The sequence below is a fragment of the Notolabrus celidotus genome, chromosome 6 (genome assembly GCF_009762535.1).
Source record: "Notolabrus celidotus isolate fNotCel1 chromosome 6, fNotCel1.pri, whole genome shotgun sequence".
NCBI classification, from domain to species: Eukaryota; Metazoa; Chordata; class Actinopteri; order Labriformes; family Labridae; genus Notolabrus; species Notolabrus celidotus.
Genome location: NC_048277.1, coordinates 20,666,751 through 20,810,929, shown reverse-complemented (window position 1 = coordinate 20,810,929; position 144,179 = coordinate 20,666,751). Strand labels below are relative to the sequence as shown.

General features: G+C 39.0%; 2 protein-coding genes and 1 long non-coding RNA gene across 7 annotated transcripts; 2 read left to right on the top strand and 1 right to left on the bottom strand.

Moving 5' to 3' along the window:
* Positions 1-49,460: 49,460 nt before the first annotated feature.
* Positions 49,461-51,704, top strand: LOC117814709 (piggyBac transposable element-derived protein 3-like). Its single transcript, XM_034686182.1, has 2 exons — positions 49,461-49,701; positions 50,190-51,704. The coding sequence occupies exon 2, from the start codon at positions 50,191-50,193 to the stop codon at positions 51,229-51,231; it is 1,041 nt and encodes a 346-aa protein (XP_034542073.1). The 5' UTR covers positions 49,461-49,701; position 50,190; the 3' UTR covers positions 51,232-51,704.
* Positions 51,705-77,613: 25,909 nt separating this feature from the next.
* lysmd4 (LysM, putative peptidoglycan-binding, domain containing 4) lies at positions 77,614-83,154 on the bottom strand. 4 transcript variants are annotated; one of them, XM_034686185.1, is made up of 4 exons: positions 83,046-83,148; positions 81,300-81,368; positions 79,601-79,873; positions 77,614-79,497 (listed from the first exon to the last, which is right to left on the bottom strand). In XM_034686185.1, exons 3-4 carry the CDS (start codon positions 79,862-79,864, stop codon positions 78,949-78,951), a joined length of 813 nt encoding a protein of 270 aa, XP_034542076.1. In that variant the 5' UTR covers positions 79,865-79,873; positions 81,300-81,368; positions 83,046-83,148; the 3' UTR covers positions 77,614-78,948. The 4 variants fall into 4 exon arrangements, with proteins under 4 accessions (XP_034542076.1, XP_034542075.1, XP_034542077.1 ...); XM_034686184.1 differs by having other exon boundaries at positions 82,970-83,137; XM_034686186.1 differs by lacking the exon at positions 81,300-81,368 and having other exon boundaries at positions 83,046-83,154.
* A 2,872-nt stretch (positions 83,155-86,026) lies between these two features.
* LOC117814333 lies at positions 86,027-131,186 on the top strand. Of its 2 annotated transcripts, XR_004631560.1 has the most exons (6): positions 86,027-86,257; positions 88,595-88,657; positions 88,801-88,861; positions 92,793-92,939; positions 130,408-130,484; positions 131,071-131,186. It is a non-coding gene; the product is annotated as an uncharacterized LOC117814333 (long non-coding RNA). The 2 variants fall into 2 exon arrangements; XR_004631559.1 differs by lacking the exon at positions 92,793-92,939.
* Positions 131,187-144,179: the final 12,993 nt, after the last annotated feature.

Here is a 144,179-nt window from a genome sequence, read left to right as displayed (position 1 = left end):
CTAAAGCATCTTTTAGTTGTGACCAAAACACGCTGAATGTACTTCTTTGGTTTTCATTATGTTTACCTTGAGCTTGGTCATCCTAGCCTCTGATTGGTTAGTTTTGTTACATGATTTGTTAACAATGAAGTGCTGTTGCTGTAGTGCGGATCATGTGTGGCTGACAGTAAAGTGCCGCTGAGAAAGTTATCCGTCTCCATTCTGCCGTTTCTTTCTTCTTCTTTTTTTTTAAGAATATTTTTATTGCATAATATCATTGTATACAGTCCACATTGACAAATAGAAGTAATCGTATTTTTCCATTTTCTTACAATAACATAACAGCGGCCTAAAAGAACATCCAATTGTAGTAATAATAATTAGTATTATTTAGTGAATTTTGTACATAATAATGGGAAGCAAAAAAAATATTTAAAATCACGACTCATGTTAGAGGGTAAAAATAATATAAAGAAAATTCAAGTCATTAAATGACAGAGTAAAACAGGTAGAACACACAGCCATCATTGTTACAGGGTTATGCTTAATCTCTCATCCCACACCGACATTCTCCCCCATACCCCTTAAATGTCTCAGCACTGGTCCCCATGCCTTCATCCTGCTGTTTCTTATTAATAGAGCGATCCAGCCACCACAGATGGAACGATGTTTGAATGATGAAAAATTCAAACATTGCACCGGAAAATGTCCAGAGTTGTTTGTTCACACATGTTCATCACAGTGTGTAATCTTTCCCATCGGATGAGGAGGCTGGTAGGCCAGCGATGCAAGATTACTCTTGGGATGCACATGACATCAAAATCACGCTGCAAAAGCCACAGTGTAATGTTTAAGACATGATGGCTGACCAATCAAAAGAGACCTTTGCTATGATGAAAGTTTTCCCATGTCTGTCAATGCTGTATGCTAACAGATATGCAGCATGTGCAGACATCATAGCTGCTGTTGTCTTAAAGAATGACTCTCCTTCTTTCACCCCGGGGAATGTTATTCATCCTATTATGTGCCCTTCTTTAGGCTTCCACCTGTTGCATGATACAAATGTCATCACCCCTGCCAACTCAATCACAAATACTTCCTGCTGCGTTCTTACACACTCTGATTACTCATGGAGATTTTACAAGGGAGCTGGAAGGAAGGAAAAATTATGGTTAAATTTCGGATGAAAGTTTGGGCTGTTAGTATTCACATATGCAGTTTACCCCTCAAATTTCAGAATACTGTTCATGTGTGAACAATGCTTAATTTATTAAAGGATGCAAAAGAGCAGCTCACAAATATAACAAAGACTCAAAGCTTGTATACAGGATACAGGTAAGATCAGAATTATTAAGGTCTGTGAGGAGAGTGATTTAAGAAAGTTGAATAATCTGTGTTTATCCTTTAAGCTCCAGTGAGGTCGGAAACTCTACAGTCTGTGCAGCACTTGCTCATCAATATGTGAGTCAGGCTGCAGAGTCACTGTTGAAGTCAGTCTGCTGACTCCATTACCAACCTCCCACTAATCCAACTTTAACAGCAGATTGATCACTCTGCAGGATCAACTCTGACAAATAATAATGACTGCAGTCTTTACTGCCTTTACTAGTGTCCTCCCACAGACTGCAAGTTTCTTTCTAAACACAATACAGTGACACCAGAGAACAGCCTTTCAGCATATACACATGTGACACCATTTGGGTTTACTACATTAATTAACAGATGTAAGTGGTTAATTACAGTGTTTCTATCTGTGAATGTGTTTAACTTTGCATTCAATTATATAAATGTCATGTAGAAATACAACCGCTTTCTATATTCAGACACAGCTTGAATCAAGATGAGTTGGAACACACCACCAACAACAACAACAGTGGCATCATGTCAGATTAGATTACAACTAATGCCCACATCACACTTAACAACATTTATTAAATGCACCTCCCACTAAATGACATCATCTATTTAAGGCAGCCATTGATTTTACTTCACAGCATAATCATTTGATGGATATCTTTGGCATTCAACCTGGGATGAGCTGAAACACGGTCAGGGCTGATACCAGTCGTGGTAAAATGCACTGAGTCCTCAGATTTGGTATGTAGATCAGGGGTTCTGAAACCTTCTAGCCCAGAACCCCCAAAATATAGATGCCAAAGACTTGCGACCCCCAGTGTCCCTCAAAGTGGTTTAATGTGGCTTCATTTAGCTGGTCTGCAGAAAATGATCCTACCTATATAAGCATGTAGCTGTGTTTCCTGTGTCGTTATGAATTAACCTACTGCTACTGATTCTTTTGATAAGTAACTGTCCACTAACCTTAAACTTAGGAGTCATCTGACAAAAAGAAAGGCAGAAAACGCATTACATTTTCTATTTTCAAGGTTTTATTTCAAGTTTAGCTACTATTTTTGACAATATTTTTTACTATAAATGGATACAATTTACTATTTTTTGATAACTTTCGTCATTTAACATTTTTTAATTGCATTTTTTTCAGTATTTCTTTGTTCACCATAAGTCAACAAATTATATATAACACAAAACCAACAGAGAAGAAAAAAAAATACAAAAAATACATACATAATAATGATAATAAGGGATTTTAAAAGTACAAACAAAAAGGAAGATAACGATAAAAAAACAAGGTAAAAAATAAATAAATAAATAAATATCTTTAGAAAACTAAAAAAAGAAAGCATTCTGGAAGCAACTCACGACTCCCCATTTGTGTCTTGTGACCCCCCAGGGTGTCCCGATCCCCTCTTTGGGATCCCCTGATGTAGATCAACCATCACAGAGAAAGAAAATATGTATATCTTTATTTTTAAGTTTGTGTGTCAGTGTTTTTTCAGTGGATGTTTTCCACTGGATGTCATTTGAGGTTGTAGAGACAAAATAATTTGCAGCAGGCCTCGATACATTGAAGCACCTTCATTAAAAATGACATATTAATGCATATCTTACATGAATATAGACATCCATTTCTATTTTCTTGTTTATTGGATGCAATTACATGTCACATAGATTCAAATTGAGCTGAGCTCTTTCACAGCAACATCCAAATAATTGTTGTCAGTCAGATAAAATGACATTGGGGTATTAAATGTCAGTCAAACTGTGATAATTTATACACTGTATTCAACACCCTGCCCATAGAACAGACAAACCCACCCACAATTCATTTACCTGTTCTATAGCCTGACTCCTGAATGAAATAGAAACGGCGATCAATCATAATGTAGCAGAAGGAGAGCCTCTGGGGACAGACAGGCAGAGTGTTTGAAGAGAGGAGCAGATCGAGCAGTAAAGTAGAGGGAGAAACCATCAGCCGGGCTATTGAGCTTTAGCTGTTAGTGGTGCAATCAGACAGATTTATTTAATCACATGTAAGCAAGGCTACTTGTTCTGTGTCTATTATTGATTTTTTAAGCTTTAGACAGGATCTAAATTTATATTCTTTAACTCTCTAACTTCTTTTTTTGAGAATAAGAAGAAACACCAGGTTCCCAGTAAGTCCATTAACTATCTTAGCATAAAAAACAACACTTGAATTAGATTTCTGCAAGTGTTTGAAAGTGGATGCAAACAGTGCAATCAATTTGCAACAGGCGATTGCAACAAGTAATCAGGAAGTAAATTGCACCCTGTCTGACCTGTAATCAACCCATTATTATCCAGTGGCATAAGCAGCATTTTGAGTTATAAAGACCTGGCTGAATCACATTCTAAGTTGATAAAGTAAAGAGCAAACATTAGCTTTTTTAGCTAACCATCAGATATGTAACAATAACGACATACAGTAACTTTAAGGGAGCCATGCTTTAGAGCCCTCTAACACCGTCTTCTAACTCTGTTTTTGGTCTCCACCAGCTACTGAGGTTAATGTCTGAATGTTAAATTCTACACAGTTTCTTGTAGCTAGTTGCAAAACGTGTATGTCTGTTGAAAGAGGTTTTCTGCTAAAATCATCTGCTGCCAAAACTGCCTCAACGCTGATGATAGTAGCAAGGAATGAACCAGAACACAAATGAAAGAGACTGAAACAATTTGAGGGAAAGATACTAAAACTTACTATGTGACTGAGAAAAACTGCAGTCAGCTGATGATTCTCAGTGTCATCTTTCACATTCATGAAGTCATGTGATCCTTTGTTTTTTGTTGATTTATTGATTGCAGTTTTAATGATCACCACACAATTGCCTAAAAAATAGAGATCTAAGTATCTCAGTGTAATCTCTACGGAAAGATGTTAATTTCATGTTGAATGTTTAATGCAAAACAAAAAAATTCCCTCACTTATAGTGTGTTTCCCTTTGATGAGCATCAGGCAGGTTTATCAGAGCGGGTCTAGACAGAAAATGAGACCAAACAGCTCACAGTGTGACACAACAAAGAGTTAAACCTCTCCTCCAGATTGAAGCATCTCCTATTTCCAGCAAAGGTCTTTGAGGGGTGAAATAATGAGGGTTGAAGATGCAGCGGATGCAGCTAGCGTTACAGAGAAGTGCTCCCCTGAGCGAGGAGGGTGAGAGCAGAGGGGGCGGGACGTGCACAAGTACAGGCAGAGGGCAAAGAGGGCCCGAACTCACATCAGTGACTGCAGGAAAACATGATGAGGCATTGAAGAGACCAATATGTAAATGAACCATATGTGAAGTAAACATCTGAAGGTGATATATTTGGATTTTGGTTTTCTAACTCGAATCACTAACTTTCAACATTCATCTGCATTGATGAAACAGGAAATGATAGAGTTTCCACAATGGATCTTTTACTCTGAGTGTGCTAAGAGGAAAGTCACAAAGATATCTGAACATACAACACTTTTATCAAGCAGTTAAAACTGCTCACAAAGAGTATTTTGAATGTGACTTCTTACAATATAATCAGGTGTACTAATATCATTACGCCTCAGGGAAATCAGAGTCTTTTTGTTCTCAGTGTCTCTGTAAGAGGATTTGGAGTAAACTCCTCTGAAAGGGAACGCTGAGGTTATCAGATGACTGCAGAGATTCTCCTGCGAGAGTTTCCAGTCAACTGACTCCTAATGAGTTTTCTGCAGAAACAATTAGATATCAGCCATGCAGCACACAAGAAACCAGGCATCATGCCACATTGATTCAGAGCAACAATTCGCATTCATTACATTTCTGATAAGTGTCATTCTTTTGTTTCATGTGGACAATAATGGAACATTTTATCGGATGTTGTGTTGCATTTTTGTATTGGCGACACAAAGCTTGTTGAGGTTTTGAAACAAGGTGCCATGTATGACATCAGAGCTCTTTAGCCCTTCGTTTTAAGCTGTAAAACTAAGTGGAAGTTCAAGTCATGTTTGCATTTCCGAATATCATCACTTACATCTTGTTTTTCCACCTACTGTCATGTCGTTTTTGAAGCTCATATTAGTAAGAAATCTCGAAGATGTCTTCTGCTTCCCTTGCTGCGTTTTTCAGCAAAAAAATCTAAGAGCTCGTAGGGATATTTATGCTGCTTCAGAAGCTTGTTCCTAAAAAGACGTTGTGTTCATCAAAGGAGCAGCATTTATACGACTTGCTCACAACCTGGCAGCATTTCTGCATTTACTATACCACTGAGACACTTCAGTTGGCAGTATGATAAGCCTCCTGGTATCTTGTATAAAAGGCAAACAGAGAATTTAGCAGGAAATTTAAAATTACAGATGAAATATTGATAATGTCTAGCTGTCTGAAGGTCAGGTCTTTTTCTTTAAAGCTGTGCTACAAAGGCAGATATCTCAGTAAAGACTTTGTGATTCTACTCCAGATCAATATTATTTGACATTTGCAGTAAGGTGCAGGGCAGCAGGGGTGAGAGTGGAGCAGAGCGTGTACAAAGGAGAGGGCTGACAGGGCCTGGTGTGACCATTAGCTTTGTGAGAGACCCCACGGTGCTGGAAGAGTAGGAGGCTGGAGAGCTGCTGCTGGCTTTTTATTTAGGAGACACGACAGGAGACCCAGATGAATAACTCTGCCTTGGAAAGCAGAATAATGGTAGGTTTTATGTTCTTTAATTCAGAATTCAACAAGCTTTAACAAAGCAAGGCTTAGTGATGCATTTGAATTGAGGGAAAATAACCGTATTTTCTGCACCGCACTCCCCCTGGCTCTGATCTGACTAACACGATCCTGTGAGGACGATCAAACATGCATGCTGTTACATTCAGGGTAATATATTCATACATTTTATTGTCTCAAAATTCATCAGTCACAGAAACAATGTCTCGGAGTGACATATTCAATGAGGGCCATAAAGTAAATGTCACACTGATAGAGAAACAAAGCATGTTAAATGGATAATTAAAAAAAACACCAATCTCTATGTACATTGTCTAAAAAGTTAGTTTTATGTTTCTGCTAAATAATGTCTTTGTTCAATAGCAACAAAGTGTCTGTGCTTATCTTTTCTCCCAGAAGGTTCAGCACGTATTGACAGGTTCCCATTTAGAATTCATGAAAAACAATGAAGATGGAAGTGCTGCTTGCTGCAATAAAATCTGCATAATTAGGGGGTGTAGAGAAACGAGATAGCTAACAGTATTTTTGGAGAGCTGAAAACTGTACAATGTTTGGGTGTTTTCATCCAAAAATGATCATTTGGGGGACAGGTCAGTTTCAACAGAGTCACCATGATGATGCAATGGCTCGATATGTGGAAGAATCTTTGTTCTGCCTGTGACTGTGGCTCAAAAAAGGACGTTTTCTCTCAGTGGCTGCTGTGTCTAATTGAAGCGACAGAACAGAAGAAGTGACTCATGGATCAGAATATTGATTTTAGCTGAACTGGGTTTCATCGTTGTTATCATGCACGGCGCGTCCCGGTGAAAGCAGAGCCGTCCACTGGGAAGACTCCGCTGCCACGTCCTCAGGGACTGCATTCTAACAGGTGCAATAATGAAGGAATCGATCCTGCTGATCAATATTTGAACTTATATTTCCCTTTGTGTTGCCATTATGTGACTGCAAATGTTGCTGTATTAACATGTTGCAGGGATGTTGCTGTCAGTTTGTTCCTCCCTCTGTAAATCTGACCACAGGGCAGCCTCAGGGCAGCAGCACATGAGAGGACTACATCCCCATTCATAGCAGCCTGAACACAGCCCACCTATAAACCTGCTGTTTCAGATTTACCATTCGTTCACAAACACAGCCCTTATATAAAAAGATTAAATCCAAACACATATTTTGTATCACTTTGCACAAGTTATTTGTTTTCAGCTGGATCTGATTCTTTGTGTGCAAGACTGTTGAGGCGACAATATTTCACTCTGTGCAGTGAAACCCGGGAGATAATCAATATGACATGCCAAACAATAGAACACAATGATTTGAGTTTAATACCCTTGGCTCGAGAATCACTAATGTTCCTGTTGCAGAAAATCGATCTGCTCCACACCGGAGCGGCTCTAACTGAAACGCACAGAACGGTAAGGAGTGGAAGAACATCAAATACACGCAGTGCTAACAGTGAGCTACAACTACTGTGTGCAACCACCTCACAGAGACACACTGTTGTTTAGTGTCTCTCTTGTAGTCATGCTGAGAAAATCTGAAAACAACATGCTCAACAACAAATCCCTGGAGAGGCAGATTTTTTCCTGACATTTAAATCAGTATTCTGTGTTAGACCAGAACACTTGTTGGTTTTCAGCCTAGATTTTAGAGATCATTTTGAGTTGGATTTACATCAACCACACTGGGAACATAATTAATGGAGTGGTTTCAACAAAATCTGAGATGTTGATGAGTTTGGATATATCTACTTATACCTACATTAATTGTATTTATGACGGCTGTCACAATAACAGATATTCACCTCATGATTATCGTGGCCCCCCAAAAAATCCCAATATGAATATCTATGAAGTGTTTCTCCTCTCTGTAATAGATGCCAATCATCAATAGTTAATTTGATGAACGCACTCATTCTGGTCATGTAGTAAACTATCAATGTATTGGGAAAAACATTTTTTGTTGTTTGTCTGAGGCTTTTGGAAAATATTGGAAACCTGACCCACTGGTGGCCATCCTTAGAGCTGCAAGCTCCTTATCTTTTGCATCTCAAGGGGCTATCCTATAATAAATAAATTACAATTTTTGCCGATAAGTATGAAAAGAAAGCTGTTTTGTTTGGAATGGGGGTTGCAAAAAAACTAATACTAAGAGTGTGGAAGATGGACTCTGTGCCCACCTTTGATCTGTGGCTGGGAGAAATGGCAAACACTGCATCTTGAGAGACTGAGATTCCACAAAGAAGACAGGGGAAGCGTGTTCAATAAGCTTTGGGACCCTTTGCTAAACTTTCTTTGTGGCAAAAAATTATATTCTGTGTCTTAACTGCACCATCCTGCTGTGAATATGTGTCTTTGTTTTTTCAAGTTTTTTTTTTTTTTTTTTCCTAATAAGAACTGCTTAAGATAAGGTTTTAATGTGATCAAGGCTGCTATTGCAACAGACGTGCTCTTTTTTTTTTTTTTTCAAATTTTCCTTTTCGGAGGGGAGTGGGAGGGTAGCTTTTATTTTTAGATTTGCTGTTTTTTTGTTAAGTCTGGATTTTCTATGTTTATAAAAGCAATAAATATATATTAAAATTTTTTTTAAAAAGAATATCTATGAAAAAACACCCTTGCTATCAGTTGAATTAAAACATTTGGAAAAAACTAAGGCCTGGTGGAGAACAAGACACACTTGAAATATAGACTAACCTTATAAAATAACTAATAGATAGACATAATGTAATATAACTAGAGCTGTGTATTTATTTCATATCTTTATTGAACCTTTCTGACTCCATTAGACAGCGTTAGGGTCTTTCCTATATACAGTATGGCAAAACACGGGAATACACAGAGAGATACAAACAATACAAAGATATCCCAACAGTCACAGAACAACAAAAAATAAAGATAGGGAAAAAAACAGTTCAATCAGGTGAGACACAGTTTGACAATTACAGGTTATTTATTACAACTTAGCGAATAATGAAACTTGACAGAAATCTTTGGCGTAAGGACTCTATGGGGATAATTTTGTGAGCGTAGGATGTGTGAATTTGGCAGCAGAAGAAATCCCCCTAGAGTCCAGACACTGGTGGTGGTGGTTCCTAGGAATTGAAGACTTGTGGAGACCAGGTGGAGATGGGGAAGTGGAGGGGTGCACCCCATCAATGCAAGAAGGAACTAGCTGGAGAGAGAGAGACACATTTAAAAAGACAGCAGAAAATTGATAGGCTGACGATAAGGGCGTGCCACTGAGCTATTGGATGACAGCCGCCGCTGATTAACCAATGACAGCTCCGGACAAGCAGCTGGAAGCGGGTGAGCTATTGAACGAGGGAGAGGGGAGTTAAACAACTGCTGTGATTGCTTTTATAGTCTTCCTGTCTGAACTTTCGCTAGAGCTACATGAGGAGGCCATGTTACATATAAAAAAACAAAGAGTTATGAGATAAAATATTGATACATAAATAAATACGAGCCAGTATCCATGTCCGGTCCTAAATGTTACACCATAACACCAAGGTACTGTACTGTAATGAGTGCAGGACTGATATATTTTTAGTAATGGGAACCAGATATTACAGAATACTTCAAACATACACTTATTAAAGATCTGTATGTCAGATATTCATAGGTATAATGCATTTTAGTATTTTCAAGTATTCCTCTAGTACTTCCCCTGACACAGGTATGCTGTCATTCTGTGGAAAGACTTCAATGACCGAATTCTAAGAAGGGTTATGTTGGTTGGTCAAACTTGTTTTTTGGCCCACATTCCTGTGTCTCAACATAAAATATTGTATAGACATTCCTGGTCCCCTGAGAACTAAAACCTTATGACTGTTAACCCCTGACTAGCAGACTTGGCTAGCTGAACTATCACACAAATGTTTTGTTCTATATATGGAAACAATTCATTATCCTGTGGATGGATTCACACATCTTGTAGAGAAATTCTTGTTTCGAGATGCTTTATGTTTTTCCAACTTATCATTAAGTGCCGCCGTGAGTTTGAAATTTGGGTATGGAGAAAATACCTAACCATCTTTAGTCTAATACTTTGATTAATGGGTAAATATCCTCCAAAAATATTGTCATCAGCCTTACCAATTCTTATTAGTATGCTAATAGGCTTAGCTAAAAAAGTGAAGACAGAGTGAAGTGTAAATATGGACTGATTCTACATTTAAAAAAATACTTTATACTTTTTTATGACCTTTTACCAAACCCAAACTAAACTACTGAGTAACAGCACCTGCTACTCACAGCCCGTTAGCATGCTTTTGTTATGACATTAGCTCAAATAACTATATGAACCACACAGAGCTGCTAGCATGGCTGCAAAAAGTTGATCTCATAATGCCAAATCTGAATGATCAATTTGTTTGTTTGTGTTGATAAGCCTCCTTTAATTCTTTGTCATCTGACGGATGTTCTTACATCAGTAATGCTGCAGAGAGAGATACAGTGAGTTGGCAGGCAGCCACAGGAAACATTCAGACTGCTGTGTCATTTCATATTCTCTCAGAGAAACACAAACTGTATTTCTGTACTGCTCTAGCAGAGTTGGAGTAAACTTGTGAAATCATGTGGAGATGTTCGCTCACAGAGTTTTAAGTGTAGAGGCCAACATGTAATTAATTAACCATGTCCCAGAGGCAGAAAATGACAGCCACATTTTCAGGCTTCTATTACAGGGTGTTGAGTTGCAGGCCTCGGGGAGGGAGGGAGAAAGGGGATGGGGTGGGTGGGGGGCTGCCACTGCCACATCTCAGGAATCTCTGCCCCTCAAATCAGATACATGATAAATATTCAATGACACATGGGCTTATGGGTAACAACCGGCTCTGTTTCTCTGAACTTGATGGAAGAGGGGCTTGACGGAGCAACGTAATACAGATCCTCAAAACCATAGCGCAAGTCTGCATCAACACCCCCTCGGGATTCACCCTGTGATCTCCAAAACCGGAGACGCCAGTGTCAGTAAATGATCCCTGCAGTACACTGCTCTCCTTACAGGTAAAAGCACGCTGCAGGACTAACCCGAACTCTCACACACACAGATGGGAGTGTGAAGTTAAGAGAGGAAATTGTATATCTTCAATGCTTTAATATTTGGGTGTCATCTTCGTATCAGTGTTGCTTTGTTTGTCTTTTTTTTCTGAACCTCCCAGGAAAGGGTTAATGTTGTTTGCGTTTGCAGTTACTGAAGTCACTCCCTGACAGAAAGATCAATAGAGCAGATTACTTCACGCTGTCAGCTATCACCTTTCTCTCAGTGCTGCACAAATAAGCTCAACACACCAGTGATGGAGGATGGAGGGGGCAGGATGCGTAAAAATGTTTTGGATGATGTTTTGGCCAAAAACAGTCACCTTGTGTAGATATTTTTCTCCAACAGTAAAATTGTATCCAATTAAACTAAATCCCATGGGAGTTTATTTTAGAACACTTAATCACAGCATAATAGGTGTAACGGTGTGAAGCTGATTAACTGTAAATCATTACCTCCATCAACATATTGAACAAAGAGATATGCAAATGAGGCTTAGGATGGGCTAACTGTTTGCCGGCCTGTGACCTTAATTAAGTCATCAGACTCGGCTGCTTGACCAGCGGTCAGGACGCTCAGTCACAGCGTCCTCCAGCTCTGACAGGACGTATAACCTGATTCTACTGGAGAGGATGGTTCTGTGTCTCTATTGTACAATACATGAAAGAACACTAGGTTTAAACAGATATATGTCCTAATAATACTGATGACACTCAATTTCATATATTACTCAATATATTTACGATTAAATGGGAATATACGGTGGTGTTGAGGCTATTGTGGGTGTGAAAATAATTTAGCCCTGGAAGTGGGCTAATTAAAAAAAAAAACTTTTCCAAGATGGATTGGAGGGGAAAAAAAAAAAAATATATATATATATATATATATATATATATATACAAATTAAATTAAATTTGTAGGGTTGCAATTTTTTTTACCATTGCAACATTGGTGTTATTTTGCTTGTTGTTTTTATTTATTTTATCGTGTTATTTTATTTTAATGTGTTTTAATCATCCTGTAAAGTAGCCTTGAGTGTCAAGAAAGACGCTTTTAAATAAAATGTATTATTATTATTATTATTATTATTATTATTATTATTATTATTATTATTATTATTATTTATTTATTTTTTTTATTTTTTTATTTTTTTATTTTTTCAAATTTTTTACAGATGTTTTAATCCAAAATTTGTGACTATATTGTCAAAGATACTTTTAGTTATGTCTACCAAATGTACCTCTCTCATATCAGAAAACATTTTTTTTTTCCTCTGAAACTGTCTTGCTTTTAATGGATTTCATGGTGTAAACAGAAAGCATGTAACTGTTTTTTTGTGTTGTTTTTTACTTTTTTTAATTTATTTGTTTATTTGCATGAACAAAGAACATGGGATTATAATGGATGTTACAGTCAAGAACAGAATATTCTTTTACACTTACATCATATGTCATACTATTGAAGGTGCATACACAATCCATTTTTCCCAGCGTTCAATACATTTCTCCAACTGAAGTCTTAAAACAAAAGTAAGTCTCTCCATACAGTAGATTTCTTTAATGATCCTGCACCACTGGTCCACTGTTGGGGGACCTAGTTGCAACCATTTTCTAGCTATTGCTTTCCTGCAACTTGCCAAAAGTATCTTCAATAGGTATCTATCTTTCTGTAGGACTGTTTCTGGTGTTCTACCGAGATATAAAGTAAAAAAAAGAAAAATCTGAATCCCCCCCTATTATTTTATTTATCTCAGTGGCCACCTCTCTCCAGTAAGGCTGGATTTTCGGGCAGGCCCAAACAACATGAAAGTGATTAGCCAGAGATGTATCACATTGTCTCCAACAGAAGCCTCGGCTCTGTGTGCCTGTTTGCAGAGCTTTTCATTTTAGGGGTTATAAAAAATCTCACCACAGTCTTCAAGCCAAACTCTCTCAATGACCTTGAGTTTGCAGTGGATGCTTGTGTCTCACATATTTCCATCCAGATCTCTTCTGAAATTCGTAATTCTGACTCCCTCTCCCATTTTTGTTTACTTTATGTTGTTGAGTGATTTTAGAGGCTTGTATACTTCCAACTTTTTATTGTGTTTTTTTGGTATGCATCATGAAATATAAAAAACATTTTGTATTCCTTCTCCTCTTTGATTTGTAATTTTTTATTACCATAGTCTCTGGCTTGCAAGTACCTATGGAAGTCTTGAGCATGTTACTGTTTCGAATGCCTTGTTCAGTCAATTTAAAATACCTCAGATCACTGAATATAAGGTGTGTTTTCAAACACAATCTTGGTTCAAATTAATTTAACGATTTTAATCAGTATGTAAATATCTCATGCTTTCGGTCATCATGGACACAATCCTAAAACACGTTTATTGTTACAGGCAGATATTGTTGGAGCACATAGAAAATGAGGCCATTGAACATTTGAATACTTTCAGCATGAACGAATAGCAAAGTAGCTCAAATTAAGTCTAAAAATCAAAATGACAGCAGTGATATGATACGAATATATCATAGTATTTGCACAGTGATTTGTATATTTATATCAGTTCTGTAGCACAATATTATTCACAGGTAGTGTTTTTCCAATCAGTGTTGTCACTGCCCATCAGCAGAATTAGACTCCGCTGATAGCTGGGTGTACCACGCACAAACTTAATTCAGTTTTCAATCATCCAGAGACTGAGTGCTGGAACACAGCAGAGGAAATATGATGAAGGAGAATTCGCTCATAATAAAAATGACTCTGCATAGTGCTGAAAGTTAATTAGCGCTGTTTGATTGGATCGGTAGTCTGGCTCTGCTGTGCTGCGTACAGAGCTCAGGTAATCATGAGTGGACAGATTTAGCTTCAGAGCTAAAGGTTTAAACTCAGTGGACACACAGCTGCTCACACATTAAGAGCCCTGCTTCACACACAACATGCCTTAATCCTATTAAAATAGATCACTTACATAGTGAATAACACCAAGTCAATACAGATACATGTAATCTCATTGCCTATGAAGAAGAGCGATTGCCCTAAAGATACTTAAAGGGGTGTTTATTTCACTCTATTGATGGGGCCTGCAGAAGGCAGTGATGCTGATACAGAGTCTCTGGTGAGACGTTTAACTGAGGGAAACTGTTACATGAATACTTCATGGGACTGAGTGCATGTTCCCACACAGCCAACCTGCTGGAAATTGAAGCTTTATGATGGTGAAACAGTTAAAGATACACTAGTTTAAGTCAGGATGTTTAATGTATTATGATTTAGACACATTTAACATGTGACATGTTGGCAAGAACATCAAAAGAGGGGTCTGTTTGTTCCCACCTGCAGTGACACTGACAAACCAGCAGTCATCTCCATGGCAACCTGCTGTGAGACAACGAAGCAGAGGTCTAAACGAGCATCAATAACTGAACTGTAGAAGTGAGCAAACAAGAAGATGGGATTTGAATTCATTACACACTGATAAGTTCTTTTCATATTCACAGAGCAGCCAATCAGAGAGTGGAGGATTAAAAGCGGAGTCTGAACCGTCACTCGTCTTCTCTCACATCATTACAGAGAGAAATAAACTCACTCTGTTTCACTGGAGCCTGTCAGATTAGCTGGGACCTCATTAATACAGAGAGCGGAGCCCTGGAGAGGAGAGCTGCTCTTATTAACCGTGTTAATGAAACCTCAGCTGAACATGACTGCATGTATGTTTAATTTAATTTATGATAAGATTACAGTTTAAAGGAGTCAATACATGCATCACAATCTATTCCTTGGATGCAGATAGGTTGTATAGTATTAACAAAGTGAACCGCAGCTGAACTAGAAAGTTCCACTGTGGTGACAGATGATTACATGGGTTTGACTCCTGTCATGATGTTGAGCTGCACTAGGTTATTTTATTAAAAGACACTGCAAAAGAAGAAATGTTGCAGCTCCCTTCTCATTCCTGGATTACAAAGTTTCAGACATTTCTTTGTGTGATGTGTGTGCAAATGACAACCTAAAGGGAGTTAAAGTAACAGCTGTAAAATGGAAATCTGAGTTATGTAGCAAAACAGGATACGTGACACTGAATAAGTGAACCGTTTATAATCCTCAAATATAGCTGTGAAGTCAACTCTTCATACCTGAGGTATATTACATCTATTTAGAATATGTTCTAATATAACGTATGCATGTCTTTTAATTATGTGCGTTTAATGCTGATGTTTGAAAATGTTACATTTTATTTTATACAGTTTTCATTCAGCTTGAGGACGCAACTGTTAAAGTGTCACAGCCGCAGTTATAACAGCATGTCTCTGAGTTGTATGCTCTCTTCTCTCGTGTGCCTCTTAATTTTATGTGGTCGGACATCAGTGTTGAAGCAATCCGATGTGCAGTGGTTGGCAGAAACAGACAAATTAGCACCAACTGTATTTGCAACCAATGAGCGCAGAAGTAACCTCCCATCTCTCTTTCAGTCTGTTGAATCTCAGTCTCCCTCTGTGGACTCTGGCTCTCTTGTGTCTACAGTAAATGGCAAGTTATCATTGCCTCGTTTTCAGTTCTGTATGAATTTTTGTCTCTCTCAAAACCTGTGGATCCAAACAGCTGATCAGAGTACAGCAGACAGAAGAATATGTGTGTTTCATGTTTGCAAATGGTGGCTGTGATGGCAAAGTACAGCACTGAAAATATTCTGTCTGGTTGATAGCCTAGCTTCTGTTATTTCAAGCTGACCATCATCTCTTGTGGGTAATACCATAGACATATAAAGAGTAGACGCCGCATTGGCTGCTGGGGCGTAAGAAATACGGCCGCCATCTTGGTCCGGTCATCCTACCTATGATCCTACCGGTAAACGTAAACTGAAGCAGCAGGGACTTCAAGATGCCAGAGCACTGTGCGGCAAAATACCTATCATACATCACATATATCACATATCAGAATATTCTATTACTGTTAAGCCCACTATGAATATTAAAATACGCCGAACCATGTGTCCTGTATCATACCTACATGTATGATGTTTGAAGAAAAAAAACCCTGCATGAAAATCAGTTTAGTATTCAGCGAGTTATAATTGATTAAATGCGCTGACACTTAATTGCGCCTGCCAAACAGTTTACACTGGGTGGAGCGGGTGACCGGACCAAGATGGCAGCCCCATAGCTCGTCAGCGGTAGTAGCGGTCTATGCGGCGTCTACTCTTTATATGTCTATGGGTAACACACTTACCAGTTACAAGACTATCTAACAACCCCAATTCAAAAGAACAAACTATTCCTTTAGATGTAGTTTCTAATTCTTAAACATAACCATCACCATAGAATAACTTTTTATTACACAGCACTTCTTCAAAAATACATACTGGATTTTGGATGGTTTTAGATTCAACTATTGTCTTGTCAATAAAATCTAAATAATGTTAAGATCATTTGAATAAGTAACCTTCATCAGCAGCTGTATAATGTTTTTAATCCAACTTTCTATGATGCAGTCTAGGGGTGGGAATTGATAAGATTTTATCAATGTTAATTCCATTGTCGATTCTGCTTATCAATCCAATTCCTTATCAATTCTCCTAACGATTCCTGATCATTTTTTTGAGGGGAACATGAACATATTCAACTTGAACATACTGAACAATAGGTTGACCTCATTCTCGGCCTTGTGAGTCCGGTCGGGCCCCTCTAGACTGGATTAAAAGACTTTGAATTTGGAGAGGAAAAACGCTTTTCCTCCGGGGGTCATCATGGAGGTACTTTACTCGATCTCGGTGCCTCATTTTCAGACGCGTGAGTCCTGAGTGTGTGGCGTAATTTATCGTACCGCAAAGCGAAGCGACGCAGCGCGACGTGACCTGACGTGACCTGACGTCGTGCTGGGAAATTAAGTATTAAGAAGAATCGATAACATTTGAGGTGTGCAATTCCAATGGAATTGATCAATTGGAACCGGGTCTAAGTCGGAACCAGTTTTCGATTCCCACCCACAGTAAGCAGCACACACTGCAGCAATGGTAGCCTCATAAGATAGCGGTTCACACAAATTGCTCACAGACTTGTCTAGACACAAAGTATTGAATAGTTTGAGGGCTGACAAAGGTGGTGAAGAAGTGGTGAACGGTTGGATGGAAGGGCTCTGGTATTGGTATTTGGTTCTATGGTTTTGTCTTGGGACTCCTAGACAGTTCATAAGTTAAAATGATGTAAATTCAGAAATGATTTGATCATTAAGGATACTCCAGAAAAAGACAGTAACTAAAAGTTTTATTCCAGGAGATGTATTGGTTTATTCCACCATCAATGTCCAGCTGAAAAATATAAATCCTTCCCTGAAAGCCAAGTGAGAATAATATTTTGCTTGCCTTGGATAAAATTCTGCCTTGGTGAGATAAAGTGATCATATCTCAGAGAGCACGCACTGTGTGATGAAGTGTAGATGTGCTGCATGCAGCTCAGGTGCCCTCAGAGACTAGAGGAGCTGCCTTTCCCATTACACCCAGTGAAGCATCAAATGGATCTCAGCAAGCGATAAAACTATCCTCACATGTTGTGAATGTGGATGAACTTAAACGTGTGCAGTGTTTTGCATCAACACTGTTTTCCCTGTCTGCATAAACAACAAGGCATCTCTTTTAATCTACATGAAGTGCCCTCCAATCTGTGCTCTGCTATTAAGAGGATGTCCGTCCGGCAGTCAGGAGCACAGAGAACGCTATTATGTGCAGCTCTGCATCAGCAGGCAGCTAGAGAGCCACTCGAGGGGATAAACAACCAAATATATATACGTCTGAATTTATACGGCTCCTGCAGTTTGAAACCTACAGTGAGACAAAGTGCTAAACAAAATGACTTGTTTTCCTGCCATTCTGAAGCAGAGGATGAAGGCAGAGAGTCGTGAGCTTTCATCGGCAGGGGAACGGAAACATCTAAAAATAGCTGCTAATCAACCCCAAAGCACTGTGTTTTCATATTTTTCTTTGACAGGCAAAGCGAAGTGGGAGGAAAGCTGCTGTGTCAAAAATAGATGAAGTGATCTGAAGTAACTATTCATGAATTTTGGAAGATTGCCGATGAAACATAGATCTCAGAGACATTATATAACTGAAGAACCAGACGAGAGAAAAGAGAACTTCACAAAACTGACAGTCATGTCATGTTGCCCGTTTTTCACGACTAATGAGGATTGATGATCATACATGATAATAGACAATATTACCTGCACTTACCTACTGCAAATTGACTGTAATTTCAAACTCTTTAATCATCTCCATCATCACCCGAGGTTACAAATAATAGCAGATACAATCAAGATTGTTCTGTGACTTCTGCTCCTTGGAGGGCTCACTCAGGTAATTTGCAATCAGTTGCACAAAATTGCTCAGGTAATTGCTTGCTTCAAGGGTTATTCTGTGACTTTGTAAACTGTTCAGTTCAAAACTCAGACTTACAAAGAGACTCTATTTATTTTCACTGAAAAAGAAAGAAGCCACAAAAAGTAGATTATAATCAGACTATGGATTAACTGATTGACTTGAATAAACCCTTTGAGGCAGTAATGATGATGGATATAAGAAATGTGTATATTATTTTAGTGTATATAAATAATAATGTCTGTAATAACAGTAACCAAACTGTCCTCTATGCTATGGCTTACTCAGAAAGCAGGATTTATTATTCCACAGACACTTTCAGTAACACATGCAGTTCTCAGCATACTCTTGGATAGGCACTTTAAAATGTAAATGACTACTAAACACAGCTCCTGATACTGTGGGAGTTAAACGATGTGAGGCAAAACAAGTCCTTATTTCCATACAACAGCAGTTGAGAAAATCTCTGCTGCAGTTTTCCCTTTAAAAACCACAGACAAACCAATGTTAGGAAATGTTTCTGCATATTTATGCAGATCTGAGTCACAACAACTTTCAAAATTCAAATCTACGCATGACACTGAATGGCATAAAACACAGAACAAAACAGAGGTAACTGTGATCACACAAAGGCAATTTGAAGGTCACAGCCAAACACCTGAAAAACAGATGAACACTTTGTAATCTTTGTATGTTTGTGTTTGCACAGTTAAAAATGTTTTAAATGTTCATTTACATGCAAACAACTATCCTTGAAGTGATTGGGTTTTTGTGCATTTTCACAGCTCATTTAGTCATCTTGATTTTTACTCATTCTGGTATTAGACACTTGGAGCAAGCTGTCAACTCTGCTAAAATAAGCAGCATTTTCCAGCTTTTTGGTATGTGAATACATTTCCTGTTTTGTACATGAAAATGCTTACGTTCATATATTCAAAGAATATAATCAACTTTAGGACAAGTGTTTGTCACTAAAAGAGGAGCAGAATAAAATTAGGAGAAAACCAAATTTCAAGCAATTTACACCCTGCAAAAACTCAAAATCTTACCAAGTGAAATTGTCTCATTTTTACTCAAAATGTCTTATCCCACTTGATTTAAGATACATTTACTTAACAAGTAACATTTGAGCAAGATAGAGGGACTTGTTTTAAGACAATGCATCTTAAATATCTTGTTAAGTCAAACAATCTTGAAATGATCTTGTTTTGAGTTGTAATTTAGAAGAAACAAAGTCTGTTTTACATTTCATACATTTTTCAAGCTGAGATCTTATCTGTAGAAGACGGATAATCTTGATTTAAGACAAACACTTTACTTGATTTAAGTAAATGCATTTTATTGGAGAATCTATCAGAAAACAGCTCCATTGATAAAAGAAAGAAAGAAAGAAAGAAAGAAAGAAAGAAAGAAAGAAAGAAAGAAAGAAAGAAAGAAAGAAAGAAAGAAAGAAAGAAAAGTGTTACAGTTTTCAGACACTGTTTCTTCTAAATCAGAGAAAAATATACATCCTCAAACTACATGCACACAATGAAACACCTACTTTTGAGCATAGCTGGCTTATCCTTAAAAAACAACATGACTGAGTATCAGTATATCCAGTTAACTATGAGAAGACATTATATCTCAAAACACTCAAATTAAACTTTGTAATCTTATTTCAAGTACAAGATGATCTTAAACCTAGAGAAGTGCCGCTATAATACAACTCAAATTAAGGTGAATTTATCTCAAATGAAGAAGTTGACAGGAAATGTATTCGTGCAAAAATCTTTTTTTGAGTGAAAAAATACTAATTGTTAGCATTCCTGACTTATTCTGAGACACTAAGCTTTAAAAAAAATGGTAAAATATTGCTTAAAATAAGTTTTCCCTGCTAATTTTAAGATCACAGTTTTCTAAATATTACGTCTTATTTTAAGAAATCTTACCAAGCAAATTTTCACTTGTTCTATTGGCAGATTTTTTTGCTTATTTCAAGGTAAAAGTACCTTGAAATAAGCAAGTTTTCTAGGCTTTTTTTCCAGTGCAAAGACCTTTTTTATTCAGCACTTTATCTTGACCAGCAGACATGTGAGTTCACAACATTATAGTAGTATTTGTATCAGTTTCCCGACTTTAAAGATATCTAAAGCCTCCTTCATATTTGCACTTCTAGACATTTTTCAAGAACTTCTCAAGAGCTCTGCCCCCAAATTTTCCAAAGTTACTTGTTCATATATGCCCTTCAGAGTGAAGTCTTCCTGTCAGATGAGGGGAGTGGTGAGCAAGGGTAGAGATTAGGCTTGAAAAGCAGGACATGACATCAAAAGCCTGCTGGGAAAGCCACAGTGAAATGTTTACAACGTGATGACTGATGGAGCAACAGAGACATATGCTATGATGACGTATTTATAGTAATGCTATGTGCAAACATGAGAGTGCGCAGACATCTTTGGAAAATTTCAGATAAGTCAGGGTGAAAATGTTGGCTGTCATATTTCAGATAACAATGTAAGTCATCCCTGGTCCATGCCAACAGGGGTGTTTCAATGGATGATGATCAGCGGGCTGGTAAAGTCAGTACTATTATTTCACACACTAAATTTACAAATAATGTTCAAGCACATCGAAAATTCTCATGTGAAAGGATTTTCTAAAAGTCGTATGATCAATTCTGATTGTAAATACATTATCATGGTATTATCATTACCAGCCAAAAGCCTTTACATTTTAAAAATGGACATGTTAGCATGCTTATGTTAGCTTTAGTTCACAGAGAGCATTCTGGTGTATGTACAGTCCTGCCCTCATGCGTGTGGACTGTTTCTCATGTTTAAAGTTACAGTATGTCATATTGTGCTTCAGTGCAATAATGAAGATGAGGATGAGCTCCCAGTTGTGCAAATCAATGTACAATTCTGTTGCCTGATTAAGATTAAGAGCACTAAACATAGCTTTAGAGCCTCTTACTTCTCATGAAAGGGTAGCTGGAGGGGTAAAAAAGTGTGTTTAGTCAAACAATGAAATCTGCAACTGTCCTTCAAATAAATAGGCACAATGTAGGCTGATGTGACATTAAAATGTGAGTTTTATTCTTATAACGGTTTAATTAATTTAATCATCATCTAGTTCAAATTTTAGTCACTTTTTATTCTTTTTTTATTTATTTTTTTAAGTATAGCATCTTATTTTCCTTTTATGGTTTAATATTTTAGTGTTTTATTATCTTAGTAATTTATTTTATTTTATTTATTTATTAATTTTAAGTATAGCATTTTATTTTCTCTTAATGGTTTAAGATTTTAGTGTTTTTTTTATCTTAGAAATGTATTTTATTTTGCTGATTTTAATTACTTGTGTTGAGTTTGAACATCTTATTTTACCTCCAGTGTTTCTTCATTAAAATATCATGAGAGCGTTTCCTCAGTTCGTTCAGCAACTTATTTTTTATTTTTTATTTTTTTATTTTATTTTTATTGTTTTCATTATTATTGTTGCATATATTGTGTTCTTCACCTTAGGATTGTGGGTGGGTTTTGGGGTCGGGCTGGGTTGGGATTAGGATGGTGGGGTCTTTTTACATCTATTTTTGTTTTGAACAGCACTTTGTGTTACAATATCATTGTATGAAAAGCGCTTTATAAATAAAGTCTGATTGATTGATTGATAAAATGCCTTTCTTTTACATGGCTAAATATCTAAAATTTGCCACCCTGTTGTGACCTTCTCAACTCTTCCTCAGGGACATCACCAGCAGTGGCTAAAGAGCCTTTCGGCTGTATAACTGTGAGGAAAAATTCAAACCCTATTCTACAACATGCTGTCAGAAATGCAAGGCAGGATCATCAGCTAGGGTCCTTATCTCTCAGAGAGAGAAAAAAAAGAAAGATGGAGGTATTTATCTCTGAGAGGATGCCGGCTTTGATACTCCTTTGCAATAAATCTGTCTGCTGTCTTCAAAGACACAATACAGTCTCAGAGGAACATATTCTATCAGTGTGAAGCCTCAAAAACCTTCACACAGGCTCTGTATGACTCTCCGACTCAGTGTCTTTATTTGACTTTCCAACCTTTGTGTGATACAGTGAATATCTTCTTGGTTTTCATACCATCAATTTACCTCTCAGGAATCCTAATGATCGGGTATTTTAGTAATGTCAGTAATAAGAGGATGTAGGAGTCCAAATCAATCATTTCTATTGTGTCTAAACAGAGTCACTTTACAGAGAACAAAAGGAAAGCAGAGCCAATCGCAGGTTCAGCACACACAGTGATAAAGGGAAGGTATTCAAGAAACACACAGCAGCTTTAGGTTTGCTAATTACTTTTCAAATTGACCCATTTATCTTCATCTGAAAAGCTTCAAGATAAGAAGACTTTATTACTGAGCAGTGCTGAGGATCCTTTGTTCTGGACGGACAATGCATGGATCTGCTTTCTCTTTGAAAACACAAAGTAATAGTTTGAGATTAAAGTCTGAAGAGACAAAGAGATTTTACCTGTACATGTTCAGAGTAGCTGTCAGCAGGGAGGACACGGGATGACCTGAAGTGCTGGCTATTATAGTTTAAAGACAGTTTCAAATGCTCCTCAATCTCCATCAGCAGGGTACTGTACCTTCTTGGGAATCACAATCTGCACTTGAAGTATTTCGAAATATGCGTATGTATCCCATGATATAGAGTGTTTAGGACATCAGATTAAAATCGCCTTCTGCAAAAAAAAGCCCAAAAATAACTGATGACCTAGCTGTTGACGATGAAGGCATGAAAATTCAAGAAAAGATTAACCACAACAATCATGTTGTAACATGGAAAAAACCGCATACTTACTCTCACTACACATCAGAGCTACATTAAGCTTTCATTCTTAAAAAAACACCATGTCCCACTTTTCTGTCAACTCCTCTTGTGTTTGAATTGAGTTGAAATGTGTTTCTAAAATAGCACAATTCTTTAAACACAGTATTCAACATCCTTTACATGCTGGTTAGCGTATTGTTCTTCAACTCCTTTTTCCCTGCTTGAAGTGTTTGTACCAAGCAGCAACCTCCGGTCTCAAACTATGAAGCCCATGCAGAAGTGTTATAAACTGCAATACATAGAGAATCCGCTTGAGGCTGGCTGCAGAAACACCGGAAACCACATAGACACCAATTCAAAAAAGATGATCTTTGCAGGGGGGTGAATTTTTTTCTAACGCAACGGTTCAGAAGATATTAAGATTACGAGTTTTTGCCCAAATAAGGACATGACTGACTTGACTCCCGGTCAGGAACGCATAGCTGTTGGCTCAGAGGCTCAAACTCCACCCCTTTACGTCACACTATGCCTGGTTGAGTTCTGCATTTCCAATATGGCTGCCTCCGGCGATTGGCTTCAAAACAGCGTTCAGGAACGGATGGGGGATGTCACGGATACTACGTCCATTATTTATACAGTCTATGGTTTGTACTGAACTTGGCTTAATGAATCAGTCCCATGAACCCCTGTAGGGCTGAGTATTGGGACCATGTTATAGAGGAAAAAAATTAGGTTCTGAGATTACAGTCGTAAATGAAAAAGTCAAATCATAAATGTATTAAAAATAAAGCTGTAAATTGACAAGAATTCAGTCCAAGATTACAAGAACAAAGTCATACATTTATGAGAATTAAGTCACAAATTTCTAGAAATAAAGTCTCGAATTAGAGAGAAAGGGTTTATAATTTTAGTCTGACTTAAGTCTGAGTTAACTGAATATCAATCTTTTAGCACATGAGCATTATGCTGTCGTAAGAATCATCATCTGAGAGGCAGCCTGTGTACGCTTCTGCAAACTTTCTTTGTTTGAAGCTGTTCAGTATAACTCTGTTTTACAACTTCACAAGATGATCCATTTTACTCATTTAAGTGCAGGCAGCTGGCTGCCCTTCTGACATCTCCCTATACGTCTTGGGACATGAAAACTTTTTTCCCCTTAAGACTTTACTCACATAAAATATTGACTCTGTTTTTGTAATAATACGACTTTATTCTTAAAATGATTACATTTATTTTCCTTAATGGAGCCCTTATCCTCCAGCGTACCAGCGTAAAGACAACAAGTTGTTTTTGCTAAATAGAGTACTACAGTGATGTAAAACTTAACTTGTCTTCTTATTGCATGCAACTTTGAAGTTTAAATAAATAATTACAATGTGCAAAAGCAGTGATATATTGCAAAGAGCTCACAAATGAAAGCTTTGTTCCATTGAACACGTATTTGTGCATTTGTTGTGTAACTTATTCTCATTGTTTCACTTTCTCCTCTGCAAAGCCTTTAAGCAAAACAGCCAATCCTTCCCAGCTCCAGGGATGCTGCTCTGTGAATGATCCCTCTACATTCAGTATTTCCCTTTAGTCCTCATGCATTACTGTGACACATCCATAATATTGAGCAAAGAAAAACAAAGTGTAAAAAGTGCTAAAGCCTTGTCTGAGCTGTGGAGCTCGACATGGAGCGTGCCACTTGCAAAGACAGGCTCATTAAAGGCTGCTTCCTCCTGTGTGACAGCAGCCATTTGTTTAAGAGCGTATCTGCTCTCCAGCCAAGCCGCATGTAATGAGTCAAAGAAGAAGAGCGCTCACAGAGACACCTGATAAATGATGGTGTATACCTGCCTTGGATCAAAGCAACAGCTTCTTGGGGGAATAGTGTCCACGAGAAATCAATTTCCTGCAATGAATCTGGACCGTGACCAAAATCTGCAAGATGTTTATGAAAACATGTTTGCAAATTTGGTCTACCCGGAAGTCAAGCTAAGATGGAGAGCGAATGTAATATGTGCTACAGTAGATGTGGGTCAGATTATGTCATTCAATAAATCATATCTGCAGCAACATCACTGAGAGATCCAAATATTGTATTACAGTTTCTTTGACTCTTATGCTAAGCTGCCACATAGACAGATTTGTTGATTAGAAACATGACAAAATATTCTCAGTCAATGTCACCCCGAGGCTCCTTTTTAAAATATATTCATGTGAAGTGAAAACATAGCAGACCCCAGGGATCAAAGTTTTTGAAGGAATCATATTGAGGATCAAAGTTGAACAAGAAACGAGACCAAACAGAAAAGATGATTGACACGGATTAGATTAATGAGTAATCTAGAGTTTAAATGACTTCATGGGAAGTGGTGAAACTGATATTATGTGATTTAATTAAAAGCTCAGGAGCTGCAAAATGCACCCAGAAGGGAAACTTATTTGTAAACAGCTCAACTACAGTAAAAATGTGTTTTCTAATTGTAACTTTTAGCCAACCTGAAAAAAAAGAATCCTAAAAGATGTAAATGTTATCTTTTAAGAGTGATAGTGTGAGGGCTCTAAAAGCTTGAGGCATTAATGTCAGCAGCTAAGAGGAGTTTGCATTTTGAGTCACTTGTGTTTCCACTCTGAAAAACAGTGGCATGCCACGGTTTGTGAAAATCTAGATCATGCTAGCAAGAGAGATGTCATTAAAGGCTTGAGTACTGGGGTGATAGGCTTTTAGAATGTGAATGTATAATAGCATATCTTCACACAAATGGTTTGGACACATCAGTTCGAAATTGAGGCTGCTATTGAGCTAAAAAAAAAACAACTCTGCAGAGTAGGTTTAAAGATGCAAGGTCCTAGATCACAGTTTCCTTCATGAACAGTGATGAGCTCTGGTTTCATTTGTGTCCTCAGATTTTCTCTGAAAGAGATCCGAACAGCATCTGCGCTGATCTTTGCAATGAAACTCAGCAGAAGTTCAAGCAGGAAGACTTACCTTATTGATCCATCATTCATACGCCTCTGTATTTTTTATATCACTGTCTATCTCCAGTGCTGTGCCAATTCACACTCAAAATGAACTAGCTCAAAGTTCAGTTAATACACTCTAAAATGAACTAGTTCACATTCAGAGTTTATTTTTTAAAATGTTGAACTAAGTTCATGGTCCAAAAAACAAACTATTTCACATTAATTTTTTTTAGCTGCACCTATATTCATTTGCAGTAGAGCCTCCTATGCTTCAATCCCCAGCCCTAAATCATTAACATTTCCTAAACTACATAAATTACTGTATTCTACTACAGAATCATATACAGATATTAAGTGTAAAAGCCAAGAAAATCCCAATTAAACCCAGGAGAAATCTACTTTTCTTATCACCTGATCATGGGCAGTTACTTTTTTAAAGTATTCATCAACCAGACTTTGACACAATCTCATTCAACCAATCATTCTGCTGCTGCCAAACTTCAAATCTGTTCTCATCTCTGGTCCTTTGGTTTGAGTGGATCGCTGTGACCCTCCTCCAACTTGGGCACATGCACCTTATTCTTCTGATGTCTACCCCACACATCTAATCCTGCATCTTTCCACGACCACCACAAACACCAGCGTTTAAGCTCCATCAGGGGGTCACTGTATCCTGCGGAAGGCCTCATCACCCCTTTGAAGATATGAAGACAACTTAATGGGCTCTAATCACAGAAGATGTTGCACATTTAACCTTCTTTTTCTGAATCGTGTAAAATACATTATTGTTAACGCGTAAGAAAATAGTCTCTCCTGACTGAACTGAATCAGCTGATGTTTGAGGTCCTTCTTTTACATTTGTAGTCACTTTCTATGTCCACACACACATATTTGTGCATCTCAGATAAACAGGAGAAGTCCATCTCATAAACGACCAGCCCAACCACTGCTGAAACTATTTAACGTTACAGTATTTCTCAATTTCTAAAACACTAAACCCTATTGTCTGAACCAAATTCCTTAGCAGCCTGAACCCATGTATTGAATCAGTCACTCTTTTCGCAAAACCATAAGCACTTAGACACAACTTGCAAACACATTTTCCCTCACTAAAACACATGTTGCACAGTGATGCACTTATGTTGCATAATGGTAAGCATAGGTACCAAGAGTTCAACACATTTGAAGCACAGGTGTCACAGCTCAAACACAACCACTCAAAACTGATCACACTAACAGGTCAACGCTGTCTGTAAAAAGGCCCACCAAAGAATGTACTTTTATCGGAAGCTCAGGAGTTTCAATGTTGACACAACTTTTACGGAGATGTTTTATTCCTGTTTTATTGAATCGCTTTTAACCTTTTCAGTGGTGTCCTGGTATGGGTCAACAAGTCTAAAAAATAGAAATAGACTGCAGGCTATAGTGAAGATATGCAGCAGGGTTGCGGGCACACCCCTGCCTGACATGTTAAGCCTTCACCGAGCCAGGACCCTGAGCAAGGCCTGGTCCATCGTGGCTGACCCGTGCCATCCTCTTTCTCATTCATTCCGCCAGCTTCCCTTAGGCCGCAGATTTGCGATGCCAAAAAGCAGGACAAATAGGAAAATAAACTATTTTGTACCAGTAGCAGCTAGCCTGCTTAATGATGCCGCATAGCTGTTGTTTCCATGTTGTTACTGTTTTGAATGTTTTGATGTTGGTGTGACTTTTTGTATTGTTTTGTTTGCGTCACTGCTGACTGAAAGACAAATTGCCCCCCCAGGGATAATAAAGAAACCTTGAACCTTGAACCTTGAACCTTGTGGCTAATGATGTGAGGAAACCAATATAAGCCAGTTCAGAGAGCACTGGTTGTTGAAGGTTGTACAATGAACAGAAATAATCTGAGAGGCAGAGGAAGAGTGCATGTAAGAGGTGGTCAAGGAGGAAGAGGAGGGAAGCGAAATCGAGAAAGACAAAGAACAGTAACTTCTGATGAAATCTGAGCTGCTGTGATAGACTATGTTCTTCTCATTTATATTTGTTTTTACTTTATTTCGACTGTATGCAGGTGCTACATTCAATTAGGATTTATTTTTTCTTTTATGCAAAATTAATTTAGCTTACTGTGAACAATAAACATTATTTTTACAGCTTCATGTTATGAGCATTGTGTTTTCAGTTTTTTAATGTAGTGTGTAATGACTGCTCAGTATTGTTTTAATTTTGATTGACTTGGGGTATGATCTGATAACATTGTTTGGTTTTGCAGTAAGAGTCAGAGGTTTGGTGAATGTAGTTTGAAAATCAGCTTTTGCGCTTATAGCGTTGAGAGAAGCATGGTGGATGTCAAGAAATGTGTTTTAGCAATTGAGAAATACTGTAAGTAGTGTGTGCCATCCAAACTTCAGTACTACGTTTTCTGCCAGTGTTTTACACAAAGACATCACAATCATTCTACCTGTAGTTGAGCTAAGTAGCTTTAGAGGATAATGTGCGTCAATACTTCAGTGGGAAACAGTTTTCCAACTATAGCTCATGAAACAGGCACTGTGGGAGGTATAAAGAAAATATGGAACAGTAAGAAAATGTCGAAGGTAGTCATAACAAATCACTGACCCTCTTCATATTTCTCAAAGTAGCAATTTCTGCCCTCTTTACAGGAATACATCGCACAGATGAACCTGTAAAATATTGATTCAGTCTTTTTCAGAAGCCATAGTTCTCATGTGGACAGAAACAAGTGATTGTGTTTCACCCAATGTTTTAATGCTGTGGCTGATCTCCAGTCAGCAATGTAAAGATTTCTCTTTTAATGAGACATGAAACAGGTATTAGTATCTGTGCAGGGTTAATCTGCTGAAGCTGTGTGCTGTCTGTGTTTCACCTCCATTATAGCCTTCTCCCTCTGGCTGTATCGAGTGTCTGCTGCTCAGGATGTGGTGCAACAATTAATCCTCAGATTGATTCACTTCCTATTGAATTGCCCCCCAAACTGAAGCTGTAATTCAAGCTGTCCTTGTTAATCCTAGACCCTGCCACACTGACACCACTTTTAAAGAAGAAGTGGTGAGGGATGCTGCATCTGTTAAACCATCAATTTCAACACCGAAATCTTGTTTGTGTTACAGCTTAGGGTCGTGGATTGGTTGTAGCTTTCGCTTTAAGTGTAGAGTTTGAGACTGATTGGGATGTCATTGGTCTCATTGATTGAACATCTGTTCACAAAGGGTTGGCAACTTCTTGAGATTCAATGTTATTCTGTTGTGGGATTTTGGGGGTCCTACCAACAGCTTCTAAATAGATCTTATGCTGAATGTTTTTTATGTCAACAACTGTTGACATTTAAAAAAGACTTCCCAATGCATGATATATTTCATGTCAACAACTGCCCAAGGTCAAGACTCAACTGTGGACCCAACTTCAAGGACAACAGGGCAAAGAGCTGTTACAAGATAAAGTACACCAGTCTTGCTGAGGAAGACAGCTTAGATTTAAATGTTTGCTATTTAAGAGCTGGAAGAGCATCTTGATTTTCCTGTATGTCTTCGTATATATAGTGAAAATTTACAATAAAAACTTATGAATCTTGAATCTTAGCATGAAGTCTTGAGACATGGGATATAAGTTAGCTCTACTCTTTCAAAAACAAACAGATGGAGGGAAATACACTAAGTGCAGCTCTACTTTTAGTATCAATGCTTTGATAAAAGATGACCTTAAACCTCTTGACTTTTAGCTGGTTATAAGATAAGAGATAAGATAAGAGATTCCTTTACTCGCCCCACATGGGGAAATTCAAGTGTTACAGTAACAGAGTAGACAAAGTGCAAAAGAAATATATGAAGCAAACAAGAGCCTATAAATGATCAATTATTAAAAAGTTATTAGCAATTTAAATTAAAATCAAAATTAAAGAGGTAAAAGATAAGCATTTCTTAATGTATCAATAAAATTATGAAATAGTCTCAGTCATAGGCCCTCAGAAAAATCTGGCTAATTCACGAAGGCTAATTCACAAATACTACGTTGATTAATAATACAGTGTATGCCTTCAACATACTTTAGAAAAAGTAAATTACCTGACAGACTGAGTTATATTTTACGCATTGAAAACGTGTGGTTCAACGCTAGCCTATGATCAGTAATAATGGTCTGAATTTAAATGATGTCTTATATTAAACTGATCATGTTTTCACAAAAGTTCAAATAGATATAAAACACTGTGTTTTTAAGGAAACTATTCATTGGCGCCACAACACATTTGTTTGTCTTGTTCATATACTGCACGTACAATATGGTAAAAACATACATTATATGGTCATATAACCATTGCTCTTTAAATAAACAGCTTCTAGATTTGTGTAATTTATCCCTAAGTGTTAATTCTTCTGTTTTTCTGCGACCTCTAATACCGATCAGATACAATCAGAATCAACATTGTACCATCCGTCATTCTCCTTTACACTGAAGTGCATGAGGGTACATATTGCTTGGGTAGTGGTAACTCAAGGAAAAAGGGTAACGCAAAAAATATAAATGTTTGCTTTTCATCTTTTCAATATAGTCACAAATCACGCAGCTGTGGCAACAAATCTCTTTAAAATTTACATTAACTGAGAGAAAAGAAAGGAGACCAACTCGCCATCGCGCCCAAAGCCCACAGACTTCATTGTGTTCATTATTAAAGAGCGTATACTGCGATTACAACTGATTCCCGACTAAACAAAAGCTGCACATCAAAATCTTGGATATTAAGACTATCAAAAAAGGCACAAACACCCTCCTGTTATGTTGCGGGTCAAATTGACCCATTTTAAAGTTCAAAAATAAAATAATTTTTTTTTTAAATATTCTTTTTATGAAACTTCTTCAGCTTGGTTTAACATGTGAAATCAACATATAACATGAAAATGGTTGATTCCACATATTTGCAACCCCCGCCCCCTGCATGTTTATAGATATAGATACTGTTTGTGGGTCAATTTGACCCGGCAGTCAAAGTGGAGGCTAAAAGGGGTTAGAAGTGTCTCTTTCTTTGCAAGTTTCTTTGAAAGTGTCTTCTCTTTGTGTGACATGCTTCACCCCAATCGCACACGCACACACCCTTTTAACATGATTTTTCTTTAAAGGTGACATATCATGCAAAATCGACTTTTTAATGGTTCTCTACCTGAAATATGTTTCCCTGGCATGTCTACAGACCCCCCGAGAATGAAAAATCCATTCTGCCCCTGTTTTGATTTCTCCACCTTTCTGTAAATGTGTGCTGAAACGAGCCGTTTCAGACTTCCGTGTTTTTGTTACGTCACAACAATATCCGGTCTGTCACGGAGGTCAGAGCTCGGAGCTTGTTCAGCCCATAGACTGTATAAAATACAACTCAACCCCTCCTCCGTTTTTCATTACCTGCACACCTGTGCTAACAAGGAGCTTAGGAGGGAGGCATGCTAGTTGTAGGCTGTCTTAATAAACACAAAGGTCGGTTTTACTCCCCACGTCTGCAGATTTGAAGATCTAGTGGATGATTTTTATTTATCATGGATAAGTGCTAGCGCTAGTTAGCATAGCTAGACAGCTACATGTCGTAGCTGTAGCTGTAGCTGTAGCTGTAGCTGTAGCTGTAGCTGTAGCTGTAGCTGTAGCTGTACCTGTACCTGTAGCTGTACCTGTAGCTGTACCTGTAGCTGTACCTGTAGCTGTACCTGTAGCTGTACCTGTAGCTGTGTACCAAGACACACGTCGACATACTGACAAATAAAACAACAAGAAACACAGAATCTGTGACCAATCCTTCAAAAAGGTCCTGCTACAGGCGCCTCTCCGTCAGGATCAGATTCTGGATCAGATTCAGAGGGTTGAAGTAACGCGGGTCTGTGAGCAGCCATGTATATTCAGCCAACATGTAAACATTAGATCAACGTGCTGGAGAGCCGAGGGTACATTCACTTCCTGAGGGGGCGTGGTCAGAGAGAAAACAGACCGTTCTGAGGAGGGCTGAAGAAGAGGGCTTTTCAGGCATGCCAAAATCTGATTTCAAAGTGTTTTTTTGAGCATAAACTTTAAAGACATGTTTTGGGGACCTCTTAGACCAATATATATTAATGAAAAAAGCGTGATATGTCACCTTTAAAAATGAGTGAGTTATCCTCATTAAACCATGATCTATGAGGATCAAAGATCACCATTGCACCAAATATTGGTTTAAATGGTTAGAACTGGACTTAATAATGAGATTAAAAAAATGCTTATTGGGATTTTTTGGGGTTCTGACACTTTTTGATAATTAAATATGCCCCGGGTCAAATTGACCCAGGAACATTATTGCTGTTCCTGGGAAACGAACATAACAGGAGGGTTAACATAATTTAAAGCGCCATCATGATACCTGCTGTTCTGTCCATCCCATAAAATAGTCTATAGTTAAAAACTCAAATGAGACACAATAATCCTTCAATGATTTGTTTCATGAGTACAATTACCTGATGCATTTCTGGATGGACCATGTGTAAAAGGAGTGACATGTTCAACATTTTTTATACCGACATGTAAAAACACTCACTGTTAAATATGTTTAGGTTCATTATTTCCAGATTGATATATGCTGATGAATGTTAGTTGATTTTTCTGGTCTAACACATCTGGTTGATATTCATTTTAAAAACAGGACCACTTAGCTGCATACCATAGAAAATATTTCATCAAAATTTGTTATTGCCAAAATAACTCAATGCACACTAAAATGTTTTTAAATGATGTTGAAATGTGTGTCATACAAGGAGCATGCAACCTAGTTATGCTTTTATTTTGTATTTGATATTTAATAAGCAAGTCAGTTCAGCAACTTCTTAATTTTTTTAATTTTTTATTGATTCAATTTGAATTTTTTTAGTATTATTATTACATGTATTGTTTAATTGGTGTGGTTTAGAGGTAGAGTTAGGAGTTAGGAGTTGAAGGGTCTTGGCTGAGGATGTCAGAGGTAGGAGAGGAAGTCCCGGCATCTCTTTTAAAGAACTTCAGGAACCTTTTCTTGAAGGACTTCTTTGGTGGTTTCCTCGCCTCCTCGACCTGAGTCTCCAGGTTCCTCAGTCTGTCCATTAAAGTGTTTTCAGTCTTGTTTCTGTCTTTCTCTTCTCCCTCCAGAGACTCATTGATGACTGTTAAAGTCTCCCGGAAAGAGGCCTTCTCCTGCTCCCACTGCAGCTTTTGTTCTTTCAGCTCCTCTTGGGCCTTGTTCAGGGCTGTCTTTATCTGAAGAGCTTCTTTCTGCTCTGCGAGGAACTGTGCTCTCTCCTTCTCCCACTCACACTTTTGGGTATGCAGGTCCATTTTTGCCTGCTGCATCATGATGGTCTCCACCTCACGTTCTGCCAAGAGACGGGACCTGTCCTCCTCCCACTGTTCTTGATTTAGCTTTGCCTTTTGTGCCATATCTCTAAACAGGAGCTTGGTCTTCTCCTCTGAATCAAGGGAACACTGGGTTTTTATCTGGGCTTGACGCAGGTCAGCCTCGAGCTTAGATGTTGTCTCCTTCTGCTCTTTTAAGAGGCGTGACTTGTCCTGGTTCCACTGCTGCTGCTGTTTCCTCAGTTCTTCCTGGGCCTGGTACAGAGCAGCCTGCAACTTGCTGGTTTCTTTTTCGTCAGGAAGAACATGGGACTTGTCCTCCTTCCACTGCCGCTGCTCTTCCTGGGTCTGGTGCAGAGCAGCCTTTAATCTGCCGTTTTCCTCTTTTTCTGAGAGAAGGGTTGATTTGTCCTCCTCCCACTGCTGCTTTTGTTTCTTCAGGTGTTCTTGGGCCTGGCAGAGAGCATCCTGTAACTTGATTGTTTCGTCATTCACCAACAGCAGAAAGGATCTTTCCTCTTCCCACTCTCGGCTTTTGTTCTGTAGTTCTTCCTTGGCCTGGCTCAGTGCAGCTTTCATGGTGGCATTCTCCTTCAGAGTCTCGGCCAGAAGACATGAGTCTTTCTCCTCTCTCTGGTGGTCCTTGTTAGTGGTCACCTCCACCTGGAGACTGGGCCGGTCCTCTGTGCACTGACGCTTCATCATCTCCACCGCCATGTTTGCGTGGTACAGTGCGTCACGCAGTCTGGAGTTTTCTCTAAGGAGAACGGCTCTGTCATATCCCCACAGCAGTGACTGATTATGCAGGGCGATGGATATGCGAGACAGTTCAGCCTGCAGTCTGGTCACTTCTATTTGCTGGGCTGGTTGTTCATCTGTCTCGCTTGGCTCCTCCTTTACAATTTCAGGGACAGCCACCTCTGCTGTCTCCTGCTGGTTGGAGACCTGTGTTTGAACATCAGGCGGAGTGATCACCTCCGCCTGGAAGCTGGATCGGTCCTCTGTGCACTGACGCTTCTGAATATCCAGTGCCAGGTTTGCGTGGTACAGTGCATCGCGCAGTGTGGCGTTTTCTCCAAGGAGAATGGCTCTGTCATAACCCCACATTTGTGATTGATTCTGCAGGGCCATGCACTTGTGAGACAGTTCGGCCTGCAGTCTGATCACCTCTGTTTGCTCCTCTTTTTCCATTTCAAGGGTAGGTTGTTCAATTTGGACTTCAGGCTCAGGGATCTGAACCTGGACCTGAACCTGGCTGGAACCTACACTGTCTGCTTTCGGCTCCTGCAGAGATTGCCGTTTTAATGGCTCCTTCTGCAGTGCAGGAAAGTCTTCAGTGTCCACCTGTTGGACCACCTTCACTCCCAACTGCCAGACTGGGATGATGGCATCCTCCTCGTCCTCAAGGTCCGCAGGCTTCATATGCATTCTGAGGGCGTCTGCTTCCTCGGTCCACACCTGCAGGACAGGGACGGCAGTCTTCCTGTTCTTTCCTTTCTTTGTGATCTTCTTCATCTCAATGATAATCGTGGATGTTCTGGTGAACTATTGTTTAACAATTGAAGTCAATTCAATGTCTGTTTGTCTCTCGCTCTGGTGGCTCGAATGAGAAGATTGCAGGAAAGTCCGATCATATATAGACTTTTTTGAGGAGACAACTATGACATCATAATATAGCAATAGAATGCGACAGTGAGCTACTGTATTACAGTAGCTCACTGTCGCATTCTATTGCGGTATGAACAGATTTATACAGACTGTGTTTGTATGCATTATAAAATTCATTAGTAACAATTTACAGTTGTTCTCAATTGTTTACACACATTTTCTGAAAGCATGCCTCATACTCTCAGAACTCTACACACAATTCAAAAAACACACACACAATGTGCAAAACTCCTCATTTCCCCTGCAAAATGAAACTTTACATTGAAAACAATGTTATTTCTTCACAAAATGTTTTTTTTTTTTCAAATGACTCACAAACCATCATATGAATAGATATTTCTAAGAACCAGTTGAACACTGATGTTGACACTCAATGGAAAACACTTCTTCTGCATTCATCAAAATGACTTCCCAGAGGAAAATTTTACTGCTCAAGGCTTTTCTCTTCTAAGTCTCCAGAGACAAAATTGAGATTCTCACTTCAGCCTCATTCAAGTTTCAAATTGTTCTCATTTCTCATTAGTTTCTCCTAAAATTCACTAGGAGGAATAGTTGAGACCATGACATGAGTCTTATTTGAGACTTAAATGAAAGATGTCATTAATGGCTAATTTTCTTCTCTTTTTTTAAACTATATTTTTGGCCTTTTTGCCTTTATTTGACAAGACACCTTAAGAGAGACAGGAAATGTGGGGAGTAGTGAGCGGGGGAAGACATGCAGGAAATGGTCAACCAGCCAGGAATCTAACTGGCGACCCCTGCAACGAGGAGTATAGCCTCTGTATGGGGGGCTCTTAGACCGCTAGGCCACCAGCGCCCAAAATAATCCACCCCTTTAATTGTAATAATCTGGCTAAATCTGGTCAGCCCTTTTGCGGCCCATATTTTAAATAAATGGTCTGTCATACCTGGTATGAAATCTCTATCTTTTGCAATTTCTCTCAAATCCACTAAATCTTTGTGAAGTGGTTTCGTTCCAAACAGACTTGCAAAGGAATGACCATATTGTGAAGTCAAAGAAGAGATCATTTGACATCTAAATAGCTGATCTTGCTAGTGGTTCAAATGTTTTAATGAGAATTGTAAGTTTGTGTACAATTACATTGAAACCTTAATTTTGCAGGGCACTATAAATGTTGATGAAAAGATGAGCTCAGGCTCTTTCTTTGCTCCATCTGAGCTCAACTTGAGACACAAAACCTGAGTCTGACAAAAACAAATGGATGAGGTTAGATTGAGACAATTGAGAGAGCTCCCTGATTTCTTCACCTGAGCTCAAAAGGAGTCACAACACTTGAGAAATACCTGAGAATCATTTCAGATTTTGACGAGAGCTCCTTTTGAAAATGAAAGGGAGACTAAGCTGAGACTTTTTGCAACTTTTTTCTGGAGGCAAGAATGAGAAACAGGAGACATAAGCTATAGTCTCATTTTGCTTTCAAACAGATCTCATTGTTGTCTAGGAGACATGAATGAAACACCTTTGAGATCTCCTTTCTACATTTCTTTTCCTATGGGTTAGGTCTTTTCTTTGTTCAGTGTTACACTTACTAAAAACGGTACATACATACGTGTGTTGTAAAATATTTTAGAATATTGTTTTTATACTCAAAGCTCACAAATACATGGTAACAAATACATTTTATTCCACCCCTCCCAAAAAACACAATGTACAAAGTGTACATCCCAAACAACACAAAGTTGCACATACAGTGGGCTACATACAAAACAACAGAATAACTTACTGTATACAGTGACAGTAATATAAAAAATAAAACAACTATGCTGCATCCTCTCTTCTGTTTCAGTCTGTTTTCCCTGGCCAAGCAGGTATCCGTGACATCACCCATCTGTTCCTGAGAGCTATTTTGAATCAAATCGACGGCAGCAGCCATATTGGAAATGCGGAACTCAACCAGACAGCGTGTGATGTAGTGTGAGCCTCCTAGCCAATAGCTATGTGTTCCCGACCGGGAGTCACGTCAGTCATGTCCTTATTTGGGCAAAACTGGTAATCTTAATATCTTCTGAACCATCGCGTTTGAAAAAAATTCACCCCCCGTACAGTGTGTGCCATTAGAGAGATTAGCTTCATAGGGCCAAGCCGTTTTTTGAACCAGGCTGTAAACATGTTTATTAATGCTGCAAAGATCGTCTTTTTCCCATTCATTTCTATGTGGTTTCCGGTGTTTCTGCAGCCAGCCTCAAGCAGATTTTTGATCGATTGCAGTTTATAGCACTTCCGCATTGGCTCATCGTTTGAGACCGGAGGTTGCCGCTTGCTCTGACTGTGTGACAGGTGTTTGCCCATGTGATGAGTCAGTGTGCACAGTAGGGCAATTCATTTTAGATTTTGAATGACAGTGTTTTCGTTGTGAAAAGAAGAGATTTTCTTCATGAAAATTGTGCCAAATGCAGAGAATTGTGTGTAATGTTTTGAAAAAAGTGTGTTTTAGAACTGCAATTTGAGTGTAAAGCAGGAATAATGCTTGTAGTTTAGCAGAATTGGTTCAGGGGGTTGGTGCATGGGTTACATGTTGTGGTCATTGTGTCTCAAGTACCAGTATTTTTGTGTAAACAATTGATAAAAACTGTAATCTATCCTCTCATAGTAAGGTTGTTGTAAGAGCCTGAGTTCAAAGATCTGAAACACATTCACCAAGTAAAACTAAAACTTGCAACAGAGGACAACTTACAGACTAATGCGATTAGATGGACATTCTTACCTTCTGTTAAGTTGAACACCAACAGTAGCTTTCCAAAGAGACTGCTGGTGTGTGAAGTATTGAAGTGATTTTTCCTCATTGTCCCTTAGATACCAAGCTTATTTTCAATGCTTTCTTTGGAACTGAAATAAGTAGAGAGGCTAGCAAACGATAATGTAATGACAACATTCAAGGTGAAAAATACACAATAATGTTTCTTTTATGTTGTGAGAAAAAACCCTGAGCCAGGTATTCAGCAGCGCTGTAGCTGCAGGTTTAAAATGCTCTGCAGTCTTAGATTGCCTCCGATCACATTTCCATTGATAAAGTGTTGGAGCAGCATTTTCCTGAGTGAGATTTCATATCACAGTAGGGAGATAATATATTTATATTAAAAGGCTCTCAGTGCAACCAATCTGTCCTCAGGGACATGAAAACCAAGCTTAATAAGTTTTATCAGCAGCAGCTTTTTGGGCCCATAAAGATCCTGTTCATTATGATTATAGTGTAGCATTAAAGGGCTCAGGGGTCCGCTTTGAAATTATGAGAACAAATATTCACCAACTGGGAAAACTGTGTGGGCTTCAGTTGTGCAGATAGTTTAAACCAGCAGCTTGTGGGGACAGTGTGCTGTGAACACCATTGTGCAACATGAGACGGTAACAATGCTAATGCACTTCAAAGGGAGCATGCTTGTCACAGGTCCTTTAAAAGCTCACTCATCCAGTCAAAAAGTGCCAGAGGGAAAAACCACGAGGCTGTGCTTTGATCTCGACAGGTCTTTTAGTTTTGTCGAGAGCTTCTGAGGAAATGAGGAAAACATTGTCATCATATGGAAGCTTAATTAATGTAAACTGCTGGAAGCCCAAACTAAACAGCAAGGATTAAAATTCAGTGTTTTCTTGTTTGCTTGTCATTCTTCTTGGGTGTAGATTAAATCCTTTGAAACACACAATCGTATTTTCAGTGTTTTAAGATCAATCTGAACTTTACGGCTCACCACATTTCTCAAAGAATGTGCCAGGAGTAATAAATTAACCAGTATGATCTGAACGAAGAAGAGAAGAGTGTATACGTAGGGAATACGTTAAAGCATTAGATTGAAATATAGCAGCTGTAGTGCAGAATTTATGTCCTGCGCATTAGAGGCCAGACACATCTAATTGCAACATCCACTTTCCTTTCCATTCCCACAATATGCAAATGCTAAAATATATTGCTTCTTGTCTGCAGTCCAAAAAAGCCTCACATAAGATTGCAATTTGCAGGGATTAATGTATTATGTGAACAAATTACAATCCTCTGCAGCTTTTGTTCAATCCGTCAAAGCGACTGCTGAGCCATTACCTACTTAAAATAGTCCGACACAAAAGTTTGAAACTGAGAGCTGCTTATTTACTTCATCACTGTATTCAAGTACCGTCAGGGAAATATGTGAAACTGGATAAGCAGATAATCCTCTGCAGGAGGAGAGCTTGTACTCTTACAATAGCACCTGTGCTGGGCTCTACCTGTTAGTTTAGAGAGCACAAGTTGTATTGATTCCTGCTGGAGCTGAGATGAGAAGACATTACTGTGAGCTCTTTGATGTGTGAAACCATTCATGGCTTTTCCTCAGCTCCAAACCTCTTTAGCTCCTCCGCTCCTGACATTAAGGAGAGTTATGGTGTCTCACACTTAGATTGTTGCCTGGAAAGACAAACATAATAAGTGCAGTGTGTACTCTAACAGCCTGTGAGGGGATAAAGAAATGGACAGGCAGTGTATATACTGCAGGGAGAGTTTGCAAGTGTTTCACTCGTGGCAACAAAGAGGTTTAAGGATTATATTAGATGAAATGCTTAAAATAGTGAGCCATGCTATAAATAATGTGCTAACTGCTTCTTTCAGAAAAACAAAATGTGCATTACAGTGATTTCTCCCATCAGTATTACAACCTGAAAATAAACACAAGAGGGAGTGAGAACATTTACAGTTTGTTCTCTGTGTGATAACGAGAGCCCGCTGAGTCAATCAGCAGAAAACTAACACGCCACTGGGCGTCTCCCGCTGAGGCACCCCGCATCCTCTGATTCCCCATTCTAAATACTCTGCAGTGTTGACTTATTTAAATGAGACGGATGTTGCTTTCATGCTACACAGCCGTCCTCAGACATTTGCAGGATGGTTTGAAACAACGGATGGGGAATTTAGTTCACATACTCACATTTCTGGGTACAATTTGGAGTCATTTCCTGCTGCTGTTTGCACAGTGAGGTGCTCCAGGCACCAGAGGAGTCTAAAAAAAATTTTTCAGCACATCCATCTTATTGAGCAGTGGCTGGGTACCATTACCACCTCAGTGCTCATTTCAAATATTATTTTCCCAATGATGCTACATAGCCATGTTGCTACTTTTGAAATCTTTTAGCTAGGGATGCACCGATCCTACTTTTTAGGTCCCAATACCGATATCGATACCTGGGCTTTTAGTATCTGCTGATACCGGTACTAGCCGATCCGATCCTGGTAATAATTTAACAATCTCTGTTCCTTAATGTGAGGATAGAATCATGTTTTGGCAACTTCAGGCTTTTCTGACTTGATGGTGAACTGTGTCTGGGTTCCAAGTGCTGAACCAGAGGCTGGAATCCCTTAATTTCAAGGATCCGGAACAATTAAATCCAATAACCTGTCTGTTTAAATCCACACATTGAATCCATTAATAGAAGGTTTCTTGCTTCTTTGCAGTAGGCTACAGCTGACGTAAACTTCCTCCTTGGAGCTCCCATTATATTTTTAAGCGCGACTGCCATCCGTCGGAACATTACCGCTGCACATGTTGCAAGTTTCTGGCGGAGTTGTTAGTAAAAGAAGCGTGACATGCACCTAAACTGCAGAGCCTCTGTAATTATCCTCCATCATGCTCCACCGGGCAAAAATGAACAGACCGGCCAGCACCGATGACGTAGGAGCTGCACATGGCTATTGTAAACACAGAAAGGCGTAGAACTGAGATGAATAGATCTGCCATATGGATCGGCACTATATATCGGCCCCTTTTCACCTATATCCGATCTAGTTTTTAGAGTCCGATCTAGCCAATATCCGATACCAGGATCGGATCGGTGCATCCCTACTTTTAGCGTCTTTTTTCAGTAACCTCTTTGTGATTTTCTTTCTTTGAGGTCCTTTTTAGTAGTTGTGTGTTTTCTCTTTGGAGTTTTTTTGTGCCTCTTATTTTTGGACTTCTTTTTTATTTCAACATTTCCTTTTCTTAAGGCATTTTGCACTTCTTTGAGTTGATTTTGTGCCTCTTCGCAGCCATCCTTTTTCTATGGACAATATGTATCTTCCAATTGTTACAATGCTACAGCTTCATTTAGCTGGCACTTTTGTCCAAAGAGCAGACATCTGAGAGTTAGTGCAACACAAGAAAAGGGTCTAGACAGGAGGGAACAATGTTGATAAGTGCTTCAAAACAGCTTGAAGTCCGGTCAGACACAGGTGCTGACAGGCAGTGCACATGAGGATGTATAGAAGCTTTTATGTGTATCTGTGTGTCTGTGTGTGTGTGTGAGGGTGTGTGAGGGTGTGTGAGTGTAACATCAGTCTGTAAGTGCTGAGGTGTCAACGAAAGACATGGATTTTGGTAACTCATTCCACCACCAGAGGCAAACAGAGGAGAGGGTTATAGGTTGCGACTTAGGGCCTTGATATGATGGGAGCACCCAATACCTTTCATTACTGGAGCTTAGTTGGCGGGTTCAGTAAGCCGGAGCTGTTTTGTTGTTTTGTAAATGAGCAACAGGGTTTTGAATTTGGCATGAGCAGCAACTGGAAGCCAGTGGAAGGGTTTATGTACAGTGGAGTGACGTGCTGTGTTTGGTTGGTTGGAGACCAGTCACACTGCTGCGTTCTGGTCTGCTTGAATGTGCATGCAGGGAGGCCTGCCAGTAAGGAGCTGTAGTAGTCAATGTCTGATGTTACATGTTCTGACAGGCAGGGTCTGATCTCACTGATGTCACACAGGGCAAATCGGCATGACCGTGCAACTGAGGCAACATGGACCTCAGAGGTTAGGGGGTCGTGCATCATGACGCCCAGGTTACAAGCAGACTCTGTGGGCATGAGTTTGGTTGATCCATGCTGGAAATTGATCTGATGCTCTTGAGTGATCTTTTGTGGTCCCTTCATTTCTATTTTAGAACTCATTTGTATTTATTTTGGGCGTTTTTAGTCGTTTAGCATCTTTTGTTGTTTTTCGCATTCATTTTTTGATGTTTTGCACCTCTTTGATCTTGTATTTGACCTCTTTGTAGTTGTTGATTCAGGCCGAGCATACACTGTGTGAATTGAGGCTAATTCTGACCTGATTTTTGAGTTGCTCCAAATTCTATGCAGTGTACAAGGAGCACCAGACCAGATCAGCTGCTCAGCATGAATTTCTGGCGTATCAGAAATTTTGTTCAATTGACTGAACTCAGAGAAACCAACTTCAGGGCTTTTCTTTATCTGGTTGCACCTGCGTACAACAGCAGGTAGTGTCTGACAGCACCAGGCAACAAGCAGCATGATGTGGACACTTGTTAGGCACGTAGGACTGAAATACACTCTGATCACCCAAAACATAATGATCCCCTATGCAATCCAATGTATAACAACAGCTCTAACACAAACTATACTTTTACATAGCTTCTACATTTTCAGCTTTTGTTGTAATGTCAAGAAAATGATAATAGTACTTAACAATTTAGTGTTAAAGTTGTACTCTCTGACCTCAACTTCCATGTGTGGGAGTTTTCAAATGAAACTCAGTTGACAACTGTCAAAGTTGCGTCTTGATTTAATGCATCAGATAGTGCCTGACAGTCAGAAAAGGTACAGTGGAGCACATAAATCATGAGCTTCAGCCCTGCATCGTAATTCACTATACAGCATGAGCTCACTTTCCACCATGAAGATTATAAAACAATACAGTGTGTGTCCAACCTCGCTGTTCAACTTTGAATTGCAAACAGTCACTCCAAACAGAGGTCTTTGTCCTTTACCTGCTGGACGACAAGTAATCCATAAATCATTCAAACAAGCTTACTACCTATCAGCTTTTGACTTTGGAAGGAGGGCATCTGGAGGTGGTATGTCCCTCGTCTCTCTGTTATACCTATAAACTACCCTACTAAACTAATTCATCAACTAAACAAACGGTTATCTGTGCCTTCTCACAAATTCCCATAAAAAAGGCTTCATTGCTGCACCATATGACAGTACTCATGTTATTATTGATACAGGAAGTCATTCTTAAAGATCCTGTTTTATTTTACCATTCTTCTGCCACATGGATCACTGTGCAGGGCTCACATAAGAGTGATGAGGATACAGCAGGAGACAACTAACTGTGAACATGAGACGCATCAGTCTCTGATCAATAATGAGCTTATGACAGTGATGGACTGCAGAAATTGCAGAGAAATTGGAGAGAAATGGTCCCGAGCTCAGAATGCCCAGCTCCTCCTTCTTTCAAGGTCACTGCTCTGTAGATTAATATCAGCTGGATTTTTTTGTCAGCTAAGTTACCTTTACTTAATATTCAAAGGTTCATTCACAAATGTTACACATGTTTAGTTAACTGCTTGTACAGCATGATTAAATGTCTCTACTATCTTCCTTTTTTATTTTAATGAAAATAACTACTTTAAGTAGCAGCCACATCGATTTATATCAACGGCACAGGAAGGCAGCAGAACAGGCTGGCAGATGTGGACACCATCATTTTAAGATTATTTTATTTGTTTTTAAATCATTAAATAGTCTGGCCTCGCCTTACCTCGCTGAGCTCCTTCACACTCCTCCTCGGTGCCTCAGGTCAGCTGATCTGCTGCTCCTGGAGGTACCGAGGTCAAAACGGAAGCTCAGAGGCGATAGGGCTTTTTATGTTGCTGCTCCTAAATTATGGAATGAGCTTTCCCACCACATTAGACAAGCCTCCTCACTGTCCATTCTTTAAACTTGTCTTAAAACCCATTTTTATTCCTTGGCTTTCAACCCTGCATGAGGCTCTGCTCCTGTTTTAATGTTTTATGGTTTGTTTTTATTTATTGTTTCTATTGTTTTATTGTTTTATTATTCTGTGTTTTAATTGTTTTATGCTTGCGTTGTTTGTCTATTTATGTACAGATCTCTGTTCCGACTGTGGTCATTTTAAAGTGCTTTATAAATAAAGTTGAGTTGAGACACATTGAAATAGTTTGTACACAAGATAGAACAACACCAAACATTATTTAGCTTTACATACTGTATATACTCTGACAATAAAGTACTCATAAGTTTAAAGGTTAAAGTCACTAAGCAAAAAGTGTATATTGAAGGCAACCAAAATAAATATGTTGTCAATAAGAACGTTACTGGTGTGTCAATATGAGCCTAGTTTGTGTGTATTCAAGGTTTAGCGTTTATTGTATTATTGAAAGGTGGTTTCCTAAACAGGTAGATAACATGTCACCATCTTTGTTTTGATGAGAAAAAGACGGACTAAGGAAATATCATGATATCACACAGTGTACTGAATATTTGTCACCGTGATGGTTTGGCGATACTAATCTACCACCTGAATGTACACAAACACAGGCTAGGAGCTAGAATAACACATGATAGGAGCTACAATAAGCCTGGATCCTTTTTGTCGTTGTTAGTAATTAGTGATTATAAAGTCATGCAGCACTCCACCTCTCAAATCTTTAGATGAGTTATAACTCAAAGACAGAAAACATATTAGAGCTTGGTTGAGAGGACATTTGGCTCAGTTGCTGACATTTACTTTTGTCTGCGCCGACAAATACTGTTTGTCTGAATTGTTATGTTCTGTTTTCATTGAAAGTGTTAACATAATAATTTAATCAGCATTTCTCTTGCACCCTTTTCAAAAATCTGAATGCTTCATTAGAGCTAGAAGAACAGCATCCACCCTCTGTTTCCTGTTGTAAAGCCCAGAACAGATTTCCCACATCATTCAAGCAGGTGGCACATGAAGGAAAACACCAAGCAGGAGGCTGGCAGCCTGGTCTGTGTTTGTTTTATTGAAGATAAAATGCTACAAATAGAATATTTGAGCATGGACAAAGGCAGTAATGCTTTTTAATAACTGGGGTGAAATACTGTGGAAGTGAAGTGCTTTACTTTATAAAGTCTAATTGGAGAGCCCCACAGCTCAGTTGGTTTTACACTAGGTGCCTAGGTCTCATTACACTCTCTGGTCCCTCTAAGGATTAAGGCCACCAATTACAGTTACAGTGTTGCTGTTCCTCACAGAGACAGAAACACAGAAAAACAGTGATTTGGCTTCAAACTGAGGCAACACAGAGCTGAAAATCAATACCAAACCATGGTGCTGTCACATTGCCGACTGCTATCTGCTGCTCATACAGAGTTGATGTTGAAGTGGACTAAACCTGGAATTATAGGAATATAAGTGTGATTGATTTTTCAATTGCATACGAGGGATAGAGGCGGTAATGCTTGAAAATAAGACATCTGATCAAATAGGCTATCTGAATGGAACCAGTATTTATGTTCAAGGCAAAGTGTGACTGCAATCCCACTGCATATGGGGAACCTATATTAATCACATTCAAATAAACAAACACACCTAAGATGTAAGAAACACACACACAAAGTGGAATTTCATCCCCTCATTCAATGACATGCTTTTTGTAAAATACCTTTTTCCTCTGGAAGATAAATCAGGTACTGTACAGCATCTGACAAAGAAAAATAGCTGCTCCCCAAACAGCACAGTGTCTGCTGGATCAGAAGGATAGCACTGATGATGGGTTTTATACTTCTGGGTCTTTTCCATGATTTGAACAAGGGTTAATCATGAGGGATGAAACCATTTCCAATCCAATCAAGAGGAGCAGAAGTTGTAGCTAAACTGCTCCTCTGGTGAGGATTTCATCACACAGACAAAAACAGATTTAGGTGACGAGATTATTTCATTCGGTGCTGCATCTACTGTCTCCGCACAGCCTGCTAGGTGATCTAATGAATCAGGGATTTCATCTAGAGCTAGTTTGTGGGTGATACTACAGGGCGTCAACCGTACTCCAGTGAGCCATTAATTCACATCACACAAATTAATCCAAGTGTAGGTCTCTGCCACACACAGACAGCCCCTCTGCCGTGATGTATTCCAGCACTGCTGCACACAGCCACATTTTGGCACCAAGTTTAAACATGAGAGGGAGAGAGCCAGAGGGGAAAAAGAGAGAGACGAAAAGTTGGAAAAAAAATTGAAAAAAACTCTCTGTCAGAGTTTTAAATAATGTACGGGGCAAGTCAGTGTAGACCGTCTAGTCTGAAAGGAGTCATAAATACAGCACACATGTCAAACCTTAACAGTTTCTGCCACATCTGAGCTACAGACAGAAACCCTGCATCTGATGACAGCTTTTACAACCCACACACACACGTAAAAGCACACACATGTACACACACACACACACACACACACACACACACACACACACACACACACACACACACACTGCTCAATTTGTACAGTTTCAAACAATCATGACTATTTATGTCATTAATTGTTAATCATTGTGTGACATTGATAAAGACATGGGAAAGGCTTCTATTTGTTTTCATTCTGAGGGTTAGATTCAAAGATTCACTTTCATGACTGCATGATATAAGGCTAAAGCGAGTACACTGGTTGGCCTAGCTTAGCGAAAATACCCTAGATCTATTGAAACAGACAACAAACACCTTTGAAGCACCTCTTATGGCAGGGCTATTCAATTAAATATTTGGTCTGGCTGGATTTTCAGACCAAGGACATGAGCTGGGCTGGACATTTTAAGCAGTCAGTGAGCAAAGTTAACCATTTAAAAGAAAAACAAATAGATAAGATAACAAACACACTGGATTTTTATTAACATATTGCCACATCCAAAAGGGCATAAACACAATAAAAGAGCCAGTACTTAAACTAAACCTATGCTGAAATACTGCCACTTTTAACTTTACATTTCAAACACATAACTTCAACACATTTTTACAGGTAAATACAAACACATGTTTATGTGCATATGAACAAAAAAACAAAACAAAGTGCAGATTAGGAACACCATCTTTTGTTTTGGTCACATCTGAAAGTGCATAAAAAGTAACTTGCTTAACAGCAACTTTTCAGAACTTTAGGTATTTTTCTACTTTTGAAATAACAAAAAACACATTTTTTCCCTATTTATATTTGTTCCCATCTGAGACAGTCACAACTTCGGTTCATATAATCAAAAAAATAGTCACAATCACTCAGCAGTTGCTTTCGGGCCACTCGAGGATTGCTGTAGGGCAGCATGTGGCCCGCGAGCCGCTAATTGAATAGGGCTGTCTTATGATCTGTAATTTACATGTTGTATCTTGATCCTTTTATATGACAAAGACCAGAGGTGAAAAAACGACGTCACGCCTCTTCCGCTAACCAGTACACATTTTCAGGTTTCACACATGTCATATCTGTTGCCATACAGAAGGAGGGTAAATAAGCTATGCTGCAGCTGGACACCAGAAGGAGCTCGAAATCTTTTGGCTTCACTTTTAGGGGGTTGTCGTGTCATCCATATTTTTATACTAGCAGTGCATCTGGCTACAGCCCCATATTTAGATGGCAGAATGGCTGTTGGTAAAATGTAAAGCACATATCTGAGGTCAGTCGGTCGTTCGGTCAGTCGGTCGGTCGGTCATTTGGTCAGTCGGACGGTCGGTCGTTCTGTCGGTTGGTGGGTGTGTAGGTTTGTCCCCTGAATATGACATGTTAATATCTTGCTGCCTCTAATCACTGAGTGGCTGTGTAATCAAGTGGACATCTGCTGACTGCATATTGACATTGTCACCATCAAAAGCACTTGTTCTCAGCACAGCGTGTTTCCTTGGAAACCTGCCCTGCTCTCTGTTTCCTGCTTTTATCTCCTCAGGTCTCTCCTTCCATGTAAATCTGCTCATGCCATGCTACACAATAATGTGACAGATACATTGATACATTTCCCTCCTTTTTTTCTTTGTTGCCTTCTTTTCCCCTTACCTCAATTCACTGGGTGTATTATAAAGGAATATAGCCCATCATACAACACTGTCTACTCTAACAACTTAATATTCTCCTCATGCATTGGTCTGGAGTCGCTGTATGAGAGTAATATCCACAGAAATGAGAGTAAAATGTCACGGCGCCCTTCAAGGAGAGCTAAAAATACTGCCAAAGCACCTTAATGTAAGATGATTAATCATACATATTTCACTGTTAACATTATCATGATGAGTAGATATAAAGAGGATAACATTTAACTTAAGCTGATTGTGGCATGCTGAGTGCTGGAGATTTAATGTTATAGGTAAAGTCAAACACATGACTTCTTGATCGTATCACCTTCTCTTATTTATCTGTATATGAAGCCTCAGAAATGAACGAACAGAGTTCATTGACAACAACTATATTATGTTTTCTCCACTGAGTTGAGAAATGACTGATGATATTCTAGACATTTTCCAGCCACATCAGGGGACAGACAGATCCACTGTGGCAGACAAGGCTGATGTTTACTTTTGGTGAGGAGGAGAAATCAAGACGGGCTCAGTTGGTTAACAAGGCACATGAAGGGGTTCACATCAGAGGAATCATGAGGCTGAACAAAAGGAACAACTCTCTGGCCTCGATGCACGACCATCTGTCCAGTGAGCTCAGGTGTTTCAGAATTTCTGAACAATTATGTGACAAATTAATCTGAAATAGACAGAATATGCCACGGATGGTAAAACTTAAGAATAGAAAACAGAATTCATCAACATGAGGTAATGTAAACTTAAGTCAAATACATTTGATGTTTGTGTGCATAATATAGGGATAGGGATGTAATAGTACCATGCAAGACCGTTAAAAATCAATTCACACAAGGGGCAATTCACATCTGTGAATTCATGGAAAATGAATGTTTATGCTTTCTTATAAAGGGCAGGGGGCACTTCTTTCTGTCATTTCTTTGAACACAGGTGTTTGTTATGTAAACAGCAGTATGCATTTTGCATAGCTAAACGCTGGTGACTCAACAGTGGCAGAGGGGTGGAGCAGAGCACAGAGTTTCTGCACAACAGGGTCTCTTTGTAAGAACCAGGAGTGGGGGGAAGCTCTCTTAGCTTGTATCAAACAAAATTTGATTTTAAATATTTGTAGATGTGATTTGTTTACCTCAACATTAATGAAACATGAGCTCAACTGTGCTTTGAACCTGAGTGTTACAGGACGTTGCTACAGCCAGCAACCACTAACTGTAACAGGTTAGGTGCAAAGATTTGTTGAGATAGTTGACTAAAACCGATGATAATATTAGTAGCCAACATATTTAATAGTTGATTATTTGTTGGTGACGTCATCACATATTTTCATGCTGTGTGTGGATGTAAGATTGAAGTATTTAACCCTTAACACTGCCAAGAAAAGAGCCACCTGCAAGATCTGTAAACTGGAACTCATTCATTATGAGAGAACATCAGTATGTGCAAGTGTGGAAGAGAGGGCACAGTGTCATTCAACCACACTGTGTAAGTTTTACATTTTAGATTGCTCACCTTAACCCATAAGAACCCACCGTGACACAGGTGTCTCCGCCCCTTTAAGCCTTGTGGGCAGGTCTTCAAAATGCTTAAATCTTCATTTTTTTCCCATAAAGTCCCTAAGTGACATCTACCCAACTTCCTGTTGCAGTCATGTGACTCTGCCTTCATTGTTGTGCCAGTGACCTCACTTCCAATATGACTGTGCACCAGGCTAATGCATGAGTCAGATCTTGCTAATTTTGGAAAGCTTGATTTGTGTGTCAAAGGTATGTTTCAACCCCAAAAAATTATGAATTTGTTAAATTAACATGTTCTGTCATACATTAGACCAGTTTTAAATACATTTTTTGGAAAGCTTTACATGAAACAAGAAGAGATAAAATCGCTGTGACAAATATGTCACATCAGGCTTTTATTCCTAAAATTATCATGGAAAATCCACTGTGACATATTTGTCACAATCAAAGAAAATGGTAGAATATTGCTAAATTACTTGAGCAAATTAAATAATTGTTAACCAATGTATTCATTACAGTTGAAGCCAAAGAATATTCATACAAATATGAACAAAAAAATCTCTTTTTAAATTCATTAAATTAGTTCATAAAAATATGTTGAGAAACTTTTCATGCAAAAGTTTTTAAGCCTTTCCCAAAAAATGTAAGTCAGCATTTATAGAGAACTTTGATTAGTTACACACACAAGTAAGATGTTTTTCCTATTTTAATTCAATTTCATTGAAATTTGATTGTAGTATGGATAAAAAGAAGCAATACAGTCTTCAGGATGCTCTGAAAATCATCACTGGAGATGACAGTGATTTTGAGGGATGTGAAGATAGCTCAGATGAAGATCCTGATGACCCTGATTATACCCCCAACAAAAAAGAGATTGAGACTGAAGAGTCAAGTTGCTCTAGTGATTCAGACAGTGGCGAATCAAGTGATTTGGATGAACAGCAACCAAGCGTGAACCCGAGGCAGCAAGCAACAACTGTCCAAAGAAAAGAAAAGGAAGAGAAGAAGACATTTTCCTGGAGGCAGAAATCTTTTGAAACACCTGATTGCCCATTCAAAGGAGAAGATGCCAGTCTACCTGACACTCTCCATACTCCTCTGGAGTATTTCAGAAAGTTCAGAGGATCCGTTGATGCCAGGGTGGAGAAGGACGGAAAAGTGGCCATTGTTAAGTGGTATGACAACAAATCGGTCACCTTGATCTCATCTTACTGTGCCATTGACCCACAAGACAAAGCTCGACGCTGGAGCAAATCAGACAAGGCATTTGTGGAGGTCAGCAGGCCACACATTGTGCAGGAGTACAACACATTCATGGGGGGCATAGACCTCATTGATGCATGCGTCGCAAGAACCAAGTACCACATGAGATCACGGAGGTGGTACCTCTACCTGTTCTGGCAAACCATTATGTTAGGCCTGGTCAATGCATGGTTCCTTTACCGCCGTGACTGCAAACTCCTTGATGTCAGAAAGCCCCTGAAACAAAGGAACTTCCAAGCAGAGATTGCCACGAGCCTGATTCTCTTGCATTCACAGAGGGGGCGCCCAGCATTTGACAGCCCATCTCCACCACCACTACCACGCAAGAGAGTCCGTACAGGAGTTCCAGATGATGTTCGAACTGACCACATTGCACACTGGTCTGGGAAATGTGAGAAACGAGGTCGTTGCAAACTCTGCAAGGTCAATGCAACCACCACCTTCTGTGAGAAATGCGACGTGCGTCTTTGCTTCACAGAGGAGCGAAATTGCTTCAAGTCATACCATTTGGCCTAAGCTAATCTGCTAAAAGGAAGTTACTGTGAAAAAACTGTTCAGAAATGGTGCTGATAATGCAATAGAAGCGTTATTTTTCAGCAGTCCTTTTATTTACTGTTCTCAAAAACATGTTTTAGCAGGTTTTCTGCGTAAATCTGTTATTTATTGTTCAGTTGCTCTCTAATGCCCTAAAAATCTGGATTGAGAACACCAAAATTGTTATTAAACCTTTTGAAAAGGTATTGTTTCTGTTTAAATGCAAATAAATGCAAATGTTGGTTATTAAGCAACAAAAGTTTGTATCTCATTCATTTTCAAATGAAGAAAAAAAATCACAGTAAACACCCAATGTGACAAATTTGTCACTTTTCAGATTTTTGACACAAGGGGGTGCTATTGAAAAAAAAAGTTTAGAAATGTGTTATTTGTGGTCCATTTGGTCTGTTCTGTAACACACATAATTTTCCTGAAAGGGGAAATGGGTGTGGGTTCTTATGGGTTAAAGCACTGTTTGATTTTCATTTACACCTAAGATTGCTTATCTCTAAATAAGAACCATTCAGTAAATATGCAATTCATTATCTAATTAGTCAATCATAGTTTTAATAATCTATGACTAGTCGACTAACAAAGTAGTTGTTAGTTGCAGCCCAAGTGGCAAAGGCGTTTTTGTAAACAAGAGAGCACATTGAATACAGTGCTATTCCTCAAATTCATGCTGTGTTGAAGTAAATGCTTCATCATCTTAGATGAGCTTCCTCCCTTGCATGATGTCTTTGTCACACATGTTGCTGGTCATTATCTTTTTTTAGTGAAGCTTAGCCAAACTTTAGATCGCTTGCTGCCATCCTCATGATCCTCTTCTCACAGCTTTGTTGAAGTACTGAGTCACAAATGACTTAATGTTATATCGGCACAGCAGGTCCTAGCAGTACAACTTCTGTGGACTGTAAAATTCTCACTGACGTTTACTCCTGAAAGATTTATGTTGCTGTTAGGAAATGGAAAGCGGAACCAAAATTCACGTGTGTTCTTCACCTTAATACCCCCAGACTCACCGGGCTATGATCTGCACTTCTTTTCCACTTTGTTTAATGTCATTAGCTGTGTTTTTGCCAACTGCCAAAAGCTGACTGTCCCAGTGGAACATTTGTTCCGATAGTTTAGACAGCCTTTGAACTGGTGAAGTGTAGTTTCATGCTTTATAATTCCCACCAGAAGTCCTTCACTTCTTTTGTTAATCTCAGAGGAAAAGCAAAGTGAAAGCATTTGATTATAAAATGTACAACCCAAAAGCATTCTTTTTTCTCTATAAGATGCAATATCTGAACCCTGAATGACACATTTCTCTCATATAAACCAAAGTGAGTGAGATGTCCTTTTTTAACAAGGTCACATACAGTTTTTGAGCTCCACAGAGAGACTCTGACAGCTCCAGATTATTTTTCTCACCAAACAGCCCATCGACTCAGACAAAAATAAGCAGCCTAAGCCTTTTCCAACCTTTACTGTGCTCACTGTTACACAAGCCAGCATAACCAGACTCACAAAGACAGGAAGGCACACAGATGCACACTTAATGCACGATCACACACCTAACAGGCACACACATTATCCATCACACAACCAGATAAAGAGGGAATAAGCAACACACAAAAATGGCAGTAATGTGGTGCTGCCTGAATATAGCATGCTGGGTAAAAATGTTGCTGTGTTATGAAAAGGTGTTTATTTTTGTCAAGGGTTTTTTTTTTCTTTTCTTTTCATTTTTTGGAACCAGCTATCTCAACTGGCCATCTGATTTATAAAATAGAAATTAGTGCTGGAAAAAATGTATGAATAAATCAAGGGCACCTCTAAGTTCCTAAATTGCTTTTCAGAGGAAAGTTTTCAGAAGAAAGTTTCAAAAAATACATTTCTGAATTATATGGATGTCTGCTTCTTGTTTGGTCTCTCCATTGAGGAAAATCCACACTAACCTTGTAATGCCTCTTTGGGGGCACTATGGGTAACATAGAGTATGTATAAGAAGACAACTTATAAATCATAATTGACCCTGTTTTTTTTTTTTTAGAAATTAGGCTTGGGTTTGACATTTTGAATGTTTTTTCATGTTTTTTGTTTTTGATCAGAAAGTGTGCATGCAGGTCAAGTCCAGTCACCGACTAAGATGAGATGATATTTAACAGACTGCAAGAAGCACCAATCTGTCATCGAAAGTGGCCATGCTCTGGTTCACAGTTCATAGATTTAAACCCAAACACAATTAAGCAGATGACTTATATACATTGTGACTAAGTTTACTTGCCATTGATTGTAAATAGAAGGGGTAACAAGCCTTACCCTCCTCTAACTATGAGCTTTGAAGCCAAAAGACTGTCTCAACAGACGCTGCCATATTGCACTGGTGTAGCTGCCATGGCATAAGCAGAAGCGACCTGGCTGGTAGAGTGTTAGGACTCACCTCACATCCTTTTCTCCGACCAAAACACACAATTATCTTACCTCTCCCAATGTGTTGTAATCAAGCGGCAACCTCCGGTCTAAAAATATGAATCCAATGTGGAAGTGCTAAAAACTGCAGTTCATCGAGGATCCGCTTGAGGCTGGCTCCGGAAGTACCGGAAACCACATACACACCAATACAAAAAAAAACGATAATTTACAGCAGAAATAAATATGTTTACAGCCTGATACAAAAGACAAGTGTAGTCTGGATAGCTCATTTCTCGATCGACACACACTGTAGGGGGGTGAATTTTTTTCTAACGCTGCAATTTAGAAGATATTGAGATTACGAGAGACACAGCTGCCTGCGGGAACACTGTAGCTGTTGGCTAGGAGGCTCAAACACAGCCTCTTTACGCCACAATCACTCAACAGCAGCAATACGGCTGCTGTCAACGATTAGTCTTAAAACAGCTCTTCAGAAACAGATGGGTGACGTCACGGATACTATGTCCATATCTTATATAGTCTATGGTTGTAATAAAGCGTGCCACGCATCGCCTTAATGCTATGTGTAATCAGGGATGCCAATATGTCACTGTTTTTGATTTCAATATGTACATACAAAGCTTTAGTGATGGCGAAACTCCAATATTCCGTAATTGGAAAATCAAACAACTAATTAAAGCTAAACTTGAACTAAATCAGCACAATAAGAACTAACTTTAATGACAGAAATCACGTTTGATTAATTTATCTGACATGTATTTTAAGTTTTTGTTTGTCCTACATTGCATCTGTTAACATGGAGGAAGCAGAACTTATACTGCAGCCAGTCAGCAGGGAGAGCCCTCAATCTTTTGCTTTACAGTCAGTGAGTACTTATGGCATCCTATTTATATACAGTCTCTGGTCATGACTGGGAAAATAGCTATAGAGAAAAAAACTTTTGTGCCGGGCTGTGAACAAGGTTATTATTTTTTTAGCTTGCTTTTAAAGCTACCCTCACATGGCCACTCAAAGAACTTCAATTTGTGGCACCTTTAGTGCTTGTCTTTGTCAAGTAGGGGATAAAGAAGTATATTGTTTTGAAATATATTTTATACTCAAGCAGAGAACTCTACTTCTCAGCATGAGAAGAAAACAACCTTAACACAATCAAATGATTCAATCACACAGAAAGAGAGAAAGAGAAAAAGAGAGGGAGACTGCTATTGATTTGAAAGCCAGTTAATTCAAGTCTTTTGTTACCTGATACAACCCGATCTATCACCGATCGCATCCTACAGCTGAGCACTAAATGCGATTTGCCTCAAGCATGTTGATCCTCTTTCAATAAGACACCTGGGAAAAGAAAAAGGCAATAATGAAGAGGAGATTTCTGCAAACAAAGACTCATACTGATAAGACAGCCATGAGAGGACAGTTCAACCACACACATTGATGCAAACAGGCTTGATAAAATCTCATGCACCTGATGAATTTTGATAGGTTTAATCTTCAATGATGAGCTTATTCACATAGTATTGAATAGAAATGACAATAAGAATGTTTCTTTTCAGTCATGCTCAAGAGGCCTCTCATGTACTTTAACACAGCTGAGTACACGTTAAAGCGATGCTTATACTAACCCTGCTTTATTAAACAGTGTGTACCATGTAGATTATCATAAACAACAGATTCAAGAAATTCTGTAATCAAATAGCCACAAATACCTCTTTTTGACCAACGCAAACCGGGTTGTATTTCTGGGCTGGTGCTCACACTGGTTCGGAGCTGGTTGAACCTGGGAGCCAGCACTGCACCCGTTTGTTTTTCCACCCGCTCGAGCCTGTGGAAGAGGCACATCATGACGTCAGATTTACGTGACCGCTTTTCCCAACAGCGCTAGTGCGGACTTACCCTCACAACAATGACGATCGTGGACAACGGCAGCTTGTCTCCTCGGCCCATCACTGCTTTGCCTTGGAATCCATCAGTCTTTTTTTTCCGCTGCTGGACAATGGCGGAAACATGTTTGGTTTATCTTTTTGATCACGGCAACCCTGCCCCTCGCCCCTGACGTAAGCGGTTCGCGGTTCTAGACCAGCAAATAGTTGGAGCCACTCTGGAACCGGTTTTCGCGGCTGGGAGCTGGTTCACTCACAGTCGAAACATGACAAACCAGTTCTCAATTGAGCGCGGGCTCCGAACCAGTCCTGAAATTGCCTTGGTCGAACAGGGGTAAAGAGGACAAGGGGGACATTTAAGAACTGCAGATAAATCTCACTGTGGTTAAGATAAACAAGTCAGTAATATGATAATAATAGGTCTGAGACAGTGAGGTGAGTTAACAGTGGGGTTGGCATGTGTCTAGATTTTGGTAACATTAGCCAACATGAACTACTTGTTATGCTACAAGAGAGGTTGTAATCTCAACAAACTCAGCAGGAAAATTTACAAAAGATTAACGTTACCTTATCAGCATCCCGTCACTGCATATCCCTCAAATGTTGTTGCTCACCTCACCTAATAAAAACCACACGTGCAATGAAAATCTTAATAGAAGTAGAAACACAGTAAGCTAATGCTTTCAGAACCAGAAGATATGACACACACTTAAACATTCTTTCATGCACAAAATGAGTGAAGTTAGCTAACTCCTACTTGAAGGTATCAACGCTAATCACATATGAGGGAGTTACCATTATCTTCAGCTGCTTGCTAGCAAGTTTGTCGAAATATTGACTTATTTTTTGAGAAGTTAAAATGTATTCTTACTTGTCTCTTGAAAGAGTTAAAGTGAGCACTGCTGGGCAGGGCAATGCAACACATGAATATAAGATGAATAAGCTCAGGAAATGTTCATTCCCTCTGTCCTTGACACCCTCTGTATTAACTCTGATACACTGCCTAAGAGTTTCACTGACCACAAGCTGCACTCTAAATGTGATTATATATTATTTTGTTATAATTATTTAATTCTCTGCAGAGACCTCTGTAGGGTTAAGATGACTTTCTATTTTTAGTTCATTTTTTCACTACAGAATAAAGAGAATCAGAACAAGCTGAAAGATAACCATGTTGTACTTTCAACACTGAAAAAAGAGCCTGATAAACCAGCTGTACTAATTGCATTTCACTTTGAATAATTCTTAAAGCATCAATGGATGTTCTTTAGGCGTAACACACTTTCTTTAAACCCAGTAAATGCTTATTTGATGCAGCCAATGATAACAATCCAGTCAAAACCAAATCGGCTGATAAGCCAGCGCTGCCTATCTGATGTTTTCTCTATGCAGCCAGCTGAGCGTTAACTTGGCGCTGTGATTTAAATTGGTATTTTCTGCTTCCTTACTCCAAACAGATGGTAGATAAGGCTGGAACCTGTTGCTTTGCAGTCTATCAATGGGATAAGACAAATACACAGTAATACAGTTCCCTCATTGAGCATGATCGATTATCTTAGATTTTAATGACCCCTTGTTGTTTCTTTTCTTCTAGACCCTCCATCTCTATAATGTTATTTTTTTATCTAACTCTCATAGACAAGTAAATTGCCATTACTGTTACTTTGTCTGCTGCTTTTGTACTGTTGGGTTTTATCAAACAACCTTGAAGCTCCTGTTAGAAGATTTTGCCACGGGGCAGGTGTCCAACAAAGTGATTGGAAGGACACAGTGGTCCCCAAAACTGACATAAACCAATAAGGGTTCTCACAAAAGCTTTAAGAGGGCATGCAACAAAACATATCCTGTTATCATTTATTTTGATGATGTGTTTCCTGACCTACTGTTTTACCCTGAAGCACTGCTTTATGATTTACTGTTTCCTTCATTTAATTTATGACCTGTCATCCTCTGTTCATGTCCGTCAAACTTCTCAATTTCTCATGAAAATGACAATAACAAGAAGAAATATCTGACCAATATTTCCATCATCCAAATACTATTTACATGAATCTGTTTACACAATCATTAACATAAGTGGAATTCTCATGGAAATGAAAGGTCTTGATAGAGGACAACAATCACACCAGCCTGTGGGCTGTACTTAACTGAGAAACAGAACAGAGCTGGTGCAGTGTTTTTATAAAGATTCATCTCAGGAAACACACTGCAGTTATTGTGAAATAGGTATGTCCTGAATGTGTGCAATAAACTTCAGCAGAGCATTATTCTGTAGTGGTAGTTAATAAGAAACATGCATACAGTGAATGCTTCCAGTTCTTGAAATCTGCTAACTGGTTCAGTTTTATACAAGCTCCATCTCAGAGCAGTGTTGTCATAACATAAACCAGATGTGTGTTTGGGCTGACAGACAAACACCTCGTTGGCATTCAAAACTCATCTTAGCTTAAGTTAAAGTTAGAGTTTGTTAAATAACAGCACAACCACTTTTTAAAACTCTACAGTAAAGAAAAACATCATTACACGCCAAATCAAGAAATAACACACAAGTGGCTCTGCTCTGTCTGTAACCTATGCAGTGTGTGTCTGGATTGCAGGAGAATTACTTACACCCCGTTGTGGTGCTTCCCCTGGCTGTTTGGGTTTGGATGTGTCCCAGACAAAAGCCTGTCCAAATAAGATCAATGTGTTTGTGCTCCCCTCCTCTGAGTGGGTACTCTCCTACAGCTCCAGAGCCCGGCACACTGAAAGGGGGATAAAAGAGAGCTGGCACGTATGAAGCCAGTGCTGAAGACTGAAAATAATGAAATTAAATTTCACAGTTTCAAGGGACAGATGCAGAAATAACTGTAAGAACTATTGAAAAGTCTGTACTATACTCATTTCCCACCATGCTTTGTGTTGGCAGCTGGTTTGTTAAGCTTGTAGTTTATGTTCTTACACATGCATATGTTGCTTATTGTTAGTGTTGTTAAAGTCTGAAATCCAAAGATGTTGTTTTATACAATTACATGTTGTTTTTGTTGTTTTTCTTTAGTTCTTAAGCTGAACAAGAACTGAGGAGACTCTCACATTTTATCAAAACAGTTTTACTTAGTTCAGTATGTATACAAACATTTTGACAGCTGCTGAATGTGTCAGAAAAGTCAGATCATTATAAAGTTGCATTTTGCTTCCTTAAAGCTGCTACAAAATAAATGGGGCATCCATTAAAATGAAAACAAACAGGGAAATGTGATGGGAAAAGTACCATAGACACAATGAATATGAAGTGCCAAATTATTTCCAATTTAGACACCACTCCTTCTTCACATATATACTATTTCTTCTTCACAATCAATGCTTCTGTCTTCAGGATTCCTCCCTTTAATCTCAACAAAGTGACATATCCAGGCCATTGCAGTAGGGCTAAGTATTGTCTGATACCTTTACAGCTCAGTTAAGACAAGTGTGCCTAATTGTATCATGGCTAATTACAGCTTGGCAAAAGCGGTGTAATAAGAAACCAGCATAATGATCCATTACAATGCAGGAGGATCATCAGGACTTCCAGCACCTTGTGGGCTCGCTCGGTGCTGTGGTTGTAAACGTATAATAGCTTAATGGCGGGACAATTTGGAAGCAGCTGGAGGCGAAGCAGCCGAGGCAGCTGTTTCAGTTCAGACCAGCAGAAGAGGATTGGGGGGGGGGCTGCAAAACCACAACACTGCATTAGCATAGAGCTCATCACACACACACACACACACACACACACACACACACACACACACACACACACACACACATATATTTATGTAAGACACACTCAGTGAGGTTGTAAAATTGTGAAAATACATATTTTAAATGAGAACAAAAGCAGAGACAATCCAACAGTCGGATCTGTGTTTGATTTGAGGGCTGATGCGGAGAAGATGAGCTTCAACAGAAGACATTGTTTATCACGCAGTCACAACAAGAAAACACCATAAAATGCTGGAGCAGGACCAACACATTGTTGGGAGTTGGAGTCATTGTCTGTGAAAACCCTCAACACTCATCACTGCTATTAAAACACAAGATAGAAGGGTTATGCTAGACATATTTCATCCAATGCATCAGTGCACTATATACATTTTAGCGCAGATATAGCTGCATATTCTACAATCAAATCTGGATGACAACAAATATGTAGGCAGAACCTTGAATGTATCAAAACTTCAGGAGCCACGGCACCCTCTACTGGCAGCAGATATACTTTAGGTCTGTGGTTCTTGCAAACATGCCCAGAGTCCACAAGGAAAACCGTCACTCGCATTCCCTCGCCCACAAGCTTAGAAGCTGTAATTTTGGTGGCTTGGGCAGAGTGATTTACTTGGTCAAGATGGCTGAGGTTTTCTGCCTCAACTGAAGTCAGATCCTTAACATGCATCTGTCGTGTTTCTTGTTGTGGCATTTTATAACAATAGACATTTAGAAATCATATAATTGAGGCCCCGTGTGTGAAATAAAGCAGATGCATGGTTGTTGCTTTTTATTAAGTCTGAAAGAGTTGGCCTCAGCTAAATAAAAAAGAAACAACCACCTAAAGATACAAGCCCTCTCTCTCCTGTCTGCGTGATCCTTGCTTTGTTACAGATTGTTAACACTACACCAGACTGTGCTGCCGCTCTGCTCTCAAGTGGAGAACCACTTGCATTTGCTCTCTGCACAAGCACATATTGTACACAGGGCTGAATTTTTTTGGCACCTGTGCAAACACACATGCACACTCTTCGACACACGCGCACCCACACAATCCTTACACCTATTTTTAAAAGCCTAGCGCTGCTGTAGCCCAAACAGACAGAGGACTGCAGCTAGAGAAGACAGAGATCCACACTTGTTCTCCTGCATTTAAAAAAAATGATTTATACTAGAATATAAGAATTATAACATTGTTGAATTATCAGAAAAAGAAAGAAATTAAATTCTTGGCCACATCTGAAGATGTGTGACTATTACAAAGACCTAAATACAAACTCATTTTTGGGGGAAGTCAAACCCGAGAGGCTCCAGATCGTCATGTTGAGAGTATAAAGAGGAACACCTTTATTGACACACGGTAGGAACATTCAACTGAACCACCTGAGAGTCTTTCATTTTCAATTCTCCGCTCACACAGACAAATGGCGGGTACATCCTCACCATAACAAAGTGCCGAAGATGAACATGTAGCAGAGGAGCAGGGAGGCTAACAGCTGCAGCGTCTCACCTACTGCACTAAGCTTACAAAAACAGTCCTTTCCTTCTGGAGCTTTACTTTACTATTTTTTCGAGTGATTATGAAAAATATGGTAACGCTTGACCCGTGAATGTGACAAATAAGAAGCAGACCCTGCTTACAGCTGGGAACGATTACAAACAGAGAAATGCTTCTCCACGGCTGCTCGCAGGAATGTGCATCATTGCCCTTTGTCCTCCCGACAAATTAGGGATGGGGGTTATTCAAACTGGTACAATCCATGGTGTTTTAAAGCAGTCATACCTGACATTTTTTTTACTCATACATCTTGACACCTGTGAAACTACCAGAACATCCATGCAGTTTTATAATGGTTAATATATACATGAAAGTATAGCGTATGTGTAACCAAAGTTAGCGCTATGATGAGATATAATCTTAGGACTAGTAAGAAGGCAAAATTTACTGAAGAGAATGTGAATACTAAAACCTTAAATTCTAAGATTGAGCTAACCAAATAGTTCAAATGATATCCCAGATTGCTGAAGTGATAGTTAAAACACAAAAACTGAATAATTTGAAACTGCAGAAACACCGAAGCACTCAGATAGGGTGAAAAGTTTGTGTAAGAGCCAAGAGTAAAGTTGAAATATCAGTCAGATCAAAAGCGCTGAGCTCAAATTGACGTTTGAAGCCTGTGAGACCTGAGTGGAAGAGGAGAGGTGTCTGCTGAAATGAGTTGAAGTAAATCTGGTTGTGCAAGTTAGAGAAGCTAAAAAATCTTTTTTTGTGCTGTGAAAAAGTTGAAAGGCTGAGACCTGAACGGGTTTGAAGAGTCAGTCAGAGTGTGAGCACTGAAAGCAGTTCAGATGTCCATTGAGGTGAATGCAGATGAAATGCCAGAGCAGGTGAAAGTAATTTCACCTGATGTGCATTAAAGCCGGGGAAAGTTTGAATTATAAGAATAGATGTATTATGTTAAAAGGGAACAGCAAGAATGACTACAGCCTGTTTACACAATGAGCATTGATACAAATTTTTCATTTTTCATGAAAAATTCCAATTTGGTGTATTTGGATACCGTGTTTTAGAACGCTTACTTTAATGCTCCAAATATTGAAGAGGTTGGCTTTTAGATGTTTAAAACATCATTTAAAATTTCCTGAAACATTAATGTGATGTACTCCACTTTGCATTTCCCTTCACATCCCTTTTCCATCAGCTCCTTTTTATCACTGAAACACAGGGGAGAAAAGGAGAAGTAAACATTAATACTTGCAACACCAGAAGGTTATCTAAAGGACAGTTTTAATTATTGACACTGCTGCTAAAAAAAGATTATCAGCTCATCAAATTTCAAATTCTAAAAACATTGCTTTTCTTAAGATATAGTTTGAGGAGCAAAGCATCTCAGCACACTTTGCACAGCGTCTCAGCCGTGCAAATGAGGACAGATCCTCCTCCTCAAACCCTGCCTCATTCCAACCTGACAAGTTTAAACAAAGCAATTTCAGGCCCAAGTGCACCTGCACTATTGACATGCCTGGTCAGGGCTGTCTAGCAGGAAGACAATAATTTGTCTAGTAACACGATTGAAATGAGCTCAGAGTCTGGACACTGCTGGCTGGGGGCAGAGTGACAGCTCGTAACAGGATCACTTTAGAAAGGACATGTCAGATTAGGGGGTCATTTAGAGTCACCACACAAATTACACACCATAACACATCCACTTTTACTGGTGTATTTTAAATATACAGCTTTGAGATTTATTTAAAAATTGCAGTTTGCACCAACATGAACTTTTACATATAATAATAATAATAATAATAATAATAATAATAATAATAATAATAATAATAATAATAATAATAATAATAAAATTGATTCAATATGAACTAAAATTAAATCTAACCAAATTCTGTATTTATGTCACTGTCCATTGTAAACAGGCTCAAACAGAAATTAATCTCTAAAAACTTCTTCATGGTCATCCCTCACTGGCACTCTGGCACAGGCCATTCAATCCATCAGATCTCAGATACCACCTTCAAAAAGAAAAGGTACAATACTATCTCATAGCAGCAGAGCCCCATAGTTTATCAGGTGCATGGAAATCAGGGAATTTTTAAGGGACTATTTTTTCATTGCAGATTTAGTTCGCTTCCAGCACAACTGGTGGGTCGACTTGAAATAAACCAGAGTACCTAAAATAAAATAAAATAAAATGTCATAATTAACGAGTGTCTCTTATGGTGTATCTCATGAATATGTTTTGATTATTACTTTTTAAAGGTGCCTAAAGGAATAAGCCAATTCAGGCAGTGGAAACCTCAATTATTATTTTTAATTCTGTTTTTGTTTTTTCATCTTATTTGTTTCATAAAAACTGAACCAATATCATCAGGCTTTTCCTTTACAGATCATCAACAAACACATAATGTTTATGATTCTTTAGGTTTAAGTCACTTTGAAAAGATCCATTATTAGCACATATTTTAAAGAGGATCAGCTTTCACTTTTTCAGAGGGCTGAGGTTGCTAGGGGATGGTGGCTATCTCTGTGGTGACGTTATCCCCTTGGGCCTGGCTCTCACTCATCACCACAAACACACACACACACACACACACACACACACACACACACACACACACACACACACACACACACTTACACACACACTCTTATCTCTGTGGGGCTGTTGTCGCTCACTCATTGCAGTGCTGAGAGGAGCTTCAATGCTCTGACCTGATGAGGCTTAGAAAACACCTCTGAAATCTCTGGGTTGTCGAGGAGAAGCAGATGGTGACAATGAAGAGGCCATGGGAGCGGGAGCAAATCAGCACCTCCTCTGTCTACCTCTCGAACACTGTGTGAACACAAAGCTCTGAATGGGTGTGGAGTGCTGAATTTGAATACAAACTGTTTCAGGTGTTTGGTTGCATTTACTTTTAGATGGCATGCTTGAATTTGAATGTTCCTTAATCTCACTGTAACACACTTATCTGGATAATAGTCTGTCTCTTCCTCTGTTCCTTTTTGCAGTCCATCTGGCAGATGAATGTTTACTAATGAGTCTGGTTCTGCTCCAGGTTTCTGGCTGGTCAGGGGAAGTTTTCCCTTAGTCCCGACTGCAAAGTGCTCAAAACTGGAGTATATGATGATTCTCACAGCTCTGCAATACTCCACCTAAACACTTAACGCAGTGTTTTTAGTCAGATCACCCATTTCCAGTCCCACTATGTATTTTGCTTGTTTGTGCACAGGGAACTATGGCGACTTCAAGCATGTTATATTAAGTTGGAACCAAGCGGCAACCTCTCAAACTTTGAAGCCCATGCGGAAGTGTTATAAACTGCAATTCATCGAGAATCCGCTTGAGGCTGGCTGCAGAAACACCAGAAACCACATAGACACCAATTCAAAAAAGACGATCTTTGCAGCAGAAATAAACATGTTTACAGTCTGGTGCAAAAAACAGCTTGGCTCTACGTAGCTAATTTCTCTATCGGCACACACTGTACGGGGGGCGGAAGTTTTTTCTAACACGACGGTTCAGAAGATATTAAGATTACTAGTTTTTGCCCAAATAAGGACATGACTGACTTGACTCCCGGAGTGGAACACATAGCTGTTGGCTAGGAGGCTTAAACTCCGCCACTTTACGTCACCACTATGGTTGGAACTGATATATGTTGCTGTTGATCATACAGCAGTTACTACACAGGAGAAAAGAAAGGAGTTGATGTATGTGATTGTTTGGAGGAAGTGCAAGTCAGGCAACGTGCATAGGCTTCTTCGGTCAGCTATGTAGACTAACGGCGTCGGCTAAGGCGTCAATTTTGAAAGTTCTATCGAAGGACAAATGAATCCACTCAAGTGTCCATAAAGATACCTTATGCACATATAGTGCCAGATAAAAAAAGTATTTGTGTGCTAAAGTTGTTATTTCATTGATCAGGTGTTGTTTCATAAGTAAAGAAAAAAAACATCAGTATGAACTCATTTCCTCTAACATCCCTCATCGTTAGAAAACTAGCCCTTCTTTATAGTCTTGCCATCGTCCTAACCTTCTAGATTTTACTCCGTCAGCATAAGAAGTCCTTATGATCTGAACTTTGTCAAATGATGCATAGCTATCATTTATTTATTTTGAGGTCTTTTCATAAACAGGGTGCCTTCTGGACCAGTTTGTTTCTACCATTTTTATTGTGACAATGTGCAAGTTCATGTTAGTCCATATCAGACTAATGTGTATCAAATACCCTGTTGAAATCTTGTGCCTGCTTTAACTAGGCTACTCCTAGTTGCTGATTCCACTCCTGGCCATGACCCTTTGCTGCATGTCAACCCCACTCTCTACTCCCCATATTTCCTGTCTCTCTTCAGCTGTCCTTTCCAATAATGGCAAAATGCCCCAAAAACTTTGCAAAAACTTTCTGGCAAAAAAGTTTGGAGACCATTGCATGCTTTTACCTCTTTCTCTAAGCCATACTACAATTGGATTCCCAGCGTGCACACACGTAACTGAACTTAGCCAGAGTTCATTGAGTACACACTATTAGAGAATGTTCTACCATCTTTTTGTGTTGCACTGAAGACACAAAGGGAACTTACTCCTCTCCGCATGGTTTGGCAAACAAAATAAAGTAGAGGAGTATAGAGGAGGTGATGATGACAGCCATGATGTGTGAAAGAGCTGGCAGTGCTCATGCATTATGAGGGAACCATGACTGTTTGTTTAAAGTTGTGTACTAATCCGTTCATTCATTTTATATCAATCCAGTAGTCAACTGTTCCAAATTTCATGGTGAACTATTTCACCAACGAACAAAACTTCACCTGCTCAAGGGGCACAGGAAATAATAGAATATCACAAAATTCATTAAGATTTATTTTCTGTCTGAATGTCTATACTTTTATTCATGGCAATCTATCAAGTTGTTGAGATATTGCAGTCTGAGAAAAGGGATCAATGAAGAGACTAACCAATATCAGCACCTTTAGACAGATGCCTGTAGTAGCAGTTTTCAAATTTAAAGAAAATGTGTTGCAACTATACAAAGTTCTGCCACTTAAAAACATTATTCTGATTTCCAGAATAACCTTATTTGAGGTAAAAGTCCCAGAACTCATATGGTAAATGGACTTGTACTTATATAGCGCTTTTCTAGTCTTTCTGACCACTCAAAGCGCTTTTACACTACTTGTCACATTCACCCATTCATACTCATTCACTCATTGATGGTAGAGGCTGCAATTTAGGAAGGGACCATCAGTATTAGCTAATCTCAATTGTTCACATTCACACACCTCTGAATAACAGAGGGAGCAATTCAGGGTTCAGTGTCTTGCTCAAGGACACTTCAGCATGTGACTGCCAGAGCTGGGATCGAACCGCCACTGAGCCACAGCCGCCCCATATATCATATTTCTTAATTCCAAAGTCAAAGGAAGGAAGACTAATCATGACTCACTACAATAATTAATACAGTCTGATTATTAAAAGGTCATATAAAACATTATGGTTTGATAATCACAAGAGTCTGTTCTGTGTTAACGTCCTGTGTTTACTCCTAACTCTAACCTACCAGCTGCAAAAGCTTTCATATTTTGTCAGAGTAGACAGCCTGAAACTCCCTGGATTACTTCTTGCCAGTCAGAGTCTGTTACTGACAGTCTCAATGACTGCCTCACTGACACACATATAAAAGAATATACCACAAGGTAGTAGTTACAGCACGTTGAGCTAAAAGCTTAAAGCACAGCAGCGCTCAGATCTGACTGCTCACTGTGTTTTCAAGTGGAGCACAAAGTCTGACCTTTTGCATCAGGTTACAGTGTGTCAGGAGGCTCCATTGTCACACATACAGTGTGTGCACGACGTTTCCAGGCATAAAAGGAATCATGTTTTCCATTCTTACTCTCTTCCCACTGCAGCTGTATCCATGGGAGCACAAATCAGGTCAGAAAAACCCATCAACACACAGAAAATCTGATCAGTACCGGAGAATGAAGGGATTAATAAGTGTAACCTGATAGTGCACTCATTAAGCAAATCAAGACATCAAAGTAATAACAGTAAATATACTTCAATGTGAGCATATGACGTGTATATATTTCGACCACTTTTTGATGCTGTTTAGTTTTCGAAACAGAGGGTATGTCATTATATTTGCAATCAGGTCATCTAGATGTTTCAGATTACCGTTACACTGGCTTAGTTGAGCAGCATAAAGCATAAAGCTGTAAATTCATATATTTGTGTATTAAAGGATATTTTGAATGTATCAAAATGCTCGTTTCATTTGAGACATATACACAGGCCAGTTTAATCCTGTTTTTCCACTGTATAACTTTAAATTGTATTTCTTATCCTGAAAAGACTGTGAATGAAACTCTACTCTCACAAAAAAACATTTCTGCAAGTCTTTAAATCTTAAATTTGCATCAAAAAAGCCAGTGCATGCTTGCCTCCTCATTAATATTTAGCAGCATCTACAGTATTAAGACAGACCACAACAAGCCTGAAGCTCAGCCGTCTGTGATCTTTCTGTGAGCACAAGTCTGGAGCTGCTTGTATGTTTTTCATAGTCAGAGCTGAAAGGCACAGGCAGAAGACTGAGCTTTCATTTCTCATGGGGCATGTTCTACTAATCCTTATTAGTATCTTGGTACTATTGAAGTGGTGAGCATTGAAAAGTGTTGATTAGCTTAGTTTCTAACTGAGTTCACTGATGCAGATGAAGCATCTCTGTGACAGTCTTCATCAGAGCGGAACATTTCTTCAATGAAGCTGAGAAGAGTACAGCGGTAAATTTGGTGCCCTTGAACTGATGATTGCTAAAGGAGTGGATATTATCATCTCATAATAAGAGCTCTGAAATTGACAGTCATACAAACTAGTAGCCTGTTTAAATGTACAGTAGGCCTATATATAATTTATTTTACATTTTAATTTTTTTGTACAATAGTTACAATTGTAACTATTGTATAAAAAACAGTGCCTGGATTCTCTAGGCACTGTATAAATTAAGTATACATTTACAGTATAGTATAGTAGTATAGTAGATTATACATTTTGCAAGCAGGATGACAATAAACAGTAAAAAATAAATCACCTTAACCAAAGTAATGGCAGCCCATGATCTGTGATCTGCATTGTTGTTGTTGTTGTTTTGGGTTTGGAGAGAACTTTCTAGGGATGGAAGTGTAGAGCGAAGAAATGAAGAAAATACTAAGTTATCAGCTATTACCATAGACTGTATAAAATATGGACGTAGTATCCATGACGTCACCCATCTGTTTCTGAAGAGCTGTTTTGAGGCCAATCGTGGCCGACAGCCATATTGCTGCTGTCGAGCGATTGTGATGTAAAGAGGCGGGCTTTGAGCCTCCTAGCCAACAGCTGCAGTGTTCCCGCCTGTCAATCAAGTCAGTAATCTCAATATCTTCGAAATTGCCGCGTTAGAAAAAAATTCATCCCCCCTACAGTGTGTGCCGATTGAGAAATTAGCTATCCAGACTACACTCGTCTTTTGTACCAGGCTGTAAACATGTTTATTTCTGCTATAAAGATCGTCTTTTTTGAATTGGTGTGTATGTGGTTTCAGGTACTTCCAGAGCCAGCCTCAAGCGGATCCTCAAGGAACTGCAGTTTTCAACACTTCCCTATTAGACTCATATTTTTGCCGCTTGGCTATTACAAGTGTTTGCTAGCTTGCGTGGTTAGAAAGGTGGATATGTAGCATTTAATGGGATTTAAATTGAGAAGCTAATTAGCAAACAATAAACTGGCTTAAAACAAATTAATACTATAAAAACTGAAAACTGAGCAACTTCTCTGAGGACTTTTGATCAGTTTCATTCTTTTTGTTGTTTAGCTAGATGTGACTCTATTTAGACAAGAGGGTGGAAAAATGCTAGATTTACAGCTTAAGCTAGTACTTTTTAGCTAGTTTGGTTGGCAAGGTGATATTAATTCTAGTTAACCAGTGTCATTTGGGATGCTAATTTTGCAGTCAAAAACGAAACAGGCTTTTAAAAAAATTTAAAATGTGACATTTGGACAGAGGTTTATAAACAGGAAACTGTATTTTGCTGGAGTATACTTTAATCTTTGATGTTTGAGACCTTAAAGTCATTAAGAAAATGTTCACTGAGTTGAAATTCTGATGTGAAATAAAGGGGCATTTTCTCATCCATCTATGATGAGGCACATTCTATAGCAGAGATATAGACGAATAAATCAGTGTAAAAGGATTTCTGGTCACACAAAAATTGTGGGCGTGGCATGAGTTGAGGCGGGGCCTGAAACGCACATACAGCTCTGAATGTGAAAAACAGGGCAAAATAAGGGTGCATACTTTTGACAGCTACTCCTAGAGTTTTTCTCCAATTCAGTCCAAACTAGGCACATTTGGACCTCTTTCAAATAGAGTTGTAGAATAGTGTAGGAGAGTCACCCCCTGCTGTCTTTAAAAAGAATCATTTTGCATTGACTTCCCTTATCAGAGCAGGAAGCTGCATCAACCTCTTTTATACAGTACACAGTCATGACCACACACAGTGTGTACAGGCAATCATGGATCTCGGAGGATGAACCATGAGGACTTAGGTCATCTTCAGATTTTCCATATGGTGCAGTAACAATAACAGTTTCTAACAACATGCTGGATGGGTTTTCATTAAATTTGGGACAGATCATCTGAGGCTCAAATATCTGGAAAAAGACTTTTGGAGTTTTCATGAAAACACAGTCCACATTCTTACTGCACCTTCCTCCAATTTAAGCATCTGAACAATCAGTACAGACAGTAATGTGAGATAGTATTGCTGTTCTTTGATCTCAACTGCTTTAGCAATAACTACAAGCAAGGCTGTGTTAAATTTGTGCAGCTGTAGTAAACTAGACTGTGGATCCGTTGTTGGACCTTACTTGACTCCTGATTATTCCGTTGTTGTCATATCCATTTAAGAGAAGAGAAGAAGAGGACAAACTAAATAGAAGAACAAACTAAATTTCGCTCACTGGCCTCTCTGACTTTGATTGTTGTAATCTGCTGAAACATCTGCTCATGTCTGGAGTCTGCAGGCACAATTAATGACTAATCAGCCTTAGTGTGTATGCACAGGGAGGTTTACATGTCTGCAGATTCTGGCATTGATACAGCATCTCAGAATGTGAACAGTGATTCAGAGTCAGGACTCACATCAGTCCCTCCACAGTCAGTGCTTTTGTCTCCCAATGCCAAATAATCCCCAAGGCCACAACTCAGTCTGGAAGTATAAAGGGTCTGTGGCTGTGTCTTTATCTGGCCTTGGATCAGGAGCCACTTGCCAAAGGGAACACAGCTGACAAGTACTCCCTCATGTAAGACAGCGTTGTGAGCCTTGCGATGAGAGATAGACACTTGTTCCCTGTGTCCACTCTCATTGTTGACAGAGTCCTCCATCACGTCTACCTCAACTTGGTCTGACCTCAGCAGTCAGAGGTGCCTCGTTTGATTGTCACTTTCTGCCACTTGGCTGAGTCAAGTGAAAAAAGTATTTCAGGACAAAATCCAAAGTCAAAGCAGTTTTAAGTCACCTGCTTTATCTATTATGTTCTCGACGTCATTGGAAATGAGGGAAACCTCAATGTCTTTTCAAGAATAAATAAAGGTTTTGAATTGAATTATGTAAATTCATGCAAAAATACTTTAAAGTGGTAGTTCAGGGTTTTTGTGGTTGGGTTTTATAAAGTACTCAACAATGAGTGTACTACACTTACAGTAGATAACAATCAGCACAAACCTTAATCTGAGAAACGAGAGACACATACTCTGGAGTCTTACATTTCAGTATAAAACATTAGTGGAGGCCATACTATTGTATATCTTTACTACTTTAACTTGACACAAGCAGTCCTCTCCTTTCAGATTAAATTTTTAACACCACAACAGTATATTGCTCCACACCATGAAGGAGCTCTGTCCAGCTTCTCCAAACAGGAGCAGTGTCTACATCTAGCATGCATGGTTTCATTATAAATCGGTTCATTTTGGGCCTTGTGTCCTCTGGGTTGTGTTTCTGTCAGTGCTTTCCAACCACCAGTCTTTTGCATGGACGTGTGAGCAAACGGCAAACATGAGTGCAGCTTTCACAAGCAAATAACTCTCCCTTTGAAAGGTTCCTCTGAGAACATCTGCATGGGAACATCTGGGGATGGCAGGAAACTCGGCATCTCTCAGCGTGACGTGCGATGAATGTTTTTCGAGCACTTCAGAGGGATGAGCAGGGTATTGAGTCCTGCAGCCTTCAAACCCTGATAGAATTTATGGAGTCCAGCAGCAAGTGGTTCTCATTACACATGTCATCTTCCAGACAAATTGCAGTACTGGAGTCGCAGCTGGGGTTCTGGGGTTGATGTTTGTCTCCTGTTATAATTACTGTTTTATTGTGTTTTCACAATGTGTCCACAAAATTGTTCCAGTTGTTATTGGTGTGACGTGACTGGAATAAAACTAGTGTTCAAACTTGCTTTTTAACAAAATCACAAAAGTCCTTGTGTGGCTTAAAAGCACAGATGAAGAAAGCCCTGTTAATAACAGGAATCCCCCACCAGAGTGAGGTTTAAAAACCATCCGGATTTAACAGTGTTCATCTGGCAGAGGGGAGCTGTGAATAATCCATCAGGAATTACGGTTTGAATTGTGCCTGAGACTGCAGGACTGAGTAGACTGCACCTGGTCTGACACAGCTGTTTTACACACAGTCCTGCTGCTTAGATTAGGAGGCCTTAAAAATGTCTTAACAGCAGAAAGTAGAACGGAAAATTAGTTTCTTTGACTGGTTGTTTAAAAGCAATAGCTTTAAAGTGTTTTCTTTGGCATCTAACATCTAGTCGGAGAGAAGGCAAGGAAATTAATTTGTGTCCAAATAGAGAAAAAAAGAAACCATGATTCACTCAGGGTCTTTTCAAACAAATCAAATGGATTACCTTTTCTAACAACCAAATTTGCGTTTTTAAATGCTTGTGTATTAATTTGTGCACTGCTCACTTAACTTTGCATTTTATATGGGGTTAAAAATCCTTCAACTCTTTTCATTGGTTCCCAACAAACTCTATTCATAGTCTCTCCTCTTTATAAAGCTATAAAGCTCGGGCCAGCTCTGCATTTGGAGGATGCAGATAAGGGGTTAATTTCATCAGCATTGCAGGTGTAATATACAATCAGACTACTGAGGGACCATATTGAGCTGCATGTTTATGTCTTGTTGTGCTGTTGTTCAGCCAAGCAGGTGCTCAGTTGAGCTGCGTCCAGTGGTTTTGAGAAGCATGTCCAACCCATTATCCTCTCCTCATCCATGCCTGTCTCAGTGGATTCTGTCCTGTTGCCAGAGTTTTACATTGTCCTACACAGCTAACAAGGACACAATGGAGTGCCAGAGAATGTGAGAGAGTATATGATCTCCACAGCAACACTTAAAATACAATAAAGTTAGACTATTCCTATTGACATGACGGACACGCTATGAAGTCTGCCTCAGTACAAGCTTTTGTCACGACTACAGAATCTCAAACTGAGTCCAATTAATCAATGTTGGTTGTCGGCTTTGAAAGAAAATGAAAATTAACAAAAAAATAAATAGTATTTTTGGAATTCTTCTATATATTTTAGAAGTGTTATTGTGTATCTACAACTCTCTACATTTTAAGTAATAGTTGCAACATAAAATGAAGCTGTAATACTGCAAGAATAATAAGGAAATTATGCGTAAATTGGTACCACATTCAATTCAGTTCTCATAGAACAGCTGTTTGTTAATGCAGGAGAAAATGTAATATAACAGTAGGGCAAAAAAGGCTGTTAGCACAAATGTAAAAATGTAGAAGAAAACTGTTTAGATCAAGTCTAAACGAATATGAACTGGTCTGGTTAAAAAGTTAAGTAGAAGATGATGTTACTTTCAGTGCTTTAAGCATACAGTGTGACTAATTGGTTTTGAATGTGTTTGAACTTATGTTAAATGTTACTAAACAGCCTAACAGAATTTCTTCTAATTAAATTTATGAATATAATGGGTTTTTCAAAAACACAGCCAAAGCTTAACACCATACTCAGACCATTACATCAGGGATTTCCCAGTAGCCTGGATATAACAAAACTCACATGTCTAGGTTCGGAGATGCAGGCATGGGTTGTTGTCATTGTCGTATGAACCTGCACATATCTGTTTTGTTTGCTACAATAGGGACTAATGTGTTACATGATGTCAGTCAACAGTTTTGAAGTATAAGAATTATTTTCAATTGCTGTTTTTACAAACTTGATAATTTTCTCCTCATTTCTTTACACAGTTTGTTTTCTCCTTCAAAATAATTCACTGTACATTTTCCATAAAGGAGATGTTTGGCATTTCAACACAAGCATCTTTTTAGATGGTTTAACTGTGGTCAGAAAGTCACAATAGTTTTAATTAGGTACCGTATTGAGCGCTTATTCAGCTTATCTTTCAACAGTAATGGGTGAACTGTTTGAGTTGCATTAGTTTTTATGTTAAGGGCCTGTGTGCACTAATAGTGTTTATTAAGGCCCTATTTTCTGCACAGAACAAATGCATGTCAGTGTTTTAAGTTCTCAGTGTCCTAAATACAAAAGGGCCTTCTGCTGTCAGCTGCTTTTTGTCACTGAGCTCTCAGTCTATAAAATAATTTAACTTTTGGAACACTGCTGCCTTTCATTTCTACACTTTTTTAAATGTTTTCTTTGTAGAATCTCCTCAATTGAAAGCCAATATCGAGCATACAGAGCATTTTAAAACAGACTTCACAGAGACTAATAGGGTAGCAGAAGTACAGCAGGACAACTTTTGTAACCTAGCAACAGGGAAGTGCTCTGAAATTGAGGTCAAGGGCACTGCCAGGGCAAAAAATGCCATTAGTGGAAACAGGTCCTAAATGTCCTCAGTCATGTCAAATTGAAGTTTTTCAAGAATTACACCCACATTTAAGCGGGTTAGAATTATCTGTAAATGTGTATATTGTTTTGTACAGCTCATACATACTGATGTTAAAGTGATGTCACAACAATTTTACAAGAAAACATGAATTAGACTATCTAACTTTGTATTCTTGATGATAACTAGCACCACTAGGACTGTCCCATGAGTGAAGACCTCTCAGACCTCAGCTGGAATGTAAAACAGGTGCTGCACAATTGGTTCCTCCACAGCGGGGGCGAAAGAAAAACAGCCACCCCTGACTGACAGAACATCACATTCTCCAGCCAACTGTGCCTCCAGATGATCCTTTATTTACACAGATAGACTTAAGGGATAACATACCACATACATGCAATATTTCTGTAAGTTCCCTCACAACCCCCACCACTCTGGTGCTTCAATTGTCCTTGATTGTATATTCTCCTTTTGTTTCGGTGGATTTATTTTTAATCATGCATATATGTTTCCCATAAAGGCAGAATATGCTGATATAAAACAGAAACAATCTGATCTCTTTCCTTGACACCTTGTGTGTTCTTCGAGTGGTGCTGGAACATCTGGCATGGATTTATACATCGAAACTCTGGCAGGGGATTCAAAGAGAGTTTTTAAATGAATCCACTCCAAGGCCTGTGAGACCAAAATGTCTTTCTGGCAAGAACCTTGGAATACATACTCATGTTGCTTTGTCATGTGACTTCTTCAGCTAATAAAAATAGTTTTCCTCCCATTATTTGACTCCTGTCTCAAACTGATGTAGTATTTTTCACCGTCATTTTGCCCACACAAAGACTGTATAATTTAAGAATCTAACACTGATTTCAGATAAATCACCATGTAAAATAAGCTATTATAGTGGAATCCTTCACCTCAGCTATGGATCTGGTTTGTAAATAATTGTCTTCCTGCTGCCTCCCTTCCAGCACTCCAGCCCTGACCGTCGCACATACCGGCTCAACACTGAACCTACTGCTGTGCAACAATACACACATTCACAGCCCACAGACAGCAAATTGCTTCTCTCATTCCCCACCACGCCCTGCCTTCGTTCTCAGCCACCTGCAAAACAAACTGTGCTGGAAATTTCACTACAAATTACCCTGTGTCTGCCAAATCCCCCCGAGAGCAGAGGAAATCAAAACCCTGCTGGATCTCCCTGCCCCCCCATCAACACACACACACACACACACACACACACACACACACACACACACACACACACACACACACACACACACACACACATACAGCTAGGCCTCACAAGGAAAGCTCAGGTTTGCTTATTATTCTAACAGCTATGGGTTTTTAGATTAAGAAATTTACCCAAATATACATTGGTATTTCTATTATACTCATTTTTTAAAAGTTCTAACTCTGAATTCTGAGTCCAGAGATGGGGGATAAAAAACATGCTAACTTTTACTATCTACTGCACTTTTTTCAAAGACAGATCTTAGCCCATACTTCAGTGGGCTACGGGTCAACATGACATTTAGAAACCAAGCCTCCTTTCCCACTAAGAAAGAGTGAAAGCTGAGACCTGTTTCGCTTCAGGGGAAAATCAAAGGAAGGCACATACCTTAGCAGTGAATAATGATCAACAGCATAAAGCCAACAGCTTCTATCTTTTAAGGGCCACAGCACCTCCTGGTGACAACTCTGCTGACCTGCATGCTGTCAGGAATGTCAGAGAAAGAGAGGGAGAGACAGAAAGAGAGGGAGAGTGAGTCAGTGGCCGATGTGCCAGAGAGATGAGTGTTGAAAGCTCCTTGGAAAAAGGATTAGGGCTGTTTATGTTGGCCAAGTGGCGCACTGCCAGCTGCTCAAGTGTGCAAACTTCTTAAAGCTGCAGAGCTTCGGGTTCCTCGTGAATCTTTTCACTCTATTTACCATCCACCCTGCCTGGATGGATGGTTGTGCTTTGTTCAGAGGGGAAGTCCCCTCAACTTCAGCCCCCACCCTGATATAAGCACGTTCTGCCTCCCAAAAAATTAGCTGGAGTTAAAACCAGCTTTTCTGACACAAACACCCCAAAACATGTAGACTGTGTGCTTAAACATAGCTAAAGATGTTTTTATTTCACTTTAAACATACAAACAAAAGTTACGTTTTTTAACTGCATCAAAAGAGTCATACTCTAAAGTTTGAATTTTGAATTCTAACTTTTTAGAGCAATCTAAAGGGCCATATTTGGATTATTACCTGTAAGAATCTGATCATATTTATGAAGCATGTCCTCTACAGGAGTAGACTTGATATGGATTTCATCAAATAAAGAAAGGCAGGGAGTAGTGGAGTCCAGGTTGGAAGTAGAAAGAAATGGGGTTTGGGGGGGCATGTATCAACAGTAGGATAAGACTGAGCCTGGGAGCTGGCAGTGAGCCAGAGCTCTGCGGCCTGGAGCTACATCAGAGCAGGGTTCGTGAGCTGCAGTTATGAGACGAGGGTCATAGAATAATAAAAGGCATAGAGCCTGCTGTAGCACTGGAGTTAGACTTCAACTTTTGTTTTAAAGACTCAGAAAATATAGCTTGTTTTCCTCTAACTTGTAGGCTGTCAGGGCTACTGTGTGATCTAAAGGGATCTTTTAGAATGCAACAGCAGTTCGAAAGTCTCCTTGGGATCTTTGTTTTATTTTGTTTTGTTTTTGTGCACAAACTGGGCAGCAATGTTCGGGTTTACTATCTTTAAACCACAAAATCTAAGTTGTGACCCCAACACAACAACCGTCTGTTGGCTGGACACTGATATGGGCCTACCTGCAATGAATTCTGTGTAGAGAAGGAAAAAAAAGCCCTTCATTTTACATCGGGGCCTTTGAAATCCTTCTTTCTGGTCTCAGTGATGGCTAATAATAAATATATAGTTGGTTCAGGTAAAAATAATGGTAACGTATTATGAAACCAGTGTGTAAAAGTACTGATATCAGTGTTTCCCCAAGGAGAGTTCCTAGAAAGTGTTACCCAAAAGCCTTGACTGTGGGTGTTCAAGGCTGTCTACATACTTTTAAGATAATCAATAGATTCAAACTTTTCAGTTCTAATTTTCACCTAATTGAATAAAGGGGCTGAAACTTTTTGGTAACAATGAAGTTTTGAAGACTGGTTTTCTCTCAGTGCCATTCAAGCTAATTTCTTAAAACTGCAATTCATGTAAGATTTTTGTTATTTGGTTATGTAACTCTAGCAATTTCACAAGCACATTATTCCAGATTCAAGCTATTCCTCACACAGTTTGAACTTTGAAGATACCCATGATTACTAGAAGATTTTTTTTTTAAATGGCTAACTAACTGTAACAAAACTTTCTTGGAGTTAATAACATGTACAAATAAATAATGAACTGCTCACTAACAAAATAGACAGCTCCCGTACCCTCCAAAGTGCTACAACCAACATTTATGGGAGCCCAAACCCATTTAATATTAGTATGAGGACAATAAGATCTTTTTCTTATTTTCTTTATCTTTATTGTCCTTGTTCCTTTTGAACATCATGAAAAAATGATAAATTATCATTGATATTCTAACATAAATGTTTCATACAGTCATCCTTCAGACAGAAGCACAGAAGCTGTCAAGTAATTATTTGGTCTGACTATCCTTTCAAAAACAAATACAACACCAATCTTTGTGCATGCTGCCATCTTCTGGTGGCAATAAGTACTGCAAGTGGTTAATTACTGCTTAGAACAATATTAGAATTCCACTCAGCGTTTAATGGTCTTATTGAAATATGCTGTGAGTGTGTGTGCCGAGTATAAGATCAACACACAAACTGGAAGGGTAAAAACCCATCAATCACACAAAGAAGCCATCAACATGTCAGAGCAACATTTCAGAAAGAAGGGGCCGGGGTATGGTCACAAATAGAACCACGCTGAAGAAACATCCTTGCACATTTATTGTGTCAATTTCCCATCCAAATTGGTAGACAAATTCACAGAAATGTTTGAAAGATATATCAATAAAATATCTGCATTAAAATTCTTTATTTTAAAAGTGCATTGGACAAGCCACTCAAACTCACAATGTAAGACCGACTGTAATACTACAAAAAGTTTAAGGCACTTTGATTTATCACCGTCCATTGTAGTAACTTACACGTGACTACACGTCATTTTCAAAAATGTTCATCTTATTTATATTTCTATGATTACAAAATGTCAAATCAACACAAACACATCCAATACGATCAGGTGTATTGCATCAAATTAATTCTGTAAACATAACTTTTTTTAGCATTGTACCTAGACGTAGTAGAGAACAGATGTGAGGTGTAGGGCAATAACTTAACAATAAACACACAGACGCAAAAATAAGTTAACAAGGCACACAAATAATGCTCAAACCCGTGTCAAATACAGTTTAACCTCACAAAGATTTAGTACCGGGGTCATATCATTTCTCACATCTAAAGATTTTTAGGCAGAATGTTGAAAATATTAAACTTTTTCAACAGATGTGCTAGACTGTACCTGATATATAACACTCATATGATTAAACTGGATGGCGCGTTAACACTGACAACAGGCACTGGAGAAATGGCAAGTCATTTTTAGGCCTTCACAGAAATAAGTGTCTGCATAACCCAGATAAGAAAGATAATAAATAACACTAAGCCCCACTGATACATTGGCTGGCTGGTAAAGGCCCATCATAGATATATTATTATTAGTATTAAAGACCCAGCAACAAGTGCAAAACTGGGATGACATCTATGATAAAAATATGCAAACAAAAAAAAACCCCTCTTAGTTAATTCAAGTTAAAATGATTCATTGTATAGGTGATGTTAAAAGTCAAAGATTTTAACTCCTTTTGTATTTGTCTGAAAATACCACATTGGTGGGGCTCAATTTAGGGGTTTCAAATTGATCGAACTGACTTCATTACAGGTCTCAAAGTAAAAGACTGAGAGTGTAAAGAATAATATCCCAAATAGCATATCTAAATGAGATAAAGATGTTGGGGTCTTAAATTGCGAAAACAAAAAGAGCGAACTGTGCAGAGCGATCTCCCTTCAACACAGTCATAAGGGCATTTGCATCAAGCATCACAGTTGTCATATACAAGGTTTATATTGCTGGTGTAAAATAGATATGTGGTGGTATTGCACTTAAGTTACAATGTTTTGCTTCGTCTTGCTTCTAGGACCATTTAACTCAACTTTCTTAAAAAATATATACTCTGGTTTTATGAGTTTGAAGTCTGTACTATCTAGCTCCTCTTGTAACAAGACCCATCCCTGATGTGTTGGAAGAAATGTTAGAAGCCTGCGTGACCACACTGCCATTTGTTGGTGAAACTACCCCATTATCTTTTGTTTTGAAATAAATGACATAAAATAATGGCAGGACGATGCCTATAAGAAGCATGGCCACTACAGCGTTCCACCACTGGATCCCCCAGTCCGCACCGTGACCGGTCAGGCTCCTTCCTTTCAAACCTGACTTCTGCTGGCGCTCCAAATTATCTAAAAAATCCTCGTCTTGATCATCTGTGGTCTGAATCAGTTTCTCAATATCCTGGTCCACCTCCATTAGAAAGTCTGTGACCTCCTTTAGATGTGTCTGGCCTCTGGCTGTGTCCTCAGGCTTCACTAGCGAGGTGGATGAATGTGGCGTTTCCTCTTGAGGTTCACTGAGGTCTGTGTAAGCCGCCTCAGTTAAAAAGCTGTGTTTCTGAACAGGTATCTTGATAGATTTCAGAGCAAATAAATCTTGTTCCTGCATAAGGTTGTTCACTCGTTTTATATCGGCCACCTGTTGACAAAAACAAGAAAGAAAGTACATTTGTGTCATCGTTTGTAATGCCATTAAAGCGACCAGAAATAATTCACAAAACATGATTGACTTGATTCTTTACCTTACAACCATATTGTAGTGCAAGCTTGTTGAGATTGTCACCATCTAAGACCTCCCGCTCTAGGAGCTGCACGTTCCTCAGTCTGTCCTGCTCATACTCTCTGAAAAGGCGAGGCCTCATCTCCATGACAGTGAGCTCTTCTTCATCTGAGGATGCAGCAGACTCATTGGGCAACCTCCTGAACATGTAAACCTGTCCATCTGCACTGGCATGGACATCCACAGGGGCCTGGAAAGCCCGTGCAGCGTGCTCCCCCCGCCGCATAATGTAAGCCTGTAAAGAATGTCCAGATTCCAACATTAAAGTTTGTTGTGTGTTAATATGGAAGCTGAAAAAAAGAGCTTCACAAGCTTCATGTCCCAGTTAGACTCCCTCATATTCACTTGTAATTAACCTTTGCTCCACTGCTTTTCAGCAATTGAGTGGGTTTCATGATTGAACTGCTGTGCTCAACTAAAAAAAACTTTGAAGACAAACTGCAGTTGTCAAAAGTTGCCTTATCATTCATAGAAAACCACATTCTGAGCTAACATTAAGTCCCTAATGCATCTTTATTCCTCTGAAGTTGAAACCTACAGTCAACCAAACAAAGCAGACATTCAGCAGTGTGACCTGACTCTGTATCTACTCTGTATCTGCTTAGACTAAACTAATGTGGATGGCCCAGCAGGCTAAAAAAGGAAGCTTGGCCTGAATGCTTACAACCCACCACCATCACCATCTATCACCTTGCACTTGCCAGTTCTGCTCTGGTATGAGAAACCTTTTGTAATTCTCATCCAAGAACATGTTTTAAACAGAGTGCAACATCGATTTGTAAGAGAAAGCAAGCATATATGAGGACTGTAAACATGAACTACTTTCCCAAAGGTGTCCTAACTTGTCACATCGGTCAGAACAGGCATACTGCTTGAAAACTTGCACTTGAGTGAGAAATTAGCACAACATTGTGTTGCGAAAAGCCAACCACCTTTGAGATTTTCCATCATCCTGAGATTGTATTTTGAAATACCCAGTCAACCATGCACACACACACAAATCCTGAACTGAGCCGAGTTGAGCCTGATCTGGCTAACAGGAAGTCAAACTGGGCGTCGGAGACCCAAAGTAGTTGGGAATCAGCTGTAAAGTTTATCTAGATGCAGTCTCTGGAGAAGACAGTGAAACCAACTAAGCGGTCTGTTTCCTCTAGCTGTTATTATGAAACGAGACATGACAGCATTTGGTTGACGGAAGAGGAAATATTTGCTGGTCATGTTAAATAAAGCAAATAAACTCAACTCCCAGTCTACAGTATGTAAACACTGATGGGTATAAGCTTGTTTTTACTTCTGGTCTCAACACACTATAAGTGATATTTGGGCGTCATCAGGAAGACTCTCTCTACAACTGGTGATATGTTGGGCTGAAACATTTATCCCATAAGTGAGTGCAGAATATGATTTACAAAGCATGATCCTTTGGACTTTGGTGGTCAAAAAAAATCAAAAATCAAAAACAACGGATAACAAAGTCCATCAGTCAAAAGTACAAAACAGGTGGGAGACAATATTGACACCACAACATAATTTATCAATAAATGATTGACTTGCAATTGATCATTTATTGCAAAATTGTTGTACCCTGATATCATCATTATTATGGGCAATGTATCAGGAATCATGTCATATTGTATCATGAGTAATCCTGTGATTCCCACCTTTGATAGAAAATCTCCTTCTAGGATGACGTGTTCTCTCACAATGTTAAGCTCTCTTTCAAACAGGAACTGTAAATACAGTAAGCAGGAGAGAAGAACAACACATTTCAAACCATTTTTAAGTTTCTGATGTTCTTAGTGTTACAATGGTTACCACAGACTGAGCTCAAACATACTTCCTTCTGTACACAACCATCATGCTTAATTGCTTGAATAAACTTAACACTTGATTGAATTTGTACAGTAGAGTAAACATATCTTACGTTATAACAGAACTAAATAACTGGAGCTTGTCAGAAAGACAACAGAGCCATAATCCTGAATGTTATTCGTCATGTTTAACAGCTGCCAATTTATGTATGTACTTTTCAGGTAAATAATCTCCTAATGTTAGCCGAACCTATTTGTTGACTCTTATTTTACGGTAAAAACAATGTATATTAGTTATTTTATTTTCGTCAAATAGTGGTGGACAAAGTACACAGCTTAATTACTTTGAAGTCAAAATATAGATACTCTTGGTCAAATATTACTCCAATACAAGTGAAAGTTGTTCCGCCAAATCATTACTTTAGTTAAACTACTGAAGTACTTGCTTTTAAAAATACTTAAGTATTCAAAGTGCTTTTGAAAGTATCTCAAAACTTTGTATTTTCAAAATGAACGAGTTCAGTCAAGAATGCATAGGAGTACATTCTGTTACATTATCTTTATCTAGAAACCATTACTTGAAATCTCTAAAAACTATACCATGGAATAAAAACAGAAACTAAGTTACTCCAAGCACAGACAACTTAGTTTGAAATGTTCATCTGGAATTAAACAAATGTTACGTAGCTCAACACACTTTCTCAGGTTGGACAGTGAATGTTTGTATGTTTGGGCAGAGTGGGAAACAGAGAGAACATTTCAAATGATACGTATCATTCTTCATTTCAAAAACCTCGGCTGAAGATATGACCATGGGTGCTCAGGTGGAGAACATTACCACCTCTACATAAACTGCCTGATCTGAGTGAAATCTGCTCTCTGTATACAGGTACGACTAAACCACTGAGACAAACAGAACTACACAAACACATTTTACTGTCTTAGGGATCAGATTTCAGAAAAGAGAAGGAAATTCATGAGCTGACTTCAAAGCAAAAATAGTGAGTAACTAGAGCATTGATAGAGATGTAGTGGAGTAAAAAGTACAATAATTGTCTTCTGAATGTAGTGGAGTAAAAGTAATAAGTTCCCCCCAAAAAATAATACTCCAGTAAAGTACAGATACTCACAAAATAAGTACTGCACTTAAGTAAATTTACTATGTTACTGTCCACCACTGATGTTTACACAAGTAGGTTTACGCTTCAGTAAGTTACATTACAGATCATGTTGACAGTACTGTAGGCTTACTAGAAGTCCCTGAAGGCATCATCAACAGTAGCTAGCTCACAGGCTAAAGGGAGCCTTTGCTAACAGGTTAGCTATGTCTTTGGCGTTCAGCAAGTGTTCAGCCAGCTAAGAGCACTAAAAGCAGAAAGCAAATCGGGCTACTGTGTTGTTTCAGCTAATGTCTGACTGACATTAGCCAGCTTACTTCTTCGATAGCATGGATTAAAGCTCCCACCATGATTTACAGCTCCACACAGTTTAAAAACGTACATTCCTCTATTCGCTGTTACCTTGTCAAAAAAGCTTTCGCAACAGGACTCCAAGTCACTGTCCTCCCCCCAGAGTACACTCACAAGGCTTGCTTACATTGTAGAAACTTGTGGCACAGCTAGCTGCTGGTTAGCTCATGTCTTCTTCGTGCTGTTTCCAAAATAATTTGGAGAGACAGATGCAATACTGCCACCCACTGCTTTGTGACTTGAAATAACATCAACTTTTAGAATCAAGGAGATATCCACGAGAAGTTGCAAACGGTACATAATAATAAGAAAAATCAAGTAAAAAGGAGACATAAGATAAGATAATCCTTTATTCGTCCCACAACGGGGAAATTTAAGTGTTACAACAGAAAAGTAGACCGTGCAAAACAGTATAAAGCAAACAAGAGCATATATAGCAATTATTAAAAAGCTATTAGCAATTAAAATTAAAGAAGTAAGAATAAGCATATCTTAATAAGTACATTTACAAATATTTACTAAACCAATGATGCAATGAAAAATGTGCACAGACTTGTCGCATAGTATAAAATACTGTACAGAACAGAGAAGATGAGTAGAAGATGATAAACATGATGTTTGTTTATCATCTTTTGTGGTATTACTAAAAGTAACTCAATGTGATTATGGGATATAGGTGTGGCATTTGTTTGAGAGTAAAAATGGTGATTTGAAAAAACAGCCCAGGATTAAGGTAAATAAATATAAAGTTAATAAATCAGAAAGAAATGTAGGCAAACCACAAGCTGCTTCCAACAACAATATCCCTCACAGATAGATAGATAGATAGATAGATAGATAGATAGATAGATAGATAGATAGATAGATAGATAGATAGATCTTTATTTGTCCTTAATAAGGACATTTGTTGTGACGGTCTGTACAAAGAATACATATATAAAACACAAATAAACAATAAACATCCACGCAGCCCTGCAACAATGGTGCACATCATCCCACATATACACTACGAATACATATGAACACACTGGACACATATAAACACACCGGACACATTACATGGGGATTTTGTTTAGCAGTGCTATGGCTGATGGGACAGAGCTTCTGCTAAACCGGGCTCGCCTACCGTAAAGGGATCTGTATCTGAAACCAGATGGGAGTAGTGTGAAGACTGAGTAGAGGGGGTGTTGGGGGTCCAGTGTTATGGTGCATGCTCTGCGTATGATGGCTCTGTTGTTGAGGTCAGACAGGATGGGTGTGGGGAGGCGGATGATTTTTGTGGCAGTGTTTGTGGTGCGTGTGAGTTTGCTTTTGTTGGAGACAGTTAGCATGTTGTAGTAACAGGGGAAACAGTAGAGGAAAATGGGTTGGAAAATGCTTTGGTACAGTAACAGTAGAAAGTGGGGGGTGACAGAAAGTGGCAGCGCCTGATCTGGCCTGATCCAAGCCAAGTATAAGCTGTAGTGACTGTAATTTTCCCTCTGTAAGTATCCTGTTACAAGACATGTTGGGCTGAGGATTGCAGCAGCACACAGCCTTGAGCTGGTTGCTGGTTCCTGAGTCCCAAAGGAAACAACCAGAGGTTTCAGAGGTCACAATAATGGTTGTGCTTTCTTTGACCACTAGATGGGGCTAATGATCTTTCATATCTCCTTACATTTTTTCCAAGTTGATCATTTGTTTCTTAATCAGATCAAACAAATGCAATACTTTATCCCTGTTGTATTATGTTAGTGATTCCTGTTATGAAGAGGCAAGATACATATCTTTGTTAGTTTAACTTAAATTACTAAGCATAATGGTTAATTGCTTGGTAATCTGTGCCACACAGATTACCACAATATTTAACAATACATAGGCAATATGAAGACACAGCTCTACAGTTTTTCAACCTGCCTCATAATCTGTATGGTGAACAGGCTGAAAGGTATTTGCTCAGCATACACGGAGTAAAATTACAACAATAAAAAGCTCTCTTACAGCATCAAACACAGTGACGAGCTGAAACCATTGTCAGTTTACTGTGATGTCCATGTTTTGACATATTTTACCAGCCTGTGTATGCTACTGTTTTTATCTCATGAAGAACTTTGACCCAAACATTTCTACCAATAAAAGTTTTAAAATAATCTGATGTGAAAGATCTCCCTCCAGAAGTAAAGGTCCATTGCCAGGCTTCTGAAAAATGTCAATTTGTACATGACTGACTGAAGACTCCAGACTAAAAGGGTCTTTTCCATGTGCTACTCCAGGACATCCATCCTGGGCAATTTATTTATATCTTTTTGCAAAAACTGTGCAATCCGACCATTCTGTTGATCTCATGCATCCAGATAAAATTACTCTCACAAATGTAAGTGATCTATTTCAGAATCCTGGTTTGTTCATGGTTACTCAACCTATGGCCAGGATAAACCAAGAATGTTTTCCTGCAGGCCATAACACATATTAAAGGGGATAACTGACTGAAATGATCATACCTTTCTCCTGTCAACGACACATATAAAACACTTATTGCAGATGACTATATTTTTTAATTTTTAATATATTTTTTTAGTGATTTTTGTGATAGACAAATATGCAAAAGGAAAGTTAATACATTTGTACACAACACATGACACGGAACAGCGGAAAACCAATAGAAGGTATACTAGTAATAACATAATATAATAATGTAATAATAATATGATAGTAGCAATTGGAAAGTTGTCAGTTCAAAACTGAGGGGGTAAGGGAAGGAACAAGTAAAAGAAATAAATAAATACATAATAAATAAAGAGAGAGAGAGGAGAAAAAATAAAAATAAAAAACAGAAGAAGAAGGAGGGGCGCACACATGTACATACATGCAGGCACACACGCAGATGACTATTCTGAGTGGGATCCATAATGAGGCTGATTTGATCAATATCAAACATCTTCAGAAATAAAATACAATAAAAAACGTTTGTGAATGATTTTTAATTAAATTAACTGTGTTTATACTAGTCTCCATAATAGTAATAATTAGATAAAATACACAATTGTGCGTAAATTGCGTGATTGTTGTGGTCCAGCTAACGTTACGTTCGTTACGTAATGAACTTCCTGTTTACAAAGAACCTGATTGGTGAACTCAGACCGCGCATTTTAATGGGCCGAACTTCCAAGTAGCCGCTTGCAGTATGCAGTCTGGTTGCGGCTTATTCCTTGAGAAATATATGTTGAAGTAACTCTTTGGACTGTCACGGGTTGAATACAAAACAGACATGAAACTTGCTTGAACTTTCCAAAGGCCTAATCTGAAAGTGGGGAGGGTCTTGTGAGCGTGGGGCACCTGTACGTGCACAGGACAGTAATGGTAAGGACATTATCAAACATATTAACATTAGGTTTCACTAATGAACCGTTGTGTCGCATTCATTGTCAGAGGAAAGTCGTTGCCTGTATAGTTACCTGTTAGACAGAAGTGTTTAACTGTTTAGCTGGTATTAAAATGAGTCTAATTTCGCAGCTAGCTTAAATAAGGCTAAGTCATGATAACTTCAGGTAACATGACCAGGCCGGTTAGCTTGAAAGCTCACCTGGTTAAATCGAGCCTTAAATGGTTAGCTGGTACTCCTGTTGGCTGTTTTATGATGCAGGTAATTGTTTCATTGCTAACATTTTTCAGCATGTCATTAAAATCCCTGTCAACCTCCAGTATTGTAGTTTACTGTAAGCTTACACTAAATTAGTAAAGCAGTGTAATAATTAAAAGCTAGCTAATGACACCTACTGTAAATAGCTCTATTTGAAATGTGATATAGCTTACCTGTGTGAGCTATTTATGCAGGTGCTGTACTGCAGGGGTTCCCAAAGTGTGGGTCGGGACCCCCTGTGGGGTCGTGAGCAGTGTTGCCAGCTCCTTAGTGAACAAAGTAGCTATTGGCTGTCCTAAAAGTCGCTAAAAGTCGCTAAAAGTCGCTAAATCATTTAATCATCATCATTTAATTTGCATGATTGTTATAGTAATGGACGCTGTAGGACAGACGTGTAATATTGACGGCAAGACAAACACCCTAAATTTGTTTATAACTACACTTAGGAGCCGTCAATAAATCAAAGTAAAACATTACGTTTTTCAACCATAACATTTTCAAGATGTTTATTGTATACCATCTACATTAACAACCTAAATGGACAAAAAGAGACAGTAGGCGGGATCAGCCAGCAGTGTCTTCGTATGTGTGTGATACATTTGCAGTCTGGATGCTGTAGGATGAACTCCCCCTGCTCTGACTGCTGCTAGGAGGAACTCACAACAGCACCCACTGCTCGTTGAGTAAAGTAAGAACCATACATGCTTTCACGTCAGTCTCCAAAAGTCTCCATTTAACACCAGAAAAAATTGCTAGATTTGTCCCTAGTTGATTTTTTGAAAAAGAGGGGTCTGAAAACTCGCTAAATATAGAGATGAAGTCGCTAAGTTGGCAACACTGGTCGCGAGACACAAATGGGGGGTCGTGAGATGTCTTCCAGAATTTTTTTATTTTTTTTTAAGTTATCTAAAAATATCTATTATTATTTATTTTTGTTTAATTAGCTTGTTTTCTTATGTTTATATTCCTTTTTGGTTGTACTGTTAATTATGATTATTCCTTTATTATCATTATTATGTTTGTATTTTTTGTATTGATTTATTTTTTCTTGTCTTTGTTGGTTTTGTATTACTTATGTATAATTTGTTAACTTGTGGTGAACAAAGAAATACGGAAAAAATGCAACAAAAAGTTGAATGACAAAAGTTATCTAAAAATAGTACATTTTACCCAATTATTGTAAAAAAAATAGCGACAAAAATAGTAGCTAAACTTGAAATAAAACCTTGAAAATACAAAATGTAATTAGTTTTCTGCCTTTCTTTTTGTCAGATGACTCCTAAGTTTAGGATTAGTGAACAATTATCAATAGCATCAGTAGCAGTAGGTTAATTCATAACGCTACAGGAAACACAGCCACATGCTCATATATGTAGGCTAAATTTCTGCAGACCAGCTAAATGAAGCCACATTAAATCACTTTGAGGGACAGTGGGGTTAACCAGTCTAACATTTTGGGGGTCGTGGGCTGAAAAGTTTGGGAACCCCTGCTGTACTGCATGTGAATGTTCCAGCAGTACAATATTAGTGTTGTACTTTGGAAGGCAAAATTTTAAAACCAAACACTGTGTGTTTTTTGCATCTTTAAATAGTCTTCTATTTTTCACAGTTGATGTTCTGCAGCAAACAATGCACTGGAGAAAGATTAAGTTGATAACGCTTTCACTGACTCATCATATTATGCCTAACTGTTTAGTGCTTTACGTCATAGAAGACACTGGGGTATTTATCCTTTATGCCTCCACTAAGTAAAGTCATTTTGGTGTTTAGCCATGTGTCCAAACCACGCTATGGATTTCTACATTTTCAAGAACGTTGGTGGAAATGGCAAGGAGGTGTTTTTTTCTTAAACTTGCTGGTTAAGCTAATGATATTACAGGGATTGTGTTAAATGCTTTTGTGCTGCTAGTTCGTGTCAAGTTTGTGACACCAGGCTTTAAATATGGAAACTTTACAAAGCTTAACTACTGAAGAAGTTTGTCTTTTTCTATATGTTTATGAGCTTTAGTCTGGCAGAGCATGACATTGATTTTGATGCCTCTCTTTGATCAATACAGGTGTATTAACTGAAGGAAGATGATGACAGAGGCATGTCGAGCCACACAGGCAAAGTAGAACAGGTGAGACTTAAAACAAAACAGTAATGTTACTTAATACATGTTATGTCATTTGTCACAGCAACGTGTTTCTTTTTTTTCCTACTTAGTAAAGAATAATAGAAAAAGATCAAACATCAAAGAATGTCTCCCTCTTTGTCAAACAGGCGGCCGAGTTTCTGATGGGGAAAGATAAAAAGCACTCAGAGCAGCAGCAGAAGTGACGAGGTAAGTCGTACTGCGATCACTCAAAGCATGACATTACATTGATATAGTGACGGGCTATCTTGCGGAGCTTTTAGCATATGACTATTTGGATTGTGACATGTTCACTCCACAAACATTCAGGAAGGCACATTTTGGTATGGGAACTTTTCAAGTGCTTGTAGTTGTTGGTGTTGAAGACAGGGACATTGAAATGGCAGAGACTACTGGAAGTGAGACTGGATGTTGAATGCAATATTAAAAGAGGGACCAGTTGTTATGGGGAAATTGTAGTTGTCTGTATTGAGGAGCCTTTCACCCTTGTCAAATGTCCCAGCTGAAGGTAACTTGAAGGCGTTTTTCGACCGCAGGAACTTTACCCAGGAACTAGGGACTTTACTCCTGAACTACATGCGTTTCGACCAGAGGAACCAGGGTCTAAATTTAGTTCAGGGGTAGATAATCTCCCCCCAGAAAAGCCCTGCTTGGGGGGGGGGTATTTTTCAGTTGAACATTACTGTGTTTGCGGAGTTTACACAGTTGTTGAAACACAGAGGGAGTTCCTGGGAATGCATACTAGTTTAGTTTTTTATTAAGATTTAAAAATATTACTGAATATATTTTTTTCTCCATAAGTCTGGCCTGATTTGCACAATCTACCCAGGACTTCAGCCCGCAGTCGAAACGCAGACAACAATGGGGGCACAGGAACCTTTTAGTTCAGGGGAAAGTAGTTCTGGGGGCTAAAAGACCCCGGAACTCTTGGTCCAAACGCATCTTTAGATATTATGAACTCAGAGTCTTTGTGGTGAAATGTGTCACCTCCTCCGATCTAAAGGACTTCATGGACAAAACAAAAAAACAGTCTGAAGTTCTTGCATTCAAGTCTTGTTGTTGCTTTGTGTTGAGAGCTGACGTGGAGATTGTAGACATGCTAAAGGTTTCTGGTAGAGACTGTTGATAGCCATCTGACAACATGACCCTCTTTCTTCAAGCAACACACATGCTGTTTGTTCTGATTGCTGCTTTATATTGCAGTGAATGTTGCACATGAAACCTTGAGGGATGAAATCTGATTTGTGATCAGGGTATCAAAGTCAAATGCTAAAATGTGTTGCCAAACACACTCTGGTGGCTGTCAATGCAGCTGGGCCACCTGCCAAAGTCCAGTCTATCCGTGGTGTGGTTCTAAATGACCACTACTGATTTCAGCAGCTTGAGAAAAAGCTTTGTTTTATTATTTCTGTAAACATCTGTGAATGTAGCCTGCTTGCTTCTATAAAAAATGAGACAAACAAGGATGAGATTACAGCACTTGCACAAGATGTTTAAAGTCAATTGATAACTTTCTAATCAGAGGGGCAATTGTGATTTTTGCAAACAAAATAAGTGTCCCAATTTTAAGGTTTGAGTTCATGCTCATGCAACTGTTTTTCAGAAATTATTACAACACTAATGCCTTGTGTTCAAGGCAACCAATTTCCTTGTTGCTCTGTATTCCAAACTGAATGGAAGCATGGAAACATAGCTCCTTTTTTTATTTGTTATTATTGGACAATATGGCCTGATAATGTAATACATAACTGGTATTAGGTCATCAGAATGCTGCTGTATTGTCAGCCTTTATCAAAACCAACGGGAAACCTGAACAGGCTATTCATTAAGGATTTTTCTATTTCACTGTGAGTATAAGACATATAGGTAAAAACAATCAGAAAACGGTGTCATGAATGAGAGCCTATGATAACATTTATTTTGCTTAGGGATGTTAAGAAGCCACTTGTTTCTAAGTTGTTTAAATTCTTTCTGGTCGACTTACCCACAGTGTCTGTGGGTAAACTGGTTCGTTGAGTGTGTCTAATGTTGACAGAGCTAGCAGCACAAGCTTTCAGTCCTTCTTCTAGGTTATCATCTACATTTCAAGCACTAAATGTGTTTGTTTTAAAGCTGCTGTTGGTAGGAATGGTGTCAAAAATGTAATTTATTTTCTGCTGGGTTTGGAGAAAAGGTCATAATACCCATCGGTACTCATCGGTAAGTGAAGTAATTTGAGACTATCCTGAAATCTCTGCGTTTTCCAATGCCTATGTATAAAGCAATGTTATTATTCCCCTCATTCCCCTTACGACGGACCAATCATAGCTAATCTCCAATCCTCCGTTCTGATTGGTCGAGTGGCGGCTCCACTACGTCGCCCTGATTAGCTGGGAAGCCCCTACTTCCTCATAGAACGCGCACAACAATCTTTTGTGGTCAGGGTTACAGGAGCAGAGAGGGGAGGGGTAGTGTTGAAATTTGAAATATCTCTCAGAACTGATGTTTATATCATGACTACCAACAGCAGCTTTAATTTGCCATTTTTTAACAAATGTGTAACTTTTACACCAATTGTATAGTTGTTCTTAATGCTCTACAATTTAATTTACAGACTAAAACCATATCAATCGTTTAATCTCAGTGAAACCAAACCAAAGTGCATAGAATAAGCATTCTTCCGTGAATCAGATATCTTAATGCATCGTTAAATGGTTCTTTTGCAGTGAATGATAATTGCAGTATTTCTGTATCATGATATTATCATTATCCTGGGCCTGGTATCTCGCATCTTATCAAATTGTATCATGAGTCACTCAGCGTTTCAGCTGTGACTTCTGACAAATCACCCACGTCCCTAGTCTTGCTAACACTCCATGGTGTAATACATCCTGTGTTTAGCTTATTTTTATGAGTTGTTGTTAACTTGCTACCTTTTGTTTCAAATGGCATTTGCTGTGATTAGATGGATTGACTCCTCTGGCAGCTCCTGAACAACTTCATGTGCAACACAGTCACTCTCTGGACTGGTGTAGAAAAGAACCTGACCTACATGTTGCACATAAAAACCTTGAGGGATGAAATCTGATTTGTGATCAGGGTATCAAAGTCAAATGCTAAAATGTGTTGGCAAACACACTCTGGTGGCTGTCAATATAGCTGGGCCACCTGCCAAAGTCCAGTCGATTCGTGGTGTGGTGCTAAATGACCACTACTGATTTCAGCAGCTGGAGAAAAAGCTTTGTTTTATTATGTCTGTAAACATCTGTGAATGTAGCCTGCTTGCTTCTATAAAAAATGAGACAATCATGATTGCAGCACTTACATAAGATTTTTAAAGTCTATTGACAACTTTTTAATCATAAGTGTTCCAATTTTAAGGTTTGAGTTCATGCTCATGAAAAATGAGGATTCTTGGTTTTCATTTGTGAAGCTGATTTACTTCCATGATTGAGAAAAATGTGATGGATTTGGTCTTGATCTTTGTCAATGATGTTGCAAACTTGCTGATCCCAGTGGTTATATACTTGCATTTTATGAAAGACTTTGTATGTACTGTAGTGGCTATTTCACTTGGTCAACTTACAAAACTTAAATCTCTAATCAAAAACCGGCCACGGGGCACAGGGAGAGTGGATCTTACACAGTGTCCAAAAAAGTGTCAATGTTCAGCCAAGTGTGCATTCTTTTGGTGGTTTATTGTACAACAATATCCCCGTTGTCCGCCCCTCCTATCCATAGACTGTATAAATAATGGACGTAGTATCCGTGACGTCACCCATCTGTTCCTGAGAGCTGTTTTGAAGCCAATCAACGGCGGCAGCCATATTGGATATGCAGAACTCAACCAGGAATAGTGTGATATAAAGAGGTGGAGTTTGAGCCTCCTAGCCAACAGCTATGTGTTCCCGTCCGGGAGTCAAGTCAGTCATGTCCTTATTTGGGCAAAAACTTGTAATCTTAATATCTTCTGAACAGTCGCATAAAAAAAAAATTCACCCCCTGTACAGTGTGTGCCGATAGAGAGATTAGTTACGTAGAGCCAAGCCGTTTTTTGAACCAGGCTGTAAACATGTTTACTAATGCTGCAAAGATCGTCTTTTTTGAATTGGTGTCTATGTGGTTTCTGGTGTTTCTGCAGCCAGCCTCAAGCGGATTCTCGATGAATTGCAGTTTATAACACTTCCGCATGGGCTTCATACTTTGAGATCGGAGGTTGCCGCTTGCTCCTATGTTACCTGCTGATCTATAGAGACGTCACCCGGTGCAAAACTGTCAACCTATAAAAGTGAGTAACGAATATACAAATACCCCTATGGCATCAAAGTTAATTACCTTAAATTGAATAACAATAAATCAATCAATTGATTAAAGTAAAAATAATCAAATATATGAAACAATGTAAATAGCTCGAACATGTACATTATTTCTTATTGCATTTAATACATGTCTGAACTACAAGCTAGACTGGTTAAACATGAAGTTAATAGCAGTCATGCATATTCTAGTGTTCCTTTCCACATATGCATACCCACTCAGCCAGAAACCGCACATGACCTCCAGTTGACTCCTTTAACTAGACAGCAGAGTTGAATCCCTTTCAAATCTGGTTTGGTGTCAAAGGCTAGAAAACCAGTCTCATAATTAGAATAATCATTTAACAGTCATTGATATTATGTGTGTAAAACTGTCGTCTCTTTTAAACCCAGATTTTTTAGAAACTGCCTTTGTGATTGTATGTTCACGTGTCACCACAGCCACTGCGTTGAGCTACAGTGAACCTTTCTGTTTACTTCATTGTCTCATGTAGACAACCTTTGCACTTGAAAGAGCTGAAAGATAGTTAAGTTAATGTTGCCTTAGAGGATTTCATCATATCATTTACATTGCATTCAGATTCAGGGTGTAGCGCTGAACGATGATCAACAGAGCGGCATAATGTGCCATATTTCAGGGCCACTGAGCAGCTTGTCCAACTGACAGAGAGATAGGGAGAGAGAGATGAAGAGACTATAGAGTGAGAGAGAGAGGAAACAGAGTAAAAGAGGGAAAAGGGAAAGGAGGGAGGCAGGGACTGAGAAGTGGGGATAAAACACTGCATGCACATGTTGCCTGAAGAACAACAGAAAGGGCTTTGCTTTAAATGATTCAGAGCAAAGATTAAATATTTATTGAGGTGAAAGATTCATGTATGGCACATCTATGAACTCATTGCTGTTTATCCACATTAGATCATGTTCCAGTATCAAGAGTTCATTATAAAAATGTGAGATTTTTCCTTAAGAGAAACATGTTTGTTTTACATAATGCATGCACTAAAGTTGCCTTTTCAAAAGCAACATTTTAATCTTAATTGAACACAGTTTAGATGAATGAGTGGTTACAGCTTTGAATGTCCATAAACACGCTTCATAAAGGGAAATGCATGAATATCTTCATGTTTTTTCCCCTCAAACTTGAGGCTCAAGCATGTGAGGAGAGCTTGAATTCTCATCTAGTTTTTTTTTTCAGAACGTCGTGTTTTTAAAAGTGGTATTTTGTTGTTATTCTTTTCATTGTTATTGAATTGTTGACACAAGCCTGATTACACCCGATTGCCATACACTGTCAGAGACATTTGATTATTTGTCTTGCAAAAACTGGAGCATAAGAATTTTGTTTTGTCTGCTGGGTGGATGTCGAAACGAACCACAGGTGACGAGGGGTTTGTCTGAGAAATCGGCGGGGGTCCCACTGCAGTTGATGTGGGGAAACAAAATTAAATCCTTATGGCTCCGGGTCATGGGAACAGTTCAGATGTTTATTGATTAAATGTCAACTGCCCAGGTGAACGTGATTCACAACTCAGAGGGCCCTAATTCAACAATCCATCACCAATAGAGGTACGCTCAAAACAACACAACATCTCCACATGTTTGGATCTCTTGTATAACTCAAATGGGGCTCAAAACAATGAAATAGGACACTTTGTATGTAGTGTTATTCATTGTGTTGTCTATAGTTAGTAATGGTAACTATTGTTGATAGGGGTGTAACGATTCATCTACTACATCGATGTGTCGATTTACATTCCTATGATCCGACTACATCGATCTATGCTCGGCAAGTTGGCCTCCCGGACGACATATATCGATCTAACATCGTTTAAAAGGTAATAAATTGATGGTATCGATACTAGGAAATAACGCATTGGATTAAAGCATGGCAGACTTTATATGGATGTGGGTTTTTTGCACTTTTAGTGATAAAGACATTGAACATTACTCAATTCAGGCTGCCTGTCTGTGACGGCATCGCCACGCGCCATCAGACAACAAAACATAGCATGGCGGACGGCAGAGTAGAAGCCAGAGAGCCTGCAATTATCAAGCCACCATTGCGGTCCAGCGTGTGGAAACACTTTGGCTTTTGCAAAGACGGAGATGTTCTAAATAAGTCGCTTGCTGTTTGTAGGATATGTAAAGGTCAAGTAAAGTACCACGGCAAAAATTGAAATTGAAAATGTATTGAATATTGAAAATGAGAGCAGAAAAGGTTAACCTCATGTTAAATCAACCTGAAGTGTTTGTTGCACTTCATTCAGATAAAATGTGAATGCATTTGCCACTAATTGTTGTTTACTTGTTTGTTTATATCCATAATTAATTATACCTGATTCCCTGACAAGAAACAACAGGAATCTGGGACTGTCCAGTATCAGGGTTTTTATTTCAGTCACACTGGTTGAATTTGGCTAAAAAGTTACTGAATCGATTTCAAGTCACTGAATTGTTTCGGATCGTATCGTTCTAAATGAACCAATATGTCCTTTAATCATATCGGCAACCACGAATCATGATACGAATCGAATCATTGTTAAAAAAGAATCGTTGGAGTAATTTAAAGACTTCATGAGATCTGAATATATTGTCGACAGATATTATCAGCTCTTATTGGCTTGTCACAGATTAACCAGTGTCTGTATGCGTGTCCTGTGATCAAACATGACTTATAATATAGAACAAAAAATCTGATATGATGTTGTAAAGATATGAAAAATAACACAAAAAAACTTTGGTCATGTAAAAACCCCAAAAAGTTTGGATGACTCTGAAATGGTCTCATAAAGTAATTAGTCCTGCAGAGTGTGCTCCAGTTCCAGAGATTACAATACTCTAAGCACTGTCTGCAGGACACAGAGCAGAGCTTAGCAGCCAAGCACAGTCTGCGCTTGAATTGTTCCACAATGTAAATTTATTATTTGAATATATATATATTCAATATTCTTCAAACAAGTGTTTTGTTTACGAATGCAGCTTTCTTAGAGCCCTTGCATGGTCATATTTGTGTAAAATCCATACATAAGCCACATACGAATTTTCTGTTTTCATATTTGTTAAACAAATATTGTGTATTAGCTGCAATATTAATAAGCTGTTATTTTTTTATATCCCATTAAATCAGTATCTGTCAAAACAAACAAACAACAACATATGAGTCCCTATGCTCATTCATTTAAGCTGCTTTGATAAGCTAAGTGTTCAATTATAGCTTTTATCTTGTTTATCTTTAATGTGTCAAAGTGAACTTGGAACAAACAAGCCAAACAGGAGCATGTTTGTATAAAAATCTAATGTTTTTCTTCGTCATTGTTTACTTATTATAATGGTTTTTGGTGTTCTGTGTTGGAACAAAGAAGACATCAAATAGATCTGGGAACTTTCAATTGACACTTTTCAATATTTTTGGTTTGTCTCTCTAGTCTCGACAGTTGAGAGATAAATCAAAACCGAACAGTCAGCTTTTAGACATATTCCCAAAGATAGACTGAAAAGAATTCAATTGGATTTGAGACCACGCTGCCATAATTACGTCAGTATGTGATTAAATGTTTGACGACAAAGAAGCCATAAGCTCAAGCATGCTTCTGTGAGGACAGCATTGAGAGCAAACATCTGGCTCCAAAAGCAAACACCCTCATACATTAGAGTGGCGTGCCAATCATGGTGTATCTTGTGCTGCTATGAGTACAATTTCAGGCAAGGCAGGCCCTCAGCCAGGAGATGTGGGGGGAGCATTTCGCTGATAGGTTTAGTGCAATTGTAGTGGGGTATATTAATTTGGATCCCAAACCCTAAGGGTGACCCCTCACTTGAGAGAGGGGTCTGGCAGTCCTGGTCTTCATGCAGGCCATGAGCGTACAGTGACACATAACCTTGCCCTGTCACCACCCTCACCAATGTGTCAGCCAACATTACTGTGATTGACGTTGAGCCAGCACTCCAGCCCTATGAGATCTGAGGCTCTTTGTAACCTCGCCCCTAACTGTGTACCAGGGCTAGGACATTTGGGGCATGGTACTGGATCATGATGATTGTAGCCTCTACCTCTGTTAAACAAGGGCATAATCCTTTGTGACCTTGTTTAAGTGGGAGCTCTTTCCATAGTGTTATCTCAGCCAAAATCTGAATTGTCTTTGAAGTATCACTCTATAACAGTCTGATAAATAGAGAATATTGCTTTTGCACAATAAGAAATAAGTAATTTGTAAGTTCTCTGATTGACCAATACCAGTGACAGGTAGGGAACAAAAGAGTATACTTCTCCTCAGGCTTTATCATCCAATCCAATCCAACCCAATCCACTTCATTTCTATGGCACATTTTAAAAAAAACAATCAAGTTAGCAAAGTGCTGCACAGTGAGGTAAAATAAGTTAAAACAAACAGAACATAAAACGCTGTCAGAAAATACATTAGAATAAAGTAAAAGAATCATGATAAAACAAATTAAACACTTAAAAAATAAATAGAATGAAAACACTGTAGAGCAAACTAAAAATCCAATAAAAGAACAGACAGAGACAGAGACCACACAACTCTCATGCTGGGTTAAAAGCCAAGAAGTAAAAAAAATTTAACCCTCCTGTTATGTTGCGGGTCAAATTGACCCATTTTAATATAAAAAGAAAAGAAAAAAAAGTTAAAAGTATTATTTCGGATTTCTAATGTCATAGTAAATGAAAGGCTTAGTGGTATTCAGAGGTTCCCTCCATCTTAGGTAATATATGCCTTCCAAACCAGCTAAATACAGCATTAAAATCTGGGCAGCATGTGACAGAAGAGTCACGTGTTAATTTATCAACATCAATTCATAAAAAAACCCAACTCAAAATGTAAAATAAGTAAACAAAATCTAAGTCATGTAAACTATTGTATTTATATTAAGGGCGTTTCAATGTACATTAAATTTTTTTTTAACATTAATTTAATAAAAAATAAGTGAGTTACCCTCATTGAACCATGATCTGTGAGTTCATAATGAGATTTTTTGGGGTTTTGACACTTTTGGATCATAAATATGCCCCTCGTCAAGGAACATTATTGTTGTCCCTAAGAAACAAACATAATAGGAGGGTTAAGGACGGGATTTAAAAGTCGGGTAATGTTTGGGACATTCTAACATGGGTGGGTAGCTCGTTCCACAGTTTGGGGGCCACTGCAAAGAAGGCACGGCCACCCTGGTTTTCAGCCTGGTCTTAGGGACCACAAGAAGCTGCTGTCCTGTACACCTCAAAGACCTTGCAGGAGTGTAGCTTTGCTGGAGGTGGGTGATGTACTGTGGAACGATTCCATTTAAAGATTTAAAAAAACAATAAAATCTCAAAATGAATCCTAAGATGAACAGGGAGCCAGTGGAGGGAGGCAATGATGGGGGTTATGTGCTCTTGCTTACGGGTGCCAGTTAAAAAGCCGAGCAGCAGCATTCTGAACTAGCTGAAGGCGTGCCAGGGAGGCCTGGTTAACGCCTACATAAAGTGCATTAAAGTAGTCCAGTCGAGTCGAAATAAAAGCATGTATAACTGTCTCAAAATCATTGAAGGTAAAACTGATTTAATCTTAGATAAAAGCCTCAAATGGTAAAACAAGATTGGACGACGGAATTTAGCTATAATGTCCTGTATATGACACAAACTTAGCAGTTCAACTTTATGGTAGAGATGAGCTTAATGGAGCTCTGAGTCATTAGAAACCTCTGTTGAGGGGTTAATACATCAGAGTGCAAAATGCTGTATTACTTAAGTGTTTTGTAGCTCTGTGGTGCTGAGTGATTAGTCGCTTTACAATCCTGGGTGCTCACTGTTAGACTGTTACCATAAACAAAGGTGTTAAAAGTAAGGAAGAGTTTGTTGGTATTGGTTACTAACTTATCAGGATTATGTAAAGCCAAAGCCTGGGAAGAGGATTACTCTGGCTTAAAGCTAAATCTTGACCAATATCCATACTTCACATTCCGTTGACCATAGTCTGGCTTAAATACTGCTCCCCTGTTAAAGGCATAGCTCTCAAAGAAATGCGTATAGGATGATTAGATAAACTTTAAAAGCCAATGGTCTGACCAGTAAGGTGGAACTGCTTATGTGATATGATAGATTAAAGTGAATTATCGCTAAGCGTGGAGGGTCAATATACCATCAGGACAACAAACATCACTGTGTTGATACTATTGGGCAGCCCCACTATGTTAGGGTTCTTAATAGGGATGCACCGAAATAAAAATGATAGGCCGAAACCAAGTGGCAACCTCCGCTCTCAAACTATGACGCCCATGTGGAAACCACATAGACACCAATTCAAAAAGACGATCTTTGCATTATTAATAAACATGTTACAGCCTGGTTCAAAAAACGGCTTGGCTCTACGTAGCTAATTTCTCTAATTAGCACACACTGTACGGGGGGCTGAATTTTTTTCTAACCCGACGGTTCAGAAGATATTAAGGTTACAAGTTTTTGCCCAAATAAGGACATGACTGACTTGACTCCAGGATGGGAAACCATAGCTGTTGGCTAGGAGGCTCAACTCTGTCCCTTTACGTCACACTCTGCCTGGTTGATGTTCCGCATTCCAATATGGCTGCCGCCGTCGATTGGCTTCAAAACAGCGTTCAGGAACAGATGGGTGACGTCACGGATACCACGTCCATATTTTATACAGTCTATGGCCGAAACCGAAAAAAACTGAAAATGAGGGAAACCAAGGCTGAAAACCAAAACACTGAAATAAATTATTATGCCAATTAATAGTAGGGAGACCGGGGACAATTATAACACGGGTCAGTTGTAACACTTGCACTTGCTCAATCAGGAACAAGTTAGGAATCACCTGATTCACTCTGCACATGCTCAGTTTAGTTTGCAGCAAGTTTGTATAGCAGTTTGAACACACTTGGTTAAAAGTGCTCAAAGTTATAGACAGAAATGTCAAAATGTTACAACTGTCCCCGGTTCGGGTTCTCAGCATCCATCGCATACCAGATCATTTCTCGTGCACGCTGCTTTATTTATTCCCACATCCAAGTAATGATCTTTATAACGCAGATCAAGTACACTCGCGATGAAGTGCAGAGGATCCGAACAGATGTCAGTGAAACTTGTGCTGACAGACTCTAAGAGTGTACTTTTCATTGTTTCACTCCGTGGTCCGTCTCAACCTCTTTGCTTAGAAGACACTTTAGTGCTGCAATTAAAGGAATAACGGATGCAGACATGTTTGCCCTTATCCAGCGTACTGGCCGCAGTTTTTGCTTGCGTCATCACAACATGCTATTTCGGCCGTTGTTGTTTCGGTGATAAAGGTCTTTCGGCCGAAAAACCAAACATTTTTTAGTGGCCGAATTTTTGGTGCATCCTAGTTCTTAAACAATCAGCAGGTGAGAGTTGAAATTGCATTTGAATCCAAATCTTATGTATGATCAATCAGAAGCTTAGCTACCTTATGCTCGATGCATATTTAACCCACTTTTAGAAACAGTAGGTGAATGCAATTGAATTCTTTTCATCGTGGTCTGGTAAAGGAAACATTAAGTCCAGTTTAAATAATCTATAAGAAAAAGAAAAAATATATACCCAAAGCTGACAAATAATCTGTGGATCAGTATGAGAGCAGTACACTCCCTCATTGATAGAATACTCATTTTTATAATACTTCCTGCCTGTCAAAGTCCTCTTTTACCAAACTGGTATGCAAATACCCTGAAGGAAACATTGAGTTGAAAGGCTTCATGTAATGACTATGTTGGAAAAACACTCATCCTCTGAGATGGGAGTGACTTGTAATGCCTTGGTATCCTCAGTGTGAGTTCAACTGCAGTCACGGGCTCCACTACCTTTGCTTGTTTGATAGAAGTGTCAGTTTTCCCTTCGACCCATGGGATTTCAATAATGTATGCGAGTTTTGTTCAGGCACTGCCCTGTGGTTTATTCTTTAGTTGAACCACTACATGACTCACCGTTCCTGCCATTAAATCATCACTGTCAAAGGAGCGGAATGAGATGCATTGAAATATTAATTATTGTATGGGCTTTGCCTCTTTCTGCAGGAGTAGGACAGCTGTTTAAAAAGAAACAAAAATGCCATGAAGAAACCAGTGGAGACTACCTGAGATTGAGCCATGACAGTGATATGAAACTGTTAGGTTCAAAAGCAACTGGTTCACTTTACACTCCCAAACGAAATACATAGTTGGAGGAACAGTAAGGCTCAAGCAGAGAGCTTTGCTGCTTTGATACGTGGTGCATTTGAGTTTGACCGAATTAAATAAACTGCTGTGGAAAGTATTTTTGTATTAAATACTTAAATTGTCAAAAATAGACGCATATATCCCACAAATGATTTCAGTGTCTTTTTTTTTAAACGTTGTGACGAAATACACGGCCGATGTGCGGCTGATGTTCAGTGATCCCCGATGTGCTGTGAATGCAGGAAATACAATGCTGCTGAGCACTCACAGGGCTTGCGCTCTGTGTAGATTGACACTTAGTTACCATTTTGGAGTAGATGCTAGGTACGGGAGCTACAGACCTATGCGCGTAGGCTAAACCGTTGATTTGCTGCAGAAATGTAAGATAAGATAAGAATACTCCTTTATTCGTCCTACAACGGGGAAATTCATGGAGTTACAGCAGCAAACAAGAAGGTTGTACGTACAGACTTTCAACAAGAACATATATAGAAAAGAATGTCCATCAGAGACGACAGCTTGGGCAACAACTCCTCCCGTCAGCCACCACCTCACAGGGTCCAGGACTGAGCTGGCCTTCACCGTTAGTTCAGTCATTCCGCTCTCCTGTATTCCTGTCTGCCCATAGCAGGTGAAATCCTTCCCATGTGGCGTTCATGTTCGGTGTTAGCCTTGTTAGCATGATGCTACTCTGGTGCTGGGTTAGCCCGTCCACCTCATCGTAGATAGATCTACAGTCCCCATAACGGTGGGTGGAAGGACAGGTCGATGTCGTCTTTTTAGCTTGCACCTCAATACAAGCACGCCATCCTAGCCTCCTACTCCTCAGCTCACAGGGAACATCGGGCCTGGCATCGTTTAGCATCGACATGCTACAGGCTGCTAACAGCTGATCTCATATGTAAACAATGCGACAATGGTTAAATGTAGGATCTCCGGACACAGACAGGAACAAAAATAGTAAAAACACCACTGCAAACGTAGCCAGTTTGGTGTCTATGGCCAACAAATGAGTCATTAAATGTCATGAAAGGCTCCAAATACAAAGATAACTAAACAGATATGAAAAAAAGTCAAAAAAAGAACAACAAAGAGAGAGCTGCTGCAACAAGCAGCCACTCGAGCGGCGCTAACCAGGCTTTAGAGCAACCGACACATACTCCCAACATCAGAGTAATTATGTTTGCTGCCACAGTGCTTTATGGCAAAACACTACTTGAATACTGAATTTTCAGAATATCAGTGCCAAATTATAACTTTGAGTCCCCCGCTATCAGTCTTATATAGATTTAAAAAAATAGAGTAATGTAAAAATGGTTGCATATAAGTGGTTGGCCAGAAATATACCATGATGATCCGCGCAGGCATCGTCTATGTGTGGGAAATTCTGTACAGTTCATACATGTATTTGTATAATGTGTTTACTTTAGACTAGGGGCATGAGTTGTGAAATGTCATTAAATAATTCCAAACCAATACATCTAAAGAGCACCATAAAGAACCAACCTTTCCTCATTTAAGAAAATAAAAGCTCAATTTCAGGACTCTCTGGTGACATGAAGGAAAGAATATAGAGTTGATAGATGCATAGATTCTCAAACTGTTTGTGCATGAGTGAAACCTTTGTAACGCAAGCTTGCTAATGACCTCTGATTGAACCACAGTGAAGATAGAAAGAGCAACACGGGGGAGGGGTGATAAAGAGCTAAATATACATGTATGTATAGTAGCTCTGCCTGTAGGCAAACGCTAATGACTGACCCAAAAGACCACATTTTACATAGCTAGAGATAAATAGATTTCTGATTGATCCACAGGGGTACCAGTGGATTCAAATATCTTTAAGGATAATAATACTTTATTTTTTTTTTATAGGAAGAACGAATGACCTCATGACAATACCTCAAAGTGTTTTCTGCTTGTTGCATCATTAACAAAGATAGTGGCACTCACCTCTCAGTTCAAATGATCTATATTTTACAATTCAGTGAAGAGCAGAAGTTTATTAACCTCTGTAGAGGATGCCACGGCCTCTTGATGAAGTATATCTACTCTTCATTTGGTGGTCATCCACAGGGAAAGAGAACAATTAGGCCAAAGAAAAAAAAGGATATGGTCAACATCAGGAAACAATGCATCTGTTTCCAACTGTGCTGCCCCTTCGCCACTGTTCCAAGAAGACAATAAAAGAAGACAGGCAAAACCGGGAGTCAAATCGAAGGTTAATTGGAGCCAGGAAAATGTCAACCAATTTTACCGATCAGCCACAAGGGATATGCAGCCCTTGGTGAACAAGATGCTGGTGTATCTGCGGAGTATATTAGCTTCCTTTCCATAATGGCCTCCTGAAGAGAGTGATGATGACATCTTTTCAGCACTCTGTTTGCCCTCAAAGCATTTGCGTGTGCACCGAAGACAAAAGTGAGAGGGTGTGTGTTTGAATCTGTGTATATCTATGGATGTGTTTTATGCTACATGCCAAAATCAGCATAGCTATTGGGATGCAAGCTCTCTGGGAGACGACAGGTGTTGGCACCAGATCTCTGACACCTCTGTGGTCATGACATATCCATCACCTCCAGTTAGTTTTACCACAACAAAAGGTGCTTTGACAAACAGCATTTTGGACCTGTTATGCCATAAATATGACAAATGTAAAAGTGAAAATAAAGTGCACTTCATTGTGCACCTCAAGGCTTTCTAGCTGCTTTATAAAGCTTTCATTACAACCGCTTTTGAGAAATCGTAGATGTGAATTTAGCTGCTTGTGCCAGTGTTTGTGAATGATTATTACAGCATCCTTCACTGAAATTGAATTCTCCAAAGGAAAGATTGATAAGGAACTTTAAAGCTATAATGGAAAGGAAATGAAGAATGCACTTTTTTAAGGTTAACCTGAGTGAAAATGTCACATTGGCAGTTTACAGAGGAAATTGGCCGGTCCTTCAGTCCAAAAATAAAAGGGGTTGCCACAAAGGATTTTTTTTTTTTTTTTACCACAAATGCGCCCCCCCCAAACACACACTCACAAAGACTTTAGGGTTTACATTTTTTGTGACCTGAACCAATATTGTGTTAAAATACCTAAGTTTGGCTTCCTGTTTTTGAATAACATTTCACATCATTCCTCTTGTTTATTATTATTATTAGCTTAGTTAGAGATGGGGACTGGAAAAATACCAACCCTCTAAATTAACATTAACATGTGTTTTTGATAGGGATACAAGATATTATCGGCACATTATCGTCCGATATTGGCTTAAAAATGAACTGTTGGACATCGGCAAACTAGACGATATCCACCGATATAATTAACCGATAAAATGATTGGCTGCTGCATGTTGGGCTCATGTTTTAAGTTAAATTTGAATTTAAGCAGCAGTCTGTAAGGTACATGTAGCTGACTAGTTTAGGCACATTTACTGTCAAAGAGCAAACCATTCATTTAATTTGGGTTTAATTAATTTAAATATCGGTATCGGTAATCAGCTAAATGAGTTGTAAAATATCGGATATCGGCAAAAACCCCAATATCGTGCATCCCTAGTTTTTTACTATTTCCCTGTCACTGTTGTTAATTAAACTGATTAGCTCTTGCACTTGAATGTATGTTTCCACCTTACTGAGCTGTGCTCTGCAGTACTTGGAGTGACCCATGCCATCACAAGCATTAAATCATGCTGTCACATCCTATAGTCTTTTTAGTGCCTTTGACAAAGGGCAACTTAGCCTTGATCTTCCACACAGGACTACAGAGACTAATGATAATAAAAAGGATTACTCTTGGTATAAGAAAAGGTGCTGTAGTCCAGTCTTAATTGGTGAGCTCCCTTGCTAAGTTGATCTAGTCTTGAGGCTGCCAGTTAGTGAACTGGTCAATTAATCTTCTCTCTCTCATAATGAGGTGGGGGATTTCAGACGGGCTGGTCCTTCCCACAAAGACAGACAATGTGCCCAAAGGATCTTCTGTCCCTGCACCAAGTGACCTGACAATTAAAAAATGTACCTCCCTTCTTCCCCCTCCTCACCAGGTGGCAAATTGGTCTGACCCAGCCTCATATCAAAAGGACTAACCATGACTTCAAACCGACTTCACAGGCACAAAAAGAGGGGAAAGGGCATTATCCTCCATGAAATAAGATTGTTGTATTACGACTTTTTGCCCCACATCTTCCTGCCCTCCTCATTTTGTGGTAAATGAAAAGAGACTTGTTGGGTCCTCCCTGCTGTGTGTCACAAAGGTTACGCTCTCACAGGAAAAGAACGTGTTGTAGCTTGACATTAATTTGATGATGCAGATGTGACATTGGAATAAGCTTAATGTTTAGGGTTAAATGTGCTTGACCTTGCATTGTCAGAGGCTTTAAATCTATTTAGTGAGAATAGCCGAAAGAGAAGAGCCTGTCAACATCAGAGACAAACTAGAAAGCAGTTAGATATCCTTCACCTTTACAGCCTTTTGTATCTGTCTGTCTGTATATCTATTTATCTATATGACTGTCCTCTAATAAGATGTTTATCCATGCATAAACAATTATCTTTATTTAAATTTGCATTGTAAAACTGTGTTTCTAAAAAATAATGTGCAGTTTTTAAGAATGGAAAACCAGCTTCCCAAAACCAGCACTTGAAGATAGGTTGGGTTTCACTAAGACACCAGTTTGCTAATGGTCTCAAAAGTCAGATAAATTGAGGAACTGCACTGTCAACACAGGAAAGTGTTAGTTGAAAGATCATACAGCTTTAAATAGAAAGACCTGCTGTGGATAAACTAGGTAACAGGATAGGACATCAGTGATGGGCTGATACTTTGGCTATTTAAAGCTCAGTTTGGCAAACCAATGCTTGAGATTGGGCTTTTGGCTGAAGGCCTCCAGGGAATAGTTTGGCTAAGTGGCTTAGTATTTTGTTGACTTCGCTGATGGTCTAAGAAATCCAACAAAATACTATCAACTAAATATGCTGAACTTATAATACACCAAATGCTGACATTAACATTCAAATACTCTTTGGGATGTTAAAGATGTAATGTACACAGGGTTGAAAAATTCCGGGAATTTTCAAAGTTGGAAACTTTCCATGGGAATTAATGGGAATTAACGGGAATAAACCTGGAATTTACAAAATTGAACGTTGGCTCTTAATAGGGAACTTAAATATAGTTGGGGAAAATATATGTTAGCATTATCCTGACTAAAACAACTAGATTTCATGTACAGTTGAATATCTATACTATTCCTCAATCACATGCACATAGCACACTGCTTACTGCAGGGCTATTGAGGCCACGCCCCCAACATGCACTTTTTAGAGAGGGGCTCTTTTCATTTAACATTTAGAATGAACTTTGTTGGGATTGCATTTTTGTTAATTTTTGAATGGGTTGGGTCGGGGGGATGAGCAATATTTAGCTCAACATTCCTGTTTTTGTTCTTCAATGGAAGAACTGATTTTTCAATAGCATTTCTAACACTTGATAAAGTTCTACTTACAAATAAATCTGTTTTCATTTATTATTTTGGACGGATGTCTGATTTAACAAAACAAATATTTACGCTTGGATATGATACCTTTCCATTAAATTATCCTCAATTCCCAGTTAATTCCCATACATTTCCATAAATTCCCATAATTCCCATGGTTTCCATTTTCCAAAATTCCCCAGCTTAACTTCCCATGGAAATTTACCGGAAACTTTCCGAGCGACTGCTGCTACTCTGGACTCCATTGTATCAGAGAAAGTTGATCCACAAGATGAGGGAAAGGCAGTATGTATGCCCCATTGAAGTCTCCTTTTTTAACCACTAAAATAGGCAGGTGGGTTCCCCGTTTATTTTGATGCTAAGTCAAAGCAACATGTTGGTTATTAGCATAAATTCACTGGTACGCTAATATCCAAATTCTCTCTGGTGGGTGAAATTTAGCATCATGCTTTGTCCTATTATTCAAATATTAAAAATGATAGAGGTAGAATGACATCTCCTCTATTCAGTAACACACACATTGCATGTCCTCTCTGTCTCAAAGACCAAAAGTGAGCCTCAAATCTGCTGGAGTAAGCAGGTATGCCCTCTAGGCAAAGACATTGTCAAAAGGACAACTTGAATTCAGTCGTTTCTTACGTAAAAAAGTTTGACTTTCAGGAGATGACTTCTACATCTCAGATGCCAAACTTTGTTACTAACAATTAGAGGACTGAGACTATATACCTCATGAGAGCCAGACCCAGACAAATGCACATTACGATGCATTGCCAATTCAAGCTGCTCTTAAAAGTCTGTTAATGAATTTTAATTTTGTAGCTAAATCATCAGAAAACAATGGTTGGCTGCCTGGATGTAGCAAAAAAAAACAACCAAAAAAACATGGCCCTGTACATTAATATTCTCCATGGGTTCCTTCTAGGCTGTATTAACAGCATTAATGAACAATACAAACAAAAGAATACGTGTTTCTCCTAATGTTATCTTACAAACAAACCTTTATCGGAAATGCTTTGAACACACAAAGAGATTCAGTCTTGCTCTGGGTTACAAAGAGTTCCGCTTTAAGTCTCAGTGAGTCAGTCTTCTGGTTTCACTTCAGTGGCCAACCATTAAGGTTACTGATGACATTGTTTAAGTTCACTGTTGAGTGTCAGTAGCCACAATCCTCATTGATCCATGACTTTATCAGGGGCTGCCATGCAGAACGGTGGAACACACCAGGAATTAGTCCACTCACTGCCTCAACCTGGTTATTTGACCCCTGACATTTGACATTTTTTACTAGAAACCAAATACCAACTGAAATTTCATGTCCTGTTTTAGTGTAAAATATCCTTGAATTAATTTTAAGAAGCCTTTGCTCAAGTCCTTTTATCCAAAACTAAAACAAGTGCCATATTTACCAATGACTACAATAGTAGAATCTCTGACTTCAAACCATGATAATGTTATGGATATTAGGTAGTATGCTACCTCTTTCCCCACTGCTGCAATGCTGATGTGATAAAAATGGGCCCCTTTCATTGTGTATTGCAAGAAGCTGTGTCATTGCACAAAGCTGTGTTACACAGCGATGTGGACCAGGCGGGTGGTGCCACTTTCTAACAGTTTTTCTCCCTCACTAGGTCATCAAAGAAAACAGTGGTATACTATTAAGTTAATAAACCTTGTCAAGTGGCCGTGGGCCGTGGGTCTGTACCTCATAACTGACAACAATACAGCACACAGAGCTTGACTACCATACCTGTAGCTAGTGGGATTTCACACTCTACATGATAAAATAGATGGTTCTACAAAGAGTTACAGCAGCACAGAAAAACTGTATGTTGTGGACTCTGCTGAACACAATGGGAATCATCATGCAGGAAGACAGTTAAAATATTTTTTTCTAAAGTAAAGTTATTAAAGTATATTAAAGTATTACAAAATACAAGATACAAACAGAACAGAAGAACACACAACACATGGGGAAAAACAACTCATGCGTAACACGTATACATGAGTAACAACAGTGAGCGTAAGTCTTTAAAAGAAAACAGACTGGTTGGGTTTATAGGATGTTGATGAAATTAGATTCTGTGTTATTGTGTGTGTGTGTATTTGTGTGTGCATGCATCACTTTAAACCTTTCTAAAAAAAACGCTGACCAAGCCAGAAACCTGGGTGTAGTCATGGACTAAGTCGTCCTTCTATCACTTAAATAATGTTTCAAGGATTGAAACATTATTTAAGAAAAAACTGGTCCATGCTTGGTGGTTGTCATTACATCAGTGATGTTATTTAAATGCTTCGTATTATTCTATTATGATGGTATGCATCTCTTCTTATGGTGCGCTTATATTCCAGATGAGGGAATCTCCGCTGGTCCATACGTCACAACACAAGTCACCGGGTGATCTGCACGCTGATTGGCCATCGCGCTGCGATAGATTTGCTGGAGTTCAGATATTGCAACATAATTTGCACGAATGAATTCGCTCTGTATGCGCAAATGCGCGCTATTCGCGCGAATGGTTCTTTTCATTCGTGCGAATCGCGTAGCTTGCGCCTCTACATTGACTTGACATGTAATTCATTCGCGAGAATGATTTTACTCGTGTTTGGTGTGAACGCCCCATTACACTCTTACACACATGTTTTTATCTCATTAAACTGTCGGAAGATACAGTATTAATGACTTTATACAACTCAAAGTTACTGGTGATGACTTCATACTGCTTTACGATAATTCTTCTTTGGTGGTTTGGAAAATACTGTTACTACTGTACTAAAAACATACTAGGACTGGCACTACTTACATGGCTTTGTTAAGCACTATAGCACAATCAGTCATACGTCCAAAGTACAAACACATTTTTTGGGGGGCAATTAAGACAATTTGAGTTTTCCATTTCTATTAAGATAAAATAAATTGATTCTATAATGCAGGATGTCAATAGATGAACATACAGCCAATACAAAATATACCTAGGGCTTTAAAATGATTGTTTACAGGACTTCGCCATCTTACCTTTAAAAAATGCTGATTTTTTTCCCTGTTGATGCTAAACAGCCTATAACATACTCCATACTCGTAGCACTATATGTCTTAGCATGAACTTGACCTTACTCATTTTCAGTTTATGGTGACTGAATTGTTCAAATGGTGAAAGCCCTGTGAGGGATGATTTAATAGTGAGTGTACCCTAAGTACGGGTCAAGATCAGAGTCAAGTTTTTTTGGCTCTGTCTTGTGGAGTGCAGACACCACCGAGAGTAATTATTTGTGGAGGGTTTAGGGCCCTGGGGGTGACGGAGTGGGCGGGAGGGGCACAGGGTGCGCTGAAACGGAAAGCACGCCAGTCCCACTCACGGTTGATGCTCAGTGAATCTGAAAGGTCATGTCATGTTTTCTGGCAATTGACTCGATTGGTTTGGATTCTACAACATAAGGCCAGGACAGTGCTGTGTGTGTGTGTGTGTGTGTGTGTGTGTGTGTGTGTGTGTGTGTGTGTGTGTGTGTGTGTGTGTGTGTGTGTGTGTGTGTGTGTGTGTTTGTGTGTATGTGTGTGTTTCTGCACGTTTGCTGGGAAATGTGCCCCTGGGTTATTTTTTGCATTGACCTTATTACCCTGGGCAGTGACGAGCTTGCCACATAACTTGCTCCCTCTGACTTTTTAACACACAAACACATTTAAATGCAGATACTCGTTAATTTATTACCTTCTGTAAAAAGCTTTTGAATATTTGTGGAATGTATGAGGCACATTTACATTAAAGCAAGGTTTATATGATGCATTTCATCTGTAATGCTCTATCAACCATGACAATATTGTTCCAAATGTCTTACTACAGTTTACTACATTTATTGAAAATATAATTGATATGTCATTTGTTTGTTACGTATGCTAGTTGCAGTCACATTGACAATATTCACACATTGAATTAAGGTTGATCCCAATCATCAAACAGAGACAGATTGCAACACGATGCTAACTCCAACATCCTGTGATTTCTGTGTTGCAGTCTTTAAGGATGTATCCACAGTTATGGCTTCTGCCTTGCAGCCATTCTATGCAAGTAATTTACCAGAACAATGTAATCTTAACCTCTCCCCTTTATTCATCATCTGGGAGGCGCAACGGCCCTGCTACAAATATAGAAACACCGGGAGCGTTGGAATCAGTTCTATTTTTGGAGCAGTTTCTTTAAAAGCACAATTAGAAGGTAAAAACGCCACATTTAGTATTAAGTGCTTAGCATTTTTAAGTATTGTATTTTGTTATTTCTTATGGATATTTATGTTTAAGTTTCTGATGTATGTCCTGCTGAAAAACATATAATGTAAGCACCAAATGATTGAGCCCGTCCTCTAGGCGAGAGAATGCTACATGCAGTTTTACCAGCAAATCCTTTGCCAGCCTTCACTCTGCCATGCCTACGCGGTTGACTCCTGCACTCCAGCGGATCGGTGGCAGAGGTCCAGAGTCACTTAGATCATTTTACCCGGGGCACAAAGGGGGCAGAGAGGAGCCACTGACCCTGCACTCGTCAGGCAGGGCTTTACGCCTCGCTGACTTCCCTGGTGTGACATTTCTCCTGTATTTGCCCCCTCCCAACGCCTCCCTATGTAACCACCACTGCAGTGCAAAAAAGGGATCATTGTCTGTAGCGATATCAATCAAATGAACAGCATCTGGGGTCAATCTGCTGTCAGTGCTCCCTCTTTGCTGTCCCAGCTCTCATGTAAAGTGACAATAATGACAGAATGTCAGAAATGTTACCAAATGTGTCCAGTTAACGCAAGACGACACTTTGAATCCCATTCTTCTTTGAAAACACAGGCATAGTACCTGTCTCCCTACCATTGCCCATCACCAGTGCTTAACGTGTGTGGATTCAAGCCACCTCCCCCTCTAACCAACACCCCCTGCTACGGGTCATACAATGGTCATGACATTATAAAAGGATCAATTGTGCCTTAAAACACTGCCTTTCCTCCATGGGGATATGTAGGAGAACAGATGGGACTTATGTAGAGCGGCTTTAATATCTATTTAAAGAGCTTTAGAGACAATGATCTAATGAGACATTTACATTTTGCTCAGCTGGGTTGAGAATGCTTTGACCAAAGATGCTGTCATCTGATATTATGAACAAACACACATTCACAGTATAAGTTAAAGTTCAGCTGGGGGTTTTGTTGGTATTTTCATCATTTTCACTTAAAATAGAAAGTGTTCTCCCGGATCCGGTGTCCTATCGTTGCAAAGATCAGATGCTGATTGATATTGCTCAAATAAATAAGGGTTCTTCTTCAAAATAATAGAAAAAGTAAGAGAAGAGACGGGGGAAAATAGAGATTAAAAGATGATGCAGCAAATCACACAAAGTAAATATGACTGTGCTGTAATGTGTATTTCTTGCGTCAAGTAGCAACTCCAAATTTCCTGTCCATGCTATTTATTTATTTATTTATTTATTTATTTATGTTTATTTATTGATTTGTTGATTGATGTAATGATTTATTTATTTATTACCTCTTATGCCATTTATTACAACAGCAAAAGACTCCACATCATGGATAACTTTTCTAATTACATAAAAGAAGGATACCTGCGAAGGATATAGTTGACACATAAATGAGGGTATTCGTGCATGCTTTATATTCAAAACACCCATCCTGCAGTAAGTTTTAAACACCTAGGCGTTCTCACTACCCATAAGCTGCTGTCAAGGGAGTTGTGAAGAAGGGCTTGGGAAGGTAAAAGCTAGGACAAGCTGCTGGGATCAACACGTGTCTCTGCGAAAGCCTGGAGGTTCCACAACAATCTGTTCCAGTTGGTTCACTCTTGTGCCGTGACCTCATTTTTTGACTGCTGTTGGAGCTTCCTTGCACTCTGCTTTGACACAAGAACAGCACAGGCAGAGCAGAGGTCAGCAGAGTGGAAGAGGTGCTCTCGATATCAAACAATGAAAGCGAGGACGAACATTGAATTAACGTCCGCTTATCCCGGGCTGCAAGTGCATCTCCAACTTGGCATTCCTGTTAAATGACACTTTAAATTGGGGTCAATTGGACCCCTGCCTCTAGATTTCAAGCTGCTTCTCTGCCTAGGGGTAATCAAGAACTGGCCGTAGATATAATTAGAGTAACAGGCTTTCATATTACAGTTAAAGCAGTGCAAACTAAATGTTTGAGCAACACTAGGGGTCAGTGGCAGTCCATGCAATCATGCCACGAAGAGACCCTTTATGACATGTTCATCACTTCTAGATGTGATCAGAGGACAGGCTTATCTAGATGCTGCCAGAAGGCTACCATTAATTCAATAAAGAGAAACTTAAGAGATCATTTCAACTGCGAAAGAGATTGCTGCAAAATGTTAATTATGAAACCACATTTCAAAGCATAACCATCCAGTATTTCTAATGTGCCTTAAATTTACATTTTTTCTCTGCTCTCTCGTTTGATGTAAAAGTGTTTCTGTGCGTTCTAAGTGCTGGTCGTTACTTTCCCCTTCCCCTCCCAGTGGCACAGCAAAACATCTCAGCAGCGGTGACACGGTGGTCTAGTAATTATCTAATTGTTCGAGCTATGTCTTTCTTTGATTTATGGTCTTGTATCAGTTGCTGACCTGATTATAATGAGGTTCCCCCACTTGTGAAAATATGAACCTGAATTATGTGGCACCAGTCCAATTATTTCTTTGTTCAGCTGAGCTCCTGTCGACATGACGGTGTGTATCACAAATAGCCGCCATTGAGGCTTTCACCTAATAACAATAATATGATCCATCATTTTAGATTGGCCCAATCACACCTCACACCATGTTACCTACTTCATCTATCATTGAGTTGATGCACCCTACTCCCCCTATCTATTCTTAAAGATTATAATGAGACTTTATTTAGTAATCGTGCATCAGATTTGAGTTTACCACAGTATTTAACAACTCCACGCAAGCCAGATATGTGATATGATAGTTATTACCGCAACACTGTGTCTTGAAAATTCAGGAGCAGCATCATGACTGCACCTTCCATTAATCCAGTAGGACTCCCATTATCAAGTTCAGGCCACAAAGTCAAAAAACTGAGCACTAAGTGGAGCAAGTTGCTTGGCACAAGGACAGAGTTGACAGAAAACATAAGGCCCCCACACACTGCCTGGACAGCAGGAAGCTGTGAGCACACGGGTTGAAGAATAGACCCCCACAAACACATCCACTATACAGATGAGCTGCCCCCTTCAAATTAGCACCGAGCATGGAGACTGCTGCTGGTGTCTGATGAAAAGATGCACGGCTGCCACTATTTGTGCCGCTAAGGCATTCATCAAATTAATTACTGGTGGATCCAAGCACCTCTCTGATACCTCTTTATTTTGAGTCCGGTAAATGGGGACTCAGACTCGTGCTGACAGAGAGGCCTAATACACCCAGTCTTCCCGCACATAATTAATTGAAATCTTTGCTAGCTTGACAAATTGGAATGATGAATCTATCTTCTATGAATAGCTTAAGAAAAAAAATGCATAATCAGTCAAAACCATACAGTAGAAGCAACATCTTGCTCTCTGCGTCTCACTCACTCAGTCTCTGTCTCTCTCTTTTGCTCTCTGCAGTGTAGCATGATCCATTAGGCGGAGAAAGCATGGCTTGTTGAGAAGACTTCTCTTCCTTTCACCCCTCGATTGATAACTTTGGCTTCTTTACTTTAATAGAGCGGTCAAGGTGGAGAGTTCCTTTGTATAGTTCAATAGAATTGGGGAGAACATTAATCACTGTCCTCTGTTTCTCCCCACAGGAAACATTTCACAGTGGTGTCTAATTTCTCAATCATTAATTGTCAGAACTGTCTTCATAATGGCATAAAGGAAATCAGCATTGTAGGAGCTAAAACCAATAATCCTGTGATAACATGAATGGAATAATTAACTGTAAAAGTTACTAATAAACCCACAACATTGCTTTAACTTATTCTGCAGCTTCACTCATCTCATATTAAGCTAAATGTTTTCTGTTCCTTCCTACAGCTTTTTTTTAAGCTACTTCTTGTATCGTCTTTTATCCAACGCAAGGCAGCTGCGTTCAGGAAAAACAGTTCTTAAAACTTCATGTGCAGTATATGGATCATAGACTGTATATAAAACGGACCAGATTTTGCTTGGCTTGAAGTGAGGCTGCCACAAAAGCTGCTCCTCCTAGTGGCTGGCTGCAGTATAGGTCAAAAACTCTGTCTCCCCAATTCATTAGAGTGGGACTGCTGCCAAACTTTATAAAATAAATATACATCGTATGAATATTTCTCACATCCGTATGCTGTGGTGATATGTAGTTATTATTTGACTGTTTTGTGTTCAAGGGCTCTTTTTTCTGAAAAGTTTATTTTTCGCTAGTTTTTAGAGGTTAAAAAACTGGGTTTTACTTCCGGGTTTGCTTTGATTGACAGCTGCCATAGGAAGAAACTCCATAGGATCTTGTGACGGTACGCTGTAGGGTGGAGCTTGTTACCGTGGAAACATACAAATCCCCTACTGCGCAGACTGGCTACAGAAAATTTACGAGATGTCAGCGCTCTGGAACGGGATATTTTGGCTTCAAAACCGGACAATGGGAAAAGGTGGAGCGACGCTGTCCATTATATATACAGTCTATGATAGGGATGGGCAATGATTTTCGAACATTCTAATATTCATTTATTTAGTAAAAATCAAAGAGTTAATATTTCTCATTTTAAAAGTAAAATTTTTCATCAATCAATCAATCAATCAATCTATCAATCTATCAATCTTTATTTGTATAGCGCCAAATCACAACAAATGTTATCTCAAGACGCTTTTACAAACATAGGAGGTGTAGACCACTCTATGTCAAATTATGAACAGAGACCCAACACCAAGACACCATGAGCTTTGCACAGTGGTGAGGAAATACTTCCTTTTAACAGGCAGAAACATTGGGCAGAACCAGATTCATGTTAGACAGCCATCTGCCTCGACCAAGGCATTTTTACTTGTGCCTGGTTGTAATACGGTCACCCCGCCAGACGGTGGCTATAGCGTGTCTTGAAGCTGTTTTCTAACCAAATTAAATAACAAAAGAAGAAGAAGCATCCTAACTGTATTATAGCAAAAGAAGAAGAAATCATTAGAAATGTTGCAGCAATTTTTTTCTCAGTTTCTAATCACACTACTTGACACATATTTCCAGAGACTGAGCATGGCTGTAAAATGTAAACATGCGACACTGCTGCATCAGTATCCGCTACTAGCAGCACCTCGTCATGCTGCGGTTAACGCGACTGCCACACAAATGGGCTGTTAATGGGACAGGTCTCTATGTGTGTGGAGGGGATTATTCAAATAATCGTCGAATAGATGCCAATGATTATTGAATAGTATTCTGGCTTGAAATGATGATCCCTAGTGCAGTATCAGAGATTCATTGACTGAAGTTGAAGGAGCTGCCATTGAGGCAATGACAGATCAGTACCAAATAACTATATGACATGAATGTAAGCTGCAGATTGCTAAAATGAAAGCATGAATAATAGTGAGTTTTCACATATTCATTTTGATGCATAAGTTGAGAAATGTAAGACCAAGTATAAATAACTTCTACAAAGTTTTGTAATAACAGAAAATTAACCAGCTACCATTATTTCATCATTTTTAAGATCTCTCCTTTGAGGGGTCCACCGCATTGTGTCCTATTGTCAGCGTAATGTTAGCTCCTGTAATCTTTACACTTTTACCCACAATGGACAAACTTAACCAGCTTTTGTCCTGTGCCATGTTTTCATTGTTAGCTGAAAACACTGGACCAGGTACAGCCCAGTATGTGATGTTAAAGATTTCAAGGGTATGATAAGGGGGAGGGAGGACAACACCATCATATGTGGCAGTCCATGAAATATCACTAAAAAAACATATGCACAGCAGTCTGTGTGTGTATACATGTGTACATCTATGTGACTGTGTGTGTGTGTGTGTGTGTGTGTGTGTGTGTGTGTGTGTGTGTGTGTGTGTGTGTGTGTGTGTGTGTGTGTGGTGTGTGTGTGTGTGTGTGTGTGGAGATTGAGAAAACATTGAATGTGAAGGTTGCTGCTGTGAAGGACATATCTTGTCTATGGTAAGTAGTCATCCCTAATAGGTTGGGTTTGGATGTGAAATATTAGTGTGCCAAGTCAGTATGTGACATTAGTGTTGTCTCTGGGGAGAACTGCAGACTGATCTCAGTTCAGCGAGTATCCAGACAGGATAGGAGGCTAAATAAAGGCTCAGATAGATGAACCTGTATCTAAACCTTGCAACCCCAAGACAATCATTTCTTTCAACCTTCTTTGAAGTCCATGTCCACTGCATGTGCAATGGTGTCTTTGGAAATGCTCCTTTTTTGAAATGAAAGTTTATTAGTTTTGTACCAGTATTGAGTATACGTGATGATAGTTGTGAATAATAACAGCTGGAAGTTCTTCGCCAGTCTTGTTTCTTACTTCATAAATAGTGCTTACTCTTCTATGATAGTTCTGAAAGCAAACTGAAATGGATTTCATTTATTGACAAATTATCTGAAATGTATCCATAACATTGCAGTTGTTACTATGATAATTAATCCCAGTAAACTTTAAGGTAGAATAACCTAAAAACCTTGTTATATTCTATACATTTCTGTTCCCACACAGCAGAATGTGTTAAATGCCCAAATCAATCCATATGATAATACTCCAAAACAACTTATGACCACAATATACCAGCAACATACATACTTGTACAACAGCTACTCCTCGTAACCAAAACTAAAACTAACTAAGCTATGTCTTATTGTGCTCCTATAGTTTCTTGGTGAACTTATTCCAGCTAGCATTGTTGTAAAACCTGTCATCTGTTTTACATGCTCTTAGAAGACCCGCAAACTGGGGTGCATGCACACCACACCCCGTAGCCACATGCACTGCACACTTACACCTGACGCAATGCTGCTGTGAACACAAATCTCACAGTATGGTGCGTGATTCACAATGGCGGCGCCCTGCGATCATAAACGATTGTACTGTATATTGCAAGGGGCTGTTTTCACTTTCTAGTTAAATATATTTCCATACTGCTAACATTTAACCATATCCTGTGTTCAGTGAATGTTTTTTTTCCCTTTTTGAACCATGTTTCCCCGCAGAGTTACTGTAGGGTGCCGTAAAGATGTTGTTGCTGCTGTAATGTGTCTCGCTGTGCGTGTTTGTGTTGTGCATTTAAGTTAAAGCAGTGGCTGGTGTTCCACCTCGATTTCCCGTTTATTATTTTATTATTTTCTCAGATAGGTCAACTCGGATTTCTTGGTTACACTCAACTCAACTTTATTTATATAGCACCTTTCATACATAAAAACATGCAGCCCAAAGTGCTTCACAGAATAACAGAGAGACAGAAAACAACAGCAATGGTAAAATTATAAAAGGCAGGATTATAAATGAAATACTTAAAAATTAAATAAAATCAATACAGTAAAATTAATAAAATAAGTAATAGTGGAAAGAAAAGTTAAAAATAAGGTAGTGTTAACAAGATCAGATGAATGCAAGAAATAAATAGATAAACAAATAAAATAAAATAATACCTAGAAAAAAGCTAGATTAAATGTAAATGTAAATGTAAGTCTTAAGTTTACACTTGCATGTTTGCGTTCAGCTGCAAATTGTGCTCTGTGGTAGCTAACATAAATGATTAGTGAGATGATCGGCTCACATGCTGATCACAAATCATTTTACAGATATCCTACATTGGCTTTAATGCAATAGTTGAGATCAGGATCTGGACACCGCTATTAAAAAGTCAACACCGACTTAGATATGCTTAGACACACATTGTTCTCATGGGTAGGAGTTGTATGTGATCCAACCATCCAACTTTATCTCTCTAAAAGTTTTATTTATTTATTTTTTCAAATACTGAAATTCAGGATTTCTTCAGTTGTGCAACTAATTATGAGGCCACAATTAAATCAAGACACTTTCAAAACAGGTTACAGGAAGCTCTTGGTGCTGCTTGTTTTAAAAAGTCCTCTCTGAATGAAGGGCTTCTTTGATTGAAATCCTTGCCATGGAGCGTGACATGAGCATTTCCTTTCTGTTCTCCTATTATCAGCTGAGACTGTGGTGCACAACCTAATCCCTCTTCATCAAAGCGGTGTGGGCAGCAGTCAGCGGGATGTGACCATCAATTAATCACCCACCACCCCTCTGACCAAGCTCAGTCCCCGCACAGATGTGAGGCCTCATTGGTTTTAAACACTCTCGCTGGGAGACCTGCTGCAGAAGAAAGACTGCCACAAACTGGCTTTGTTAAAGGGCTTCTGTGGACAGTGAAGCCACCACCAATATGAGAGTCAGGGGTCAGTGTGAGGAGCACTATCAGATTAACCTTTCAACTGAGCTTTAAATACTTCCTCTTATAGTCCTGCTTTAGTACTTTCACTTCATTTTTAATTGAAAGGAATTCTCATATTTTTTTCTGTTTCATTGTCAGCATGTATTCCCAGAGAGTTAAGACCAGCGAGTGAGCTCATTACTTAGTTTAAATCTCAGGGTTTCATTGCTCTCCGGCTAAGCTACTTTCATAGAAGTCCATTGTCTTATTGGAAATCTTCTGAATATTGGATAAACCAATTTCCCCAAAGCCTGTCTCCCTCACCCACTCCTCCTCTCATGTCGCCTATTACCCAATACACAAAGCAGATAAAACACCAGCTTGCTCACCTTACTTTTCATTAAAACACAGGTAAATGTCATTTCAAAGTGCATTCTCATTCAGCCCTATGTTCTTTAAACTCCAAATGCACTACACTTTTTGCCACCTAGCCATGCAATATTCCATGTAAATTTAAGCATCTCTAGACCAGTAGCTTAGAGCGCTGCAGAACAGAAGGGTTGCAGAGTTCATAAATGAGTAAGAATCTCCAAATGAGTTTGGTGACCTCTTAAACTCCATGAAATTAATATAAGCAGACATCCTGCACGCTGCAGGCTACTGCAGAGCTTGGGAAGATCACTTAAGCTCTCTGAGTTCCATAAAACTTTTATAAGTTGACTTTCAAGACACATTGCAGCTGCTTACTGTCGTCGACTGGGAGCAATATGGAAGCAAACAAACCTTTACTGTCTTCACTTAACCCCTCACTCAAGTATGGCTGCATCAAAACACAAAATGTACGCCCTTGGGCTATGCAGGGTGCTCATCCAGAATGTTTGGATTTAATTTATTCAGGCTGGAGGATGTGACCGTTGAACACAGGTATGTGCATGTGAGGTAGTTTACCATCTTCATTCACATGTGTTTTGTCCTTCTGTTATTGCTCTTTTGTGGGAAGCTATCACATGATGCATTAACTATGGTTCAGTGATACAATACATAGCCTCTCAGTTTCATCTCAATAACTTATTAGATACATAATTATTAGAGGTATAGACTTTCTGCCAAAAGAACTCTGAGAGTACTGTGCACTCAGAGGCTATGTATTGCTATGTATTGCAGACTAGAGTGCGTGCCCACTCTAGTCATTGCTCGTGTTTCCACAGAGAGCTCCTAGTGGCTTTTCTGAACCATAATAGAAGCATCTCTCCACTCCGCTCCTCTAAAGATACATGCCATGTCTATTTTCAATGGACCCTGCACCCAGCACATGCCAAGATGAACAGAGCAGATTAGTTTGAACCGGAAGTCAGAGACAGGAACAGCCTAGAGCATCAGATTAATTTCAAAATAAAACACTTTGAAAAGCAGATCATTTTTTCTGGATTGAGAAAGAACAACTTAGGACTTACGGGTGAGTGAGTTTTTCTTTGCAATAATATGGTAACCTGATTACAAATAAGTACAATTTCAGCGCTCTTGTTTGCAACATGTTGGTCACAACCAAGCAGCAACCTCCGGCCGCGGGAATTGAAGCCAATGCGGAAGTGTTAAAAATTGCAGTTCATAGAGTTTCCGCTAGAGGCTGGCTCCAGAAGTACCTGAAACCACATACACACAAATTCCAAAAAGCCGATCTTTGTAGCAGAAATAAACATGTTTACAGCCTGGTACAAATACGAGTGTAGTCTGGATAGCTCATCTCTCGATCGGCACACACTGTTAGGGGGAGATTTTTCACAACGTTGTAATTTCAAAGATAGTAACCCTCCTGTTATGTTGCGCATCAAAATGAGCCTTTAAAGTTCAAAAATCCCCCAAAATATTGTTAGAAATATTTTTCCGGTATGAAACTCCTTCTGCTTGGCTTAATAGGTGAAACCAACATATAAAATCAAAATGGTTGATTTCAAATATTTGCAACCCCCTTGCATGTTTATAGATGTTTGTGGGTCAATTTGACCGGGCAGTCAAAGTGGAGGCCAAAAGGGGTCAGAAGTGTCAAATACTAGTTGTTTCTTTGCAAATGTCTGACATATTTTAACCCCACTCATACACACACGCGCACACACACACACACACACACTCTTTTAACATGAATTTTCATTAAAAACAAGTAAGATATCCTCATTAGACCATGATCTGTTAGGATTAAAGAACACTATTGCACTAAATATTGATTTAAGTGGTTGGTAATGGAGTTAATAATGAGATTAAATAAATGTGTATTGGGATTTTTTGGGGTTCTGACACTTTTGGATAATTAAATATGCCCCGCATTAAATTGACCCAGGAACATTATTGCTGTTCCTGAGAAACGTACATAACAGGAGGGTTAAGATTACGCGTTTCCCATTATGAGAGGCACAGATGACTTGATTGACAGGCGGGAACACTAGCTATTGGCTAGGAGGCTCAAAGCCCGCCTCTTTACTTCACACTAGCTCGACAATAGTTAGGTTGAGTTCAGCATTTCCAATATGGCACCCGCCGACAAACAGCTTCAAAACAGTGCTTCAGAAAGAGATGGGTGGCGTCACGGATACTACGTGCATTATTTTTACGGTCTATGGCTTCAACAAGCTCTTAAAAGTGACCAGTACCTACATTTTAAAGTTCTTTTGCCCCATGGTGGTCTGTGGGAAATTATCCACCAAAGAGTTCTCTGCTCATACAGTCCTTTACTTGGGGCTGCTCCTTTGGAAATCACACGTATACTTTCTACCTGAAGATGCATAGGAAGTTCTTCTAATTACTTTCTTTAGCCTCTGAGGATATGTTAACCGAGTGTATGTTAAACTACTGTAGCCCTCTCTACCCTCATGAATCTTAATGCTGTTCTTATAAAAGGTGCTGTATTAAATTTCTAGTGTCCCAGAGTGTGACTGTCTAAGCAGTTGGTGGGATACTAATCTGAACACGCCTCTGGAAATTAAGAGAGGGAATTGGCTGTTTAAATATGATCAAGCACAGTTATGCTGTGGGTATTTGCTGGAGGTTATCTCATGTGCAGAAGCTGGCCCAGGTTAAGCAGCATGTTTTTGAGGAAAATGGGCCAGGAAGATAAATGGGGACACTGAAATGTATTTAATGAGGATGAAATCGCCTTTTCCCATAAGGATATACTCATGCTTAATGAGTTTTACCCCTCTACCCTTAGAGAAGATTTACTGGACTATTCTCACAAACTTGTGAATTTGTAAGAATTAGTTATGTCAGGCATGGCAGTGAGACAAGTTACTTTTCAAAATGATGGTGATACAGGAAAAATGTAGTTAATGATTAGTCTTGCAGTTTAACAGTCCTGAGGAAAGGGAAGATGATTTACAAAGCACCAATCTCTTAAGAGAATACACCTGTGATCAAGAGCTATTAAAAAGCTTTATTTGTCAGGGAGACAGATTTTTGAATACCTATAGATGGAGACGTTAAAAAACGACAAATTTATTCAACTCAAACTTTATTTGTAGAGCACGTTTAAAACAACCGGGGTTGACCAAAGTGCTGTACAGTTCAAAAGCAGCACAAATGACAAACATAACATACACTACAATACTAAAATACAATACTACAATATGTAAACACAGTGCAAATATATAATAACATAAGATAGAATAAAAAAAAAAAATTTAATTAAGATTATGCTAGATGTCCACTCAACCTTGATTAAATGCCAGGGAGGAAAAGTGTGTCTTTAAGGAGGATTTAAAAACCTCAATTGATCCTGCAGAGCGGATATGATGGGGCAGGTTGTTCCAGAGCTGAGGGGCAGCCGCCACAAAGGTTCGGTCATCTCTGGTTTTGGGGTGACCACTAACAACTGACCACATGATCTCAATGTCCTGGCAGGGACATGATACTGGAGAAGCTCAGTCAGGTACTGGGGAGCTAGGCAATTAAGAGCTTAGTCGATTAAGACATTTCTCAGTAGATTAAAATTCTATTTTAATACAAACTAGCCAACTAGTCCAGTCAGAAAATAATTCAGAAAGCAGTGAAAATTGAGCACAATTTATGTAACACGGCTTAACATGGGATTAAGAGTCTGTGGGTAAACACTGTCATGCTGGTTTGCTGTTTGTGCTTAACAATAGCAGAGCTAGCCCAACCAGCCTTTAATCCTCAGTTTAACGTCCAAATGCCTATGCTAGTTGAGTTCTAGGTTAACGAGAGACGGCCTTTATACAGTTAAATCTCCATGCTCTAATCAGAATACTGCCAAACTACACCATGCTACAAGATGCTATCTTTCATCTGTGCTTGTTTACATCTGGATGATAGAGCATTAGAGCTTTATGGCCATTATCTGTACAGCCTTGGTTAGTGGTGGGTGGTTGCACAGTGCACTACATCTGAGACACAACATATGACCAGCTTTTCAGGCCTAAAAAAAAAGTAAATCTGATGACGATGTTAAATCATTTAGTTGACTGAACATGTTCCTCCCTACTTACTAATATTTTACCTCTCACTTTCTTATGTATTCAATATCATCTTTTCTCACCAGCCTTATCATATCTATCTCATAGCACTACTAAACATCCTGAGGGTAAGGCTATCATTCTGCTGCTCTCTCTTTTTCAGTAACATAAATCCTCTTCTTTCTGTAGTACAGTCAAGCTGCTGTTTTTGTCGTCTCTCCTCTTCCTCATCACCGCCCAGGTGTAGATTCATCAGCTTTATTGTTTCATCACTTATCCTCCTCAGATGAAGTCATCAGCCACAGAGTGTGTACTTTGTGTGAGCTTTATCCTCTAGCTGTTGTCGAGTTACCACTCAATAGCAGTGTTCCTTATTCACTAATTATCAGATCTTTCAATCAACACTTGCAGTATATTTACCTCTCTTACTTGTGTCTCATGATTGAACTGACCTCATCACAGATTTTTTTGTGGTCCTATTCATTGGATGTCCTATTCACTAGTCTCTTCTTGAGGTTAGGATTCAGCAGATTCAAATTCATCTTTGCATATTTTCTGTGACTTGACAATTTCCCAGATTACTGCAGATATGACCATTCGCCCTATTTCTCTATGTCTTGATGTGTATATCCCAATATTCAAAATATTTGACCCCCTTAGGTCTGATAAGTGGTATGACCACATATAATAGGGATGCACCGATCTGATCCTGGTATCTGATATTGGCCAGATATTGACTCAAGAAGCTAGATCGGATATTGGTGACTAAGGGCCGATATATAGTGCCAATCCATATGGCAGATATATTCATCTCAGTTCTATCCTTTTCTGTGTTTACAACAGCCATGTGTGTCTCCTACGTCATCAGCACTACCCGGTCTGTGCATTTTTGTCTGTCGGGGCATGATTGTAGATAGCTACAGAGGCTCTGCAGTTTAGTGCTGTCACGCTTCTTTTGCTAACAACTCCGCTGGAAAGTTGCAACATGTTCAGCGGTAATGTTTCAACTGATGGCAGTTGCGCTGAAAAATATAATGGAAGCCCAAAGGAAGAAGTTTACGTCAGCTGTAGCGTACTGCAAAGAAGGAAGAAACCTTCTATTACTGGATTCAAAGTGTGAAAAAATGGACAGGTTTTATATTTAATTGTTCCAGATCCTTGAAATAAAGGGATTCCTACCTCTGGTTCAGCACTTGGAACCCAGGTACAGTTCACCATCATGTAAATAATGTTTCTGACACTGCTCCGCTTGAACTCCAGCCTACCTGAACTTGTCGGCTCGTATGCATTATTTTGTGTCATAATTCTGATTTTAATTGTTTCCCGCACACAAATGATACCGGGGCGGGGTGCCGAAGTTATATTTCCAACCGCCTAAGTACAATCACAGACCAAACTGCTGGTACACATTTATAATCTCTTGAATAATGTTACTGTCAGTTCAAAAATGTTCATTTATTTTGGTTTACAAAATCCGAAAAGCCTGAAGTTGCCAAAACATGATTCTTAGTTTTATCCTCACATTAAGGAATAGAGATTGTTATATCAATACCCGGATTGTATCGGCTCAGTATCCGTATCGGCAGATACCAAAGCCCAGGTATCAGTATAGGTATCGGTATCAGTATCGGGAACTTAAAGAGTGGCATTGGTGCATCCCTAATATATATATATATATATATATATATATATATATATATATATATGTATAGTTCTATGTCATAATTTAAGCAGAATTCATCAAGGAGTCTACTTGTGTGTTCGACTGTGCCAATATTTCCAAATACAGCCATGTATAGCTAGCTTATGTAAAACAGGTGCATGGCTTGTGCTCATGGATGCAAGTTTGTACATTAGCTACAATAAAGTTCAATAAGCAAAAGTTTGGACCAGAATTTGGTTGTGCTATTCTAGTAGCAGCTAATGCAGCCATGACTCCCTACCCCACAGCACAAAAAAAAGCACATTGTTCTAGTTTTCACCCTCCTCTCAGTATATTTTTAGCCTGGTATCACCATAACCTTATTCTTTAGGGTACATTGACCGCGTTTGATGCATAAAATTTGCTATAACTTGTGTTTAATGTCATGTCCTGGCACCTCATGTCATCTACATAGTGACAGGATAAGAATCTGTCATCTGCGGAGGTGACTAAATCAAATGTGCACTGGCCCAGAAACAAGACTGTCACACTCCGATGAGCTGCATGTGTGACTAAAATGTGCTAATAGTGTCAGGCTTTTAGTACAATGTCTCCAACATAGATCTGAAAGAGAGTGATGGCATTATGTAAGACTGATGTTTTAATGTATCAGGGAGGAATACATCCACATACTCTGATTTATGCTATCTGAGCAGCACTGTAAAAATGACATGGTCCTTCATATCACTTACCAAAAACCTGGTGAACAGAGCTGAACCTGTGTCACTAAAATACCTTCATAACTGAGCTGCTAATGGACATTAAGAGTTGGTATTGAAATGTTACTTGTAATAGTACTCACCTGCAGAACTTTCAGAGGGTGTATATAGTTTGATTTATATAGATTCACCATCTTACATTTCATAAACTTGAATTTAGTTTTTATCCTGTTTTACCATTTTTGGTGAAGTAAAGACTTAAAGTAAACATATGACTTGTTTACAGTCAGAAGGTAAACATTTTTGCTGCCATGAATTTTCTGAGCAGGACTTCATTAGTAGAAGCAACCGCACTATAAAGATTTAACTTAGTTTGTGATTCAAACACCCTAAAGGCTGATTTATACTTCTGCGTTGAATCGACGGCAGTCTACGCCGGGGGTCCGCGTTCCTACGCAGAGGCATACGCATGTAGCTGACGTGCACCTCCTCCAAAATGTAACTACGCGTAGAATCGACGTGGACCGCAGGCCCTGTGATTGGTCCGTTTGGTGGCATTGTGTTTCCTGCATTTACAGCACTTCCGGGATCCCGGACATCAGCCGCAAAACGGCCGTGTATTTCATCTCGCATCATCTTTCATTTCCATCGCTGTGGAAAAGTAAACGGAGATCATAGCGGGGCAGGAAGGAGGCAACCGGCTATCAGGAAGCCGCACTGCCCTCATGCGTTTCGGTGTAGAATTGCTGCGTGACATACACATTGACGCACAAGTATGTGGGTTTCATGTCAGCGTCAGCCCCTGCTGTGTAGGGGCGACACAGAAGTATAAATCAGCCTGAAGTCACAGATCCCTAAAAAGTAAAGACTCAAACACTGTAAAGAATTCAACTTATCTTTGGCAAACCAAACATTTCTTTTTGATAATGTAGGCTGAATTTTGCACGAAGTAAGAGTTAAAAGGTCAGAAAATAAGTCAGAGCATGGATTTTAAAGAGCTTGTTGTCCTGTAAGTTTTTCAACTCAAAGTCAAATATGATTCTATGTTCTTCACAAATCAAAACCCTTAACCTCTGGTGCATGACCGAGACACTGTTAAGGAGCTGATGAAAGACTTGCTGGCAGCATTTGTTGAACTTGACTAACATTTACTCCAGTAGTGCAGTTCAGTACAATCACATACTTTGGTCTTTTAGTAATCCACTACATTTTGAGGCAAAAGCTGCACTTTTAACCCCAGTACATATGACAGATATCATCGCTTTTCAGTCAGAGTCCACAGTTTAAACACAGAATCAATTTCGGATACGTGAAATTCCTTTCAATTGTACCATCTCACCCCACAACTTTCTATCAATAATAAAACAAACAAACAAAAATAAAAATCTATGAAAAATGTAACCGTCTATTCCCTTTGTAGTGGGTCATTTTACTTAGTGAGTTCTTCAAACATCAGAATATGTTTCTGATAAGACTCTTACGTTGATATATTTTCGATGCGCAATCATTAGAACTAGGGATGTAACAATGCAATCTACTTTTGAGCTATACATTTCAAGATTCTAGGTTAATGGTACAATTCTCTCATGATACAATCTTCTAATTTTATAAAGAAATTAGACTGAAGTCAAACCATCAACATATATTGTTTTATTTCAATCCTCTGATTAAGTGCTAAATATATACTTATGTTTTCCTTATAGATTTAAGTAATGCTTTAGTTTTGAGTTTGTATAATATCTGAAAAAATAATGCATATTTTTTTCTTTACAAAAAGTGACATAGATAATATTTTATAATAATACCCTTTTCTATAAAAAAAATACTGTATGGAAATAAAAAATATCAGTGTAAATGTCTCTTGAAATAAACATATTCATAGTACAAGCAAGGAATATCTCTTTAGATAAACAGGGGCAGCCTGTGCCTCAGGTTGAAGCCCAGCAAGCTTTTCACCAACTTTTTTAAAGAGTTGTGCCATAACAACTGTCCTCAACATGTGAACCTTTTTTCTCTAAGCTATATTTTTGGGCTTTTATGCCTTTATTCAGAGAGTATAGACAGCTTATAGAGCAGGAAACCAAGTTAGAGAGTGGGAAGAGACATGCGGGAAAGGGCCCACAAGGTGGAATTGAAAGTGTACAGTGGCTGTAGTCCTACTTGATGACGATAGCTACTGTACGCGGAGCAGGCAACTTAACCACTAGGCCAAAATGACGTCCCCAACATGTGAACCTTTCACTCGGATCCTTAAAACAACACTGAACTTTGTAATCTTTATGGCTCTTGCACTTGAACGGAGGGTAATTTAAATCTGCTTCTCAACATGTCATTGAGTAGATGTTAAATATGTTTTTCAGTGTGAGGAACTTCTCAGCGTGGCACCATTTTACATGCTGCACCATGTTGGCTGTAGTATTGGTTTCATTGATCACTTAGAGACTTTACAAAGTTTATTTCTTCATTTGCTTCCACCATGTCTGTTCTGCTATAGAGGCAAGACACAGAAGGACGTCAAAAGCAGATAGAGCCCTCTGCTGTTTAAGAAAAAGAGCATTGCAATATATTTTCTGTCTCATCAATGAGAATAATCCCTAATGTGTAATGATTTTTAATTGTATTGCGAGTATCCCTGTTTCTCAGTAGACAACATGTGGTGTCGAAACTTGGCTTGTGCGCCTCATGCTTACCCAGTGTGTCACGTATCATCCTCTCGCTTTACCTCTTCTATCTACAAGATCACATAAAAGGAGAAGAATAATTAAAGTTCTCTCCCTCCTCTGTTGTATTTCTTAAGCTACTTGATGAAGTTGGCAGAGCTGTGTGGTAGGGTGATGTAGTGCATGGTATGATGAGATTAGGCATGAGTGAAGAGGCGAGGTCAGAACCAGATCACTGTATGCAATGATCTCAGTTACATCCACCGTCAGCATGGGAGTGTGGGTTGGAAGCTCACCTAGTGTGTGATTGTGTGTGCGCATGTGCATGTTTGAGAGCTAAAGAGAGTGTGTGGGGGTAGAGAGAGTGAGAGAGAGAGAGAGATGGAGAGAGACTGCTGTATGTTGCAATCTCCCCTGTGGGCTAATAGATTCGAGATGACATGCTCTCCGCTTCCGAAGCTGAATGTTCACTGAACTTTCTGGCAAAAGAGGCTGCCACTAAAGAGGGTTCAACCAGAGGTTAATATAAACAAACAGCAGAAAATGGAGAGCTAGGGATTATTAAATACAGGGATGACTGACAAATCCCTCATTGCTATTAGCCCTTGGCCTCAACCCATGTCCCCTTGCCAAAAATACTGTATCTTCCCATTGTTGTCTCGATGACCCCTCTGGTAGGTTTTAATTTCTCAGGGCAGACACTCCTTCATCTTGATTGTGAAGTGACACAAACCATACCGTTGAAAAAAATCCAATAAATACCAGTTCAACTGTTGCTTAGACAATCACATATTTTAAAAATCATTGCTACTTTTGTAATCCTGTTCTTGAAATTCAATAAAGTGTAGTATTATGACTCTATAGTTTTAAATGCAACTACAATGCTGCAGCATTCTTTTACTAGAAAGCAACTGTGTTCTGACACTTGTTTCCCCCCATAACAATGAAATGAAGGCAAAAGGAGGATTTAAGATGCTATCATACTGTTTTAGTTTTAAGGTGCTCAAATTGTATCCTGCCCTCTAGTGGTTGTTTCTATGTATTGCTCACACTGTCAGGCTGCATGTATCTCTGAATAAAGCCTCATTATCTGACTGATGAGTCACATTTTCAGCATCTTATGAACATATTCATGCAAAAATATATGATCATGGTTGTAAATATTTCCCAATCAAGTTCAAATACATCATCCTTCATAGCAGAGCAGAGAAACTGCAGCACATTGCAGAGAGCCCATTTAGTGACGGTGTGAGCTGTCCCTGCTGGGATACTGAAATTTATCACTGCCAGCACTAATGTGCAAATGTAGTGATGGTAGCCGCGCATTGTTAACGGTGATTGTCATCTAATTAAATCGCAGCTCGTCACATGAGATGCTTTTAATGGCGAGATAAGCGCAGGGAGTCCACTGAAGCATTCTCAGGATCAATAAGGAAGCTACAGTCTGAAGTATGAACTGTTTCAGGGTTACTCAGGCCGGCTGAATTAATTAGATGTGTGTTCTCATATCCCCACCAAAACTTTATTTTTGACTAAGCTGCATTTTGTTGGGTGTGTGACACTTTTAGGAACTGTGTTTAATTTTATTTCCTGCTGTATAACTTCATAAAGGAGATGAATGTCATCGTTCCTACATGTGTGTTCACTAATACTGCTAAAATCTGACATTTTACTCTGTACATGATATTTTGGTGATTCCTTATTTAATTTGGGGGGGTTATTTATACCCTCTTGTCAATTTTGGCCCACTTATTTTTTTTTTCAGCAGCTTTATAAATCACATCCATCTACCAGCTCTGGGAAAAGCTTTTCTGTCACTGCGGGGGGCCTCAGCCACAGACTGATGTCTGCCCTATATGTAATACTGTGATTTCAATCAGCAGGTCCTAGACAGGTAAAACCAAATTGCTTTTTTGACTTTTCTCTGCTTTTTGGGGCCAGACAAAAGAGCTCAACTCTGAAGTCAACTAAATGCCTGGCAGCACTCTTCAGACACAGTGTGAGAAGAGCCCCATAGGGTAAGTGCTGTGTGGTTTGTTTCAGTCTTTGTTGAAACCCCCCCCAAAAAAATCACTACCAATAAAATATTAATGGTGGGCATATCGATTGTGTGGTATTAATTTATCGATTATCACACGCTACTCATTTGAGGATAGATTACTCTAACAAAATATCGATACTAATTTGTAAATGTGAAATAGAAGTGCATGTGTCACATAGACTGTATAAAATATGGACGTAGTATCCGTGACGTCACCCATCTGTTCCTGAGCGCTGTTTTGAAGCCAATCGACGGCGGCAGCCATATTGGAAATGCGGAACTCAACCAGGTAGAGTGTGACATAAAGGGGCGGAGTTTGAGCCTCCTAGCCAACAGCTATGGGGTCCGGTTGGGAGTCAAGTCAGTCATGTCCTTATTTGGGAAAAAACTTGTAATCTTAATATCTTCTAAACCGTCGCGTTAGAAAAAAAATCACCCCCTACGGTGTGTGCCAATGGAGAGATTAGCTAGGAAGAGCCAAGCCGTCTTTTGAACCAGGCTGTAAACATGTTATTAATGCTGCAAAGATCGTCTTTTTTGAATTGGTGTGTATGTGATTTCAGGTGGTTCTGCAGCCAGCGTCAAGCGGATTCTCAATGAACTGCAGTTTATAACACTTCCCTATGGGCTTCATAGTTTGAGACCGGAGTTTGCCGCTTGATGTGTCACTTCTGATTCATATAGCTTACTTACTCCAAAGTTTTGTAACATCATGATCAAAGTGTCATTTTAACAGCAGTCATGGTGAAGAGGCAGTTTTAAGCTTTCCACTCAGACAAGTTAAATAGAGGATGTTATTATGTATCATTTAGGTGTTTTCTAAATGTATTGCATTGTTTAAAAAAAGGCCACCAAATGATGTGCATATTAAAGTTGCTAAATGAACAGAGTTGGTCTTTCAAGCGTTTCATTTTATTTTTTAAAAAAAGCCCTGAAAGTATCGGTATTGGTATCAGGTATGGAATAATATGCCAAAAGTAATCAGTATAGTATCGAATCATAAAAGTGTAAATCGCCCAGCACTATAAAACTAAGCATTTTCAAAAAATTCTTAGGTCAGCATTGAGTATGTGCTGATATCTCAAAAAGTGTATGGCCAACCAAAACACATGACACAAATCCCTCCCACTCTTAATTGCCATTTTACACTATTGCTCTCATTATATGCATGTCATTGCTTTAATAAGCTGAAACATTACATGCTCTTTTTGGATGCAGACTCTCTCATTTAACAGCATGTGATCTGTTTAGATGTGGCTAAAACTGTGGAGATAATATGGCCCATGATGACTCTGGTCTTGGTAGCATTAAGTGAAAGTAAAAACACTCTTAAGTTCAATGAAACAAACTGTACTGTAATTACACCAGTCAGTAAACACAGAGGGACTTAAGTGGGAAAACTGAGGGTAAGGGTGTCAGTCCAAGCATGCTGAAGCACAGTCCTTCTGAAGACATGTGACTGTGACTGTGTGGACCCCGGGGTCCCTCACAGACTGAGCCTTGTGACAGTAGAGCAAGCCAGGGGCTCAACTCAGGGGCTCCGCTCAGGCCACCTAACTGGGAGTCAAATCAGAGGCGCTCAGTTGGCACCTCATGCCTGACTGGCCCATGATCCTGAGGGGCGAGACCCATGTCTGGGTCATGTACAGTCCTGTGACCCACTACCAAGTGATGGGAGGGTGACAGTCATGTTCTTATGAAGCAGCAGCTACTTCACCTTCAAACAGTAGTTCAGCTGTTAGCAGTGCTAACATATCGTCCAATCAGAAGAGATTAAATACATGACTTATTGTCATTTCAGTAGACTACTTGTTTACTCACACTTTAAAAAAATATTCCCAGTAACTTTGTGTGACTGTTATTTCTTTCTTAAATAAATTGATCTACTAAATAGTAAACATATTAAGTGTGTTCTAAAAATCTATCACATCTCTGTTGACTCTATAGCAGTCTATGCATACATGTGAACACCTCACTTTGTGGTTGGGAAGTATTTATTTCTCATCTCAACTTTAAACCCTGGCGCTAAAGTTCTCATAAACCTAATTTTAAACATTTGCTGTGTTATCTGAGCCATATTCATCACATCTGACATCTGAGTCTCTGGGTATGAAAGGAGCACACTGTGGACCGCAAAGTGGCGAAGGGCCACTCCGGAGCACATCACCTGCTCTCTGAGTCGTTTTCACCCTCCTCCTCCTCACAGCAGTGAGGCTCCACTGGGCCTGGTCACTGCACTGCTCTGCTCTGTGAGCAAGCCCCAACGCTTCCCCTCCCCCACTTTGCCCTCTCAATGGCCTTTACACTTCAGTGTCACTCATCTGCTCACCTACAACGCTGCACTGCAACGACATGTCTCTTTAGGTCAATGAATAATCCCGTGTCATAGTCGTACATCCTCATTTTTTCAGCATAATGCAGTTGTGTTGTAGTTTAGTTCTGACTGCATTCATATGAGATGGAACACAGTGCCTCCCTCTCATAGTGTATATTTAGATATCTAGCACTGGCGTGACAACATTAGTATTTAATTTTGACACACAGAAGCAGCACTGCGGAATCTTGTAGTAGTGGGGATAATTTAGCTGCTATATAAAAAAAGTTAGTGCGCCTCCTTAGAGTAATTTGAAAGACACAGTGAAACTGTGCTCTCTCCCTGTGGCGTTGGGGTCTATTAGCTCACCGACATGCTACACAGTATGTCATTTGAGTCTGTTACAGTGGCAAACTGCCATCGTTACCCCTGTGCCTTGTTGTGCAGCCTGACCAATTACTTTGATCCTTAAGAGACATGACATTTGTAGGTTTTGCACTCTGAAATGACTGCACATGTTAAAAGATGCATCAGTGCCTTTTCCCTTGCAAATAATTTATAGCCCTCTACCCCCAGGGTTTACTCTTTGAACTTAAAGGTACAAGCTTTAAATACAGTCGTTACGGCTCAGCTTTTAAAAATGTCACATTGACAATTTGTTTCAACAAATTGACTAATTGTTTCTTTGTTGTTGGAAGAAAAAATAAACACTACAGTTATCGACCAAAACGTGAAAATATCAGTGTTTTTACACATCAGCAGATGTTCATCCACATGATATTTAATAGCAGTTGAAAAATGTTGCTCTTCAAGTAACCTGACAAAATATTGAACCAAAACATCTTACTTGGGATGTTACAAATCTACAGCCCATGTACTGAGTAGAAACCACAGTGTTATGCAAATCTCTTTTCTGATGCATGGACAGCCTGCATATTTTTCACCTTGTTTTATCCGCCTAACTGGTAATGGGTGATATGATGTATTGCATGTCATGTTTGCATTACTACGTATACTGAAAGCCTCAGGTTTAGACCGATTTTATGCTTATTCAGCCATTTGAATTGTTACCTTTCAAATCCAAATTTGCAGTGATAGATGGGTGGAAATGCAAAGACTACAGCTGCCTTGCATATGCTTATCAAGAATGTATTTATTTATTTATTTGTTGCTCATTCATTCATTCATTTTTGTGTTGATAAAAAAAAAAAAAAAATCCAGAAAAGTGCAGCAAACATATCTCTGCAGAACTGATCAAACACATTTCATGGACATAATATTATCCTATATTATTCAATTTTTGATCAGTTTAAAATTCACCACGCTGGATTAAGAACCAGATGACACATACTAGTTAAGACTTTGGCTCTGTCATTTTAAAGAGCCTGCTTTCTACCTATGGTTCTGTATTTCATGAAAAGTATTTATATTTTATTGCATCTTTGGACACTATACATGTGTGAATTGTAACATTTTTTTTAACGATAGACAAAGACACACAATTACAATTCAATAAATTCTAAGGAAAAAAATTTATTGTCACAAATTTAAGCCTTATGAAGCATTTTAACTCCTCATTATGATTTCAATACACTCAGGTTAGTTTCCCCTTCCATGTACCTGACCACTAACTTGTTTTGACTGACTTATAGACCAGAGCTAATATTCTTTAAGCGTCTCTCCCTCTCTGCAGCTGCTGGCTGTCATCATATAGCCGATTATACTCATAGAAAATCGGGGGGTGGGTGAGTGGGTGGGAGGCTGGTTGCCTACCCAGTCCTTTTCCCTAATTCCCTTGCTGTGTACATGTGTTACCTCCATGGCAATTTGTCAAACACAACACTGCATGCTTGAAGAAACAAGTGCCCCCTGGTGGTGATGTAATGGACCAGAAAAAATAGATTTTGATTGTTGAAATTGGATGTACAACCAGCCAAGGGCACTCTCCGTCCATTTGAGCATTAATTTGCTCAGAAAGAAACAACTTGTAAAGCCATTCATACAAGCCTCTAACAATGTAATGTGTTATGATGATGTTTTGTGTGTGGCTGCTAGATTGAGAAAAGATGAGTGTTCTCATTTGCAGAGTTGTTATAGAGACATGGAGCCCAGAGATTTGTTACACAGTCATACTCGTTTTATTTTTGGGGAAGTAATCTGAAAAATTCAGACCCTCTTCAGTCTCAGACGCACAGTGTTGTGAAGTTTAGCATGGATGACTAACCCCCTGCCTCTCGCGTACACATACAAACACACAAACAAACAAACAAATAAAGAAGCCACATGAGGGAGCATCCAGCCAGATGGTTTTTAGCCTTTGTTTTTCAGAGGGGAGGTCACTGAATGAAAGGGAGCCAGAGCAGGGCATTTAATCCCATCAGCAGAACTGCATTCCCATAATGAGAAATTAATAACATGAGCATGCTTTCAGATTTAACAGAGCAGTTAGGACCATTAGATCGTTTTCATTGCTGGCATTAGGGCAGAGGATCAGTTTTTTTCCCTGTATAATCCAACAAAGTAGGTCAGTGTCTATTGAGTATTAGTGCTGTGGCTGTGATCCTGTTGTTTCAGCTCCAGGGCATGGAATTAACCTCAGAGACAGCTAAACTGGATAGGGCAAAGGTTTTTGGAAGGGTAGGTTGGGGGTAGGACTTCAGGCACCCCTGGACATGGGTGTAAACTGTGGAAGGCACCTCCTCACCTCTAACAGGTCCTGACACTCAGCTCCTGCTTATTCCAAGATCCTGGAAAACTGTCTGCTCCCCTCCAGCATCAACTTCGGACCCTGTTAGTGTACTCTCCCAGTGACCCTTCCTCACTTTAGATCTGGCTCTACACTAACCCGAACAGCTCCACAGACTACTTGTTTGATGTGATACATGCTCTGTTTATAAAAAGAATAAAATTAAGATATAGTCAGGAAAAAAAAAGAATGCTTTTGCTCTCCAAACATCCGTCTGTAACATCGCAAAAAGAAAGAGTTAAGATGTGAAAATCAACTACATACTGGATCTGTCAAATAAAAAAACCAGCAGTTTTAGTGGCTCAAATATGCACAGATGAATTGTGTGCATCAAGCAAGCATGGCCCATGCATTATTTAAAACTTGCATCACTTGAAGGAGCATCTAACAGCTCAGTGATCCCGTCCACAGCTGCCCAGTGAGTAATAATCAGTGAACAAGCAGAAGGCCCGTTTAAGATCAGTGTCCTTAATAACCACACCCAAGACCTCACACCCAATGAGATGATGAGGGGGGAGTCACAGATCATGCCGGATTAGTGCAGCTTGTTTTGCTGCGGTGGTTGAAGCCCCCACTCTGCACACACACACACATACACACACTACTTGTCACTGCTGCCCTCTTAATGCGGAAGCAAGTTTATTTTGACAGATAAAGAATGAGTGGCAGGAGAACGCAGCACAGCTCTTGTCATAAACTGTTGTGTTGTGATGAGCGTGTGATGTGACAACAGGAACATGGAGATAAATAATTTTCAGGAGCTATCTTTTTCATTGAAGGCAGAAGTGGCATGGTCAGAGAGGAAGAACAAGATTCAGAGGCTTTAGGGTCACATGTGGTGGGGCTGATGTGGTGCAACACAGGCTAATACTACACCCAGACTTCAAATATATAATCTGCACAGCACATTTGATGGGACTTGATTGAGAGTTTACACAAATGTAAAAGGGAGCATAATGTAAAATTTCAATTTTTTTTTTGTAAGAATACGTGGAATGTTTGTTTTTTAAGACCCAGATAATAAAGTCTCAATTCAATTCAATTCAACTCAACTTTATTTATAGAGCACCTTTCATACATAAAAACATGCAGCCAGAGTGCTTTACAGAATAACAGAGAGACAGAAAACAACAGCAATGGTAAAATTAGAAAAGGCAGGAAAATAAATGAAATACTTAAAAATAAAATAAAGAGGCGCTGGTGGCCTAACGGTCTAAGCGCCCCATGTGTAGAGGCTACAATCCTCGTCGCAGAGGTCGCAGAGGTCGCAGAGGTCGCCGGTTCGAGTCCTGGCCGGTTGACCATTTACTGCATGTCTTCCCCCACTCTCTACTCCCCACACTTCCTGTCTCTCTTTACCTGTCCTATCCAATAAAGACAAAAATGCCCAAAAACATAACTTAAAATACTTCAAAATAAAATAAAATCAATACAGTAAAATTAAGAAAATATGTAATAGTGGAAAGAAAAGTTAAAAATAAGTTAGCGCTAACAAGATCAGATGAACACAAGAAATAAATAAATACTGATAAACTAAATAAGATAAATATATGTTAAAGCAATGATTAAAGTAATAATGGTTAAAATGATAATACAAATAATACAAATAATAATAATAATGATAATAAGTCCTATCATGATTATATATAACACCCTTTTTGGATGAAAATGCAACAAAGCAGTGTCCAGCACTTGCAAACACAGACAAACCCGAAGCCAGTGGTGGCGCCTCTGAAGCAATCTGTGATGCCATTAAAAGTGACAGCAGCTGCTCTGTCTGTCCTTGTGCACAATATCAGTAATTCCCTCTGCCACTCCTTAAAGAGCCAGGTGCCCTTATGCTCTACCTTTGTAAGGGTGCTAAGAGGTAACATGATCACCTGTTTCTTTTTCATGAAGGGGACGAGAAGCAGTGAGGATGGATTTTTAAAAAAACAAACAAATCCTCCTCTATTCTGCTTTGCTCTTTGCACATCCGTGTTACTCGTGCAGTTAGCGTGAGTCCCGGTGATGAATCCACATTGCGGATACCGTGACCTGAATTGCCCTATTGCCGTGATGCAGGCAAAGTTTGCCGGGTTGAATCCCAAGTGAACTGCTTGTTGTTGGTGTGACCTAAATAGGGCAGTTTGGCACATTTACCTCAGTTGGCCCACACAGGCATGAAGAAGGGAAGAGAGTGCAGAGGAGACGAGAGGTTGAGACGGGAGGAGCAGCAGAGGGAGCGAGAGGGAGAGAGAGAGAGAGAGGAGAGAGGGCTTAACAAAGTGTGAGAGCACGCACATGCATACCGTAAGGGAAATGCTGTGGGGGGAGGTAATTTGAGGATAATTTTAACAATGTCGCTTTTTTTGCTCAAAGTATTGCACTGTAATAACCACTCACAGGCATTTCACTTTATCACCCCACTGTAGTCTGAAGCTGAAGGGTGTGCACTATTGTTAAAGGTCTGATCATAATTCATCTGATAGAAGAGGCACCATTGTGTAAGTGCAAAGTATGGATCAATACCACGGCAGGACAAATCACATGTGGTGGTTTCTTTCACAGATCTATAACTGTACATAAACGAGCTTGTGTAATCAGTAATTTTACATGTTGCAGACATCATTTATAGATTACAATGACTGAATGTTTTTTTTTGGGGGGGGGGGTATTTTTGCCTTTCCTGATAGGACAGCTAAACAGAGACAGGAAATGTGGGAAGCAGAGTGTAGGAGGAGACATGCAGCAAAGGGTCGCGGCCTACAGTCAAACCAGCGACCTGTAGCCTCTGTACATGGGGTGCATGTTTAACCTCTAGGCCAAACCAGTGCCACATGATTGTATTTTTAACGTCATTGCAATTACCAGTGCATTAGAACAGTCAAATGAGTTTACATCTTGAGGAGGATTTTAAAGGACAGGTTGGAAAAAAGGATGAAAACCTTGATAAAGAAAGTGAGATGACAACTTTTAGATGTCATGTGCTTTATTTACTCTAAGCAGTATGACATATTATCTGGTTTTTGCTGCCAGTGGTTCAGAAGCAGCCACCTACATTTCTGATGTATAAGAACAATTCAACATTAGTCATAAGTCGTCATTTTGAATAAGAGGAACCAAAACTCCAAAACTTACTAGACTCTTAGTTCATTGGTAATTTCAAGACATTTTGCTAAATGCACTGTCTAATGAGCTTTCATAGAATAGAATAGAGTAGAATAGCATGCAACATACTTGAAAGGTGCAGTCCTCATTAGGTGCCATTTAAAAGAGACAAAAACAATCAAGGTATAAAAAGTAACAAATACAGGACTAATAAAACACCGTCATACACACACAACATACAAATCAAATCACGGAGCAGCAAAGTTCACACTTGAGAGTGAACATAGCATGCAACCAATAAGGTTCTAGTTTTATACAATTCCATGTTCCTTCCTTTTTAGGGTTGCGTTTCTTATTTTGGTAATGGGTAACAAAGGCAACAAGACATAATGTCAAGCTACATCAAAACAAATTGTTCAAATGAGTCCCCCTCTCTTTTTCTAATTATTACGCTTTAAGTAAGGATAATAAAGATTGGGAGAAACATGTGGATAAAGTTAGCGGTTAGGACCAGCAGGGTCTTTATAGATTGACCCGTACAACCGCCTTTTAAAGATTTGTGTGTGAGTTAATTGCTCTGCTGGTTAAGCTCTCTGCAACTAAGGTCAATGACCTCAGCTCCGGATTATCTAACTCTGCACTCTTTGAGAAGTGCAGCAGGTTACTGACAACATCAAGCACCCTAAAAGTAACAACTAAAATAGAAAAAGAAGCTCATCACTCTCATACATGTAAAGCTGCAAAGGAAAACAATATGCAAATATAATATATGAAACAACTTTGTGCAACTTTATCATACTATGAAAAAAGTCATTTCAACTTCTTTAACAAGCCTTTTTCATTAGACTACACAGTATTTACATTTGCTTTTGTCAGTGTCGAGGAATGCATGTGTATTAAGTAGAAGAAGACTCATGAGTGCTGCAAGGAGTTTTTGTAATGACGGTGTTTTTTTGGGGGGGTGTGGGGGGGGGGGGGGGGCAAAGACACATCATAGATCACAAGGTGCTCTTCATCCTGTAGAGGGCAGTGAAGACACATGGCACAGTGTTAGCCTGGGTTCTGTCCTGTCCTCTCACATCATAGAGCACATGTAATGTTCTCCAAGCATGCCATCTCTTACATCAACACACACTTACATGCAGTAGTGACATGTAATAAATGAAACCTTTAGGAGCCACTGATCTGCAGCATAATACTGGCACTGATAATCCTGCTAGGTGGCTGGAAAAAAATCCCAGCTTAAAGTCATTATTTGGTGAATATTTTGTATATAAAAAGGTAGAATTGAAGATGTACAACCTTGTAATGTAAATTCTCATGTTTGTTCGTTGTACAACAAATTAAGGTCTTGATATTGACCCTAAGATTTTTTTCTATTCAGGCCTGCAGATGAGTGCAAACTCCTGCTAGTATTTATATATGATCATTTGAAACCAGTCTTACTCTTTCAGGTAAAAGCTTTTCAACTTTACTTCAGTCACTGGCTATTCAACGTATGTGTGGTTTGAGGACTAGTAAAATCAGTTGAATAGCATCAGAAGTATTCTGATCTTTGATGCACACGGGTCATGTTTCAGCACCACTAAATCGTATAGATTATTGAATACAACTTGATGAAATCTTTCCTAAGATCATCCCTGCCTAGTTGTTTTTTGTTTAAAATCTCTGTTGAACCACTTTGAATAATCCTTCATTGTTAAAGTCTCAAGCCATCTACCTTTTTGAAGGTGCTACAACTTTGGAAATTGTGATTTACATGAAGAGTTAAGTGAGAATGAACAACCGATAAGAGATAAGATAAGATATTACTTTATTGATCCCGGGGGGGGGGGGGAATTCAGTTGTTACAGCAACCCAGACATAAGTACAATCAAGAAAAAGTCTCAATTAGTAAAATAAAATAAGTAAAAATAAAGATAGAATACAATTTAGATATATACAATGTTACAAATGGAATTTAGATAAAAAAGTGCTTACAATCTCAGTAAAGCTTCCAACAACTTGTTTATTCTGAGGTTTCAGTGACACTGGAAACATTTCACAATGCAGTTACTTCACAAAAATAATTTCCTGGATCATTACATAACCTGTGTGATTCCTGTGTAGATGTACAGTAATGTGATGCAGTTGTAGATTACATTTCAGACAATACGTCTTATTTCGCAACCTTGATCTTTACAACACAGCTAAGTCCCGACGGTCAAGACCTACAGTGAATGTGTTTCCTCCTTCAGGGGGTTTAATTTGTACCACTGACTTGGAGTTCTCTCTGCGGATTACTAGTGATCCTAGCATCCAGCTTTTAAATTTACAAAATATTTTGTTTCACTGTGTTTCATTATAAAATACAGTTACTCAAGTGATGTTCTGTTTTATCATGTTAATCTTTATAACAGAGCATTATATCTCATTGTGCCTCTGACAGCCACACTCCAGTCAGCATTATTGGGGGGTCTGTCCTCCTCGTTTCCTGTTTAGTTATATTTTGGGACATTTTTCGTCTTTAATGGACAGGACAGCTGAAGAGAGACAGAAAATGTGGGGAGCAGAGAGTCGGGGAGGACATGCAGTAAATGGTTGAGGCTGGAATCAAACCTACGAACTCTGCGACCAGGGCTATAGCCTCTGTATATGGGGTGCACTCAGACCGCAAGGCCAACAGCATCCCTTACTATATGATTTTGATTGTCTGATTTGTCTTCAATTTGATTTGCTTTCATTTTCTGCCCAACAACACATTTCAAATAACCAAAAAAAGACCTATAATTTAAAATCTGAATCTCTAAAATAAGTGTATAAGTAAATAAGTGTGATGTAATGAAATTTCAAAACTGAATAAAGTGCATCTTTAGTGCATCTGAACTTCAGTCCAACAATATTCTGCATCACCAATACTTTTTTTCTTCTGCTCCTCCTTTTTTTCAAATAACATCCCACACCCACCAAACTCCCCCCAGTATCTCATACTTGTATGTCTGTTGTAAAAATATCAGGCCTCAGTAGGCACCACACATATGAAGACAAACAAACCCACTGAGTGTTGTTCAGGGCACAGTGCTTACTTATGTCAGATGATTATTACATGCCACTCGTAGACAGAAGGCACTGGGATCAAATCCTCCTTGGTGCTTTTGGCTATCGGAGTGCAGATTCTCATCCAACATAATGCAGAGGATTAGGCAAGTAATGCCTGCTGTGGCACATCAGTGTCAAATGGTCCAAACTGCTGCTTGACCTGGCTGTTTTTGAAGAGGTACAGATAGAAGTTGCTGATTTAGGAGACAATGCAGTTACAGTATTTGACTGTCAACACTGCTGCCAGTACAACCAAATAGGTTACATCATGTGCCCTTGGACTGTGTTGGATGTTTTTACTGTAACATTCTTATCTCATTTATTCCTTCAGTTTTGTCAGATTTTGTCAGATGGCCCTGAGAGCTCATTGCACTGCAACTTAAGAAAACACATGCAAAAAGTTAAAACACAAGCAAATTAAGAAAACATCTTCATCAATTTGACAACACATGTGCAGTATTTAGAAAACAAGCTGCAAAGACCACAACACAACAAATTAGAAAAATGCGCTGCAAAAACCACAACACATTAAAAAACACGCTGTAAAGACCACACACGTTTTTCTAATGTGTTGTGTTGTGGTCTTCACAGTGTGTTTGTCTTATGTGTTGTGTTGTGGTCTTTGTGGTGCGTTTTTCTTATGTGTTGTGTTGTGGTCTTCACAGTGTGTTTGTCTTATGTGTTGTGTTGTGGTCTTTGTGGTGCGTTTTTCTAATGTGTTGTGTTGTGGTCTTTGCAGTGCATTTTTCTAATGTGTTGTTATGTGGTCTTTACAGCGTGTTTTTCTAATGTGTTGTCTTGTGGTTTTTGCCATGCGTTTTTCCAATGTGTTGTGTTGTGGTCTTTGCAGCACGTTTTCCTAAATGCTGCGCGTGTGTTGTCAAATTGACGAAGATGTTTTCTTAATTTGTTTGTGTTTTGTCTTTTTGCACGTGTTTTCTTAAGTTGCAGTGCTTTGAGCTCTCAGAGCCACAATAGATTTATCATATCCTTAAATCTTTGATTGAAATCCGATTCATCCTTCACACAATGGGATCTCCTTCATCACTCCCTCCTCTGTTGTCCCGGGTATTAGTATCCTAGAAAGGAACTCCTCGTGTCACATTATAAGCATCTGAAAGTAAAAGATAGGAGACAAGCCTGGGTCATCATGGCAATCTTCCAAACAGCTTTTAAACAGTGTTTCACGATTGATAAACAACCGTGCCTGTAATTAATATTGTACGTTCATGGTAAAAGGCATTCTGCATAATTACTCCACTGTCTCCTCCAGAAATATGCACATTCAGTGTTATTATAAAGCACACCAGTATATCATATTAAGTCATAAATAATGTGCCAGTAGAATTAATTAATTTCATACACAACCCTCCCCCCTTGTGTGGTACTTTGCATTTAACTATGTCAGCAGTTATTGATGCACTCTTTAAACAATGACATTTTACATGCCTTTAAAATGGAGCTATTTTGTGAGGCGCTGATGATGTTGGCTAAAAAAAAAAAAAACAAGTTCATGACCATCCATTTATAACTAGAGGAGTTTACCAAGCAAATAGGCTTAAACTGTTGTGGGTTTTTGAGCAGTCTCTGCCCGCGACCCCTTTTTAAGAATTTAATCAATTCATGGTTTTCAATTCTGTGACATTCTTTAGGACTGTGAAGCCATCAACCAGCTCCACAGCAAAATTGTAGTCAGATGAAAATCTCCTGTATTTCTGCTAACAAAAAGCAATGCTATTTAAACAAATATGACATCTAGGTTTGGATTATTTACTTCCAAGTGAACCGCAGACTCCACTGAAGTCTGCTGAAAACATGCAACATTTGTCTCTTACCATTTATATCTACCTTGTCCACAGTCCCTCTGCTTACACTTGGGAGTCCCTTGTAATATTGAAGAGCACCAAAGGTTACCCTACTTCACCTCGGGATGGATGGGTTAATGATCCTGAAGTTTTGTCATGTGGAGATGCAGAAACTTTTCTTTATCATGTGTGTTTACGTACGTTACCAACTTGCTAATGGGTTGAACTAATGGTAATGATTAACATTTGCTAGATCGTTCTTCAAACTTAACGTTACATTAACATTAACTTACGTAGCCATAATCAGAATCTTTTTTAAAAAGCAATTTTTCTTAATGTTTTACATGAGTTGATATTCAACCATATGCGTTGATCTAGCTAGCTTACTAAACTTGTAATTCGCCATTTGTATTGCAAAAAGACGGTGAACCATTCACACAGCCACTATCACCAAACTGCACCCTTGGTCACAGCCATAGACTGTATCAATAATGGACGTAAAATCCGTGACATCACCCATCTGTTCCTGAGTGCTGTTTTGAAGCCAATCGTCGGCAGCAGCCATATTGGAAAATGCGGAACTCAACCAGGCATAGTGTGATATAAAGAGGCAGAGTTTGAGCCTCCTAGCCAACAGCT

What these genes read in the sequence shown, in the direction of transcription:
- lysmd4 (XM_034686186.1), bottom strand. Translation starts at nt 79,864, where the DNA reads ATGCGGCGGGGGGAGCACGCTGCACGGGCTTTCCAGGCCCCTGTGGAT. An exon ending in CACTACAATATGGTTGTAAG is followed by an intron (nt 79,498 to 79,600) that starts GTAAAGAATCAA and finishes TTTTGTCAACAG; the next exon opens with GTGGCCGATATAAAACGAGT.
- LOC117814709 (XM_034686182.1), top strand. Translation starts at nt 50,191, where the DNA reads ATGGATAAAAAGAAGCAATACAGTCTTCAGGATGCTCTGAAAATCATC.